Genomic DNA, 143,415 nt, shown 5'->3' on the forward strand with positions numbered 1-143,415 from the left:
ACGTTTAATTTCCCCTGTTGTTGCAGGAGATTAATTGCACATTAGTCTCGTTTAATTTGAATTAAAACACATCTTTCTAAGTCTCCACAGTAGACAAGTTCTGTTTGAGCAGTGAACTGGCTGCTGTCTGTCTATGGGCGGGTTCACCGTCGGAACAGAATAATACCCTTTGCATAAGCAAACAAGGCAACAAACTAAACAGAAAAGCGATGAACAAAGAAATGAAGGGCATATTTGTTCAGACGTTTGAATAATCTGGCCGTCTGTTTCTGTGTGATATGTGGTGATCCACGAGACTAGCAAATTTGTTTGTGTTTGTCCTCTCATTTGCATGGAAATATGTGTGTTTTTCTCCCTAAAGAACATCTGAGGACATCATTAAATGTTGAAAGGCACAGACATAAATTAAACATTAGCGTTTCATGTTGCCTCAGTTTGTAAACTTTCTGAGAGATTTCTTATCACATCCCCATATCTTAATTACATCCATGTACAAGCCACTCGGGTATATCTTTTCTCCATGAGGACTGAACACAGAGAAGATGGAAGTAAAAGTCACATTAACGTTTGCCAACACTTAATTTGCATTACATGTGTTCTGGAAATGGTAAATAGCATGCATCTGAATGGAATACATTTCAAAGCTGTCTGACGACTTCTTATCACTGAGGAAGAAGAAAAAAAAATCAGAAAACATGCCTTGAACTTCACTGATATAAAACGTAAATCACAATGCTTGCTCCACTGAAAGACGCATTTTGTAAGAAAGTAAAGGTAGTTTGAGGTTCTGTATGTAAATTAATTCATAATCACACTGACGTTTGCAATAATGCAAATAATTAAAAATCCAGCCTCCAGCCTATGTTAACTCCATAGGTCTGCATAATGGTGATATATTACAATATTGATAATATTTTAGTGCACTAAACATGTCTGGAGTTTTTCCCTGATAAATTCATATGGTAACTGGAATTATTTTGGAGTTTAGCTCTCAAAGGTTTGAACTTCTAACTGTCCAACATCATGTAAGACCGCACAGGAGGCATTACGTAGCAGTAGGACGTGTTCGGACACAGTAATGTTGGACGGACAAAGGAAAATCATGACAGGCTAGATGGGATATGTAGGGGATAATGCCCGACGAGGTGTCCATCATCAGGAATTAATGTGAGACGTGGAAGCAGAGAACCGCGTCGGACAATGAATTTAATTAAATGCAACCATCCTCAGTTCAACAGGCTGCAGTGTGCGTCTTTGCTGCTCCACCCTTAGTTTGATAAATCAAAGCTGGTGTTAGCTAACTTCTCTATTTGAGTTACGTTTAGGAAATATGTTGCAAATATTAAAACAAGTATTAAAGTCCCAGTTAAAACCTCGTAACACTGCAGTTTTGTTTCCCGTTTTGGTCCCATTCCACTCACTTGTTTGGTTTCATGCATTCATAGATGCATGAATATAGATACATTTTCTTATAAATCTGCTGCACATTATTTAAACAGTGGTGACACTCTTCCCCTGAGACAAACAATATGGATTTTACCTGAGGGTTTTCAGTGTAAAGGCCATGAACGCATTAAACCTGGCACATTTACTGTTATGGTGGTCCACACGTCAGGTTTGGGTTACAGGATAATTGCAGAAAGTATTGGGATATCTGAGTGGGCCGTGAGGACCTTAAGGCGTCCTTGAGGCTGTTCAAGGAAGTTCCAAGAATAGCTCAATTTTATCTATTAGAAGAAACCTTTACAGGGAAAAGACTAAGGGTTCACAGCTGGAGTTCCTGAGGAAAAATCGTATTCATTTTATGAAATGAGGTTCTGCTGTTGTCATTAGAATAAATAACTGTGGAAACTCTCTAACCGCTGAGGTGCCCAATTAGCCCAATCCATCAAACTCATATCTAGCAGAATAGCTAACTTTTGTTCCTTTGTGTTTATACTGTGATAAAGACCATATTTATTAAACTATACCATCATCATGTATTGTGTTTGTCCTCATAGCACAATGACCTCATCATTATTAGACTGAGTTCACATTACCGGGAAAGACGGCAGAGCATTTCTCATCCTCCCCTGCCCTGTTTGTACCGCTTTGAAGTTTAATGCTGAAAAGTCTTTCATCAAAAGGAGAAGAAAAAAATTCTTTCAAGTGTAAATTTGATAAGGGACAGGTGGTAATTTGTTAGTTTAGAAAATCACAAACGGGGAAGGCGGGCTTCCACATAGAGCGGGGAGTCAATGCTAATTTCTGCCTCTGCTGCATTGTTGATGTGCCTTTTTCAGGAGGTGCTGCAAAGTGAGGAATTACCTCTAATCCACATGTTGGAATATTAAAATAAAAAAATCCTTTGGGAGATAAAATGAAATCCAATTTCTTGTGTATGGCTCATTTGAATATAAATCAAAGGAAGGTGTGTGGATGTCAGCCCCTAACACATCATCCATTGTGACAATGACAATTGTCCAACCAAAATTCGGTGAATCAATTTATTTTCCTAATGAGACTATACAGCTGCAGACGTAACAACGTGCAGCCCACAACTGCCTCAATTTGTCAATCAAAGCATTTTAAGAAACCCTCGAAAAATGCAAACCAGATGCACCTCACACAAATAAACTGTAATTTTCTTCCTAAAAATGTCAGGCGGGTTCAGTGTCAGTGAGGGGAAGAGAGAGCTGAGGCACAGAGAGTATGGCACTAACTCCGCAGCTCACTGTTTCTTCCACAGAGCTGTCCTGCCTATTAGCCATATGTCTGCCGGAGTCCTGATGCTGTGAGGACTTGACAAGCTCGCTGCAGAACTCAAATTAACTTAATTTAGATTTGGATGTCATCCTCCACAAAGCCGCCTCGGTGTATCTTAGTCCTAACCTCTGACTGTTGCTTCTCTTGATGCCCGCTCAGTCCAGACACACAGCAGCTCTCCGAGCCTTGCAGGACTGCAGGCTTTTTAATGAGGAGGAACAGCGGCTTTTTAATTAGCAGCAAGGCCACTTTCCCGCTCAGTGGTCTCCCACATTTCCATAGCAAGAAATTATTTACGGATGCTTTTGCTCTCCTATGTGCGCCTGGCCATGACTGTTTGGATTGCACAAATGACGGGGCGTGGTAATTGGCATGGTGCAAAATTACCACAGAGGTCCAGAGTAATGGCGTGTTTGAGTGGCTTTTTCCGTGCTGCTACGGTCCTCCTTGTTTGACTCAAGTTGGGAGATAAAAGATTTATTGTACGTTTAGTGTATTCATATCTAGGCTCAGTTTTTAATAAACCATTTTAAAAAGGCACAGCAAGAAAGAACACAAATCTTCATTTTGTTCAATTAAGGAAAAAGCTTCTCCTGTATATAGGGGAGCTCGGCACTCGATCTCAAAGCTTTACCTGGCCAGCTTTTTTTTTGATTTACTGTTTGGATTCTTTGTTTCTGAGATCAGTCCCACTGCGGGCTGTTAATAAAAGGCTTTTCTATATGTTCCACTGCCAGCATCAAGGGAGCAGACCACTTCAGCCCCTCAGCGTCTACTGTACGGAAAGTGACATTCCCTGTGTACAAAAATATTTGTGTGCAGGGACCAATTACACCCAGGAGCTATGAGTCCTTCTTTTGCATTCGTACATAAGCATATGCATCGTGGCTGCTTAATATACAAATATAAAAATGGATGGTCCCACACTATTTTGCTTGTAGAGGACAACCACGGCCAAAAAAGTGAACTTCTTCTTCTCTAAGATTTCAATTCAAAGCCATTCTTTGGTTCTATCAGAGGGGTATATATCCTCAAGTCTAAATACACCAGAATACTTACAGAACACAGAGCGACCTCACCCATGGGACTGAGTTTCTTTGAACATTTTTACATAATAAAGCTCGTATTGATTTTTGTTTTGAACTAGAGGGAAGAGTTTGAATAGGATGTGCTAATATTTTAATCCCGCATTCCCAAGACGGAGAGATACTCAGCGAAGAGAAAAACACAAACAAATAAGATTTTGTTCCTCTCACAAGGAAAAAAAAAGCTGCAGAGAAGTTTTTCATAAAAAAGGAGCAGATGGTACATATATATTTCCTCAGAGAAAACTTGTCCCCACCTGTACTTCGACACTGTGTGGAGCATAGTGGAGAAAGTTTCTTGCACTCTATCCTGGAAATGTACTCTCACTCTGTCCAAGTCTTAATAGGTCGTTCTGGACTCTGACATGTTGCTGACAAGTGATCAATTCTTCCACTTAGAGAAGTTTGTGGAAAAGTCTGCCGAACAAATCACCTTCTTGTGATGAATCAAAAAGTGACTGGAAGTTTGCAAACATGGACTTATATTGATTTTCACATGAAGAGTGAATTATTTCTCCCACATCTTTTGCAGAGTCCAAAATATGACACGAAGTCATTTTGCTTTCTGCACTCTAATTCATACAAGCAGCCAGAAACCCCTTTCTTATACGGAGAGCGATAGCCTTTGCCACAGGCCATTCCAACAGTAATGCGTTCTTCTAGATTAGCCTGTCAGGTACAATGTAATTGACTGGGGAGATTAAAAAGAAGATATCACAGTGCATTATTGATTCGTATGTGAAGAGGGTCACATGTACCACAGTTTATCAGTACCTCGGCAGACAAGCCTGGGAATGGGAGACTTTTTATAAAACTCTCTGTGGACAAGGGGGAAGGAATTAAAGTTTGCACACAGTCCATTGTTTTTCGAGTTTGCAACTGTACAGTCTGTATTCCTGCTCTCACACCTACTATCACTGACTCTGTATTGAAATAAGGATGTCAACCGTAACACATCAGACACTTCTCAACATAAATACAATCAGATACAAGTGATGGTGGCTTCAATTTACATCAAAGGGCTTGCAGGTGGAAGGTTGTCAGCTTGAATCTTGACAGTGCCTATTATAATGTCACTCAAGCACGGCACTCAAAGGATGCTGCAATGCTTACATGCTGATATCCCCAAGGCTTCATTCTCTGGAGATCATGAATTTCTTTACACAGTTTCATAGCATCCTGTCCAGTAGTCGCCGAGATATTTAAGCTGACAAATGTGTTGGACCGGCTGACGAGCCAACCAGCCGTCATTGCCGCCTTAAGAGCCGCACAACTGGCACGTCCGAACAACAACACATCCAGATCTTCCACTGCGAGATGTGATGAACATGTGATCTTCAGTGTTTTTTTCCAGGAGTTATTTTTGGATGCACTACTTTTTACACTTTACACTTTTGCACTAAGTTTTTTGCCTACTTTTCCTGAACTTGCTTCTGTTCCATTTAGCCATTTCCACATTTCCCAGAATGCCCTTCAACAAACCTCAGATATGTGTGTGAAGCTGTAGGAAGATCCACATTTTTCCCAGTAACACGTGAAGGTCATAACCTTCACTTAAAATACGTGCTGCTTTTATTTAGCAAGACGTATTGGGGCTACTCCTACACTATGATATCTTTCTCCTTGTATGATGACTCCAATCAACAAGATGTTTGTGTTCCCATTTTCTACAATTACCCTTCATTTAGCTGCAGAAAATCTTTATGGATTATTCAGAGATTGGAGTACTTCACCACAAAACAGCAAAAACAAATGTACATTGCCAGTATCTGCTTTGGTAGATTAAAATGATGTGGTGTGGATTTTTTTTCCTGCTGGTCCTGTGGTGCTCTTTGGCTGACAGTAGAAGTCTTCGGCAGTACTGGGCATCTCTCAGGTGTGAATTTTGTATAAACGCAGAGCTTGTGGAGCTGAAAAAACAGCTTGCAGCATGCTGAGAGAACCCTCCTCTGGATAAATAGAGGCTCTGAAATGTGTGAGAAAGGTCACACACATCTCAGGGGAGAGCAAAGGAGTGTTTCATTCATATTTTCTGTGTTCTCTGAAGGTCACGGATGAATGCACATAGGAGCGGGTTAAAGGTGAACCTGGTATAAATAGCCGGTGTGGAAAGGTGCAAAGCATGACCTTGTCAGTCCCAAGATTTTTCTGCTACTAAAGCGAAGCTAATTAAACTGCTGTGATCCAGCTTCAGTTACTTGCAGTCTTTTGTCAGATTATTTCCATTCTTTTGATGGCTTTCGGCAAACATAGTCCACATAGTCCACCAAGATATTTTGGCATACCGAGCTACAGCTACATTACAGCAACATTTCTAACTTGCTTTCCTGTGCACAGGGGGAAAAAAACTACAATGAAAGCAAGTTTGTGTTTCACTTTCCTCTCTTTTAAACAGTCACATCTCCATTATCCCTCACTCACCTTTGCAGCACAGACCGACTTCTTCACTCAAGCTCGTTTCCAATAAAACTGCCAAAAACAAAAAAAGAAAAATCTCATGCGGCTGTCACGGAGCGATAAATGCGTCTTTGGAAAAGGTCACACTGATTGTTTTTTAAACATCAGCCCCCCTCAGTGGGCTTTGACAGCACCTGGTTCTTTCAAAGCCTCTTTTTAAATCCCGTTAAGAGGAACACAAATAAAAGTAAAGTTTGACATATGTGACAGCTTTACTCAGAGTTTAGACTGACTAGATAACCCCATTCGTCTGCTTTTACTGTACATGAATATTCCTCTTTCTTGTAAATCATTAGCTCAGTCGGTGGCCTTTATTTATGGCAGCAGAAACCTTTTCGATGACAGCGCATGTTTCTTAAGTAGAACAAAATGGAAAAGAATGATTGCTGTCTTGCCTGCGTATAATGCTCAGACATCATACCTGCAGAGGAAAGATTATCACCTGGATGGAAAATAAAACAGGAGATGACAGAAAGCTCCTCATGTTTTAGTGTGGACAAGAAGACCAGAGCTTTGGGAAAAACAAATATATTCTGCAGATGTTTGTCTGTAAAACTGGGATCATACATTTCTGTCGACTGCAACCGTCTCTGTAATAACTCATTTTAAATCAATACAGCTGCACACACAGTACAGGAGTTGTCATGCTTTTATTTTGGGAGATACTTCATGATCATAAAATAGTGATTTGATGATGTCTTAATAGAGCAACGCAGGACTGCTCAGCTCTTTTAACAAGTATCATTGTTGGTTCTCAATCATATCAATGTTTTCTAGTGGTTCAGTCGTCTTAGAGCTGAAAGAGAAAAATACAAAAAAGAAAAGAACAAAATCAATTGGTTCAGTTCAGAAGTTTGCTGACTGAGATTTAGAGGGTTTTCCTATTGACAGGTGTTTCTGTGTGTGATTTTTAGGAAAATGACCTGAAAGTGTGGACGTGGTTACAGATAACTGGAGCCCACCCTTTGTTTCATTTCCCTTGCAGGTTATCATCACACAGCCGCGGCTCCTATCTCCAAACTCTGCACAAATATCAGCATGGGTACGGACGCCCAGTCCTCGGCTAATTAAATCTGTAATCACTTTGTACTTTAAAAAAACATACAAAAGAAGGGGTCGAGGCTCGTGTGAGGGTTGGCCGGTGGTATAAATGAGGGTCAGCGGATTGTTAGTTAATAAAGACAGCTAATTGGGTCAGAGATCTTTATCCTCATGAAGCAAATAACAAGGGTTACTGCAGACCTGCGAGATGAAAGTTTCCCTGAAGGAAGTGTGGAGAACAATGGAGAGAGAGACATAGAAAGAGGCGGGCGAGAGCAGCAAGATAGTGTTGTCAAGGGGACGGCACACAGGTGTTTTATTTAGTCTGCAGGGTTTGAAGTCAGTGGTTATGATAGGGGACGGTAATAGGATGAAGGAGAGATCTGGACTGAGAGTGCATCCTAATGGAGGACGGAGCGACAGAGCAGCAGTCCATGAACCCTTTTAAAGTCTTACATCTCCACTGGAGGGCTCATCCTGCCCTCTAGTGGAAAGTATCATTAACTACATCTAAGTACAATTCTCAGCTAATTACTGAGAATTGACAGCTAATTACCACTAGTGTGCTTGTAAGATAATTGTGTTCTGTTTCATCCATTTATCTTCATTTCTACATGTTTAGCTCATGATTACCAATCACACGACATTACTATGTGCTACACATCCATCATTCTAGTAATGACATTGTGTTTTTTTCCCCTTTGTGTATTGAGGAGATTTCAATGTCAGAGTATAGTCTTCATAATCTTCAACAATGATCAGGTCCATATAATTTAAGATTATTTGTTAATTAATTTGCTTTCCTTATGCACCTATGTGTCAATCTATGGAGGGTGGACAAAATGATATCATCACCTGCACAATATCATGCAAAACAGACCAACAATCTACAGGACATCATAAACTACCAGTGAGGACATCAAGGTCAATTCATCTAAGGTGGATATATATATTCTCTTTAGTATTTTATGTAATGTATGGTCTGCACATACACCTTAAAATACATCCTCAACTGAATTATGACAGTAAACTAAAGGACAGAAAGCACCCTGAGCATCCACACCCTACCTTAAAGATTTCCTCGACCTTCATATTTTTTATATACTGTTGGGCCCATGCCTTTCTATATGCTCATACACAGTGGGTGGCCAAAATAATGGAAACATCTGCAGAAATGAACACTTTAACTGTAGAGTTGAAATCCTCTCCTCTCCAGTGTGAAATAACGGTACGACTAAAGGGAGTTTCAACCAAATCTCATGGTCCTCAGTGGATCTGTGAGAAAACTCAGTGTAGTTTTATCACAAAATTAGCAACTTTCCTCCATGATCTAACCTGATTGGATCCTATTCTTAGAAATCTGTGATCAGTTCTTATCCACAAGTAAAAGGAGTGTGTGTGTGTGTGTGTGTGTGTGTGTGTGTGTGTGCATAAGCTTGACTGCTTCTGCTACTGTTGCTTGTTTCCTTGTTGTCATTATGCCTTTTCTTGTTTGTCATACCTGTTCTGTGGAAAAATGCCAAAGGCAGATGGGGACATTGTGTGGATGATCATACCTGCATGTATAATTTGTAAAAGTTGTGTACATTATGTTACAGTTCTGCTGTTTTGTCTTCACTGTTGGTTTGGAGGGAAAACTCACATGCACTCTTAGTGGGCAAAAGAGACTGTTATAGATTAGTAGTTTTCAATTAACGTGACATTTCTTTTGTGTTTCAGAACAACACCACCGGCTGATTTCACTGATTAACAGTAAACATAGTTGATTGTTTTCTAGGAAACTCTATAAATCAAATTTAAACCAAGACCCCACTGCAGTGCTGCCTCAGAGACATGTGGCCCAGATCTGAAAAGTGATCTACACTAAATGATAAAACTAAATGATAGTTAATTAGAGAATATGTTCATATGATTCCACAAAACCACTCTTGTTTTGTGTCCTTTAGTGGAAACAGATGTTTTCTTGGCAACTGTGCAGCAGGAAAGGTGAGGAGGTGGAGGGTTGATTAACTGGAAGTGCCGGGGATAGCTTTGGGTTGTCTAGGGTGATGGAGGTCCCCAATTATTTTCCAGACTGCGTGGAGAAAAGGAGGTCATGACCCATGCCCCTCTCGGCAGACTGACTGATGTGCTGCAGTTTGCCCTTGGCCGGACAGATTCAGGTCCAAACGTGGCAGTTGTGGATGGAGTCAAACTGAAGGTAGTTATTACTGTTCAGGACTGGACTGTGGAAGCGGAAGTGTGGACTATTGGACGCGGACAGTAGATTTTCTCCAGCAGCTACGTCAGCACAGATGTAGCAGGGCGGAGGAGCTCCTAAACAGAAGGCCACTCGTTCAAGCCTCCCCATGACTGCTGCGTCCATCAGAAGTCATAAGCCCCAATACGAGAAGGAAATGTGTGTATTTTGATTTAAAATACTGCATGAAAAATAAATAAGTGTCACTTGCAGACTTGGGTTGGACTTGTATCATGTTGCATTTAATGACCTTTTGTGGTTTTTGAATATATGGTTAATATGGTGTGTATGCAGCACGTGTTTTGTTGTGTTTGTAATCTATCAGGAACGTTACTTCACCTGGTTCAACACATATGCATCTGTTTCAAGAATTTTCAAGATACAAGTGCAGTAAGGCGTTGTTTTGTTTCAGCATGCTGACACTAACTTCCAGATAGTTCCTCAAGCACAGGAAACGGAGACTGGGAGCAAGTGTAATTAAACCATGCCAACATGGAAAAAATGTTTTTGCAGCATATTCTGATCAGCCTCTCATTTTACAGGTTGTCTTCCGGAAACACATAGACATCTCTATAAATGGTAACTATCTATCTATCTATCTATCTATCTATCTATCTATCTATCTATCTATCTATCTATCTATCTATCTATCTATCTATCTATCTATCTATCTATCTAGTCAGATTGTGCTCTCCACACATGTAGAGTGATCCACTGAAAGTCTTTACTCCATTGATCCAATGAAAGGCAGTCCAAAACTGAAGCCATTACTGAAACATCTACTCCTCCACAGATGTTGAAGATGATATACCCTATCCCATGAAATCATAAAATAATGAAACAGTCAGATAATATGATGCAAATAAGTGTGAAAAGCAATATGGAGTTTACCACAATTTCAGCTCATATCATACAGTATAGAGTAAATATACAGAATCCATTATTATGATTAATATACATTATTATTGCTTAGTAAAAATGTAATGCCTTTATCTCCATTAATTTGAGGAGATAAGCAATATCTTCTCCTGCACTGCAGATGTTAAATTATACGTCAATCACCTAAAAGGGGCGGTCTCTTTTGCCTCAAGATGCCTCTCATTGGATGATACGTGTGGCTGGAAACGCCTTAAGAACATATCTTGCTTGTGATTGGCCAGGATTGACATGGCAACAAAATACGTGACCAATGCAAATTGGTGACTTTTCTGTCCCCATCAAGCTTTTCAGCTCCGTACCAGCTAGCTAACAAGCCAGGCGGCAGGCAGGAGATTGATGTGTGTGTTTGTGCGGTCATCTTTCTGCTTTTAGCTCTCCTGGTATCCGTCTCATAACCCGCTTTTCTTTTACAACTGTCTCATTTCTTCTTTGGTAGTCACACAACAATATAAAACTGAAGTTGCTTTGGTAAAGGTAAGGCAGATTTTTCTCCCTTACAAAACCGGCTGATCCAAAATGGCTTCTGCTAGCTAGCTTGCTAAGATACAAACGTCTAACATCAGCTTTCATAAGCTAACTATAGCATGGTAGCCTAGGAGCCGGCAGATATCCTAGCCTACCGATGGCTCAGCTGATTTACATCCAAGCAGAAAATGGCGTCGTCGCCAAAGTTAGCCAGTCAAGTTGGTATTCACCGGAAAATAAACATAGTTATGCATCGTTTAAATGCCATGTGAACATGACGACTGTTCCACTAACGCCGATAACGCGTTTAAACTGGCCTCAAGTCTCAGCCATGATGGGATGGCGATACAAGTACAGCCGAGTGGAGACATTAGCGGCTAACCACGCTGCCCTGCCCCGTTTCACTGCATCATGGTGTAGCCTTGTCGTTAGGGTTTTGCAGGCTAGTCCTGTTTTCGATCTCCAGCTGGAGATGATCACAAATTGATCATCTCGGAGCGGACAGTAACACCACTCCGACGTAACACCAACTGCACTGACATTTCTCTTCGCATAACGTTACACGAACGATGGAGCCATGTGTAAATAGTTTATAAAGATGTCTACAACAATGGTAGGCAGCGGTGGTAAACATCTTCCCTGCTGTCGTGACGTATCTAGCTAACTTATGGACCCTAGCTAGCTAATTAGGTAACGTTAGCGGGTGATGTTAGCATTAGCTCTGCGCACCCTTTGCTTTGTTGTAGCTGAGCAGAAACTAGCACAGATTTAATCGGGGTTTTATTTTTTTGTGGCATTTGTTGACATCGTGCGAAGCCAGCTCACCGATCCTCAAGAAATACATCTGTAGGGTGTAAAGCTGTCGTGTTTATAAGTTACACCAGCAGAGGGGTTGTTTTGATTGTTTTTTGTTTTTGTTTGTGACCAGGCCTGTAACAAAGACCTAGCGACTGAAAAGTCAACGTTAGCTAACGGACGTTGTCGTTAAATAACACTGGGTAACTTAAAATACCCAGTTTATTGTCGGGTCGTGAATGTTACATCTGATGCAGTCTGTGAACGTGTGTTGTTTTCCCCTTGCAGCTACTAATTGCGCTCCATTTTTTTTTTTCCCTTCCTCAGCACCGTTTTCCCCATCCCTTCCTATTATTCTTATTCTTTTAAGTATTCTTCATTGTCAAGCCGCCAAAGTGGAGAGTGTGATTGCAGAAGGGGGTGCTTCTCGTTTCAGGTAATACACCAAAAGTTTGCACAGGAAATGCCAACATGAGGATCCTTTTCTCTTGTGTTTTTTTTTTTTTTTTTTTTTTTCATGGTTAGCCCTCTGCTAGCATTTTGGGCAGGGACTTCCGGCCTTAAGAACAAAGCAGGATGTGGGAAGGCTCAAAATGGCTGTCAGACACTTCTCTTTGTGAAACCTTTTGAAAGGGGGGGTTGGGTAGACATAATGGGCCGTAAGAGGATTTCTGTCCTGTTGGTTGCATATTGCTGGTGGCAGCACACACCCAGTTCACAGTATACAGGGTCACTGTAAACAGGATGTCGGACATCCTGGATTGACATTTAAAATGACTACACTGGGGTCAAATGCTGTGAGATTTTGCATGTTAAGTGTAAAAGTCAGTCTTGGGGGGGTTTAAGGTTGCGCTTTTTTGGTGCACCATGTCAGGGTTCCTGAAAATTCTATTTTTTTATTATGACAGTGAGCAAAGTAGTTGTCCTCATAATTAAAGGTCTCAAAAATGCCTTTTAATGTAACTTCACGAGGCTTTCACATATCATGAATATCGAAATAACCAGTTTGAGTGACCAGACAATGTGCTGCATTGACTTGCAGTTCCATACGCTGTCATCAAAATTTGAATTGAACTATTGAACAGCAGCATCACCTTTCCTCTGCACCTGAAAATGTTCCTCTGGTTTTTGTGCATCACATAATGTTTTGGTCATTTATGTTCCCAGTTGCAAAGATCAACTAATAGAGAGCCAAAAACACAATAAAGAGGAGACTTGTAATTAAAGGTGGCAGTAGAAAAACGTGTAAATGACGTAACAGAAAACCAAATTAATAGTAATTAAATAGTTGGTTTATTCTTTGAGCAGTTGCCCTGTGTAAACCACAGAACTGTGAGACACGGGGTGAAACGTGAACTCTGTGGAAGACACTTAGTCGACTGACTGCATTAATGCACACTCCATCACCTTAAATGCTCTGTATTTGGCGTGGCTCTTCAAGTGTGCTTTGTCATTCTTGAAGCTGCATCTCTGGCTCTCCAACAACCGATTGCAACAGTCACTCAAACGCATCCTGCAGTGTTTATTTATGAAGCTGTTGGAAAGGCCAAGCCATTATCCCTAAGTAGTTTCTACTTTCAAATATTTGTTTTAAGTCCCAGTTTGTCTCTTGCTTTCCATGCAGTTAAAACACTTAAGTAATCGTCCGTAACGCAGTCATCAAGAGCTCGAATACAACTAGGCAATAGAAAATTTCTAACATATTTAATAAAGATATCTTATATATGCATTGCTGATTGTATTGTATTCTTATAAATACAATTGTGCATCGTTTGGAGGGTCTTAAAATGTAAATTCATCTCACTTGTAACTGAGAGCTCTTGTCTCTCGTTGTCTTCAGTATAAATAAAGTGTCCAATTAATGAATGAATAAGCAGTGCAATTAATTTTGCTTCATGTGAAAGACACTTGCTCCATCTTGTGCAGTTTAATGTACTGAATGTGTCCCCCCCCCCCACCCTGTGTTTGCCACTGCAGTGCTTCTTCGGGGGGAGGAGGTGGTAGGGGTGCACCTCAGCACTATCCCAAGACTGTCGGCAACAGGTTTGTCATTTAGCATTTTTTCCAGAGCACACGTATTGTGGTTTTAATAATTAACGCTATGACGTCAGTGACAACTGTTAAAAGAGAGAGTAGAAAAAGTGGAGGGGTCTACTTGGATGATTAGAGGGCTAAAAGTCCCACAGACTTTGATTTGAGTACCCAGAAGTCCTGTAACATGATGTCAGTCAACTACAGAAAAGGCGTGCGTGTCTACAAACCAGGCAGTCTGTGATCATTTTACAACAAAGGCTCAACAAAGCAGCCTCACATGTGTGAAACATTAAGGACGAACATTGTTTTTACTGCGTGTAGAGACTTAATGGACCCAATAACTGTTTGATTTTAAGTAAATGATAAAATTAGGTAAAAAGGAAGGTTTTTTTTTCTCTTCTTATTGTGGCCCTATTGTGAGAGTTGGACTTGGATAAACCCGTTAGTGCAGCATTTGCAGTATGAATGTGCAGTCACTTGTAAAATAAGTATTGTAAGCGACTAGGTTTTGTGCTAGAACAATAAGTGTATTGTCAGGGCATTTGTGTATTTCTTTTTTTTTTTTTTCTGGACCAGCCATGATGTCATCCGGTTCTCTGGGGCTCAGTCTCTCTCTTTGTGTTTCTGCAGCGAGTTCCTGGGGAAAACCCCAGGGCAAAGCGTTCAGAGATGGGTTCCTTCACGAAGCACTAGACGAGATGTCAACTCCAGCAACGAAAAAGAGCGACACGATGCAATCTTCAGGAAAGTGAGGGGGTAAGGTTCAAGTCTGAATGTGTTTTTCAGGAGTTAATTATCCATCCCCAGGGACCTTTTTTTTTTCTTGCCAATTCCTGTTTGACTTTTATTCAGACAAACCCAAAAATAGAGCGCAAGAATTTTGATCTCTTGCGCCTCAAAGACGGTTGGTAATAAAGCCATTTTGGTTGTGTGCAGAGTTCAATTCTTGCTTAATTTACTAAAACCCATCTGAAGATAAGTTAGTGTGGTTTGGCCTGCAAATGACAAAAATGGAAAAATATGAAAATTTAAATGTAGAGCACTTTCTTGTACAAAGGATCCAGGACTTGAAGTCAAGAAAATAGCTTTCAGAAAATGAGATTTCAGTTCCTCCTAAATGCTGGCAAAGCTGTCAGAGACTGTCAGGAGTTTAAGGCTTTTAACAGTTGTTGCTTGCAAGATTTTCTGCTACTTGTGTTGCTGATGCGTTTTTTCCAAGTCCAAATGTTGTGAGTCCAATAGGGACAGAGTGTTCTGCAGTCATTAAGATGGCACGTGCTTTGCTAACGGCACTTAAGCCCCGTTCCCCTCTGTGTCAGGTGATGTTTACAAGTCGAAAAGATGAAGAAATGATAGTTTCCCTCAGGAATGTAGGCTAGCTGGTGGCCACCACCAGAGGCAGTGTGCAGCCAGCTCAGAGAAATGAAGTCAACTACTGCACATGTTTACTTTGTGTACTGCAATTAAGCCATATTTATATCAAATGTGTGTAGTTTTTCCTAATTCATTACTTACAGAAATAAAGGAATATACAAGTCCTACAGAACCTGTAAAATAAACTACCATGAGCTGTGCTGAGCTGCAGCTTCTGGATCTCCCTCCTCATCATTCTGGACATTTCTCTTGTTGCTTACATGCCTCTCTGAATTCATGATCAGAAAATCAAGATGTCTAACTCATACACCAACAGAATACTATGCTCTCAGTAAAATCAAAGCCAGTAAAGAATGAGAACGCCAATGTGGCTAATAAGATTTAAATGACCAAAGCCTGTGGATTTATAGATGCTGATTAATTGGCCGTGTTGTTACAGAAAATCAAGTGATGCTTGCAGCTTTGTCCCAAAGTGCTTAGACAGTTAAATGGTTGGCTAATTTTTGATGAACTACAACTGATGCATAATACAGTAAAACCCAGTAATTGAGGAACTTACAACAAACACTGACGGCTTCAAACCAACAGTCTTTCGACTCGCTACCGGACTGCGCTCAGCTTTTTCAAGGGAGAATGCAGGTTTTTTTGTGACAAATAGGAATTCTATATGATCAGTGCTATAGATTTACCTCAACCTATTTGCGGATGTTGAAGCAACTTTTTAAATGTCAGAGAAAGGTCATCATCGATGTAGACAACACATGGGTGGATTAACTTTTACAGTTTACAGTTGTTTCACTTTGCCTGCAGCGTTATGTAGAATCTCCAGATTAAGCATTTAAGTGACCACCCCATGAGATACTGAATTGTTTGATTTAGCACCGGGCTGTGTGGAGCTACAGCTACAAGTAATCCTTAGACATCAGAATTCACACAAGACTCACGTCTGTAGCTGTCTAGTATTAGTGGGCTAAATGCAGGTTGTCAACAGCAGGGTTTGTTTTATGAAATGCGTATAAATTGGTGCGTATCTTCAAAGTTTCTGCTTCTGTAAAACGAGGAGAGGTTGTGCGCAGAAACACAAGATGGAATTTTGTTTTTGCTGAGGTGGTCGCACAAAACTCTGGCACACTGCCACATGTAACTAAACGCATGGGAAAACCTTTTAGATAACTTGTCATGGCGACGTATTGATCTTACCTGGTCATACTGACTTCCTTATCTTGCTGCCTCTCCTTCCCCCTTTTTTGTTTTTCTTTTTGTCAGCATACTCAACAAACTCACGCCTGAGAAGTTTGACAAGCTATGCCTTGAGCTCCTGAACGTGGGCGTAGACTCAAAACTCGTCCTTAAAGGAATCATCTTGCTGGTAAGAGTGGATTTTCTTTTTTTTTTTTTTTTTAATTCTTCAGCACTCTGCTTAATGGAAATGTATTCATCCATTCTTGGCAGGCGGCTCGGAGTGACTCATACACATACGCTACACGTTTTAATGACCTGAGTGGTCCCTCTCTGGTTTCTCTCTCTCCCTCTCTCCTCCGTCACTGTGGTTCAGATTGTAGACAAAGCCCTAGAAGAGCCGAAGTATAGCTCGCTCTATGCTCAGCTATGTCTGCGCTTGGCAGAGGACGCACCAAACTTTGATGGCCCTTCATCTGAGATCCAAACATCCCAAAAGCAGAGCACAGTAAGTGTGGCGGTTCCCATTCTCCAGGACAGATAAATACGTTTTCAAGCCTCGAGTACATTTGCTCTCCTCTTAGAAATTACTACTGCAATTCCTGTTGTGCTGAGCTGACCATAATTAAGCCATGGGTACCACTCCTACCCTGGAAGAAAACTAATGGCTTTACTTAATGATTAATTTGTTGTCATGAGGTGGACGTGCTTTGTTTTTATTATTGTTCATTGAGCGAAATCCAACCAATGAATAATGCATTTTTCTGTTTGTTTTTTGCTGCTGTAGACCTTCAGAAGACTGCTGATTTCCAAACTTCAAGATGAATTTGAAAACCGCACCAGAAATGTTGAAAGTGAGTTCATCTCATTGCCTATCTTGTCGGGTTGCAGTATCTTTTTAGCCCATTTCACCGCTGCCTGTACACTCCTAACTGCGGTTTCTCCTTTCATTCCAGTCTATGACAAACATGACAACCCTCTTACTTCTGAAGAGGAGGAGCAGCGTGCCATTGCCAAGATCAAGATGCTTGGCAACATTAAATTCATCGGGGAACTTGGCAAACTCGACCTCATCCACGAATCTATCCTTCATAAGTGCATCAAAACAGTACGTGCACTCTCTTCAAATTTACATCCTTTTTTGAAGGCACTGTTGCTGATTTATTTATTTTTTTTGTATGCGACTGCACAAGAGCTTGAATCAAAAGAAATGCTGCATAGCTTCATTAAACCAGAGCAGACTACCTCGTATGACCCCCTGCCTTACTTCTCTGCTTAATCTTTTCTGAAGCTTCTGGAAAAGAAGAAGAGAGTTCAGCTCAAGGATATGGGGGAGGATCTGGAGTGCCTCTGTCAGATAATGAGGACAGTTGGGCCGAGACTCGACCATGAGAAAGCAAAGGTAACTGCTCCAGCCTTTGTTGGCACCATAAGCATCTGGAGAGGCTTTTTGTGCGTAAGCAACATGTTAACAGACAGTTGTTGCAAAAACATGCATGACCTATTTGTTGGCTAGCCAGTTACTTATGCTGCTGCATGCAGAAGTAAAATCCTGTAAGCTTTAGTAAAGAACATATCAATTCAAGAAGACTATCAGGTTGGTAAACGCAAATCAGACATTTCACATTTGGGTTTTAGTTGGTTTGAATTCTTTTTTTTTTTTTACTCTGCAAATCTCTTTTCTCTGTGCCTTTATCATCCTGCTCGGGTCGGCTGTGTCATTTCGGGTCCCGGCTAAGCTCATCGTCCGGCTGGACACAGCCTCACCTAAAGCCCCACTTGGCTCCCAGCCAGCGCTAATGCAAAACCTGCTGCTACATTGTATGTACAAGCTCCATCTGTCCTCACTCCCTCTCTCCTGTCCCCATCCTTTCTCTAGTCTTTAATGGATCAGTACTTTGGCCGAATGCGATCCTTAATGAACAACAAGGAGTTGCCTGCTAGGATCCGCTTCCTGCTGCAAGACACAGTGGAACTGCGAGAAAACAACTGGGTCCCCCGCAAGGCTTTCATCGACAATGGACCAAAGACGATTAACCAGATCCGTCAGGATGCAGTGAAAGTGAGCTCAGCGAAATTATGGTGCTCATTGTTTAAATCGCCCACATTTTGGGATGATTAATAGTTAATGTTCTACACCAGAAGCTGCGGTTGAGGCATGCATGTGTGAACTTGAAACATAATCCTCTCTCCCAAGCAAACATTTTCTACCTAATCAGCAAGTAACCTGTTTTTAAGGAGTGAGCTAGCAGGGCATTGACCTGATAGTAAGCTATGCACAGGATGCAGTCAGGTTTCAGGTTTGATAACAATACTAGTTCAATCAATCAAAGAGTGCATCTGGGTGAGAGAGTAGGCTACACTATACATTAGAGAGAGAGCGAGACTACATCATGGTGCCCAGCCCTCAGTATGGAGCTCTTAAAAACTCTTAGGAATTCAAGTTGAGTTTTGGGTTTGACTTGTAATTATGTTATTGGACAATTTGATTACACAAGCTCTGTTCTGTGTTCCTGTAGGATTTGGGTGTTTTCATCCCAGCACCCATGTCTCAGGGGATGAGGATGGACTTCTTCCTGGAAAGCCCCTTCATGCCCAACAGAGTGAAACTGGACAGGGAGACTCTCGGAGGATTGGCTGATATGTTTGGACAGATGCCAGGTATGGGCTTTGTCCCTTGGTGTCATGACCTGTGCGGCCACATCTAATCATGTTTTCATTTAATTTTCATGTTGTCTATGTTATAATTCTTACGGCCTTCATAAAGCTCTTTAAAATGTTTCATTTGCAATTAGAATAACCTCTATAAAGTTGTTGTGGTGCACAAAATGTTTCCTCTGATTGGACTCAGTCCAGTGTAAAATCTGTGCTAACACTATCTTTGTACTTTTGCTCTCTCAGGCAGTGGGATAGGAACTGGCCCAGGGGTTATTCAGGACAGGTACTCGCCCACTATGGGACGCCATCGCACCAACCCGCTCTTCAACGGCCACGCTGGCCACATCGCCCCTCCACCGCAGTCACAGTTCGACATGGGGCCAAAGTCTTTTGTTAAGTCCAACCAGGTGAAAATGGATATTAATCAGGCTTACAGTGATTGATGTTTCTCTACAAATCCTGAGGTCAGAGTTTTAAAAAATGAATCTCTCTGCCCATGTGACTGTTGACAGGTTCAGAACCAGCATTTCCTTAACCAGAACCAGAACCACATCGCCCAGCAGCAGGTCCAGTCCAAGGACATGCCTCCACGATTTAGCAAGAAAGGACAGCTCAACGCAGATGAGGTAACCAGAATTAGTTGTTGTTGGGTTTTGAGGATATTGACAAAAACATCATGTAGTGCACTAATCAATGTGTAAGATAAAAATTTGAAAGTAAAATAAAAGTTGAAACATGATGTTGCTCAACGTTGCATCACACCAGCATTATTGGCTACATGGTGCTGTTGGACCCACTCAAGTGTTCGTGCCCAGTGATTATAAAAAGACGCGTTATTCTGAGGAACACAACCTGCTACCAGTCTTTCTTGTACTTTTTACTCTGTCTTTGATCTCCTTCTCCCCCCACTCCCTCTCCTCTTTTTTTCAAACTGGTAGCTGGTCCGCTGAATGCGATTATGAGATATGAGGGCATGGATTTAACCAATATGCAAATTTTTTCTCCTTTTGAACTTTGACTAATCTTGTTGTTTGCTCTGTGTTCATGGTGCGGCGCTTCGTGATCCCATAGATCAGCCTCAGGCCTGCTCAGTCATTCCTCCTCAACAAGAACCAGGTCCCCAAGCTCCAGCCCCAGATCCCCACCATGATGCCTCCCAGCGCCCAGCCCCCACGCACCCAAACCCCCCCTCTGGGACAGGTAAGAGACAATCCCTTCTCACAGTTTGCCACTAGGTCAGGTCAACTAACACACACATGGATGAGAGGGTAGAGCACGAGTAAAGAATACAGAACTGTGTGGAAGAAAATGTCATGTTTTTTAGATTTAAAGGGAAAACCCAATCATCCTGAAATGTTAAGTGTTTTATAGGGACCTAATTATAACTGTGTAATAATCACATGACAATTTTCCTCAGCCTCCGCAGCTTGGCCTGAAGACCAACCCTCCACCCATTCAAGAGAAACCTCAGAAGACAAACAAGAAACCACCTCCTGCCAGGGAGGAGCTTCTTAAAATGACGGTAGGCAAAAACAGATTGTATCTCTGCCACTGTGTTCAGCGTAGAACTGCTGTAGAGTATAAATGATAGAGAATTGTTCTACAAATTCAATTGGGCACAGTGAAACACCAGCAAGGAGTGCAGTATGGAAGTGCAACCTTCATGTCTGAGTAGTCACAGCAGTTTAGAGCGTGTGTCATATTTGGTGATCAAACTGGCTGCAGCTCATTTCTCTGTGCTGAAATCTTCACTCCAGGAGGCGATCATGACTGAGTACTTGAACAGCAAGAACCTGACGGAGGCTGTGAACGGCGTGCGAGAGATGAAGGCTCCCAAGCATTTCCTGCCAGAGATGCTGAGTAAGATCATTGTGTGTTCCCTGGATCGTCCTGATGAGGACAAGGAGCATGCAAGCACTCTGATCCACACGCTCCGCACTGAGGGCCTCATCACTGGAGAGAACTTCATGCAGGTACACGCATCCCCCATGCGTAAGCAGAGTAGTAGTCAGAGTAAGCAGCAGTAGTTTATAATGTATAATGGTAGCAGGTTACAGTTGCAGTTACTGGTCCCTGCCAGAAATTATATTATCTATTAAATCCAGCACAGCGTCTCAGGGATTTTCTTAAAAGAGGACGGTCCAAAACCATCCACAACCAACCGCCACATGATTTTAGTACTTTTTAGCTAACGATGAGTTGCTGTAATGAATCAAAGAGTATTTGTCACAAATAAGCCCAGAAGGCAAACCACGTCATTATACCTGCTCTGGCATTTCCTCCCACTCGCGCAGGCTTTCCTCAACGTCCTGGACCAGTGCCCTAAGATCGAGTTGGACGTGCCCCTGGTGAAGTCCTACCTGGCCCAGTTTGCGGCTCGGGCCATTATCGCAGAGCTGGTGAGCGTGGCGGAGCTGGCTCACCCCTTGGAGAACGGCACCCACTTCCCCCTCTTCCTGCTCTGCCTGCAACAGACGGCCAAGCTGAAGGACCGAGAGTGGCTCACTGACCTCTTCCAGCAAAGCAAGGTCAACATGCAGAAGATGCTCCCAGGTACTTCACTGCCTTTTTACCTCTCTCTAGCAACCGTTGTTTGTGTAGCCTCTGAGGACGTCGCTTGAATTGTTCTTCATCGTCCACCCCAGAGGGAAATTTGTCTTCTGCTCACCAAACACAAGAAGTAACAACATAAAAAGCAGAGCTGGCTAGTACGACGCATAGACGCTTCATATCGGTCTTCGGCTTCATTCCATCAGTCATTGTGAGTTAAGGATATTGATGGGACTTGGGATGAAAGACGTCTTGAACCACAGTTTTAGTTGCCAGAGGGACCTTATAGCGCCTCACTGAGATGAAGAGAGGACGGGAGCTATCTGTCAGGACACTCGTCGCTTTCTTCCTCCTCCTCTTCTTCGTAAAGAGTTGAGTCGAGGGCCTTTGGGGCACCAGGCAGGAAAGGGAAAAGTCAAAGCACTGTCAACAGTAGTTTTGTACACTATAGTTCTAAAACTAACGCAGAGGCCACTGAGTAAGAGGAGGATGTCACTGAGTTTCTCAAATACTCTGTGTTTTCAGAGAGGCTCCTCTGGGAGCCCAGAACTGTACCAGGTTATTTAAAGAATCATGTTTCAACACTTGGGCCATCGAGTTAAACAGGCTCTGTTTTCAGACCTTGTTTTGTGCAGATAAAATGTTTTTTTTTGTGCCTTTGCCACATCGACTTCTAGCTGGCAAGCACAACAAATGTTTGAAAAGCCTTTGTGTGGTCTCTGTAGGCAGCCTTACCTAGTGGGTCTGTTTTCTGTAGAGGGCCATGTAAGGATTCAAGGAACTTTATTGTCATACCAGCACACATTTACACATGAGATGGTACGAAATTTCGCACTCAGGGTCCTGGTTTTAAGCCACAAGTCAAGCGTGAGGTCAAGTCATCAGCGTACTCACTCTTACTACTACATCAGCGCACTCGCTCTTTCCCACCACTGCGGGTGATTTTTGTAAATTTCATCACATTCTGTGTCGCCATCCAAACTTTTGGAGCATGAACAATTACTATGGCAGTTACATACAGGACCATCACCCTCGGATCTGCCCATCAATGTGTTTAGTCCCCCCCACACCTGTTTCATATCATTTTTATTTTAAGATACAGTCATAAATATTTCCAGCACAGCACCTGCCCTATAAAATGTAACTGACGTTTGAAAGCTCCCACTCCTCTTCCCAAATACCTCCTCCTGAGGCAACGGTTGTTACTATTGTGACCCCCTCAGCATCACTGACTTGTTCTTCTCTGCAGAAATCGATCAGAACAAGGACCGCATGCTGGAGATCCTGGAGGGGAAGGGCCTGAGCTTCTTGTTCCCGCTGCTGAAGCTGGAGAAGGAGCTGCTGAAGCAGATAAAGGCAGACCCCTCTCCACAGTCCATCTACAAGTGGATTAAAGACAACATCTCGCCCAAGCTTCACACTGATAAAGGCTTTGTCAACATCCTCATGACCAGGTATTATACAGCGGATATTTACCGAGTTTGTTTTGATGAACACGGACGCTCAAGCAATGCATGAAACCTCTATGATTATCTTTTAAAAATATCAAAACACTACATACAAATACGACACTATATACAAATTTAAGACTAGTTTAATCACATAACATGTAAGCTTAAGACCAAATTTGGCCAAATAGACCCAGGAACTCATCAGCCCATTATTTTCTAGCTCAGTCATTTGGTCAGAAAAGATTGAATTCCCATAATCATTTCTCACACCCTAAGGGGACATTTTCCATTAACAGATGACACTTAAAAACGCGTGTAAAAAGGAGAAAGGCAAAACCAATCATCACAATGGAGAAGCTGGAACCAGTAAACCAGTGGCGCTTTTGATTGAGCAATGAGTGAATAACATTTTTTGACTCCTAATCGTAGCATCGTTGCTGCCGTCTTAGCAGTTCTGCTTTTTGCATACAAAATGTATACAGGATGACGCTGAAGTCGTGGCGTGGTTCTTTACTACGAAGGCGTATACATTTAAAGAAATGCAAAGACAGTGTATTGGACCAGTGTCCTCCGATCTCTTCCCAGTTTCCTCCAGTACATCTCCCAGGAGCTGTGCGTGGCGGACTGCGACGAGCAGCTGGCTGCCCCCTCCAAAGAGCAGCTGGAGCAGGAGAAACAGCTGCTGCTGGCCTTCAAGCCTGTCATGCAGAAGTTCTTGCACGACCATACCGAGCTGCAGGTCAGCGCCCTGTACGCCCTGCAGGTGCACTGCAACGCCAGCGCGTTCCCTAAAGGTACAGCACCCCCAGGTCGGCGACGGTCTGCCAGAGCTTGGCTGACAATGGCTTGACAGTTATTATTGTAGATGTATCACAAACGTCAAAATAAGTTTAATTACGTAGTTGTCCACCTGAAAACAGCAAAATGTCCTCCTGTAAATAATGTGGACATAATTCTGAGGCAAATGTTAATGTGGTCATTTAAGAGAATGAGCAGCAGTATTACAGGTACAGCAGCACTGGCTAAAACAATGATTTGGATGCACTATAAATACTATACAGTCTAATACAAATCATGTTTCAGATGCTTTATTGTATTTTGGTGGAACAAAATTGATAGTTTTTTAGTTGAAACATTAAAAAAAATAAAACCTCTCTTCTAAGGCATGCTGCTGCGCTACTTTGTCAACTTCTACGACATGGAGATCATCGAAGAAGAAGCCTTCCTTGCATGGAAAGAAGACATTACCCAAGAATTCCCTGGAAAAGGAAAAGCTTTATTCCAGGTACAGTGACGCCATCACAGCGTTGGTCTGTTTTCTGTCTGTAGTAATGGGAGTTTCCATGTAGTTTGTGACTGAATGTTTTTTTTCCCTCCGCCAGGTCAACCAGTGGCTCACCTGGCTGGAGACGGCGGAGGAAGAGGAGTCTGAGGAGGAAGCAGACTGAGAAACCAAGCGGAGTCATCATGGTGTAGAAGATCAACCTCATCTTGTTATTACAGTCGCCTTTCCTTTATTAAACTCCATGCGTAATTTAACCACTACCACGTGGCACTCGGCTGCTTCTGTCTCGCAAATATAAACCGAAAGCTTGTACCTGTAGAGCCTCATGTGTTACCACCCGTACCGTGACGATAGGCTGAGAAGCATCTTTTGATCTGGTGCCTAATTGATGTTTGATTTTGGATCTGTGTCCTGATCAACTACATGAATTCTGAAGTCTGGAGTGGCTCAACCATGTGTTGTTGTTTTTTTTTTTCTTTCTTATTCTGACTGTGTTAAGTTTGTAACTTTTTTTTCACTGTATGGCATGTTTTTCATTTCCAACTTTTTACTGATTTAAACCTTCCCCAATAGGAATCTGCTTTATTTAAGAATATTGTAGGATTTCCTCCTAAATAAGTAAAATTAGTGGTCCGCTTCGCTAATGCTAGTTAAAAGCATAAGATCATTAACACAAGGTCTTGTCTTTCATTTGCTTTGTGGTCTTCTGTAAGGGCTCAGCCTGGATTCCCCCTCCATCACACTCGTATGTGATCTTAAAACAAAAAAAAGAAAACAGCAGAGGGGGTTTAAAATCACCAGACAGGCTGCACGGTCATCCATATAGTGAAAATTAAAGACAATACGTGACATCCAGCCTTTGTTTAAGAAAGTACGATGAACGACGAGGAGCCTACAGAAGCATAAAGTGCGTGTTTATTCAACCTAGAAGCCAATTTTTTTTTTTTTTTTTTGTGTGATCGTCTCCCCCATCAGGAGATTTGACCCCTTTCTGTCCCTCTTTGTCTTTTATTACACGAGTGGTTGCAATGCTCATCATCCTCCAAATGTTACAATATTTCAAAAAAAGTTGTAATCATTGGTGTGCTGCCGTAACGTTTCAAAGTTGCCTGTGTTTCTACCTCTTAGTTAGATGGGCTTTCGTTTGTTGTTTCTTTTTTTTTTTTTTTTTGTGCTGAGATAATGAAATCGACGTAAGAAGAACCTGGAGCCCAAGCACATGCTGAAGTATTTGATTTAGTCCCGGCCTAATTGCACAATAAATTGACCGAAGCAGACTTTTCCTCTGAAGCTTCACATGGTTTAAGTGTTAATATTTAAGAAGGAACTAAAAGCTTGTTTTTATTCATTCAAAGGCTCGGCGTCCCCCCTTGGAAAAGGTACCTGTTAAAAGGTGGGCTTTCAGAGTTTGGTCTAGCCCAGAACTTGGAGTGACGGTGTCGATGTGGCTTATTATGAAAGCTCAACACGGAAAAATCAAACAAGTGAATTTTTAATGTTTTTCTTCAAGTGGCACAAAAAAAGAAAACCCTTTAGATGGGTTGTAATTGTGCCCCCCCCCTTCACTAAAATAAGTAAAAGCTGAATAAACGATAAGCAATGATGAGAAACATGAATTGTGCTCACAAGCCATGTTTATGTGTAAGGCAATGGATTTGGATCATATTGTAAAGGTATTAAAAATTATTGTGCACCTCTATTGCTTTAATGTCAATAAAGTCCAGTACATGAGCACCAAAATGATTTTCCACTTTTATTTAGGCCGCATTTCTTTACACGTTCAAGCTCGGCATCACAATGCCTCACACTGTTACACACTTCCTCTAAAAAATAATCTGATTCTCAGTCTGCTGATCAGTGAGCAGCTCCAGGGAGGAACCCGGACTCTTGATGCGCCGCTGAAAGGCAAATAAAAGGTTGTGGGGATATGAACAAGGCGACCCACATTAGTCTACCACTCCCAGACTTGTCTGTTTAATGGTAAAATCAAACCACCAGTTCTTAAATAGCCCCTGTAAGTCATTTTGGAGATCTCCATGGAGCTTAGGGGGGGAAAAACAGAGAGTTGCTAATATTGTTATTTGAATGAATGAACCTCTTTGAAGCTGCATCCTAACAAGTGAGCCATTATTCTGGACTAGAAATGTTATCGTGTCACACCAAATAATCCAAAACACGCCAGTTACGAGTCCTTGAATGCCACCAAACCCAACCTTGGAAGTGTTTTACAAGAACTTAGGAAGAAAAGCAAGCTGTGCCATGTGGAGGCAGGAGTGGTTGGTTCAGGCTGTATGGTGACAGACGGGCATGCTGGGAGGTTGGACCAGAGCCTGGAAGTTTGGGCGTCTGCCATGTCATCTCAGCAGTTTCCCACATCATCATTCCGCTCCAAAAATTGTAAAAAATCTTCTGCCATCATGTCCAAACAAGGCAAGTTTTAATCTTCTCTGCTACCAGTTGTGGACTATTCCTGGTCTGTGGGGATCCAGAAGTAATCCACCACTTTCCTGCTTCTGCGCTGAGGGGCAGAGTCAGGTCGCTCTCCTCCGAAGGGGGGCAGCTCATCAAAGTGGCTCGGACCCAGATCCCTCCCCGTGTGTGGGGCAGAGACCCTGAACATGGTCCTGAGGAAAGGGTTAACTGAATATTAGTGGGTTATTGTAATGCAACGCCAAGAGAACCAGGCTGCCACTAGTTTTCTCTCATTTCTGAGAGTAAATATGAAGCTATAAGCACATGGAGGCTGTAACCTTATTTGATTTAATCATATAAGACTTTCACATAAGAATCATATAGACTTGTTAAATGGATAGAGGGCCTCATATTTTGTCATTGTCTGATGAAAACCTCATATATCCAATATATCCATGATTTGAGGCCTTTGTTTTAGCCATTAGACCCATAAACTCCATAAAGTGCTGGAAACCTTTGAATTAGTGTGAATTTTAATGTATTGTTTTTTGAATAAAGTGCTTGAAACTTCTTAAAATTCAAATGCATTCATATAATACACCTGAGTAGTTTGCTTGAGTCTAATTTAATGTAATTTACCACACACAGGAAAAGCTTGAAAATGCTTTAAAGTGGCTTGGATTTGACTTTGAAGAAGGTGTAGGATCCCTGAAACCATCAGGTAATAAAGCCAAAAGTGGTTTGTCATCCAGCTTCTCTTTGTTCCTGAAAAGTTAACAGCTGTTTTGGGAGCCCCCTGGTGGACGTGACGTTACCTGGATGAACTCCTCTCCGGCTCCTCAGGACTGGACTCAGAGGTGTAGATGAACGCAGGGTCTCCCTCCTGAACAAAATAACATGACACCAGAACTGGTCACTTGAGCCCTCAGCTCAGACCTTTGCACCTGCAGCAGCACACTTTAGTAGATAACGTCATGAGCACGGCCGTAGAGTCATCTCACCGTGAAGTTTCTTGGGGTTCCGTCTTGATTTTTGAGAATTTTAACCCGCTGATCGCTTTCAGTCATGCAGAGGAAGTAACTCTTGATGTTGGCTTGACACTGTGGAGAAAAAAAACAAATAGATAAATAAATTACTTTACAGACAGCACGTCATAATCTTTGCAAGCAGATGGCAACTTGTACAATGTAATATTTAATTTTCAGCTTTTTACTTCTGCTGTGTGCTGACATTTATAACACAGTGCAACAGTGTTATCAATGTTTAATGACACTGAAGCCCTTCAGACATGTCTTACAAGACTTTGGTGTGAATCCAGAGATAACAACTTTGACGGTGCCTTTTTTTTTGTTGTTGATTAGATGTTTTTTAGTGACTATCATTGTGTGTGTGTGTGTGTGTGGGGGGGGGGGCTGATAAAATTATGTCCAATTAAACGATATACAAATTGAAGGTCCTGGAGGGGGAATGTTGGGTGGATTAATGTTTGGTAATTACATTGTCAGTTATTCTATGTTTTAAAATGAATGGTGTACAGGTGCACTGTAATCCCACCAACTAAAAAACAACAGGCGTAAGATGCTGTTGGCACTTCCTTACTGCTTTGTTCTGCCTCAGAGCCCTCAGGTCCTCCTCAGCTCTGAACCGGTCAGCTAACTCCTGGTGCTTCTCCCTCCAGCTGAGACACTCGGCCGTCCTCTCCTGCCTCTCCCTCTCAGCCAGACGCCTCTCGGCCTCGGCCTCCCGCTGAGCCTGGTTGGCCTTTTTGCTCTCCTCCTCCAACGCCACCGCTCTGCGCCTCAGATTCATCTCACTGTAAACACAAGACTAAAATTACCATCCCAGTCTGTCTTATTATATTTTTTTTTTTTACAGCCGGACAGCAGAGAAATTGTTTTGGTTCTATGTGATAAATCTAAAATAACTAAGCACATCTGGATTTAGGAATTTTCTCAGTTTTTTCCTTTGAAGTATCACTGACACTGCACAGAGACCACCTGTACTTGTGTCCACATGAAGGTGAAGAAGTGTGATTTAATAGGGTTTTACTTTGTGTAGCCTTCTAAAACCTGCCATATGTCTTGTTTAACTTGTCTTTGAATCACACAGCCCTTCTGCTCTTTGACTTTCATCTTTAGTTCTACTATTTTCTCCTCCTTTTAAATCTTCTTCTTTCTTCATCATGTCCCATTTCCTTCATCTCCTCCGCTCTCCTCTCAGCCCATTTGTCTCCCAGTCAAGCTCTCATCTTTCCCCTGCGTTTATGAAGTTGTATAAGTAGGTTCGGGAACAAAGACCACACCTTGAACTCATCTCATTCCTGCACATAACAGCTTCCCCCGCAGAGTCTTGACCCCTCTGGTTACCTCCTGTCTTCATGACACTGGTCCATCTACATCCTCCATCTATATGTCCACGGCTCTGTTTCCTTCCCTCATCCCTTCAACACTTATCCGTCAATCCTCCATCCCTAACTCCTTCCTCGGGATCCCTCCTACATCAACTTGGCTCACTTTCCATCTATGTCTTTATTGCAGTGGTCTTTGTTGGGGAAACGGTGTGCACCTGAAAGACTTTGCACCACTGGTTGGGCCTTGGCTATGCTCAAAGAGCTGTTATGTGAAAGGTCATAATTGTTACACCAATTGTAAACCTTGGAAGCATGTTAGCTAACCTCAAGGATTCCTCCATCATTTAAGACGAAGTATATTTTGGCTACAGCTGATTTTGGACACTGCCCAGGGCGCTAAGAGTTCAAATTCATCCAGAACATACACAAAAATGCCCCAAAAAAACATGTCAGGATCACTATCTACTCGTAAAGACTGAGATTATGACCTTTGGCGTCATCTGCTTTGATGTTTGGGGTTTTGTGGTGAACACTGTTTAGATTGGATGTGCAGCAATTCATCTGATCTGATGTTCCTCTAATCCTACAATTTATGCTCCCAGCTTTATGCTCAGCAGGAGAAAATATGTCCTTTCTGATTACTGACAAATTAGAGTTTAAATAGAGCTCAAGTATTTATACAGTCAATGTATAAATGCAGCACTGGGTGGCCCAAAGAGGGAGCATTAGATGTATTTCAGCTATATGAAACACTTGATATATTTGATCTGATATACAGCTACATGGTTTGCTGTTATGTGCTGATTTATTTCTTCTAATAGGCAGAGTACATTCCCACTATATTCTTTGTTGATAAGGTGCTCAATCAAGTTTGACATTTAACCTTGCTACATAGTTCTAACTATTTTTATATAATGTGAAAACATTCCTCGTCTATTGCCCTTGACTTTGTTCCAGCTTCCCTTCTGAGAGACTATTTGCCCTCCAATAACAACGGACAACAGGTCACACTGTGCACCTGATTGCATTCAATGAGCAATGATTTATTCTCTTTGAAAAATAAACCTTGACCCATCACCTTCTCTTCTGTAGAGTACTTGCACACAGAAATTGCATTTCTAAGTGTTTTGAATAATCTTCTAATGAGCATAGATGCACCTAAATGATGTATTCTGGTGCTGCTGTAATGTAACAGCAGGATTAACACTACTGTCAATGACAATATACAATTTTTTGTTTTGCACTTTTTTTAAAGCACTTTGTAACCCTGTAAGAAATGTGCTACATAAATTAAGTTTTGTTATTACCTATTATTATAGATAAAAGTTATATATGATGACTATTTCATTCCTATTTGTAGACTTTGACACTGTGAGTAACTCTAAATGACTTTGATGTACACCAAGGCTCTATCCTTGGTCCTACTGAGTTTTCCTTATACAGCACAGTGTAGTGTAGTATTGTTAAACCTCAGCACACTCATGAGTATGTGTGACTAATGAGTAATATATGACTCCAAATGATTGGTAATGTTTCTTTGTGTCTCCTGGATGTGTCGTAAAGCAATTACAGTTAGCCGTAACTGTCACTGGCCTCATATTCACTCCTTGTCGAACTATTTCCCACGTGATCCCAGAGAGAGTGTTACCGATCGGCCTCCAGCTTCCTGCCACGCTGCCTCAGAGAGTGACTTTTCCCCTTGTGGTGATTTTTGGTTTTTTGGATTGCCTTTGTTTCCGTGTTTTTTTCCCTAGTGGTGATTTTTGGTTTTCGTTTTGTTGCCTAGTAATAAACTCTCTTTGAAATTCTGCATTTGGGTCCACGCCTCCCTCGTGCTTCGTAACAGTAACAACTTTATAAACCTGTAATCTGTCAGCATTTACCAACACCCCTCTGTCTCCTCTTAACCAAAATTTGATGATTAATGATTAATGTAGCATTACCATAAAGGAATGTAATACCTTTTTAGATTTTAACATTAAGCCATGTTATTAAAGACCCTTTTTACCCAACAATCTGACTTTGCTAGATGTCTTCGACATCTTTTCTAGAATCAAATTTGTTTTGTCTTTTCTTATTCTGAAAACAATCATTTAATTTCCAGTTTCTTCTCATTCTAATTCTACTTAACTTAGTCCTTCTCAATGGCCATACCTGAAGGAAGAATTAAATAAGGTGCATCTGTCTCTCAGTTAGTGGCTCTGCCTCCTATTCAATGGTGTATTTTTATACAGAATTATTGTCCAGTGCAGTTTTGATGTCCCAAAATGTTCAGAGCCAGTTGCTCATGAAATATACCTACCTCTCTTTAATATGGACATTTTCCTCTGTGATCTTTCTCAGCTTGTGTCGGAGTTCATCTCTGCCTCCTTCCAGGCTGCTGTTCTCCTGCAGCAGGGCCTGTTTATCTCCAGACACCCGGTCCAGCTTCAGCTTGGTTTCAAAATAACTTTTCTCCGTTTGTGCCAGTAAAAGCTGCAGATCCGTGTGCTACAGAAGGAAAATAGAGATGCCGAATAAATCTCACAGGTCATAATTGAATCGATTTATTCCACTGATGATGTTAGATCCTGTTTATGCCCCGGCTGATTCAGGGTTATTGATTCTGCTAACAGAGAGAAAGAACTTTGTTAGAAAACTGTGCTAAAAATATCCCACATTCACTCTGGTTATACTCTGCTCATCAACATATAATTAGGAAACAGATGATGATTTACAAGTTATTTCATTTCACAAGATATCAGACAATACTTGTTAGTAGGATCAATTCATTGTTGGCTTTGAAGAAAAACATAGAATATCACCAGCCTCACATTTTAAATGAAAAGAATTGACTCTTTATTATTATTGATTTCTTGGGATATTGAGCCAATGCTGGTCCTTCATTAAAACAAGTATCTGACATCTACGGTGTATTAGATATAATATAGTTTGTTTTGAAACATTTGCTTTATATAATTGATTTTTCCACAGATAAATTTAATGCAACATTTGTAACATAAGAATCAGAAAACCTTGCATGACATTTTGTATTGATAATCTTACTGAACAACTCTTTCAACAACTATTGTATGATGTGCTGGGGAAAGACTAACTGCTGAAATGGGAGGATGTGTCACCCCTGAGTCCTGATGGAGCACCCAAGGAGCGTATACATTACATGCTGCACTATAGTTACACTAATTGCTGCCTCTAATTATCTCCGTTGTTCTTAGTTGAATGTGCAGATCAGCTGACATTTTCTGTGAGTGTACCTCTTTCTTAAGCAGCTGCAGTTCTTCACTCAGGCGGCCCCTGTCGGCCTCTGCTGCCTCCTTGTCTCTGTGACACGCGAGGGCCCGAGCCTCAGCCAGGGCCCTGCTCTTCTCCGCCTCCCCTCTGGACTCCTCCGCCTCGTCTACAGCTCGTGAGCACAACGTTGCCCTCTGTTGGCTCTGATACAGCCTCTGCTTCAGCTGGTGGGGGTCAGAGAGAGAGAGAGGGGTGGGTGTGTACTGTGTAGTGACTTGGTCTGGAAACAGTAGAGGCCTGCCTTTGTTTCTAGATGTAATACAACTCCACACACTCTGTCAGAACCAGGGTTATGTGGAGTGAATGGATGTAGGTTAATGGTATTATAAGAAACTCCTTACATTGTTTTTTTTTGTTTTTAATTTTCTGAAAATTCACGTTTTGATCTGAATGCATATGTTTATGTGTCAAAGCACTGCCTTTCTAAAATCTTTACTCACATTACCTGATGCATGTTTCTGCATCATGGCCTTGCTACATATTAACCCCATAGCTCCCAAACGTGCTTCTTCTCTTTGTGACTGAGCAAAATGAGGGTGATATTGATCTGCCAAATTAGCTATTTAGCCATTAGACATCCATCTCCCTTCCAGATATTCCTCTCTCTTAACTTAACTATGGCTGTCGTACAGCTATGGAGGCAGAAGTACCGTGAAGCACCACGATATATCCATTCTCAGGTGAGCAGTCCCCCAGCTGTTCTCAGCAGAGGTGCATTTCTGTGCGCCGGTCTTTCTTTCTTTCTTTCTTTCTTTCTGTCTGCTTCAATGTGTGTGTGACTGAGTGAGACAGATGTTGTGAACAGCTAAGTCACTGCTTCCCCCGAGAATTCATGCACTTCCGCCTCCTGTGTGTGGCATGGCATGGCACTGTTAACAAACTGTGTGTGTGTGTGGGGGGGGGGTTGAAAATTACTACCAGCATATGAGACTAAATATAATCCAAAATGTTGATATAACTCAAATTAGTCTTTTTCTAGTATTAAAGGGCAGCCCATGTACTACTACATGGTACATGGGCGTTATGGGAAATGTAGGATCCAGTATTTCTGGAGCTTGACTCATGTCGACTAAAAATAAGTATGTAATATAAAAATAAAATAGATTTATATATATATATGTATATATATATATATATAAATAAGAGTATCTCAGCCTCTCCAGCATCAGTTTTTAATCGTTCACTTGAAAGTTTCTCGCCTTTCCGGCAGCACTAAATGACTGGAGTAGCCCTTTAGAGGCAGCAATACTGTGCTTTGACAAAATCGTCTGCACGTTATTAAACTAACTTCATGTCGGCCTCTTGTTATCTAGTCATTAAACTCAGGCTTCCATGTTATATGTTCCACGTTACGTCCAAAATACTGTCTCACCAGTACTTTGATATTGTAGCAGTTAAGATGATTATTAGCTGCAACCCCACAGGTCATATTTTCCCAGTTTTTATTCTGTAACATTTCAAGTAATTGTTAATTAATGTCAGTTTGACTGTTTGTATTCTGCTTTTACTTTTACGTGGTTGAATTACAGGGTTGCACTTCTCCTGAGGACTTTATGTCATTTCATTGGTGATAGTAATGTTATTCGCTTGCATTGAGGAACATTTTTACAAAAACTTTATACATTTTGTGGCTCCATTCTTCTTGTTACTGCAGGAGTTTCATCTTTACAACATGTGCGGCCTAACTCTAGTTTATGATATCACATCTTTTTCTGATTACTTATGTGCTGTCGACTGCTGTTTTCACAGTTTCACGGTTGCTTCCTGTTCCAACTTCAAAAGCCAACTCCAGTCTTTAACCTTCAACGCAAGTGTGTCAAGCTCACTGAATAGCTGCACATCTGCATGCTTAGTGATCAGTTTACAGTAAATACAGTATTGCCTCTGTGTTTATTTACTATATTGATAATTCATCTATTGCAGGTTTGTTATGTGTCACAACATAATTAATCTGGAACGGAACAGGAATGTGGTGAAACAAATATCAGAGTGGCACAAAAGGTAAAATCCCTAAAACTCAATTTACCCATGTCTGAATTTAGAAAATAGAATTTATCTAACATTAGAGGCTGTTAACCATCTTAATGACTTTCTGTGCATGGTTCATAGCTTCCATCACATTACAGGCATCAGACTGTGTTATTGATGTGAGGACAGAGTTTCAAAGAGTAAAATCGCTTATATCTTTCCTAATACTGCCCAGGATCAGTGGGTAGGTGTCCTAATCTCTTGAGTGATGGACTGTCATTTGCTACATCCAGTGTTTGAGTGTACCTCTTTGACTTGAGCCTGCAGCTCCTGGTTCAGGTTCCTGAGGTTCCTCATGGTAAGCTCATTCTCCGTGCGCATCATGATCCGCTCCATGTGAATCTCGTTAGCCAAGTACTTGTTTTCTTTTTTGAGATCCTCACATTCCTGAGGAAAGTTAACATTAGCAATATGTGATGTAGAACTGAAACTTAACAGAACAGTTTAGTGACATCAAAACGTTCAGACGTCAGGAGACAGACTGGCGCCAGTCTTCTTTTTTTGTTGTTATACTGTTCAACAGTATCATTAAGTAATAATAAGTCATTCCAGCTGTACTGTTATCTTCTATGGGATCACTGTGTATGATCCCTGCTCCATTCTTCCTTACCTTCCTCTTTCTGACCAGCTCTCCTTGCAGATGGTTGATCTGGAGGAAGGAGCCATTGCAGGCGCTGACTGGCCTGACTACCCGCACAGGCCTCCTGGATGTTCTGGAGAGACCTTTGACCTCTTCGGCTGTCCCGTTCCCAAACCGGCTGCCTCTGTTAACGTTGCTGCTGCTCATGGAGAAAGAGTTGTACAGGCCGTTGTCTAACGAGGACTTCCCAACCGTCTGCAGGTCCGTGTGGGATTTGGCTCTGAGCGACATTTTCAAAGCCGGATAAGTGCAGTTTTGTCAAAATGCCACCTCGCTGTAACTGTGATGATGCTGTGAGAGCAGACGCGGCTCCCGGTTTGTGTTCAGAATGTAGGCGTGTGATGTGAATGAAGTTCTCAGTTTCACATCGAGTTCACTGTTTGGATCCAATCACCCACTGAGCCTCATTCATTATTCATACGGGAACATGATAGGACAGGACCTGCATGGGACAGAGGCGAACCGTCTCTGTGTTTTGGTATGAGAGCATCTCTCCTCCTTTGAGTTTGATATGTAATTCACACTTACATATCATTCGAGGCACGACCAGTGGTTACTGAGACAATGCAGTGAAAACTGGATGTCTGTAGCTGTGCTTTATGACACAATTAGTATCACTAGCACTTCTTTTAAAGTCAGATATTAGGTACAAGCAATGTGTGAGGGATATTTCTTTGCTGTTCTGTTACTGCTTTGCTATTTGACACACGGAGGACCAATGTTCACATGCAGTGTCCCATGTCCAGTGTCTTTCCCTAACCTCTTAAGACCCGAGCTCTTGTTTGATATGCATTTTTTATTTCTCCTTGCTATTTGGGCTTATTGGACCCTGATAAGTATAAAACCTAAGCATCATCTTTTTACATGGTGTAGTTTTAGAGAAACATTATGTCCACATATGTGCACAATCGGTCTTAATCTCCAGAAAACACAATAAAGTCACCTTTGTGCAAAACTCTTTATTTCCACCTTGAACATAGCAGTTTTTTTCCTGGCTGCTTTTGAATGTATTTATAACACATACAAAACATATTTTGAACATGTTTTGAAAATCACAGTGCAAAAAACAATATGAAATATCAACAATTTTGCCCACATACATGTCCATACGGCCCCAGCTAAGCAGAATTAACTACTATGGTAATATAACCCAAAATGTGATGTCCACGCATGTGTACGCCAGATCTTTAGAGGCTAAGCTGAGCTGACTACATTTTGTGCCTAAGCCTATCCAGATCTTAACTATAGCAGCGGTGGCAGATCAGAGGAGGGTCATATGAGTAAAGCCTGTATTGCTCATAGCTAACTGACAACAAACTCATATTTAGCTGAAATATATTTGAAATACCTGCTGGTATTTTGTGATCTCGTAATAAGACGTTTTCTTATGCGCTTATTATGCTATTATGATTATTACATGATGATCGCATGGAAAACACAGCTCCCTTTAAGGAAAATCATTCAACCAAGGAAGCAAAATAGAAAAATGGTTAGACATGTGGCATCTTCAGACTTTTGCGCTTAATATAAATTTGCAGTCTGGTCTCTGGTCTTCACAGACTGGCAGCCTCCTCATCGCTCACACCTCTCCTAAGGTGTCCAGGAGCAAGGCACTTAAGCCCTTCCTGCTGCAACTGAGCTGCTCGGAGACTGAGTAGATTTTAGGCATCTTTAAAGAGCATTCATCCATGGGTAGATAACAGCTAATGGTGAAATCAGTAACAATAGGAAGCTTAATAAAATGAATATATATTTCTTTAACTTGGAGAAACACTGAAAACATTTAGGAAAAGTAATTTATGTGACAATTCCTTCTGAGGTAAAAAAAAAAAAAGTGTCTGTAATTGGCTGTGGATCAGTGACCCCAGAAAAAATGTTTCAATTACAATCTCCTCTTGTCCCCGAGGACGACTTTCTGTACTGACGCCGCGTGAAGGAAATTGTCACACTTTTATCACTGAATTATTCTTTCCTCTCCTGGTGGATGAAGCCAGACTTACTCTCCTCCTGACCAGGCAAGTGTGACCAATTAGCTTCTCCTCCAGCTCCTATCTGTGCTACAGCGCTGTATCTCTTACAGCCCAGCCTGCAGCAGACAGGAAGCTCCATTATTCACACGACATTCACTGAGTCATGAAAGTAGGACATGTTGAACTAGCTTGCCACCGTGCATTAAAACATCCTCGCTGTCAGCAAGTGACTGTAAATACATTGGACCAACACAGAGGATCATGCTAACAGGCCTCTATCACTGCCATGTTCAGGTTTCCTGACGCTGGGCTCCACAGATTACAGAAGGGCTTTTGGCTTCAGCCTTGTTTTTATTGAAGAATTGCTGGTTTGAATCCCTGGAATATCACGTGAGACATCAGGCATTAATTCAGCTGAGTGATGAGGTTTAGTTTTGGTGTAATGTCATTCTGTATTAAACATCAAAGTACTGACGGCCATGCAGCTGTTGCTTACTTTATCCCACAAAGGCTTAAAACGTCCAACATTATGTGAATAATTCAGTTGCAAAAATTGCAGTGCTAGATTTAGCAGAAGAGATAGAACTTGTTAATTTATGGGCTTTAAAGATGCTGGTGGGTGGATTTAGTTTCCAGCTAGCAGTTTCCATCTGTTTTTGGTATGCTAAGCTAACTGGAGCTGGCTACTTCCCATTTAACCACTAGATATAAGAGCATTGATCTTCTCATCTAACTTTAAGCAAGATCCAAATTAGTGTATTTTCTAAAATGTCACACCTTTGCTTTAAAACTTATAATATAATATATACATACATAAATATATAATATATAATATATATATAAAGATAAGGATAGACAGGGAAAAGTGTCCGAGTCGCCTTCAGATCCTTTGTTTTTATATTGAGCTTTAGTGGTTCTTATATTAAGTTTAACTGAATTAGAATTAATCAGATTCCAACAAACCAGACAGTAAATGGAGCCCTTGGAGCTCAAGTGCCCATTTTTCCTGCTTGATAATCTCAGTTTACTCGTCCTGTCTGGTCACTGAGCTGGAGGAGTCAAAACACATCTAGTTTCACTCTGTGTAACTTTAGCTACAGCACGCTCTGCTGTAATTTAAATTCTCAAGTGTTGCTGCCACACTGGAAGAAACAAATGAAGAAATAACTTGAAGCATCATTGTTTGGGATCTCAGCGACCTCAGCAATAAAACTTGGCTAAATCTAATTTTCATGAGCGCTGCATCAGTGATTGGACCTGACAGTACTTTTACAGTACAATCCCTCCAAAACACTAAATAAATAATAGTAATTGTCTATAATTTGGAGCTTTGGAGCTGTTTGTGCAATAGAGTTAAGAGCTGTCTGAGGTCTAACTGAGCCCAGATAGAAGTAGCATCACATGCTGTACACATTTCCTGACCTGGTTTCATGACTTTTTGTTAAACAAAATGAATATATAGCCTATTTGTTCATGCATGCAACATATAAAGCATGAAACATTTCCTCATTTAGTGTAATATTCGATGTTTTATGGTGATTTCTATGTTTTAATCGACTTTTACCAAATGCGACAGTTTCAGGGGAAAAACAACTGACTTATGACTTGTTGATTTTTAACCACTCTAGGTTTTAATAAAGTCAGCTGAAAAGACGTAGATTCAGTTGTAGTTATAGTATATCACCTATATAACTAGAAGAAGGAAGAAGTGAATGTATCTCAGTACTGGCTGGGTCAGGGGTCTGATCGCCCACTGGGTCACCCACTCTGAACATGCAAATCAAAGGCAGTGTGCTCATCAGTAACATGTTGTTTCTGTATTTCTAGAGGCCAGAGAGCCATGTGGTGCAGCAGAAACATTGTAGAAGAACAGCACAATTTCACAGACGCAAAGAGAGCTAGAAACGATTAGAGAGGCGTGAGAGAAAATAAAAAGAGATACAGAGAAAGGACAATGTGGAGGAAGTTCCCTTTCCGACCAGCCTGTCAGAGCAAACATACCTCTGGAAGATAAATGCAAGCAAAGCAGAAAAACCCCAAACCACTGCATAACCTTTGAAAAGACTATTTTTAAGTATGCTTCTTCATCTGTGTTTAGCTCAGTGGGCACCAGTTTGGTGAAGGAGCACGAAGCAACCAGCTCACATGACCGATCAGAGTTTTAAAGATGCCAAGAGGATTAACTCCTGTAATTTATGTATCTTGGAACGCCAGTCAAGTCTAATGCTTCCTGTCTCCTGAGTTAATATTTCCTGGAAACCATCAATTTGTTTTAATTACAACTTGTTCGTTGTTGAATGTGCTGTATACGTCCCACATCCATGATTTGGTAACCAGAACAACAACATTTGGATCAAACAGGGTTATTTTCAAGGTCTTCTCCATGTTTTCTGTATGTTATCACACAAGAGGGCATCAAGCAGAGTTGACCTCTACTTCCTGCTTCCTCATCTCATCCACATCACATTTGTTCAGAGGCTTTTCCCTCTGCACTCGCTTTACTTGGCTCTTTTCCTTCAACCACTCCAGTTATACATATTTAATAGACAACATGGCAAGATTTAGTGTTTTCACCCTTTTCTTACTTTTGTCTTTTGCAGCCTTTTTGCTGGCCTCCGACCCCAGTCTAATTAAAGGTGAGTTTCTTTCTGCTGTAGGCGCAGCACCACTTTTAGATGAAATACTACAATATTTATGACTTTTTCTGTGCCTGTTCAATCTGCTGGTGTGATATATACATGTGAATGCATGAATGGATAACATTTTAAAATGTAGATTTGGATCTTTCCTGCCTAACTTTTTACGGCTAAAGGAATATTTAAATTCAGGATGCTTCGGCTCTAATTTCTGCACTCCTCTTGGTTGCTTTTCACGTGACCATGAAAAGTTAATTATTAATAAAAGAGTCAGTCAGATGAAAGCAGTTATTATTGGGTAACGAGTTAAATGTGGGAAAGCACCATTTTAACACAAATCATGTAGCTTTTAAAGGGACAGTAACCCTGTTATGTGATGTAAGCTTCACATTGAGTCGAGGACTGCTGTAGTTTTTAGTAAGAGAGCTCTTGATAAGCTTGCAGTGTGACATGTTGATGGTGCTGAATGCTTTCTAAATGCATGCAAAACATCTGCAGTGCCCCAAAGCCACAGAGCAGCTGGAGTCTTCATGTTTATTGAAGGAAGAAGATACACCTTCAATTTCACTGCTGCCAGAGCTGCCTGTCTATTTCTGAACGTCACCATAGCGACCACAGCCCAGATGGAGCGAGCGCTGCAGCATGGACTGGAGACGTGCAAGTAGGCTGAAAGCATGTGGTGACTGTTCAGGTGTGCTAGGATACCTGTTAAGGTGCAGTGTTGAACATTTCAGCCAATAGCTTTTTAATGGTAAAACATTTCAGCGCTATAAAACACGAGTGTTGGTGTGTTGTGTGTTATGAGTGTTGGTGACGCACTCCTATAACATTGTCAGACTCAGCCAAAGATATCAATCAATCAATCAATCAATCCTTATCTATATAGCGCCAGTTCATAACAGTGTTATCTCAAGATGCTTTCCATGAAGAGCAGGTCCACACCAAACTCTTTAATTAAGAGAGAGACCCAACGATTCAGGAATCCCCACATGAGCAAGTATCAGATATCAACTCTATCATTCTATTCATTCTTCTCCCCTGTCAAAGCCTACATTACCCACAATGCAACGTGATGGCCGCCTGCTCAGTTGGAGATTTGGGTGTGTTATGTGTGACAGTAGCGGCTTAGTATTGATCCACTAACCACTAGTCTACAAAGGTCTGGTAATCTCCTTTCTTTCTAACTCCACATCCCCAGGACTTTTTTTTTTCATTTTCAAACTTGTAGTCTTCAGTCCTAAGCGATGATGCCTCGAGTGACGTCACTTGAGGTAGTTGAGGAAGATTTTGTGCAGCTCCCTTGGGAGCTACAAAAGGCCGAGGGGGAGTTCAACTTTGTAATGAGTGTCATTCCCCTTTTAAGTTGAACTTAACTGAACTAACTTAACTAATCTGCACCATATTTACTGATTGAACAGATTTGGCTGGATAGCTGAACAGGTCGCTGTCATCCCTCGACTTAAATCTGACAAGAAATGTGGACAAGGCAAAACTGGATTGGTGACGTGGGCCGCAAGTGCAGATAAAGTGTTTGGTGTCTTTTGCTTTGATGCATCAGGTATTGTTTCTTCTCTTATTATTTCCCTTCTTCATCTTCATCACCACTCTACAGTCGTGGGTGGCTCTGTTGTTGTTGTGGCTCTATAACGGTACTACAGCACGTTCTGTAAATCAGCTAAAATGTAAATGTAGACCTTTTTTCTTTCACCACTTTTAGAATTAGAGGAAACTCTGAACAGATCAACAGCCAGCCCACAAAGCTCCACGATCCCCACCGCCCTGACAGCGCTGACCCAAGCCTCAACACCCGCCACACCTCTGCTCAGTTCTACAACCAAGCCTCCACCTTCAGCACAGCTAGAAACAACAGAAGTCCCTGAGCAGACGCCTCTCACCTCAGCTTTTACTCTCCAAGTCAAGACAACACATTCAACCAGTGTTTCCTCCACCTCTGCCACTCCTAAGCCTCTCTCCACTCATATTCCGACCTCGCCTCTATCTCACCTCATCACCTCACGACCCACTGTCATCACTTTTGCCTTTTCTACCTCTGCTCATCCATCCAGTTTCTCTGTTTCCTCTGAGTCAGTGACATCAACGCGGGCGAGCCCTGCAAAACCTTCTTCCGGAGGTGTGTCCTTGTCTTTTTTTTTTCATCTTTAGGCCGACATTTTTGGTTCTCTTCTGTCAGTTTTCCCAAGAAGAGGAAAGATTCTGTACTCTTATTAACTTATTTACTCCTGTCTGTTAATGCAATTCGATGGAGTGAGAAGGAGAGGGTGGAAACCTGTAAATTATGTTTATTGTACTTCCTACAAGTCACCAGAGGTCAATATGAGTAACATTTAAGGGTGCTTTCATATATATCCAAATCATAATTGATTATATGGCTGTGTAACCTATGATTTAGTGAAACAGGAGGTCTTAAACTGCAGCTACTTGGGTTTAGTTCACAACCCTTGAAAAGCCATTTTACCCTGAGAGTAAAGTTTGTATTTTCAGCAGATGTTCTTCCTGCTTAACCTTAAAGCTGCATTTGTCACATTTTGGCCACTAGGTGGCAGAAAAACACCACTACAAGCCGATAGTTTCAAAATTGTTGAAATACTTTCGTCGAAATTGTTTGCAGGCTATTATGCAAGGACGACCATGGTAGACTTATTAAGCAGCTATCATGCTAACAAGTGGTGAATTGTTCATATGTATTTTAATATATATTAATATATTCACAGAATTAAATATAAGGTGACATGGAATGATTTTTTTTATATAGATTCACCATTTGAATAAGTGCATGTAGCTATATGATATAAATCAGACACAGTTTGCAGTAATCATTCATAAATGTTTTGTTTTATCTTCCAGATGTGCGTACAGCGCTCATCATTCTTGGCATCATCCTTCCGCTCCTAACAGCAGCAGGAGCTGTGTGGTACTACAAACTGTGAGTCACACTGTCCTGTGCTGTCTGAAACATTTTCCCCCCTGATGTATCATATGTAGATGTATCACATGTATCATAATGAGTTGGAGGCTACTGTAGTTTGGAATATAGAAGAATAAGAGCAGAAAAATCATTTGATTTCATCCTGGAGGAGAGAAAAGGTTTGAAAGCATGAAACCACTATGTACTTTGCAGCAGGTAGCATTTAAACAAACTGATACCAGAGAGGAAAATGATCTTATTGATGTTTTGACTGAATTTAACCTACTTTTTAATATCCATGTGTGCTGCATTTCTAATGTGATCCCCCCCCCCCCCCTCTTTCTGGAATAGGAATATTTTCACCTTTTTGACTCAGGGGCAGCAGAAGGACGACATAGAGACAGAGATGTGGAAGCACACCGGCAGTGAGATGGACCTGCACAGCCAACACGAAGGAGAAGAAGAAGAATCAGACAGGAAGTACTCCAGTGATATCACGCTGTGTGTGAAGATCATCTCTGCAGAGTAGATTCATGATATTTCTGAAGTGGATCCAAAGAATCAGAGCCAGAGTGCTGCCTGATGAATGTCAGCGAGTGTTTTAAGTACTTGCCCTTTAAATGCTTTGTATTTTTTTGTTTTTTTTACAGTTTATTGTACTTTTCTAAGTGACTGTAAATATGCACATACATTTTATGACATTTTTATATCCAATTTCACTTTTGCTAAGATTGAAAAACAGCAGTTATTCAGGTTGTGCATCCCTGTGTGTTTATGTACGTGTAGAGTTCTTGTTTAATTTTGAAATAAATCTACGTATGAATAAATAATCTACTCATTTTCATCAAATGGAGACTGTCAGCAAAATAATTCACTATTTTTTTAGTAGCTAAACATAATCTACCTCTTAAATATTACATTCAGAAAAAAAACTTTTCAGGTAAAAGGTAATGTTGAACATGTTGAATTGAACTGATTAAAAAAAAAATAAAAATACTTTTTACTCCTTATTGCTTATTAGTTATTTACCTCCAGGGGGAAAACAATATCAATGTTGCAATTAAATAAAAAAGAATATATCATACAATGTAACATACAAGACAAACAGGACTACAATATGTGATCAGAATACTTTGAGTAAAATCATTCTTAGGAAATACAATTTGAATTTTTAACAAAAAAATTAAAGATTTCATTTGATAACTCTCGTAAAAGATGGATTAATAAGCATTGTGTTTTCCTGCAGACTGGATATTTGAGGGAAGTGATTCCCAACCACACCGCAGAGTGGCGCTAATGAGCCATTTCATCATCGGACGACCCACAAAAAGCCAGAGAAGAAGAAAAAACGCGTGTCACGTGACCAGAAATCACATCCACATCCATGCTGAAACATCTCCGTCAAATAAAAGTATCGCTCAGCTCGACCGAGAGGAAAAACCTAAGCGGAGAGTTTGGTTTCGGTTGAAGAAAATACACAAAACAATGCGACGCCTGGGCTCCGTTCAGCAGAAGATAGCGTGTGTTTTCCTGACGGAGGTGAAGGAGGAACAGTCCAGAAAACGAGAGTGTCAGGTGGGTGCAGCTGGAGCCGATGATGGTTTTAACGTTGACGCATTTTCCTTTTTCCCGTCCGTGATGAAGCATGTGTTGTCATCCTCCCTCCACCAAGTTAGCTTTGATTTTTTTTTTTTATTTGACATTCGCAGACATTAGCTCCAGACCCAGCGGCGTCTTCTTCACTGGGTTTAGCCCAGTGTTGGCAGCAGGAGGACGGTCAGCTCACCTCCAGAACCCCCCGGTGATTTAGGGACCATCAATAAATTTAGTGTGAATGACACAAAACAGTGTCATTTCAATACCTTCATGCTGACCTGCCAGTATTCATGAGAACGATCATTTAAAATCTACTAACATTATTATTTTGCATTAACATTTTATCTAATAAATAATGGTATTTTCTTCAATAGCTTCCCTGTGATGTGACCCATTCAATACAAAGCAGTACCAGAAACTATTACTGGACAGGACACACCTCTTCTACAGCTGTACTTTATGGAAAAGTATAGACAATCCTGCAACAAATGAGGCACAGAAAAACTGAAGATTCGTATTTATTTATTCATTCATTCATTTTTACAGCTGTCACTTGTCTGTACTTGCTGTTATTTGAGTGAGTGAAGTGAAAAGCATGGATTCTTTTTCAGAAAATTCATGGTGAAATGTGTCTGTTTAAGCTCCGTGTTGCTCCATTGCTTTCTTGTGATTACGGTTTTGAACACTTTTGCACTTTGTGTAGTCAGTCTGTTCACCGTTGTCCTTTTCCTTTCCCACTTTTGCTTTGTGGGAGGACATTTCTCTGTTCCACAGTCTTTATGTCCTTCCTGTCTGGCCTCTGTGTTACATCTCTCTCTCTCTCTATCCTCCTGTGTATTGTCCACCTGTACGTGTCGGCTCGCTGATCATGTTGGAAAACTCTTTTCCTTCATCAGTGCCGTCTTCGTCCTGCTCGACTCTCACTCTGCTCTCTTGTTTGCTCCCGTCTGCTGAAAGCCTCCCTCTCCCACTGACACCCCTCCCTGAATATAAGCAAAAGTAATTAACTTCCAATTTTAAGCCCGAGTGATGATGTAAGCAACAACATCTAAAAAGTTACAGTGCGACTACAATCTGCTTTGCTTAAATCAGCCACAGTGGAACCACATCTACAGTTTACGCTGCACTATTCATTGCAATAATGACTGCAGTGTTTAGAAATGAAAAAGTCTTAATAATTGGAAATTGTTGGGTGTGATGGAGACGGGCTAGCTGCTTATTTCTGGAGTCACTGGAACACGTTACATGGAAGCTGTTGTTGAGACACTTTGGCCCTGATTTGGACTCATTATGAGGAAGTTACGGGGGAGAAAACAGAATATTTCATAAAAACATTTGTAAAAGAAAAGTAGAGGAAGCAGAGAGGTGTGTATTTATTGATGGTTCCTAAATCAGCTTCCAGTGGTTAAGATGGAGGTGAGCTGACCGTCTGAGGAAGAAGATGCTGCTGAGTCAGGAGTGAATGCGTGTTCATATATTTATATTGTATCCAAAGTGATTTCTCAGCGATGCTCCAGCCATCAGTCCACCCTAATATATCTGCTGATAGTCATCAACTTATCCTGAGGGAACGTGCAAAGCAGCAAGAAGTGCAAATATGAAATATCAATAAAGATCAAGTATATAAAAATATTAGAGCTGCAACCATTAATTAATGAATTTTCAACGATTAAACTAATTGCCAACTTTTTAATAATCATTAAACTGGTTTGAGTCATTTATCTTAAGGAAAAAAATGCCCAAATCTCTGATTTCAGCCTCTTACATGTGACTAATTTCTGATTTCTGTTCTCCTCAGGGACAGTAAACTGAGTGTCTTTGGGTTTTGGACAAAAAAAAAACATTTGAAGATCAAAATACTGATCGATGACATTTTGAAAACAAATCAACAGATTAATCGACAAAGACAATACAACTGTAACGACCAAAGATATAAACAGTTCATATGGTCACTCATCAACGTTGATCTATGGGAAGTTCCACTGGTAAGCTAACAGACTAGCGGCCAAGAAAGCAGGTCGACCAAAGTGGGAACAAGCACTTAAATTGTCCTTGTAAATCTAACAGAAGTGAATGTCCAGCAGCTGAACAACATATTTCTGGCCTGAAATTCCCTCACTAACAGCTTTAGGTGGACTGCTCAGGAAATATAAGTCAAACTTTACATGGCTTTCTGAAACGTCTCTGTTCATACAGCGGTAGGCGCCTTGCATTGTGGGACACAGTAGGTGAAGTAGACTGGTCCCATGCATGCTGCAGATTTGACTTTTGTTTGCAAACTGTATAAGACAAACTACATTTTGTCCTGTTCAATACAAACTGCCAGTCTAGTAGGACATTTCCAGTCCAGCCCTAGTCTTTTGTTGTGTTAAGGCTTTAACCTCTTCTGTTACTTCACAGGTGATTTTTTTGTGTGTTTGAAGTTTATTCTTATTCTTTTGGAGCTGTGTGGAACAAAAAGCAATGTCCCCCTGAGGATTATTAAAGGAATTCTGATTCTGATTCTGATTCTGATGACAGTTGGAATAGTGACCTCACAGTGGGTTGGAATGGTGACCTCACATATGATGTCACATATGATGTCACCAGTTGTCATACGGAAGTTTGTATATAGACCTTGAAAAGATCAAACCCACTGAGTTGGAGTCGACCCCCCTCCCTTAGATGGGATGATGCAGCGGGTGTCCCTCACCAACAGAGGCCTCGAGTTGAGCCGCCGAGTTTCTGCAGGGTGTTCCCCCCGCTGTCAGATTCACTCGGCGTGCAAGATCGGGTACAGGGGAAGCCAAGCTTGACTCGTTTCCGTAGCGCTGCCTCTGTTTGTGTGCCGCCTGCATCATTCCAGCTTCGTATTTACATTTCAAGTATGAATTTTTATCTGGACTCGGGGCTTGGTTTGTGGACCGCCACTTTGAGGCCTTGAGTCCCGCTGTACAGGCGTCGCCATATTGTTTTCATGGCCCTCGCCATCTTGGTTTTTAAGCACCAGAATAGACAAACTGCAGCTAGTTTGTTTAAGGAAACAGGACAGGCAGCTGAATCCACGTACAATGTGATACAGAATTTCACTACTGTACTGCTGCTAGTTTGACGCCATTCATGGCCAGATATCATCTAAGGAACAGCTGAGCAGTCAGACAAAATGAAAAGAGCCTGTCAATCAGCCCCAGTATCATTACCATCAACTTTCTAAGAAACCAGTGGAGCCTACAGGAAGTCACTGTACCTGTAGAAAGAGCCAGGCTAGCTGTTTCCCCCTGTTTCCAGTCTTTGTGCTAAGCTAAGCTAAGCAGCTGCTTTATGTCTGTCCATCACCCACAAGGTGGTCCCCTGTCACTGTCATGCATTGTGGGGTTGACACTCAGATTGGATTATCAGGTCATGTGTAATACCTTAAACAAATGGTCTTTTTTAAAACAATTATTCATGCAGAAAAACAAATCAGCATGTTTTCATATCATTCATATATTAATGAACTTTAGTGACTTTTCAGTGATCCCAAACTACAGGGGAGAAGTCTGAGCTCTGAAGCTCCAGAAACTAACATCACAATTGTCACTCCAGTTGTGTGAAATCTGGCAGATTAAAAAATGACAAATTCCAGTGTAACTTCCACATCGTACGTTCAGTCCATCCACCGGCTGTATGCAGTAAACTGTGAGCTAATGTTCTCTGACTCTCTAACCTCTATGGGAAGTTCCACTGGTAAGCTAACAGGCTAGCGGCCAAGAAAGCAGGTCGACCAAAGTGGGAACAAGCACTTAAATTGTCCTTGTAAATCTAACAGAAGTGAATGTCCAGCAGCTGGGCAGCATATTTCTGGCCTGAAATTCCCTCACTAACAGCTTTAGGTGGACTGCTCAGGAAATATAAGTCAAACTTTACATGGCTTTCTGAAACGTCTCTGTTCATACAGCGGTAGGCGCCTTGCATTGTGGGACACAGTAGGTGAAGTAGACTGGTCCCATGCATGCTGCAGATTTGACTTTTGTTTGCAAACTGTATAAGACAAACTACATTTTGTCCTGTTCAATACAAACTGCCAGTCTAGTAGGACATTTCCAGTAGAGCCCTAGTCTTTTGTTGTGTTAAGGCTTTAGCCTCTTCTGTTACTTCACAGGTGATTTTTTTTTTTTTTTGTCACTCCAGTTTTGTGAAATCTGGCAGATTAAAAAATGACAAATTCCAGTGTAACTTCCACATCGTACGCTCAGTGCAGCCGCCGGCTGTATGCAGTAAACTGTGAGCTAATGCTCCCTGACTCTCTAACCTCTAGATCAACGTGCTATTTAGAGCCAAGGGCTACAATTAATGATTCTTTTTATTATTGATTAATCACCCAATTTCTTTTTCTCCATTAAATAAAAATCCCTAAACCCAAAGATATTAAGAATAAAATCAGCTGATGCTTTATTTGTATCTAATCTGCATAATTGTGTGTCTTTGATTCATTTTACCCACATGACTCTAATGTGGAAATGAATGGGTGCAGTAGTACTGATTGTAATATAATTATTCAGATGAATCTCTTTCTCTCTTCAGCAATTTCAGGTTGTAGCCACCGACAATGTGAACCCTCTTGCTCTGGAAGCAAACATCAACTTTGCCCTCGCCACAGAAAAACTAGACGGCACCTGCTGTTATGTTACAGTTTACAAAGGTGAGTATCTCTCAGAATGACGACCTCCATACAGGCCCACCTGAGGGAAGGCACTGGGGGAGCTTGTAGTGTTGCAGGATGTTCTATGTTTTATCACGCAGAAATACAAAAAAAAAAAAGATCTCTTAAGCTCGACAGATGTAAGGATTTGTTACCTTTTACTACTTTGTGTTGTGACTCTTCCTCTGGAATTCCAGAAAACATGTGAGAGGCAAATCATTTTTCGATTTGTTTGAATTGTGCCGTGGATTACACATCAGAGAAACAGCTCTGTGAACTGCAGCCTCTCATCTCAGACGATGCTCATCACCTACTTGCTAGCTAGCTGACTCACCTGATGTGATTCATCCAGCGACTCCTCGTCCTTTTAGCAGCCCGGCAGCCAAAGAACGAGCAGACCTGCTCCTGTGACGACATCCAACACACACACACACACACACACACACACACACAAGCGTTGTAGCTTCAGCGGTGCTCGGTGGCTTGAAGCCACTTCAGTAACTTTTGGATGTGCAGTCTGTCTTTTTTCTAAGTGTTTCTACCTCAACAGTTTAAGGACAAACGGCAACTCTCTTGATTTGCAAACGTACCTTTTACATTTACAACCACATGTGCGATTATGTAATTTATGGCACCGTTCAAACAGGATCCAAACATGATTTGTCTCTTGCTCTTGACTACTTTTCTGAAATGACTGACTGAATGATGGCTGATCCTTTTTTCCTCCTGCAGGACAACCGTACCTCTGGGCTCGGCTCGACAGGAAACCCAACAAACAGGCAGAGAAGAGGTTTAAAAAGTATCAGCACTCTCACAGGAGCTGTAAAGGTATTTTACCCTCACACGCTGTGACAGTTTTACTCTGTGATACGTGCACGGCAGGTTTTTTTTGTCCAAATACTTTTGTACATGACATGTTGAGCAGTTTCTTTCAGTTGGAGTTATTTTATTGTTTTTTTTTTAGGGTTCACGTGGAACGTAGAGGAAGATTTTAAGACGGTGCCTGAGACGTGGATCCCAGCCCACAGAGTCAAATACCATGATGACCATCCAGTACCCGATGAGCATGGACACATTCCAGGTAATCATCATCATCATCACCATCATCACTGAATCTAAAGGGATTATTACAGTGCAACAGAGTGGGGCCATAGACTGTCTGTAAGAAGTGGGTGTAGCCACCGTGATGTCGCCCATTGGTTTGAGAACTGTTGAGTTTAGCTTCTTGGTTGTCGCCATCTTGATTCTTTTTATTTTAGTGCCAGAAGCGATGTTCATTCAGCGAAGACCGGCCTCTGATTGGTTAGTCACAGGGTAGTCCCATCCTAAATCAAACCCTGCTTTCTCGTCTATTTTACTATAAATGGGACCATGATTTACTAAATGAGCCTCATGTTGTGTTGAAGAAGACTGAGACCATTAACTCTTTAGGAAAGTGAGAAGTAGGGTCATTTTTTTTCATAGACTTCCATACAATTGGATCTCTTTTAGGAGCCAGTGGAGTCGCCCCCTGCTGGCCATTCAAAAGAATGCAGGTTTAAGGCTTTTCTGCATTGACTTCACTTCACTTCTTCACTTCACGGCCATTTCCATACAGTTCATGTGCGAGGCATAAAAATCCCAAACAGCAGCACCACTACAGATTTCCAACAGTCATGTCTAGTCTACACAAACCACAATGGCCTCACTGAAGCTTCAAGATTCAAGATTCAAAGCGTTTATTATCATGTGTACAGTGCAGAAATGGGTTTCCCTGTACAATGAAAATCTTACTTTGCCATCCACGCTGAATGCCAAAGAGGATAAAATAAAATATAAAAAATCTAAATATAAACTACTATTGCTAAATAAACTGCTATTGCTAACATATAAATATATTTACAAAATGTGCAACTTAACATGAAGTAAAGGACGGTATAAGTGGTTACAGGAAATAGATGAATAAATGGACAACGATTGTTTCTGTTTAGCTAGAATTTGGAATTTAAATCAATTCACTGGAAAGGTTTTGATAACTTGTGCAGGAATATAAGCTGTGGAGGAGTGCAACAGTAAGTACTTACAGTAGAATTACATCCGTCCTGGTTTCCATTAACGACAGCAACCTGTAACATTTCTGACACGGAGCGTGTTGAAAGGCTTTTCCTGTCACTGTGGACGAGGCTGCCTGCAGATGTAGTGATCGGGTCCTTGTGAATGTTCAGGCTGGGTTCCGGTGGAGAAGGACAACAAGCAGTACTGCTGGCACTCCTCTGTGCTGGATTACGAAGCGGGGGCGGCTCTCGTTCTCAGGACCAGCGCCGACGATGAAGACCTGTTAGAAGTTGCAGCTGTCCCGTTGGCCGACCTCCTGGAGCAGACGCTGGAGCTCATTGGCACCAACGTCAATGGAAACCCTTATGGTAAGACTGCATTCTCCTTTTTACTGTTCATTTGGTTGCACCAGAATTTAGGCTTTTTTTAAAAGAAGGCTTTCATGACTAAGTTCATATAAATATTTACCTTAGATTTACCCTTATTAACTTATTTTAAAATATTTATACCAGGAGTGTTGGACAATTAAAACTCTGAAAACATTTCTCTATAGCTCAACAAGTGGTCAAGAGATCGGTGCCATTCTGGAGCTAAAACCCCTAAATGTTTAACAGACGTTTCACTGTTCTGCATCAGGGCGTTTTAAGTCTACCTAATACAAACTCCAAATAAAAATCCAAACAACTCCAGCAAAGTGTTATTGTGCTAACAGGACTGGGGAGTAAGAAGCAGCCGGTCCACTGCCTGGTGTCTCATGGGAGTGTTCGAATCAGAGACCCCCCACCTGTGGACTTCCAGCAGCTCAGCTCCTGGTTCCAGGAGAGTCCAGAGGGCCGCGTTGAGGGCATCGTCTGGCACTGCAACGACGGCACACTCATGAAGGTAAGAAAACTGATCAGAAAGAGTGCAGTGTTGATTATCTGAAGTAGGGGAGGCAGGAGTTAAGGCACAGACACTGAGCAGTGTACTGCTGTGGAGGGGGTCAGTAGAAAAACTTATTGTAGCGATCTAAAAGAAAATCCACCTAAACCAAAAAAAAAAAAACATTTTTTAGTGTAGGCTCTATTTAGAATATTTCTCTCTTTGCTCACTTCAAAGCCACCAGACTCCATTGACCATAAACAGTACAGAAAAAAAAAAAAAAGTCCACCGCTGCCTCTCTTGGCTAGTCTTCTTATGTTATGGTGTGGCTTTGGTGTTTTGAATGCTGACTGAGAACAGCTTCATTTCCTTTTCGAAAAGGTTGTGTGACAGCAGTGTAAATAAAACTGACAAAGGAAAAGTACCTCACTTTAAAAAAATCCCTTTAAGCTTTAAAGTTTTCTCACTTGGAAAATGTTATTATTATTATTTCAGAATTCCAACACTTCCTTAAACACATGAAATGCTTTTCCCTGGCTGTAATACCATGAAAGACTTTGAGCTGCTGTTGTGTCTGCAGGTTCATCGTCATCACTTGGGGCTGAGGTGGCCGGACGGGGACTCCTGCCTTGGTGGCCGGTCGGTCGTCATTCACGTTGACGAATACAACAGCAAGGACTTGTTCACGTCCTTCTCCGGACTAAATGGACGCCGATTCAGCCGACTGCAGGACGTCCAGTTTGACTTGTAAACGCAGTACTTCAACTTTCCGTTCTCTGAAGCTCCTGAAAGGATTTGCCACTTTGGCGGTGGCTGCCGGTGATCCCAGATGAGTACAGTGGTGTGTATTACAGCCTGAGGACAGTTTGACATTTGCTTTGCAGCTTCACTGTAAAAATGACCAACTGGACATTTTTAGCAACTTTAGTTGTTACAAATGTTCGCTAACACTGTAAATACTGTGTGTTAGAGCGCTACCATTGCTAAGTGAAGAGTGAATCATATGTAGACGTTAATTTAAAAGCTGCTTTATTGACAAAAGCACAATTTCAGAACTGTACAAATGTAAAGAAATAAATATTCTACATAAAGAGACACATCAACAAACCAAGAACAAAAGACAGCTGCCTTGTAGAAGTAACATCACTCACCAGTTTATGGTAAACTTTAACTTTAGGCCTGTTGCAGGTTTCAAACTGCATCACCTAAAAACATGATGGAGCGGACAGTGCAACTCATCAATATTTAGTATCTTAAGAGAGGTCCTTTGGGTGGGGCCTCGTTTGAAGTCTTGAGGAGATTCCTGAGTTTTAGCACCACTTCTAGAAAACTATGGTTTGTACAAAACTAGGAACTTCAGGTCTTAACAATTCTTTTAGTCTTAACAGAATCAGCCTGAATAAAAGTCTGATATTGGCAAAGTTTTGATTTAAATCAGGAATTAACCAAGAAAAGAATTTTGAATACATGCTTGTCACAAAGAGAGATGTTCTGGCATTAATTAGTGTGCATATAAACAAGTGTACGATAAATTAATGTATTCTTTATTCAAGACTGGCTGAAGGCTCTCTATTAAAAAAGCAAACTTGTCAATCTAAGAATGTATATCTATTGTCCTCTTTACATTTTTCCACTTGCAAGATTAATATTTATTATCATCAACGGCTTTGAAATTCCACATCGGTTCATGACAGACTCGTTGTGGTCAGGACTAAAACTGTACCGAGGGTTTACATCCAGCTCTACAGGTGGAAAACACTAAAAATAATTCCAATAACGTCCACTGCTCAAGTCCGACCAGCATAAAAGCGGTCCGAGCTGCATCATAAGGCAACAGCAGTGACTCTGAGCTAGCTCATGGACACTCGGGGTATTTCAACCTTTACTCCAAACCGATCACACACCTTCTTCAGCTGCTCCTCCAGCAGAATGTTCTTCTTGACCTCTAAATTGTAGTTATATTTTAAATCTTCAATCTCGTCAAAAAATGTTGGGTCGAAGCTCTCCAGTTCTTTCTTCAGGTTTTTAACCTCCCTTTGAAGTTTTGTTTTTTCCCTTTCGGCCGCCTGTAGAAGGTTTTTTAGCTTCCCGTAGTCTAAGAGTACAACAGGGAAAACTGCAATGATTAACAACTTCACAACAATTCACATCTAATGTATCAGGATTTTCAGTCTGGCTGAGACCCAATCACTTACCGTTACTCCTGATGTTGAAATAAATAGAATCACTCAGTGTCGGGTCATAATCTGAGGTATGCGGCATGTTTTGCATGTGTTGTTCCGACTGTACTTAACAGGCTTCTCTCTTTCTCTAACTAAAATATGATCCACAAAAACCTAAATAAATCTCACACTGCTTCCTTTTCAGCGAATGTGGGTGTGCTTGTGTGTCTCACCTAGTTTAGAGGACGTCTCACCATATCGCTCGCTGTACTCGTTCAGCCTTTGTTTCAGATCAGTGTTCTCCCTCTGCAGCTCAACGTTAACCAGTCTGAGGACGAGAGAAATGGCAAAATCCAGACAAAGAACACAAAGGTCAGAGTGGGAACTGACTGCTGTCCACCTGCTCAGCTTTTCTCAGTTTGCTTGCGCTAATTTGGTCCCATGTTAGACACTTGGATGTGTGTATGTAAGTTAGCGATGCGTCTCTGGTTATGCATTTCTTTGCCAAACTGTGGTATACGTGGATATCAGAAAATGTAGTGAACCATATTATGATTCTTATTAATACACATAACACATAGATAGACGAACCTCATTGCCTGGACCTCCTTGGTGGGTCCTCCTTCTGTCTTTGCAGTTGCCGGGAATCTCTTTAACATGTCAACCTGAGAAATGACAACGCCAGAATGACAATTTCAGTGGATTCGTACAAAATACTTCACACGCAAGCTGAACAGAAAGACTAGCTATACAACAGAAACTGACTTAAGTAGGATATTTTCTTTCAAAGAGAATTCACGACTTTATCTGTCTCTCAAAGTCCCTCGACTTTGTGAATGCGCAGCACTGACTTTCTTGAGCAGGAATTGCAAAGTCGACCTGGAGACCAGACACTTGCTATTTTACAAATGACCCTCTCTTGAAATAACACACGTGATTGAAGAGAGCCAATAGACCATCTGGTCCAGACCAAAACAGTTTGAGGCCACCTGAGCAACATACTGAGATCATACTGTTAGAGATCTGACCTTTTATTTAGCAGCTTTAATAATTGTTACATTGCTTTAAATGTGTTTTTATAAAAGTATTTCAGTAAAAATGTTTTTCAGTAGTGTGCTCCAGGTTTGACTGTTACTAAACTAAACAGTGAGTTAGTCTGTACCTGACTGTTACTAAATTAATCAGTGAGTTAGTCTGTACCTGACTGTTACTAAACTAAACAGTGAGTTAGTCTGTACCTGACTGTTACTAAACTAAACAGTGAGTTAGTCTGTACCTGACTGTTACTAAACTAAACAGTGAGTTAGTCTGTACCTGATCTTCAAGTCGCTGGATGCTAATCTGGGCTCTCTCCTCGCGCCTGGTCACGTCCCTCAGCTGTTGTTTGAGTTCAGACAGACTGGAGGTCTTCTGGGAGAGCTCCTTCTCCAGCTCCTTCATCTTGTTTTCAAACATTCTGTGGATGGAAGGGAAACAACAACACTGTAAACGGTGCTTGAAGTCTGACGCTTCTACAAGTGGAGCGGTGCAAGGTCACGGTTTTGAATTCCCAAGCTGTCTGGGAAAGCACGAGTAGGGAGGAGGGTAATGGATGGAGACTGATTTCTTTCTACTGCTGATTGATGCAATTTAATAGAGATTTAACCTACTGTGCACTCAGCTCATTAAAACTTTGAAAGCTTTTCAATTTGCTCTGAACACGTACTAAACTGAGGCTAATGGATTGCATTAAAAACCACTTTGCTGACCTTGTTACCACAGATGCCTTCCAGGCCTTACTGTCTGCTCCCTCTGCGATGGGTTTGGACAGAGCTGCCCGCAGTCTTTGCTTGGTCTCCTCCAGCTCTGCCTCCAGCTTCTCATTGGTCACTTCCAGGCTCGTCTTGGTCCCTCTTAGCCTTTCTGCAGCTTCAATTTCCTGTGACGTTATGAAACATGTATAAAGGGGGTTTCATTATAGAGGAGAAATCCATGTTCTAAGAAAAGAACAAGTGGAACAAGTGGCTAAATACAAAGATACCATCTTTTTAAATCAAAAATATTAAACTGTACTATATTATGGAATATAAGTAAACGTGTCGTTACCCTTTTGATCTCCTTGCGTAGACGTTCATTTTCCATCATTATTTTCTCCATTCCTTTGGTTTTAAATTCAAGTTTGGAACTCAGCTCAGCTTCGCTTTGAGTCTTGAGTTTCTCATAGTTGGCCTAGAAAAAACAAAAGAAACAACATTTTACTGTCAGCTGTAGTAACAGAACAGAGCAGTTAAACTGAATGTGAAGTGATGCGGTCAGGAACCTTCAGCTTTTTGTTTTCTTGCTCCAAAGCAGCGACCTTGTCTTGACTTGCAGGCGCGCTGGATTTCTTCAGCGTCTCATTTTCCCTCTGTACCCTTTCCACCACTTTCTTCATCAGCCCAATGGTCCTCTCAAGTTCGGGTACTGACTTACCGCTCTGACCAGTCTGATGAGGAACACATTACTGATTATTCATTATTCATTGTCATGATCTACAGTAGCAACTGGGGGTTGGTGAATTCAATTTCAAAACCTCTGTGGTCGATTCTGTTTCCTTCCCATTTGTTTCTCATTAGATTAGATTGTTTTTTTAAACCTCATATAAAGACATAATTAATATCTTGTTATTTCTGGGAAAACACTACACACTGTAGAAAGACCATATGTGGCTTTAGGTGAACATACTCCACGTGCATGTCCCTGCTTTTTCTCCGCATCTGCCTTTTCCTTTTTCAGCACGCTGCACATCTCCTTAAGGTCTGCAACTTGAGTCTGTGAAAAAAGAGAAAGTGAAGATCATAAAAAAACACTCCACCAAAATATTTACTGTTATTTAAATCAATATTGTATAATTGTGTCTTTACAGTTAGTGTCCGGTTGGGGTTCTACACATCTTTGTTTAATTGTTTTAAAGTTTGTAAAGTGAAAGTCGCTTTTCATTAGAGCAAAAAATTATTCGCATGTGGTATTTGTAAATGGTTTGTTTCTTAAAGTATAGGAAAGATGCACAATTTATTTAAGACAACTGTGGTCAATCAGGAGAGAGACGATTGACCACAGACGAGCAGTATTGACCTTCTCATTGCCAAGTCTTGGCTAGAGAGCATTTCCCGAAATTTCAGACATTCATTCATTTAATTGTCTCACTATCAGGACCAGTACCAAACAATGGCGTGACACAGACTTGTCACATTAGGTTATACAGACCTTGAGTCTTGGCAAGTCTTTATGGGTCTGCTCCAGCTGAAAGCGCAGCTCCAGGTTCTCCGATGCAAGCTTGAGATTTTCTTTCTGGAGGTCCTGATCTCTCTGCGAGGAGGCGCCAGTGGCTCGTTTTGACGCCTACGCAAAGTAAAAGACACCATGTCGGTCACGGGAAGTTAATTAAAAGGCATATTGGTTATGACACTGCTGCGGAGGAAAAACACTGCTTCTTCAAAAACAAAGAGAAAGTCGAGAAACAGCTTCACTTTGTTCTTGGGGGGTCACGAAACTGTCTCTACCTACAAACGACCACGGAAACCTCTAGTCCAACAGACAGTGCAGAGGAGGAAAACACCGACACACTAATAACCGGACACTTACTACTCACTTTTAATGCCTTGAGTTTTTTTCTGCCACTTCTACCACGCTATCACAGAACTACCAATTCAATTGGGTGACTAGAACCTGGAGTACCTTCAGATTTCTAAGAGATCTGCTTTCTCGTTTGCGAACCCTTTTTTTTCTGATAAACCTCTCTGAGTGGCTGGAATCCACATCTGGTTCTGCTGAGTTGGACTGTCCTGGATTATCTTCCTCTGTTGCTTCCTTTGTAGTGTCAACCACTTCAGCTTTGAACTTAACATGTTCTGCAGCCTCTTCTGGCTTTTCCTCCCTGATTCCCACATCATCATCTGCACCTCCATCACCTAGCTCACCAGCATCCTCTTTATTCACCGTTTTACCGCTGGCTGCTGCTGGACAGTGGGTGGACATAACTGATCCTGGTATTTCTGCCGGTGGTTCTTCCTTTTCTTCAACCACATTGACTTCTGGAACACATTGAATGTCTTGTGTGTTATCTGTCTCTATTCCTGTCACATCTCCCACATCTATCTGGCTTTGCTTTGGCTCCCTCTGTTGGTCAGCGGGGTCTTCAGCAACTTCATTGCCAACAGAGTGGCTGTAGGACTCGGCAGGGAGGAATGCTGCATTCCCTTCGCATGACCCATCCGCAACATCAAAAGTGACAGAGCAAATCCCTCTCCAAGAATGGGAGGAGGAGCTTTTTCCCTAGGCAATGAATCAGATTAAATTCGGTGCCGGTGAAGAAGAACACACAGTAAAGAATGTAAAGACAAAAAGGAAAAACATCTTTGGTTATTCAAAATAGAACAGAGAGGTGAAAATGTTTCGTTCAGTACAAGTGATAATTATATGTTCTATGGGATGCCTGCAATAACGTGAGGTCTTGTAATCTCTGTAATATGTGTATATAATCACTATTTTCATGATCAGTTAACCTGGAATATTTCTCTAAAATGACAAAAGTGAAAAATGTCCATCACAAGTTCCGAAAGCCAGAGGTGATATTTCAAATTGTGTGTTATGTTCACCCAACAAATGAAAAGCTAAAATATTCCATTTAGATGTAAAACAAGGTTCCTACAGCTTTTTAAAAGTAAAGTTCAAGCACTTTCAAAGTACCTAAACCAAAAATGTCCAGAATCTCAAAGCCTCAAGTGTTACTATAAATGCAACTGCAAATAATAGTCTACATAATTCCTTTAAACTCACAGCAATCATTGGATATTCACACATAAAACAAATCTGATGGCAGGATAATTTTCATTTACAACATTAAAATCCCCCATTTTGCTTTAAATGAGTGATTGTGTGGATGAAACACCAGATTATGTTGAGAATTTATATATTCAAATTCAACTCTTTTCCAAACTTTGGGAGCATGGCTGAAGCATGCTGAAACCAAAGAATGTGAGGCACATTAACTTGATAAACTTCTTACATGATTAACCAACTTGTGGTGTATTACGACGTGAATTATTTATTACAGTCTACATGTTGTGCACTGTGATGAGAACTTACAGAGGGTCTCGATGGAGACTCTTTGGGTATCTGGCTCTCTAAAGATCGGACTCTCTGCTCCAGGTAGCGATTCCTCACGGTCAGATTCTCTATGGCGTCATCACGAGGTAAAGCCTGGCGCTGTCTGTGAGTTCAACAAGAAAATAAAAGTCTTGGCCAGCATTTTATCACCCTATAATGAGTTTATCAATGAGGGGCTGTCATTACTTAACAACATACGTCACAGATATTCCTGTATTTTTTATAAAGAGACTTGCGGTGAGTACAACAGATTAGAGAATGACATAGCAGGATACTATTGGCCAGTGTTGTCTTATCGCATATAGTTTATCTGCACTGCACATACACTACTCACAAAAAGTTAGGGATATAACTAATATTCAGGTGAAATATATGGAAAATGTAAAAAGTTAATGCTACAGTGATATTATATCATGAAAGTATGACATTTAAGTAGAAGCATGCAATGGTCATTTTATTCATTTTAAACAATGTATTTGAAGAAAAGCTAACAACAGTGGTAGGTATACCACAACAAAAAAATTTCAGTGTCTCAATAAATTGGGATGTGGCCAAAGGACGTCCACTCCTCTCCTTTCTGTGACTCTTCCAGTCTCTGTATCACTGTTCCAACCTCCTGATGACACTCTGTGACCCTCTAAGCTCAGTGAACACCTCCGTCTGAGGACTTCCTGTTTGAAGCCTCCAGTGTTGAGGTGCTGCTGATCAACTGTTAGGTGTCGTCTTGGTCTCATGATGTCAGAATGTGAACAGCACGATGAGGAGGACTGTTTAAATACCAGTTCTAACTGAAGCAGGAAATGTATTGGTGGATTCATGGATCAAACCTGTTGTGAATGTTGCTGTTAAGCTTCTTGTTAGAGAACAGCAGCTGGTGCAGAAAGTACTGAAACACTGAACAGTTGGACATGTGCATTCAAAGGTTTAGAGAAGGTCACATTAAGTTCACCTGGAAAGTTTAGAATGCATTTTAGGTTCATCCTGAAATTTCACCTGAAAGCCGAATATCCCTAACTTTTTGTGAGTAGTGTATGTTGGCAATTAGAAAAAAGAAAAATCAAGTTCTTTATTTGTCATGTGCACAACAATTTAAGTGAAGCCGTCATTGGTAATAGACGTCTGCATTACAGTGGGTATTTTCTGCATGCTATAATTTCCATAATTCAGTTTAATATGTAAATGTTTATACATTTTATGTATTCTACAAAGGTTTTTTTAGTTTTAAAATTTTTTTTTTATTGCAATTTAACTTTGACTGTAAAAGTAATTGTTCAACAATACTTATTACATCTATAATTTAACCATTTGTCAGTCCATAAAATTGTCAAGCGTACATGATAGTGGTGATAAAATTTTACAATATGGTGTAAATAATTGCATGGCAGAATACCATTAAATTTAGACGTAAAAATGTAATGATCAGTCATTTTTGTTATAGCTCGAGATAGGAGTGATAGGTATCCAATTACTTTGATAAATCGGTTCATCAATCAAAATTTAGTCTGTGTTTTAATCGGCTAAACGAAAAACCTTCAATAAGGCTTCTAAGTACACAACTCCATACAAGTGTACTGAGTATCACACCATTTGGTTGTAATATCTTTAAAATAAGCCAAAACAAGACACTAAAATTTGGGCATTTGAACAAAACTACAGAGTTTTTAAAAAAACAAGTTACCTTATTGTGAGGATCTGCGTCTGCAGATCTGAGTTCTTCTTCTTCAGCTCCTCCATCTCCTTCTCCATTTCAGTGGATCGCACTCCCACCACCTGATCGGCAGTCACACCTCGAGCCTTCAGCTTCTTCTGCAGTGCACTCTTCTCTTGCTCCAGTCTGCACAGACCAAAAAATATGACAACTACACCCTCTTGTTATGATTATTGTTCGACCTAAATCGATTGATGAAGCAACTGACAGAAAACTAGCTTGCAGCTATCATGATAAACAATTGATTGTTTTAAATTTCTCTAATGTGATAATTGCAGCTTTTCTTTGTTTAGTGTAATAGTATAGTAAATATCTTTGGATTTTCATCTGTGGGTCAAATAAAACAAGGTATCTGCACCACTGTTGGTTGTGGAAAATCACAACTGGCATTTTTTTTTCCTTTTTACATTTGTTTAGTTATTTTGTAGCTAAAAATCATTCAAAACTAATCAAATTAATTGAAATCACAATTCTCTGATCTGTACTACCAGTGTTGGATAAAGAGCCGTGCTGTGTGCATTCAATTGACATGCAATAGTTTGAAGTTTGCAAACTTCACTCTCTCACTGTCAATTGGAGCCAAATGTTCCAAGTTGTCTTTGAATGTAAGTTAGTCTGTCATGAACCAACATCAAAGAATGCAGTGTAATCTGTCCAGCATGGTGTACACACTGACCTGGAGAAGTGCTCTTTAAGGGTGATAAACTGTTTTGACAGAGATTCATTCTCTTTTTCCTTCTCCTTCAGGGAATTCTTCACCTTTTCCATCTTGGCTTGCCATTTCTTACTCTCCTCCCAACGCACAATTTCATCTTTGGTCTGTCAGAGAAACAAGATGTAGTGAAGGTGCAATGAATTATAATAATGCCAACAGCAACAAGTAAAATAGATGTGATATAAAATGTGTGGTGTTGAGTCAGTTGATGTTAAAACCTTTCCATGATCGTCATTGACATTTTTTATTTCTGCTCTTTTCTCCAGGTCCGACTCAAGCTTCCTGATCTTCTTCTGCAGATTCTCCATGGTTTGCCCCTTCCCATCTGGTTCTGCTTGATTCTATTGGCAAAATAAAAATAGAATAGATTGTTATAGCTCCTATTTCTCAGACAGAACAAAATAGAGTGACAGTGAGCGGTCCTGACAGGCATTACATTCCTTGTTTAAGTCGATGAGAAAACTGAGGTACTAACTCCGCAAAGGTTATAGTCAGAGCCCATGGCATCATGTAAAAGATATGAGAGACTGAGAGACAGCCAAAGCGTCAAACGTCCCGAGACCAATCTGGAATTTAGCTTTACGAAATACACAAAGGTATTAATCCACAGGAATACCAATTAAATTTTATCGACCCCGATAACAACTGGAAGAGTTTATCTTAACTCTTAGAAGAAGTCTACTCTTAACATGTTCCTCATGGGCCTTTTTCACAGAGGACATGTTGCTTAGTCACAGCAGGAAAAGCACAGATGTAGATAATCAAATGAATGATGGCTGAATTCCATTTAGCTGCTTTAGTTTCAGATCGCTGGCCTTGTGCACGCTGGCTCACTGTCACAGCTTACTGGGACAGCGCCATCGTTAATGTTATTAACAATACCTGTGCTTTTCCTACGGGGACAACTCAAAATGTCTGCCGTGAAAAAGACTTATTGTTTAAACATTTATCTGGCCGGGTCATGTGGCTGTTGCTGTGCATCGCTCACACACATAATCGCAACAACATAAAGCTCCAGCTCAAATTCAAACCAAGCTGTATTCTTCCTTACAAGTCCATTAACTTGTTAGCGTGTTATTCCAAACTCCTTAGAGACACTAACCTGAAGGGCAGCCCTGAGCCTCTTGATTTGCTGCTTGAGCTCCTGGATTTCCTGCTCTCTCTCTTCCTTTTCAGTCTGCAGGCGTCTCTGGGTTTTTTTACACCCCTGTAGGTCCTGGTTCAGGCTGTCCAGTTCCTCTTTCAGCGTGCTCTCCCGGCTTTTGGCTGCTTTAGCAGAATCCTTGGCGGCTTGAAGTTCTTCATTAAGTTCTTGCACCCGCACCTTTGGAGAAAAGAATTGATGCTGCTAACAAGTAACGTCTGTGTATCCAAAGCCTATATCTTATTCTTCTGCATTGTTGTCCAACACATGTAGTTTAGTTTGAGTCAATCCAACATACACCATCTTGCTGCTACTCACTAGTGCACCAGGTGTGCTTGTCCGCAGCTGAAAACAGTTCCCTCATAAATGCTCTAGTTACTACTGTTTCGGTAACATTTGGTTAAACCTACAGTGCCCTGCTGCAAATTAACTTTTTATAACTGATGAATGGAAAAAAATTCATTGTTTAAGATATGAATGGGCTGCGATAGGGAAGAGCAAAAATATTGAGGGACCAATTAACACATTGTTTGTTTTTGTCTTTTCATGGGATTTGTTGTAAGTAACAGACAAACGGACAAAAGCCAGACATATCCTTTAACATTACCAAAACAACTTGTTTATTATACTGGTTTGTTTTGTTTTAACTCGCCAAAGGCACTCTATAAATACCATTATCCCTAAATACAGCCATCTGTTAGTATTTTTTAACTTTATTTGCTGTAGCCTTGCAGTGTATTCATGTCTGCCAAGACATGCAACACAGACTAATCAGCATATCATGGTAACTTCATGGTAGCTTTTTAAATCTATTGGCTGTAAAAGGTGATTAATGAAAGGATTAAGGAGGATGATTAGCTACTATACAAAGGCTGTGACCAGAAGCTTCTACTACAGGTTGCTAATCAGTATAAAAGTGGAAGTAGATGATACTTCTTTTGCTTTATGGAAAATATTTTTGTTTGTGTTATCTGAATAAACTTACTCCTGAGGTTTTCACTGTGTCAGTTAATTGGCTCAACTGCTAGTCATACAATGAAATGAGCATTGAAATATAACATGCATGAAAAAACATGTGTTAGTATGATCAAGGGGTCCCACCTTTAGGTCTTTGGTGTGTCTGTCAACCAGCATCTGTACATTGAGACTCTCCTCTTTCTGTGCAGCGCTGGCTATGACTTGCTGCTCGGCAGCAGATGTCATCTCTGCTCGCAGCTCCAACAGAGCCTTACTGAGAGCCTGCCAAAACAGGGAGCAAAGAGATGCCGGGTATGATACATACAGTGAGTGCAGTGGTCAAACTGCCTTTGAGGTTTAACTGGTATTAATTCACTGCATTCTATTTTTACATTTGACTTACGTTATGAGCATTGAACCCTGTGCATACAATCCAAAACGCAAGAACATTCAACTTTCAGCAGCAGTGGACACTGGGTGAACAGCTGGAAAACATCCACGTCATGCTACCAGTCCATCACACAGCCAACAGAGAAAAGACGTTCACTGGAGATTTAGTCTTATGTAAAGAATTTACAGCACCCAGTTCACCTGTCTGGCATGTTGGACTGGGACAAAATCAACTAAGGAGAACATGCCAACAATTGACAGCATTTCCTGATTCCCCCAAAACGTATCAGGGTACTTCTGCAAGGCAACAGGACTGTATCACATACAGAGAAAGAACAAAGTACAAGTAAACTTAGAAGAAAATAGGAACCTTGAGCTGTTTCTCTTTCTGGGCGAGCTGCGCTTTCAAACGTTCCACCAGATTTTTCATGGTGTTGCTGGGGGAGCGGATATTGGCCTCCTTCTGAGCTTCCAGCTCAGTCCGAAGGTAGTTCATCTCTTTCTCCATCTGGGCCATCTGACTCCTCTGGTCCTCTGTCTCACCAGTCTGAGCTTTCACGTTGGTAGCATGGTACTCCTCCAGCCTGCAACAAATCCCCTCCATTAGTTTGATTTAAAACATACAGACTCAGTCTCAACTGGTGGAATGAATAATTTTAAATACTCATTGTGTTTGATTTGCACCTGGCAGGGGAGTAGTATGTTTGAGTCACTCCAGGTCATCACTACTGAACCTGTACAGTGGGAGCGCCGTTTCCTAATGACCAAAATGTGACCAACATGTCTCCTGTTCTGTAGCTAATGTGGTATGCAGAGGGTGTACTCACAATTAGAATCATTAAAAATCATACACATTTGAAGGGAGCATAATTAATCCAAAAGTCAGCCTGCAGCAAACATAGAAAAGTTCATGTAAGCCTACACCCTCACTCATACAGAAACAGTTGTATACGTTGGGGGCTTTCTTCATAAAGGAACGTGTGAGGTGTAGAAGATCACGACCATACACACAGGATAATCACTTCCTGTTCCTGTCTAATGCCAGACACTTACTCTTGTACACACACTTTGCAACAAAACATCTATGACTAATTGGCCATTTCTTATTTTGCATTAATCATTTATGGTCAGTCAGCAGTGAGCTGTAAAACTGCTAGCATTAGGTACACCTACTTTCCTAGCTGAAGCTAATTACCCTTTAATGTACTTTACATCATATTTAGCTTTTATTGAGACTTTAGATGTTATATCAACTTGTCCTTGAGCGGCTATAGTTTGTACTGGCATTGAATAGCACTAGATTGCATTAGATTTAAAAGGTTAATATTTTGCATTCAAGTCATCGGGTGCATTCTCCTGTGGCTGAAATGCCTATGTCCTAATGCACTACTGAACTCTTGAAGGCCCTCTTTAATCTGCTTTGCTGTAGCTGCTTTTTATTAAACTTTGAACCTCTTAATTTCCAGTTTCCTTAAATTCCCCATTAAGTCGCTTTAAGGGTGTTAAAACCATCTTATTGCACACAGTCTCGCAGTATCAGCTTGCTCTAGCTCTTCATTGAAGCTATATGGGGACGCCTGGGGCTCAGGGACAGAGACAGCCATCCACTAATCGAAAGATTGGCTGTTCGATCCCCGGATCCTTAAGTCCACATGTCGAAGTGTCCTTGGGCAAGATAACCCCATATTACTCCTAAAGTCTGTGCCACTGGTGTGCATGTGAAGAAGCATTACATTAGATCCTGATCAGTGTGAACATGTGTGAATGGCACGTAGTGTAAAGCCCTGTGAGTGGTCAGAAGACTGGAAAGGTGCTATATAAATGCCGTCCATTTACCATATGGTGTTTACAGTGAAATAATCCAACCCAATGCTCCATAATCCACAACAAAAGGCAGAGAATGTGGAGCCTTGTATAAGAAACCTGTTCACACACAGTGCTTATGGTTGTGTTAGTCCTCTGCATTTCACACGTATAACCTGAATCTGTGATTATTTCTCTTTTAATCCAGGGTTCACTAAACTTACCAAAATACCAAACAAAATACCGAGCTGAGATCATTCCCATAGAAGGGAAGTAATGCAATGAGTTTAATAAATATACTGTAAAAAAAAGTGTAGAATTAGTTTAGCTGTTCATCAATGTTAATATCCACATTGATGCTATGTTCATCTACTCAAAGATAAAGGCAACAAAGGACTCTGATTCTGCTTTAATATACTCTTCACAGATGACCACTGGGTCATACTCAGAAAAAAACCTCATGGAATTTGGTGTAATAAAGGGATAATCACTTTGAGATCTCGTCAGCGTGTTTCTTAGCCAGTGCTTCCATGATGTTCCGATGTCGCTCCAGCTCAGCAGTGGTCAGATTCAGCTTCTCTGTGGCGGAGGAGAGTGCGAGTTCCTGTTCGGCCACTGTCTGCTCCAACTCGGCCAGGCGCTCCAGGTGCTTGGTGGTAGGCACCTTGATAGTGGGTTTCTTTATCAATTCCTGGACAAAGAAAAGAAGATGCATTTAACAAAACACTAAACATGTTCAAATACTCATTGCGGAACATCTTCTAAATTACTAAATTAATTAACTGTGAAAAGTGGATGACATGCACAAATGTTATTGTGAGTCTTAGCTCAAAAGCCAAAGAAAAAAATGGTCCACAAAGAAAGACATGGATACTTGCGTACCATTGCTGCCTGCTTGAAGCGGTCCAACGAGGAGTCCGATTGCAAATCCAACTTCTGATGCAGCATTCTCAGCTCCTCCTGGTTTCTCTTTATCATCTCTTCTTGATCCTGGGATCAACAAGGTGTTGTTAAATGAAGCTAAGAAACACTTGGGCCATAAAAAGTTTTTTACTCTAACTACGCTGGGTTTTTTTTAACAGAAGAGGCATTAATCAACACTTTTACTATTATATTACAAAATGTATATGGTGATTGCTAATACATATTTAATGTAAGTGCTAAGATTTCTGGTTTTCCACCCACTGGAGATTTCAGATAAACCTTAACAGTCACTGCAACTTATAACTGATAAAATGTTACTCATATAAGAGAATTGTTTCCTTGTATCACTGTACCTGTCTGGCTTGAGCCAACTGGTTCTGGTATTTCTTTAGCACATCCTCCTTTTTGTCAAGTCGACTCTGGAGATCTTTGATGGTCTGGTGAGCCAGTTTGAGGGCTGGCCGACTCTCTGGCTGCCCCTCTTCATGCATGGCAAGGTCAGCAAGCAGGCGTTCTCTGTTAGCTGAAGCTGGGAGCCGGAGACGCAGCTCATTGATCACTTTATCCCTGGACACGATGTTCTGCTCTGCCCTCCACAGAGCTGCTTCTTTCTCTTTCAACCTCTGCATGTGAAGGTATTAGAATTCAAACAATATGCCATGAGTTTTCATTTGAGAGGAATACTAGATGTAAGAAGAAGGATGGACTACTGTACCTCATCCAAGCTTTTGCAGGTGGCCTGCATGTCCAAGATGGTGCGGACATGCTCTCGGATCTTACCCAAAGCAAACTCTAACTGATGAGCAAGAGGTAGATTTGGGTCTGGTAGGGATCCTGCACCATCCTCATACTGAAAACAACAAAAAATATGGTAAAACAAAGCTAAATCCTGGACTTGATTACTGAAAAAGAGCTGGAAAATCAGCCTGTTTCTGAATAATCATTTTTTACTTTGCTTTGCTTTGCTTTTAATTTGAGCTATTTCATCATCAACAGCTGTGAATGATAGTTTACCTTTTCCGCACTACTTAGAATTTCATTCTGGTGCTTCTCATAATGGTCCAATTGGCGCTCCAGCTGTACCTCTCGCTGATCCCATGCAAGCTGGCGTTCATCTTGAATCTTGACAAGAGAAGAGTTTTCTGGATTACCATGACACTTATCTTGAAAACTACACCACTACTGATGTACCTCTGTACTTAAAAGCTCTTCAAACGGTAGTTAAAATTGGAGGTTGCTACACTTTTCTCCACTCTTCGTAACTGAGTAATACCACAATAATCCTTTTAAATACAAAATTTGTGTCTGCATAGCATCTTAATTAATTTCTCTCACCATGTTTTGCTGCAGAGTATCCTCTTCCAGCGAGCAGATGGTTCTCTCCTGCTGTTCCACCAGGTTCCTCAGATACCTGATCTCCTCCTTCAGGACCACCAGCTCCCTTCCTTTCCTCAGCTCCTGCAGACGAGCTTCTTCCATCTTCTTCTGCCACTCAGTTACCTGTTTGAAATTTTTATAGTGGAGAGACTTTCGTCAATGGCAGCTTATGAGTTGTTGGCAAGATGTCACAAATCCCAAGATTAACTGTGTGTTATTCTACTATTTTAAACAGCTGTCATAACATTTATATCTGCCAATTAACCACAATGACCTTCTGGGCCCCTTTCACATCCTTCAGTGTTGAGATAAGCTCCTCCAGTCCTCGAAGTCTCAGTTCCAATTCCTCCGCCCTGCCCTCTGCCATCCTCCTCTCCTCCTCAGCCTTCTTCTTCTCCTCCTGGGCCTTTGCTCTGTCTTCCTGGAGGCTCACCATGGCAACAGAGAACTTTTCCTGCTGGGGAAGCGGCAGCGCTCCGGCGAACTGTCTACGTAGTGACTGGATGGTCTGCCTTAAATGTTTGGAGCGATTTCTGCCCTCCTGGCGAGCAAGGAACAGAGTGTGCTCACTGGCATCCAACCGCTGTTCGGCACGCAGCTTGTAGGCCTCCAGCTGTTGGATTTGAGATGTGGCAGCCTCCAGCTTGGCCAAATCAGATGACTCACTGAGCTGCAGAGCTACTATGTGCTGGTGGAGCTTCGCAATGAGGGCCTTCTCATCTGACTGTGACTGAGGGACAGAGACGACATTGTGAAAACACGCTTGTGTACTAATGTACATAGATGACTCTTACAAACCAGAGTGTTTGTGTTTTGATTTTATAAATTTCACTATACTTTTTACCACTGTAGTATTGAGAGGCAGAGCTATCATACAAATGTTTTTTACTTTAATATTTGTGTACCCGGCATTGGAAACTGTGGTATAAACTGCGGTGAAGTATCTGATTTGTAGCATCAAGTACCTAAAATGCTTAAGTTCAAATCCCATTTTCATAAAAGGTTCTGATGCAAAGAGCAACAGTAAAATCTTTTCATGAAGCGAACAGGAAATGTTGATGTTTAACCCTTCCAAGGTTCCATAAAGTTTAAAAACACCCAATTACCTGGTAGTCCAGTATTTGTCTCCTCAAAGCTTCTACTTCCTTCTCTTTGGTCTGCTGTCTGGCTTGAAGAGCAGACGCCTGCTTCATGGCCACATCAGACACCTCTTGAAGCCTGTGCAGACGAACAGTAGAATGGGCTTATTACTATCACTATTAGTGACAGTGCAAGAGTGTCACAGCTCACAACCTACATAGAAGATAAAAGCAAAGAAATTATCTGCCGTAACAGAAAAGTATCTTTAAGTGAATTTTGTCAAGTTTATCTTTCACAACCATTTGAGTTTGGTCCAGTGCTCACAAACATCATACAATTCACAGTAAGGAAACAACTGAGCAACTTACACAGTAAGTAAGTATTCTGACTATTTCTTGATCATACTGATGTGATCTAAAAAAACATTTAGGATTAAATAACTTATTTCCAAAGTCATTCTGGGATTGCAAATGAAAACGTACTTAGAAACCTCGAAGCGAAGTTCAACCTCGGTCCTCTCCAACTCTACAATCCTGGCTCTGTCAGCGTCACTCACAGCTTTGCTGATGCTGTCTGCAAGCTCATCTCTCAGCTCCCGCTCCACCCTCTGGGCCTCTACATTCATCTTGGTGAGCTGAGAGAACAAGGTTTAAATAAAGCTTAATAAACAGGTGAAAATCTGGCAAAGACGGACAAATGTTCAAATACTCCTGTATTACTGTTTTTAGAGCGTTTAACAAAATATCAAAAATCAAGTCACATAGATGCCACGAGCAACAGCAAGTGTCAAGTGCATGACAGAAAAACATTAATTTGTTGTTTCCTTGGCCTCATACCTCTGCAAACTTGGACTCCAGTTCTAAGTTCCGTTCTTCCACCTGCTTGAGGGAGTTCCTCGTTTGTTCATACATTTTGTGGGCATGCTCAGCTCTCTGCCGCTCATTCAGTTCCTTCATCTCCAGAGTGGTGATCCGCCTGGCAGCAGATACCATCTCATTGTTGGCCAACGCTTTGTCCGCCTTATCCATGCTATTTTCACTTCCTGTATTAGGATTGAAAAAAACAATTTGGGATGAGAATTTAATATTAAGGGCAGGATCCACAAACACATTAACTCGAGTTAAATCCTGGTTTATCGTAGCGCATCTATACTATGCAAACGGTTCTCTGTGTCATATATTGACCGATGACGTCACATCACTCAACATCCTTACTATTAAGACAGGAATTTGATGCCACTCCGAGCCAAAACTCAAAATAAGCAATTAAAATGAAGGTAAACATATCTAAGCTGTTAGTGATAAACATCTAGCATACATACTACACAACACTGCATATATCCAGGACAAAACAAAAAAGTAAGAAGCAAATAGTGTCGTCAGAATCAGGATCAGAAATATTTGACCAACCCCCAGGGTAAATTGGGTACCCCAACCTGCAAATGTTATGTTAATAGGACAAAAGTTTTAATTTAATGGCCCAATCAGTCTGTGTATGCTGTGTTGACATACTATTTGCTCAGGAGTGAGATAAAACCATGTTTTTTTCTGAAAGAGAAAAGTAACTGGACTGAATGTAATCAACCCTATCCTTAGTTTACCTGTTGCATTGATGTTGTCCCATACTTGCTCTAAAGTATTCAGTTTCTCCTTTGTGATCTCGAGTTCTTTATTCATGGCAGAGATTTGCCCCCGAAGGGACTCATTCTCACTCTGAGAGACGGGAAAGGGAAGAAAGACAGAAATATTATATGGTCAGTCAACGTATAACAAAGACAAAGTCTGTATTAGAGATGTAATGTAAATACTTGGTCAGTTAATGCGCTTTTATACCTCCAAGTGTTCGAGGTTGGTGGTTCTCTGTATCAGGCGGCTGTCCCTCTGCAGCATGTCTCTGTATTTGACTGTTAGCTCTGTGTACTGTTTGTTAGCCCTCTCCAGGTCTGATGAGGGCACGCTATCGTCCAAGGCCTTCTGCAGTGCTGCTATCTTATATGCAGCCATCTCCTGCAGAAAAAAAACAACAGTTCCGTTAAGAAACCATTGTATGGTTCTGACTCAAAATGCAAATTTACTTATGATTTTTAAAAGAAAATTACAGTATTTAGCAATCTGGGTTTTATTCTAAGAAAAGTATCACCAGCTACATGAACTTTCTATAGACCTCGCTGATTAACTCTAACTCTACTCTACTCTACTTTTGCACTCTGGAAAACAGAGTTTTGTCTGTTGGTGAAATGTAACTTTCTGGTCCTCTACCTTGTATCTCTGCAGGTAGCCTATCCTCTGGGTGACAGAGGCCTGCATGTGGCTGCTCTCGTCCCTCAGCTTATTGTTCTCCTTGCGGAGGTGCTGTTCCTGCTCCAGCAGGGTAATGTAGCGCCGCGACAGCTTCTTCTCATTAACTTTCAGCACCGTCAGCTTGCGAAATGATTCACTTAATTGTCTCTTGATTTCATCTGGGTCCCTCTGAAAAGTGTCCAGCAGCCCCTGTTGGATGAGATGGATAAGTCCTCAAACAAATCAGATCTTTTTTGAAAGGTAGGTTATAAGTACATTGAAGCAGAAGGAGTATCCATTTCACTTTGGTATTCTTCTCATATTCACTGACTCATTCATTTTCTGTAACTATTAATTCATTAAAAATAAAACAGTATGGGTGGCTTAACTTCCTGTTATTTCCTCTTGTGCTGGACATGGTCTGGTGCTGAGCCCAGCACTGTGAAATCAAACCTCCATACACTACTCACAAAAAGTTTGGGATATTCGGCTTTCAGGTGAAATTTCAGGATGAACCTAAAATGCATTCTAACCTTTCCAGGTGAACTTAATGTGACCTTCTCTAAACCTTTGAATGCACATGTCCAACTGGTCAGTACTTTTTGCACAAGTTGCTGTTCTCTAACAAGAAGCTTAACAGCAACATTCACAACCATTTGATCCATGAATCCACCAATACATTTCCTGCTTCAGTTAGAATTGGTATTTAAACAGTCCTCCTCATCAAGCTGTTCACATTCTGACATCATGAGACCAAGACGACACCTGACAATTGATCAGCAGCACCTCAACACTGGAGGCTTCAAACAGGAAGTCCTCAGACGGAGGTGTTCACTGAGCTTAGAGGGTCACAGAGTGTCATCGGGAGGTTGGAACAGTGATACAGAGACTGGAAGAATCACAGAAAGGAGAGGAGTGGACGTCCTTTGGCCACATCCCAATTTATTGAGACACTGAACATTTTTTGTTGTGGTATACCTACCACTGTTGTTAGCTTTTCTTTCAATAAATTGTTTAAGATGAATAAAATTACCATTGCATGCTTCTACTTAAATGCCCTACTTTCATGATATAATATCACTGTAGCATTCACTTTTTACATTTTCCATATATTTCACCTGAAAGTCGAATATCCCTAACTTTTTGTGAGTAGTGTATGTTGGATCTTATCCCAACATGTGCAAACACCAAAGGTTAAAACCCAGGTCCTTCTTACTGTGAGGCAATCTGTGCTAGCCATGAATCTCTTGCCTCTCACTTGTATTTCAAACTGCAAGTAAAAGTGAGTAGCCTGTTCCCCTTATTTGTGTTTCACATCAATTGAGTTAGAGGAAGACACTGGACAGATCCACAGGAACAGGGACATTAAGTTTTATGTGATTTGTGGTTCATATTGTGGGTTCTGAACATTAAAGCATTGGTGTGTGTGGGTGAAATGTAGGGCAAATTGGAAAATGCTTGAGGCAAGAGTGCCACATAAATGCAGTCCATCTTGCAGTACTTAAGCACAATTAATCTTGAAGCATTTATTTGTCTGACTTACTTCAAACTCTTGGATTTTAACAGCATCCACCTGCTTTTGCTCTTCCAGCTTCATCTCCATCTCTGCAAATGTCTCTTTCTTCTTTTGCCACTCTGCCTTCTCACTGAGCAAAAACAATAGAAACTGTCCCAAATTTTGCACTTTTACACACCAGTTATAAGCTTTGAGAAACTTCCTTGTAAACCAACCTTAGGTATTCTTTATAGAGGAGTCCCTGTTGGTGGCTAATAACAGAAAACTTCTCTTTGTATTCCTCCAGTGTTCCTATGAGTTTCTTGCTTTTCTCCTCTTTGTTCTTGAGTTCCTGATTAGCAGAAGCATTATAAATGTTTAATTTGCTTGTTGAGACATATTTTAGATCTATAGCTTTTCTGCCTAGGTCTTAAGAAGACAGTGACACGGACCTGAAGAAGACGAACAGCGTACTCATTCAGAGAGCTGATGACCTCACTGCTGCTGGGCCCCAGGGCCTCAGGAAGAGTCAGTTGTCGATGGACAACTCCAAGGCTGCCTGACTTCCTCAGCAGCTCCAATTCACCTTCAAGCTGGCTCACCTGACAAGCATAGATAAAGAAAACAAAAAGCAATGCCGAGCAGTCACATCTTTGTTATCAGACAGGTCCCATGTTTACATCTGGTATGAGAGGCTTATTAATATTTTAACAATGACAATAGGACTGTCCTTCTTGCACGGACAAAAGGCAACTTAGGGACATGGTGACCAGGTTATTCACCTATGAAACAATGGGAAAAATAGTCCACCGAAGACAGACAACACCAATGATTAATACATAGATAAATGAAAATGAAAATAAATCTATAACGCTGTCAGAGAGCACAATGCCCGAGACACAGGAATAATAAAGTAAAAGGATGAAGAGAAGAATCATAAAATAGACAAAGTGTTCTGACAGAATAAAATTGGATAACCTTCAGATAATGTGCATGAATTATGAAAGCTCTCTTAAGGAAAAGCTTTGTCCTTTCAATATCAGGGATTCAACAAATATTTTGCTGGCTCTGGCCCGGGAGACAGTTTCTTTTAAACATGATTTTCCAGAGAGTTTAAGTACTGAAATACTTGGTTCAAATGCTACAAACAGAGGAGGTGAATTGTTCAAAGAAATGTTCCAGTCATGCAAATTACCCTCAAAGACCAAGAGCGTGTCCGGCATTGCCACAGTCTTATCATTATGCAAGTTTGTTTGAGTAACTACTTTCATGTGAGACATTTATCTGTTGATTTGGAAGAGAGAGTTGTGCCAGTCAGCTATTTGGAGTTGTCCTTGAATAACCACAGTTAAATTACTAACAACACCACTTTGTTTGTTTTTTTTACAGCATGAGCCAAAATAGAAAAGTTCACGTCAGTTCATGTCACGATTAAGGAAAACATTTATCACGTGTCTTCTTGATCTCGACATAACACAATAGAGACGCACCTTTTCTTTAGATCTGGCAAGCTGACTGAAACTGCTGGTTGCCTCTTCCCGAGCTGTTTTCAATTCCTGCCTTAGTTCTTCATTTCTCCCCACCAGCTGGTGTATTTGGGACTTGAGGTGCAGGGCTGACTCCGAGTGCCCACCCACATCTATAACCTGTGACATAACAACAACAAGATATCATAGTACTGACAGTACAGACCGCATAATACGACAATTTAGGATTATTTTTTCAGTTTGCATGTTGCTTGCACCAGATACTTGCTGTTAATTTCTTTTGTGCTGGACACTCTTGACTTTAACTTTCTATTGGATTATCTTATAACTGATGAAAGGACAACCACTAAACGTTTTGTGGTTCACCACATCTTGTTGTTTATTAGGTTGCTATGTGACATGCCCTATGTGTTCTCAACTAACAGAATCCATTGAGATACTTGCGAGGGGAGTGCTCTCATTGTTTGCAGCACAGCAAATCCAATTGCAAAAGAGCACAGTGCAAATGGAGTCCGTGGGAAACATGTTGAATCTGTAATGGAAGAGAGCTCATCATTCATTTTTGAGTCTAAATGGATGTGTCTGAGGTTATATCGGCTGTGTGGGCTTTATTATAGCTTTGCATAAGTGCAGACCTGAGCTTTTACATAAAATGATTTTTGTAGGGCAAAACATGCCTTTACCATTTATAAATACAAACTATATAACATTATCTAAATATAATCCATGAAACATTTAAGTTACAAAATGTTCACCTAAAGCATTTAGACACTTTATAACACAACACTTGTTGTGACGAAATCTGTGCCGTCCAAGATTCTCAAGGGTCTCACTTGTAGTTTGTTCCCTTTACATGCATTTCATTTTAAGTTTAAATCTAAAACTGTATTAAAATGCATTTTCAGTTAAATGCTTTTATGTTCATCAGTGTCATTTTATTATTTCACAGACCAGATATTATAGGACTGACTCATAAGATCTTTGGTCTTTGATCACAGTGAAAACATTATACATTCAAAATGTTATGCTATGTTGAAATGCTGGAGCCTAACTTAACATCCTATAGTTTATAGTTTATAGTGAGTTGATGTCTTGGATGACATCGTAGGGAGACATATTTCCTTTGCAAGATGGAAAGTTTAGAGGAAAAGGGCTGAAATGGACAAAATATTAAGCTGTCATATTTGTTATTTTGTTAAAAAAAAAATTAGATTTTGCATTTAGTCATAAATGTGAAATTTTACTTTTCTTTTTTTTTTCTCAATTAAAGCCAGTAGTTTCCAAAAGTTTCAAATATAGTAGCAGCAAATACGTACAACCTCTTCCTGCTTCATTCAGGAAAACAAGCTGTTGTGTCAATAGCTACCTCATTACATTTACCACTTCATTTGAAGTGCAGGAAAATCACTTTCAGGGCCTTCTCTATTCATGGGTTGCATGCTTTTGTTTGTAGATTTATACAAAACCACTTCTTTAAGGAGACATAATACTCCTTGCTCAAGATATGCTTTGTTTTTATGATCTGCACGCTGCTTGTGTCTTGTTCATGACACTCCTGTCATATGGAAACTTTGAACAATTCAAAGGTCGTAGTAATGGTAGTAGAAAAAAAAGCATTTAACCCCAGATATGGTGCATGTGAGACACTTACATTAGCCAACCTTTCAAGACTGGGAATATTGATGGCAGCATTAGATGGAGTAGTCTCTTGATTGATCCTCATGGCTTGGAGAACATCTTTCAGCGCACCCTCCAGGTCCCTTTTCACTTTTGACAATTCATCCACTATAACACACACACACACACAAAGGAACAGTATCAGTGAATCTTTGGTCTCTGTTTGGTATTTCTTTCTACTTAGCAAAAGCAGTACATATTCTCATAATTTTGAGTATTGCCAGATGAACATAATCTATAGCTCTGACTCAGCTGTAAAATGTCCATGTGTGACAGAGAGGCACCAGGGCTGTTCTTACATTTCATCTGAAACTGGATCTTGTGAAGTTCCAGCTCTCTCTCCTTTTTGCTCAGTTCCTTTTCTAGGTACGCATTCTGCAGAGAAAAGGTTACGTCACTGAAAAGGTAACAATGAAAACCTTAAAACCTTTCAGCTACGGCTGCAACATGTATTGCCAGCAAACCAGATACAGCTCTTTACCACTTTTATTCAGCAATCTATAATTAATCCAGACTGATATTGTGAATGTCATGAACTTTGAGGTGAACAACCATGTTTCATGGTACAAAAAAAAAAATCACCACCCTGAATAAATAGAGATCAGATAAAAGAAGCACTAAATGGGTCATATTATTAGTTATGAAACGACTTTCCTGTTGATAGCAAGTGCAATCAGCTCTAAGTTCATTACACAGGAAATCGCTTCACTTTGAAACACTTGGGCTTGATTGAAGATGAGATGCAAGAAATGACGTCATTAACCAGGGGCTTACTTTGCGTCGGATCTCTTCATCTGTGTAAGTGCTGCTTTGTTTAAGCGGCAGCTGCACAGTCCTGCTGGGCCTGACATCCTCCTCCTGCAGCAGGCTTGACTGTGGGATCCCTAGAGAGAGAGTCGATTGTTAGACTTAAGAAACAGCACAATGTGAATATCAAATTATTTTCTATGTATTAAAGGTTGGGCACATTCAAATTTCTCACTATAAACTAACCATCTACTGTAGACAATTTCAGCTTTATTTGCCCACGTTTTAAGAGATCTGTCTCCAGCACTTGCTAGATTAACTTTCTGCCTCCTCCCCTACATAACAAAGGTGAGTGGAATATTGTTTTTTTCCTCACTCACTGTAAACAGCTTTCATAGGAACACTGTTTTTGGAGAGACATGTTGCTGTTGAATGTTTTGAATCAGCCATTGTTGCATTGCAAAATCGAAAAGTGATGAATAACATTTTAAAGCTGAGACAGCCACAGACAAAATTCCTTTGTAATCCGTTGCATTGGGGTGGAGACAGATGTTTTGATAGCTGATACTTAAAAGAAGTGCAAATAAGGTTTGGTGAATCAATGTATCATATCACAGACATACAGTATACTAAAGAGCACTGAAACTACAAACTTTGGCCTTCAACTATCATGGAGTCAGTTGCAATCAGTGCAACCACGCAGACACGTTTCCTTGAGATTGCACTAGCGATACAACAACAATACCCTAAAATAATCTTTTATCTCGTAGGGGAAGAAGATGGTCAGTATAATAACAATTGATGTTATTTGATTCCATGATTTTTGCATCACCTCTTTCCTTCACCATGTGTCTGACTTGTTTCTTTAGCTCCAGTCTCTCCTCTTCAAGACGTTCAATCTAGAAAAAAATAAATCAGGCAGTGAGGTGAGAGGTATTCAACACATTGTGGTAATAAAACCAGGGGTTATAACCTTTGATATCTCACTTTACCTCTTTGGTGAGGATTTGGTTTTCTGCTTTGTACTGCCGTTGTCTGAGATCTTTGGCTCGTCTGAACTCTGTCATATCCACCTCCTCCTTTGGATCCAGACCTTGGGTGTCATGAAAAATATAAGTAAATAAAAGTAAAATTAATTTCACAGCTCCTGGTCAGTAGGTGTTATCTGAATAGACTGAGATATGGAAACACAGTTTTTAATCTGACCTAGTTTTTCCCGGAAATCCTCATTTTCATCCATGAGGTCATTGATTCTCATCTCAAGCTGGTTGATCTCTTTGGTCATGGCCTCTGCCTCACAATCTCTCACTCTAATTTGATTTTTACACTGTTTGATCTCTGCAATGGCTGCTTCCAATCCATAAGTGCCCTGTAATGCAGAAAAAGAGCTGTGGTTACTCATCCCTCAAAAAGCATGTCTTGTCTCACTGCTTTATTACCTTGTTTTTCAACTTGTGCACTTTTGGGGGAAATCAGGATGCGATTAGACATGGTGAAAGACAAACACTTAGCTTGTAGACACAAAAAGCATGTTGATCACACCATAGTCACATAGCCGTTTCAGTGTCTCTATTAAAAGTGAGGATGGCCAGGAAAAATGTAGTAATGAGTAATGTGCTGTGCTTCTGGGAATTTAAGTCTTAATTAATTCGATTCAGATTAAAAAAAAATGTTGATAAAAGCTAAATGTAAAGACACAAAGGAGAAAGAGAGGATATTTGCAGACTTACAGACTCATACTGGCTTAAGCGGTTCAGAGCCTCAATGAGTGTTTTGTCTTTTTCCTCAGAATGAGCTTCTGCAAGCTTTACTGCCTGCTCTGCTTCGACTGCTCTGGTCACTGCAGCTTCCAGTTTGGACTTTAGCTCTTCCACTTTTCTCTGCTGTATGGACGATGGTAGGCCTTGGGCAAGAAAAGGAAATTATTTCTTTAGCTGCAGACAAAAGCGACCTGATCTGGTGATAGTGATACAGATTTTTATGTGCAGACACACATTACTTAATATAACCTGTAATAAACTTAATCACTTCATTGTTGAGTTTTAAAATGCCAAAAAAATGTGAAAAGGGTTCAATCACAATTTACAAAATCTTAAAATTACTTATTTTTTCTGCTCAGCAGTCCTAACCCCAAAGATATTTACTTTGCGGTGATATAAAAGAGTCTTCTATCACACATGTGAACATTAATCCTACAAGTGCCTCCATGGGTGAGAGGAGAAAGGCTGATGGAGGTGTGTTGGAGTAGCTAGTCCTAAAATAATGAGTGTTGGTATCATTTTGGACAAACCATTGTATGACCTTAAGTTCATCACAACTGTCTTTGAAGGTGCTCAGTTAGGAATCTTTAGCAGTAATCCACCCACCTCTGTCCTTCTTTGTGGAAGTCTTTAGCTCCTCAATGAGCAGGGCGTGCTTCTCCATTTCCCCTGTATACTGCTCAACCTGCTCACTCAGCATCTTGATTTGATTATCTCTCTCTTGGACAGCCTTTAAAGCATTCATCAGCAATTTAAAAAAGAATAATTCATATGTAAGACAGAGCACACTGAATTACCTGTGCTTTCATCTTTAAGAAAATTTATTCAATCAAAACTACGGGAGGCTGAGGACAAAAGGCTCATGACAGATGAACTTACACTGCAGAGCTCATATATGACCTGGGCCAAGGCAGCGATAGCGAGATGGACGGGAGGATAAGTTGATAAAGTGACAAAGTAAAGACAGAAAGCAGAAAGTAGGAAAAATAAAGGATGGAAGAACATGAAATGACAATCCAGTCTAAGTCAGGATTCCTCTGCTCCAAATGACACAAGGCATGCACACACACACAATAAATTTGCAGTGTAATTGGGATTTTCATCTTGCACATTTATGTATGCAGGGTCTGGAGGAATTATACCTGGAGCACACTGTTACATTTAATGTTTTTTTGACATACAGTGGGGCAAAAAAGTATTTAGTCAGCCACCAATTGTGCAAGTTCTCCCACTTAAAAAGATGAGAGAGGCCTGTAATTTTCATCATAGGTACACTTCAACTATGAGAGACAGAACGGGGGGAAAGAATCCAGGAAATCACACTGTAGGATTTTTAATGAATTAATTGGTAAATTCCTCGGTAAAATAAGTATTTGGTCACCTACAAACAAGCAAGATTTCTGGCTCTCACAGACCTGTAACTTCTTCTTTAAGAGGCTCCTCTGTCCTCCACTCGTTACCTGTATTAATGGCACGTGTTTGAACTCGTTATCAGTATAAAAGACACCTGTCCACAACCTCAAACAGTCACACTCCAAACTCCACTATGGCCAAGACCAAAGAGCTGTCAAAGGACACCAGAAACAAAATTGTAGACTGGGAAGACTGAATCTGCAATAGGTAAGCAGCTTGGTGTGAAGAAATCAACTGTGGGAGCAATTATTAGAAAATGGAAGACATACAAGACCACTGATAATCTCCCTCGATCTGGGGCTCCACGCAAGATCTCACCCCGTGGGGTCAAAATGATCACAAGAACGGTGAGCAAAAATCCCAGAACCACACGGGGGGACTTAGTGAATGACCTGCAGAGAGCTGGGACCAAAGTAACAAAGGCTACCATCAGTAACACACTACACCGCCAGGGACTCAAATCCTGCAGTGCCAGACGTGTCCCCCTGCTTAAGCCAGTACATGTCCAGGCCCGTCTGAAGTTTGCTAGAGAGCATTTGGATGATCCAGAAGAGGATTGGGAGACTGTCATATGGTCAGATGAAACCAAAATAGAACTTTTTGGTAAAAACTCAACTTGTCGTGTTTGGAGGAGAAAGAATGCTGAGTTGCATCCAAAGAACACTATACCTACTTTGAAGCATGGGGGTGGAAACATCATGCTTTGGTGCTGTTTTTCTGCAAAGGGACCAGGACGACTGATCCGTGTAAAGGAAAGAATGAATGGGGCCATGTATCGTGAGATTTTGAGTGAAAACCTCCTTCCATCAGCAAGGGCACTGAAGATGAAACATGGCTGGGTCTTTCAGCATGACAATGATCCCAAACACACCGCCCGGTCAACGAAGGAGTGGCTTCGTAAGAAGCATTTCAAGGTCCTGGAGTGGCCTAGCCAGTCTCCAGATCTCAACCCCATAGAAAATCTTTGGAGGGAGTTGAAAGTCCGTGTTGCCCAGCGACAGCCCCAAAACATCACTGCTCTAGAGGAGATCTGCATGGAGGAATGGGCCAAAATACCAGCAACAGTGTGTGAAAACCTTGTGAAGACTTACAGAAAATGTTTGACCTCTGTCATTGCCAACAAAGGGTATATAACAAAGTATGGAGATGAACTTTTGTTATTGACCAAATACTTATTTTCCACCATCATTTGCAAATAAATTCTTTAAAAATCAGACAATGTGATTTTCTGGATTTTTTTTTTCTCATTTTGTCTCATAGTTGAGGTATACCTATGATGAAATTACAGGCCTCTCTCATCTTTTTAAGTGGGAGAACTTGCACCATTGGTGGCTGACTAAATACTTTTTTGCCTCACTGTATGTGCCAAGATACCACATGTGATATTGCTTTACCAGAGAGGATTTAAATTGTGTCCTGCAGCTATTGCTGTCATACATTAAAACATGCCCACATATTGTAATAATGTCTAGCATTAAATTAAGTAATGCTTTCATGTGTAAATATTGGCACACTTCCCTTCAAAAACACATGAGTGGGATAAATGGTAATTCCATGTTAAAGCAATATAAATGTATAGTATCTGCAGGCAAAACCATTTTTTCCATTAAAAACTAATTTTGTGTTGAAAGGTGCTCCAAAATGTGACTATATTATCTACCCCGCAGTTTAAGATGATCCTTTGGTGTAAAAGTTTCTTTCATGTATAGTGCTTGAGTGTTTTCACAAAAATGTGTCCACACAGACAAGCACAAGCACCACCATGATAACCTATCGGTCCTCATTCTGTACACACAATAGTTACATAGAGAAAGAGGATAACTTCCTCCTGTTTTGGAACAGACCTGCTGCAAGGCAATAATGTTGCTTTTGTCCAAGTCCAACTGGACTGAACGCAGCTTTTCCCTCAGATCGCGGATCATCTGCTGGTACACCAAAATTTCATCGTCCTTTCCAGAGAGCACTCTCTATGTGAGGAAAAGATCATGTCAGCACAATGGGAGGCTCCTGATGGTGCTCAATAGCTAAACAGAGACCCAAACTCAATCATGAAGGTAAAGAACCACAATGAGCACCAGGAACTAAAGCCAGAAAGTAAATCATTAAAGTCAGTCCCTTCTACGCATTCCTCTTTGTTTCTTAAGAACTATGACATCCATGCAAATTAGTTAAGTAATGAAATTTTTTTTAAAAAGTCAGCTATATTTGAAACAACACAAAGACAAAATGTCTGTCTCCAGCAACAATCTGCTGAGTGTTTTATACAAATGTTTATCTCAGTTTCAGTACATGACCACATTTATACAGTTGCCCTTCTGTTTTACTTGTTTGAGTAGTTTGTCAATGGACTATATAGTTTGGTTTTAGTTGTCAATAAAGTTTCCACTTCATTTTACTGGAAACTGGCGAATTAAGCTGTATACAAGTTAGAGCCTTGAGGAATGTCAGTCATTAATCAGTAATAATCAGTACAGTAAACTTCTCCCACATGGTTTCTGGGCCTTCGGAAAATATTTCTTTCCCGAAGCAGGGACTTTTTGTGTGACAGGAAGTAAATTGCGACTCCAGTTCCTGCTGTCAAAAAGCAGGTTATGTTGATGATTTTACACTCTTCGTTTATGAGTTCATAAAAAGGTTTCTGGATTAGTTCCTGCAGTAAAAAAGGACTAAAAAACATATGGTTTGATGTTTTAAAAATTCTAATCTCTTCCTTTATTACACACATCTTAAAGACATCTGGCTTAGAGAGCTGGCCTGAGGTTACTCATCATAAGTGTGTGTGTGTGGCATTTGATTAACACCCACCTTCCACTCCTCCACTTTGGCATTGACTGCTGCCATAATGGGGTCATCCTCTTCAGTCATGCTGTGAATCTTGTCTGTTAACTCTCTGACCTGCACATTAAACCACACACAAACCAGAGTGATTCAGTATCTTGCATGCAATATTATCACCTAAACAAAGGCCACATTAAGTTCACCCAGTTCACAAGTGTGATAACCTTGTTGTGAAATAAATGGTGCCGGGTTACTCATCTCAGTACAAAAACATTTCACATACCACCCACATATTTAAGGTGGGAAAAGAATACAGAAAAGAATGGTAGTTCATTGAGGAGGATCATTACTTGTAGCTTTGCATGATCCCTCTCTCTCCTGAGTTGGTCCATAATGGAGTCAGTTTGCTGTACAACAATCTTCATCTTGTTGTACTCGTCTGTCATCTTCTCCATTTCCTTCACCGACTCCTCCAGACTTTTCTGCATCTGCTCATTCTGTGTCTTCAGGTGTAGGTTTTCATCCTCAGCTCGCTAACAGACACAAAAGGGGTACAAAGAGCAGGTAATAAAAACTGATGAAAGACATTTTAAAAAGTTGTAAAAAGTAAGGCACTTTTTGGATTAGGGTTCGGCCTGTGCCACAGGTGGTTCTGTGTTTTTCAGAGACTATAGCAAAGTACTATTGCCAGACTTGGCAAATAATTGTCTGTTACCTCATTGTATTGTTGACAAATAGACTTCCTAGTACCTGAAGGTCTTCTAAGCACTGGTAGAGCTGGCGGTTGGCCAAGTTGAGCTTCCTCTGGGTCTCAGCGTTCTCATCTCTGGATGGGGCCGGCTCTTTCTGGTCCAGCTCTCCGCGATAGAAGTCAACATCCTGCTGGAGCTGCTCATTCTGGGCAGAGGAAGGACAGAATTATTCTCACAAACAGGAACTGGATAAAATGGTCAAACACTTTATCTATAGACACCCCAATTGTTAACTGATTTGTCTTGTGTTTAGAAGGAAAAATATTTGTTGATTAATTGATTATTTGATTAACAGAACATTTATGTGCAACAATTTTGATAACCTAATACTTCTTTCAATCGTTTTTCATTCAAAAATGCAAGAAAACCTCTAGTTTCAACTTCTGAACTGCATGGATTACCCACCGTTTGTCATATATGACAGCAAACTGAATATTTGGGCTTTTGACTGTTTATTTGACAAAACAAAGCAATTTTGAAGACATCACCATCACCATGGGCTCCGGGAACTTGTAAATGGCATTTTTTCAGTATTTCCTGCTATTGTCAAGGCCAATTAATCTATCAATTAAGAAAACACTTTCCAGATTAACAGAGTTAATGAAAATAATCACAAGCTTTACTGCAAATGTCTTTGAATATGAAGTAAATAAATTCAAGATTGTCATTTCAAGAAATCCAAAATCCGTTTCAAATATACTCTAATGCTATGAAATCTACCATGTTACTTTAAACTGAACACCAGGCATCTGCTGTTTTGTTTTATACATGTAGTACATTTATGCACACATCTCTAGAATTGAGTTACATGTGGACTGTGTAATGCTGATTTATTTATTTGTATTATGTTCCTACCAAAACCGTCCGGCTCCACATTATCTTACCTTATTCTTAATATTTTCAAACTCTCACACTGTTCGTGCTGGCCAGCTCACACCATCTCCAATTTTAACTTTTATGGACTTCTACAAAAAGCTGTGTCAAATTAATATTATAGCATTGCTACAGCAGTAGTACATGTACCAGAAGTTACCATCTGGAGAAAATGTTTTACTCCATACACTAGCTCACTTGTACCTTTATACAACTACAAACACTATAAAACGTATACTCAATTTTAACAACTAAACCCTAATTTTACTTCACTAACTATATTTCTTACCTTCTTCTTAAGCTTTTTTATCTAAGGCAATGAAATAGAAAGAGATGAAAAGAGATCAGGAAATTTGAGTAAGTATTCATATGAGGAAGTGATGGCAAAGCAGAACACAAGTTTTAAATTAAGTGAGAATAGATTTTTACTGAGGATGAAGTGATGAATAAAAAAGATCTTGTATGATGTAGTGCCAGCTGCCATATACCTCTCTTTTCAGCTTCTTGACCTCATCCTCAGCCTCCTCTGCTCGCACAACCAACTAGGAAAACAGAGTGAATTTGTATGTATGTTAATTAGTGGAAAATGTCTGGAAACATGCAATGACTAATAAGATTAGAGCAATTAAAGTTCTTAATCAAGGAATTGAAGCATGTCATACATCGTAAGTGTTTTTCTAAAGATTATTCATTACTTGAGTGTGTTAAAATAAAAATATATGAAGTTCAATAAGACCCACTGGCACTATCTTTTGCATGAATAGCATCAGAAGACAAAAAAGTGTATTCAGTGGCATACCAGCACAATGTCAACAGTGTGTGCTAACTAATATTTGTAGGTCATCCAAGGACTCAGCACTGAATCCTTAGTCCTATAATATGCATGGGAATTATGGGTAACTTTGTCATACCTCCTCGTTGGTTTTCTTTTCTTTGCCCATGTCTTTCTTTAACTGGGTCGACTCCTTATCCCTCTGCTCCAACTGGGTCTCGAGCTGCCGAATCTCATCTCTCAGAAAGCGGGTGTCTGGCCCTGTGCCGGGATGCTGAGCCGTATGGAACGGAAACAAGATATACAAACACCCAAACAACCCCCACCAAGAAACCTCTTAGTCTCCCATTACCTCAATCTGTTCAAAGCAATAATATATGCACACATTGTCATTAACAAATCCTTTAAGAAGTATGAACTTTCCCTGTAGGGCAAACTGTGGGTGTGCAAATTCTGATTACATACAAACCTCAAAAAATGAAAACAATAATGGAGTCGAAGCTAGAGGCAATGGCTGTGGGCACTCAAGGAATTAGCTGTAAGCTTCTTAGGTGCTGTCATTCAGTGATCACCACAACCAATCCCTTTGTACACAGGGTTACACAACAGTGTCAAGATTTGGCACTGTTGCCGGAAGTATGGCAGCATGAAGCGTCATTTCCATTTATACTGGCAGTCTTCCCAGTGATAAACATAAACACCTAACTGGCTCAATGACTAACATACAGTATGATAGTATAGTATAGTATGATAAATGGACAAATGCTGAAAAGCATTACCTGGCACTCTTGTTCCAGCCGCGACACCTTGGAGAGGAGTTCTTTTTCTACAGTACAGGAGACATAATCAACAATGTAAATTGTGCCGTTTGTTACAAAAACATTTGAAACCTTTTGATTACTAAACTTAATTCGTGCACTAACCGGTTTTAGCGTGCTTTACCCCGATGTCATCAATGAAGTTGAAGGCAATAGTGAGTTCCCAATCCTTCATCTAACAGGCAGGAAGAGAGGGCAATGACAAACTTATATTTGTTCAATTGCAATATTTTAAACAGCATATGCCTCCACAACAGCACAGAGGTTAATAAAGTGAATTATATAATGAATATTCTTGCAACACATTGTATATGCTAGTGTGGTTATTGATAGATAATGATATATGGTGTGTGGGAGATCAGAATATAACAATAAAAAGATTGAACACCTTCAAAAGGGCCTGAAACACTTGGAGGACGTGAACAATGTTCTCTGGAGTTTTATCCTTCACCGCCCACTCTTCTGTCTGCATGGAAAACATAGTTTCATATGTAAAACAGTAAAAGTTGTAGTCATTTGAACTTTCCTTGGACCGGTCAAAGTTCAGATGACAGCATCCACTTTACATCTGCATCAAGTGCAGACCCGGATATGTGAGATATCCAGGTCAACAGTGGCCTCAGAAAAGTGGGGACAGTCAAAGCAAAACAATCTGATTAAGTGCATTTTGCTGACAAAGCCATTGAGCAAGGAGCTCTAATACCCTGAACAATAATCTCAGATCAGCAGGACAGTAGTCTTTGTTTGTGCGAGTAGCCATGGCCAAGGCTAGACACATACAGCTTGTAATTTAAAACCAGAGAAGCGTTTGTGGTTTGGCAACTGTGCATTTACCAAAATGAACATGTCGAAGACCTCGTCCACTTGGTCTTTGTTACCCTCATGGAGGCTCGCTGGGTCAACTCTCGTCACTTTATCCCACTCAAGAGCAGCGGGCATCTTAGCGACTGTTTGTTTGTTAATGTTTAACCAGGAATTGAGCAGAAAGTGCAGCGATAACTTACTAACTAACGCTAGCTACGCAGTGTTAGTGTTAGCTGGTTACCTAGCTCATTGTAGTAAGAACATCGCCGTGCTCCTCAAAATAGCGTTAGCCTTATTTTTCACGCTAAAATTAGTTCAGTAAGGGTTACATCTGTGATTATATTTGGGAAACTACGTTAATCCACAAGTCCTACAAGTAATTTGGAAAACTTAGCAACTGCTCTCGCTGTCCTGAATTAACGTTGTTAGCTGACTAGCTAGACGTTGTGGTTTCTAGGTTAAGGTTAAGGTTTAAACCACACTTCTGTTAGTACTTGCTCGGTAAAATAGACGGGTTAAATATGCCAGAAGAACATTATAAACTATAGATAAGTTAAAATGACAGTAAACTGCCACCCTAAGGTCTCCATGATGTGATGCTTTGGCTGCTAGGTTACCACTGACAACAACAGCGTCAGTTAGCTAATTAAACGAGCCCGCAAGACAATACAACTAGCAAAAAGTGGCGAGTGGACCCTTGAAGGGAACTTTACCAAACTGTAGAGACATGACGAAAGTACTACTAAGTCAGCCGCATACGTTTGAGTTTGTCAAAAGGCACCGAGTCTAGCTTAGCTAATATTCAACTTGCGCGGTCACCTCTGCACCGGAAGTAAAACCGAGGATGTGTTGAAGCTAGCTAGTTTCCACTAGTGGAAAGCCGCCTGCTGAATGTGTAGTCCGTATGTGTGTAAACATTTTTTTGATATCACACCTGCAGTCACCGCTTGTCCTGTTATAGACACGGTAGGTAGGGAATTCAAGAAAGACCTAAAATGCATCTTCGTCCACCTTGTCTCCCGGAAAGAGTGGTACCATCCTAGTTAGCATTAGCTGCTAAATTAGCTTTATCGTTAGCTAACGTTATGTTGCAGCAGTCAGTCTGAAATGGTCGAACATGCTGATTTTGCGGGGGGGGCTTGTTCTTTTATAAGTCCGCGATCGAGCGATAGCTGTAATAAATACATTGATCAACCCAACACCTGCCATTAGATAGCTTTTTTTTTAGTAATATTCATCAGCAATGGGTTCATTTCACTCTTAAGGTCCACCCCTCCCTTATTGCTTTTACTCTTTTGCAATCAGCTGTCACTGTACAAGTTTCAGTACACTGTTTGATCTTTCAGCATGTGAGCTAATAACCTGTATTTTACTTGTAGGGTAAATTAGCTGCCAGGTCATATTCTCATATTCGAGACTAATATAATCAATCAATCAATCATAATCAGTAAAACGGGGGGGCAGAATGTCTAACATAAATAGTGCCACCACAGATTGCAAACCACCACAACGTTGAATGTGTTTTGTGAAAAGGAAACAGTAAAAGGAGAGTTGTTTCTAAAACTCACTCCTGCTCACCTTGTGCACTTGTTTTCTCAACATACCACCATACATACAACCAGGACATGAATTGACATGATAAGGTGCCTCTTATACACATCTCGGTGGCAGCTAACTTTGATGGATGTCTAACCCCTTTTTCTTCCTGGACAGTGATCAATGACGGCTTTGGTCAGCTATGGCTGTCGTGTCATGGAAGGAGATTTTACTTTTGACTGGACTGGTGGTGGGTTGTTACTGGAACAGTCTGTCATGCGGCTTTGTGTTTGATGATGTCTCCGCAATCCTTGACAACAAGGACTTACGGCCATCAACCCCTCTCCGCAACCTATTCCTCAATGACTTTTGGGGAACTCCCATGGCCGAGGTAAGTCGTGATCCACCACACACCTCTGTGTTGTATCAGTGTAGGCTTGCATTTTGTTTACATTTAGAAAAATTACACTATTGATAAAGCTGAAGTGGCATCTGTCAAGCATTTATATTTACCTCCAGGGGGATGTTTATTAGCAGTTTTATTTAGGTCGGTGAAGTAATTTGATTGCAACTTCCCCACATTAATTACTCAAAAGCTTCACTAAACATTCACCAGCTTTTAATGTCACTGTGTCAATCAACTGACATGCATCTGACTGCATGTGTATTGTGTATTTCCAACTATAGGAGCGGAGCCATAAATCTTACCGACCCTTGACCGTACTCACCTTCCGGCTGAACTACCTCTTCAGTGAGCTAAGCGCGGCATCCTACCATCTGCTTAATGTGGTTTTACATGCTGTAGTGTGTGTGCTTTTCTTGCGAGTGTGCCGACTGTTCCTGGACAAGACGTCCAGCTTGGTGGCAGCGTTGCTGTTTGCTGTGCACCCCATCCACACTGAAGCTGTAAGTGTACATTTACTTGTTGAAGGCAAATTATGTATTGCATGTTATGGCACTTTGTTATAAAGATGAAGATGCTTCTTTGCTCATTTGAAAGTCCAGTTGAATTGAGTCATGACTCATTAAGTCCTAACTCTCTCAATGTTAAGTGAGATGAATGGGCTATTAGTTATTGTTAGAGAATAATTTGTAAGGATTATTGTTTGGAGTTTTTAGTTACTAATGAGATATGAGGTCACCATTGAAGAGACACTGAGAAGCATTTTTTTCAGTAATTCATTTCATGGGATCTTTACATGTCTTCTTGAAGCTCCTCCCCCAGATGATGCCCCATCATACAGGAAAGGCCCAGCTACAGTGTTGGAGAAATGTTGAAATCATGAAGTTATAAGTACATCATAAGCAGCAGACATTTGGTCTTGCAGTGCCACTGTACACACAATTCATTACTAATTCACTATTCTCCTGTTTGAGATTAACCTTCCACTTGAGTATAAATTGGGCAGAATGTAGGCAAAACAAAAAAAATCTTGATATCTCTCAAACCAGGCAACATGCCAAGACAATCCTAATTCGCAGGCACCCATCTAGAACTGCATAACCAAACATTAGAGGAGCAACTGGGACTGTTGTGCAACCATCTGTTACATCGCACAAAATATCAAAGCCAATGCATCAGATCAGAACTTGGTGGTGCTCTTTTAACAGCAAAAGCAAACGTTGTTTTAAACTCCAAGACGTACAGTAAGGTATAAATGGTAAAAAAGTGTATAAGGCATGTGTAGATATACATACGGTACACGTCCTCACTGAACAGGAGATGGGTGTTAAGAAATCACTTGTATGTTGTTTACAACACAGCTGTAACATCAATGCCATCAATACCATTAGAGCACCATCAGAATCACATGGCTTTTATGTGACTTTTAAGAATAAAGTGACAGGGGGTGAAAAAAACTGTCCACACAGCAGATAGATTCCTGCCCCTTGTAGCCTGCTCAGGGTGTGACTACCACATCCAAGCCAGCCCCTCCTCTAGTGTTGAATGTATTTACGTGCATGCTATTAACTCACTTTTAACAAGATTAAGGTAACTCCAGTTACTGCAAATGTCGCTTAAATCCCTTCTGTTTGGAGAGCAGTGAATATCAGTCCTCTTTTTCCGACTATGGACGTTCATCTCTTAAACTTTAAGATTCTTTTTGACATTGAGAGTTAGTTGTTACAGCCATTTATCATGAATGTTATCGGGACCACAAAGTTTACTGAACTTGATCGGGAACCAAAAACCTTTTGCTTATCATTTGAACTTGATCTCATTCTCTTCAATGAGGCCTCCTTGAAAAGCCTCTTCCCCAATTAGGGCTTGTAATTCATCCTATTCAACATAGCTGAGCTGATGACCAGGCAGGCCCTGACCAGAGTGGAAAAACAAAGAAAACATTCTGCTTTTTGGGGTGGAGTGCTACTGTTACACAGCATGAACTACTGCGCCAATCTTCCTCGTGGTGTTTTCTAATCTATGCAGTCTCTTAGACTTCTAGAATGGAAACAATTTGCCTCACAAATGAGCCCTTAGAGTTAGTCCAGCAAATGCCCTTCATGTTATCACCGTCTGGAATCTCTCTCTGAACGGATCATTTGTTTTTGAGTTATGCTCCAAGCACTGAAGGTCCCTTCATGATAAGTGCGTACAAAGACCCCTTGTGTGTCCCCATGTCTTTCTCTGTGTTTTGTGGTTATCTCTTTTTGAATGGAGTTTTTTTTTTTTTTTTAGTATCTTCAAATACAAATTATATAGTGTACTCCACAACAGTATGTTAAGGCACTAAAATGGCATTAGGGGGAAAAGCATTCACTGCAGTGCTGTACAGACTGAAGGGCTTTTCTTGATTTATTTAGTTTGGTCTAAAAATATCAGAAAATGATGAAACATGTTGATCACTGTTTCCCAAAGGCCCAGATGACGTCCTCAAATGTCTTGTTTTGTCCACAACCTACTATCCAATAGAACCAAAAAATCCCCCACAAAACATTCACATTTGAGAAACTCAAATCAGAGAAGAGAAGATTTTTCCGCAAAATAACTACAAGAAATGAATCAATTATCATAACAGCTGGTGATCAATTTAATGGTTGACAACAAATCGACAGTAGGTGACAGCGGATTGATAATCGTTGCAGCTCTAATTGACAGACACACAGAAAATGTGATTTGAGTAATTCTGCGAAATTGAGCTATTTAATGTAGTCACCTTTTCTAATAATCTGTTTTAATGGACTGAAAACACAATTTCAAGGCTGTCTTGTGAGCAGATTTACCACATGTTCCTTGATGATAGTGATAGTGATAGTGATAGTATAAAGTAGATCTACATGTAGTTTACTTTTACTGTGATTAGCAGCAATCCATGCGATCTAACTAAAACTATGAATGTAGCACAAGGCAATACATGTTTTTCTGGTGCCCTTGTAGCAAAATGGCACCTGCATAGCAAATTAGGTCACCTTATCAAGTGAGCAAATGCAGTATTGTGACTGCCTGATAAAGTGATTGAGGGTAGGTATTCAGGCTCTGTGCAGTTTTTTTTTTTTTTTTTTTTAGATTGACCAATCAAAGGACAAAGTGATACATACTGGTTGCTGGCTGCAGCTAAATGGGTTATTTCTTCTTCCACCAATTGACAATTAGTAGGTTAGTCAGAAAACAATGCATGGGCCTTGTTGGAATCTACAGGTTTACACCATTCTCTATGAAGTTATAACCCTTTTGTAATCCTTAGTGTGTTTGTAAGGGATACACACTGATTATAATAGACTCTTTATGTAATGGGTTTGTAGAACCCGTTGTGGACTTCATGTGGTTTTAGTGTGTCTGTTTCCAAGAACTCAGCTCCTTGGTTATGACAGAAGTGAGAATGTTGTTTCTTCCACATGAGGGCAGTCATCATTTACACAAATGATAGACGATGCTGTCAGGGAGGCTGCTTTACAGGGATGTATATCTGCTTGCCATCTGCCAAATAGCCGAATAGACCTGTTTACACAGCTGGATTCAAAGCCTTAAACATGTGGACTCTGTTACTGCCAATTCTTGACATGTGTATTATGTTCTAAATTGGATTAGAACAGAACATTTCTCTATATTTCTTAACTTCGGATATATCAGGAATGCCATATTGTGGGATCTTTTACTAAATTTCTCTTACTGAAAGTTTTTCACTGGTTTTAGGATTTGTTAGGATGGTGGTGGTTGTTGACCCTGTGGGAGGGATGTTGCTGACACCTGCTGACACCTGAGAGCCCATGGCATGTAGCATGGCATTCATTCATTATTTTCTTATCAGGAAAGTAGTGTTTCAATTTCAGGCATGCAAACTCATCAGGGGTGAAAAGGTTGACAAAGATCCCCTTGTGGGTTCTAGGAGCATGCTCCTCCCTGGGATGAATTTTTAAGAAATCTTTTAAGAAGTAATTGCTTTAAAATGTAGATTTACAATAGATTTTTTCCCTCAATTTATGCTATAATCATCGGCAAAATGGTAACATCGGTCACATTAAAAAAATGAGCTACCACAGAGAGTCCCCTCACTCCGACCACACACAAACACTGCACTCCCTTGATGCGCTCACGGCGTGCTCGCTGAGCTCTCAGCAATGCAAAGCGACACACCAGCTGGGACGTTTGTTGATAAGTCTGTACCAGCTCATGGTAGCAGGACGGAGTTCTCGCCAAAGCTATCGCTAACTTTCTGGTAATCCACCAGAGAGGAGGAAAGGAAGCAGCTTAAGAGCAAGTCTCCAGTGCCGCTGTTAGTCGCCACTATGTTTTGTTCTATGCACTTCCGTGTTTGAGACACCAATTAATTTACCGTTGTATCTGCACTTCAGTGAGACTTAGAATACATAAATGATAAATACAAAGCTGTATGGATGGGCTGCAGTACTGACTGCTGCCTCCTTTTATCATCAGGTCACAGGTGTGGTTGGCAGAGCTGAACTTCTGTCATCAATCTTCCTCCTGGCTGCTTTCCTGGCCTACACAAGATCAACTGGTGCAGACCACTCCATTGGTAAGTCTATTGTACCTCACCTCTTGTCTCACCTCTTTAGGTCCCTTTTGGAATATGTACTGGTTTCATGTCATGTAAGTGTGCCTACTTAAGACAATGTTGCAAACATTCAAAACAAGAAAGAAACCAAACCCCAAATTCCCACTAGTGACTGTAGGTCACGAGTGATTCAGTGACATGCAAAGTTTTTGGCAATGTTGCAGTCCTTTCATTGGTAGCTGCCCTCAATCACATGTTTGTTGACAACAGGAAGGGCTGGACACCAGGCATGGAAGAAAACTTTTAGCATTAAGAAGCTCCAGGCCACAATTTTCCAGGATGACATTAAAACAATTCAGTTCATTTTTTTATTTATGAGTAGGAAGATTTATCCATTTAAGTTATGGATTTGGTTGACTACAGCCCTGTAGGCCACACAGTCAGAGGGTAGGGATCGGTGTCACTGTGTGTGTGTGTGTGTCTAAATTTCTATGCTACAACGTATCAGTGTCCTTTAATTTTAATTTCATGATCATGCGTTTGGTTGTGTGTATGTGTATCTGTCAGCAGCTAATCAGGAATACTACTCGCCCCATCAGCCTTTTTTGTGCACGTTTAATGCTGAATGACCTCTCATGGTCAATAACACTTTATCGTATTGATTGTTTTATACCTTTATTTACTGCTGACATGTTACTTCTTTTAACCAACCAGTCTCTTCAGTTTGGAATCACAGTGCAATCAGCTAGGCTAAAAACAAGCCTTACCTAGTCTTTTGTAGTCCACATTTTGTCCTTTGTTGTTGCTCAAAAACTGACATCCATAGAAAAGTTTGGGCTTTTTAGTTTTATTTTTTTTTTTACCGGCGCTGTCCACGGTGCTGAAAGTAGTGACGCGAAACACTTTGCCCCACATAACCAATCCTTATTTAACCCCTGCTTATACCTATCTCGAGCAATTTAATAATATTGTATAGTCAAAGGTTCTTAAAATGCTTGTGTATGTGTTTTCTGGCCAGATGACTGTCAATGTTTCCTTTAGGTCAGTCCGTCAATGTCAGGTTTAGGTCTTGTGCGGTAACACTTAGTAAAACAGTGTGGAGGTTGCCATCGCTGGTGAGTGTTCTGTGATTGATCTTGTTCAGATTCCTGATTGAAAGCATCTCTTCACACGGGTAGCTTAACGTGGTTTGACACTGGCAGCTTGAAGCCGAAGCTCTGGCATCAGAGCAGGGCGGAGGAGACAGTGAAAGTCCCTGACTGCAGCATCCTGGAACTCAGTCAACTGTTGCACTGCAGTTCTATTAACTCCATTTGAAGGTGATGTGGCGCACCATTGACGGCAGTGGTGACGGGATTTGCAAAGACGACAACACTTAAGTGTTGTGCTTTGAAGTCAGAGAAGGGCGATCAAATACACTAATCAGCAGGTACATTTTGTAGTCAATTGAGCAAATCAGAAAGCACCTGGGACTGAGGTTCTGCTGGAAAGCTGCGATTGTGTTGTTCATCCTCTTTATGACATATTTGCAGCCCTACAGCCTCCTTCAGTTGGGCAGTTCTGACAGTTCAGGCATGGGTTTTCCCTTACTCTGCATGAAAAGGGTAATTTCTTACCAAAGCTCAAAAAATGACTCGATGACTTCTCTCTGACCCCCCACTGTGTATCTGAATGGTGTGCCACATCTCCATGTTCCATGCCCACCTCTTTCAAAAAACATTGGAACCAATGGCAATTTAAGCCGTGTGCCTGAGTGAAGCTTTTTTGTGATGGTCTTGCTGCATAGAGCTTCTTGATGGGTTGTGCAAGAGTAAGAAGTCAAGGGTGTGGGACTGTTTCTTTTTCACATTTTCTCTTTCACTTGTCCAAACGAGCCAGTTCTCTCACAACACATTCCAGATGCACCATCGGTATGATGTTATCCCAAGGTCCCAAGGTTGCATGGATGTCAAATCCAGGAGCTCCTTACTGACAGATGACTCCACCTCCGCTCCTCTTACAAAAAGGCCTGTTTCAGTGATGTCAGTGTTTTCATCAACAGCTGATGAAAACCCCAAGTAATTTCTCGCTTCTACAGTCAGCTGTGTCATCAGTTCTCCCACTACCTCCCTGATTTGGTCTGGTTAATGTTTCTTGACAATCTGACTTTGTTAGAAATGTCATAGCACACGTAACATACTGTCAGCATTGATTCAAAAATGCACCCTCTGAACACCACAGACGACTGAGTGATTTCTTCAGGCACAATAAATGTGGCTTTCATTACTGCATGTTTCTTGCTTTAACTTTTGTGGATATATTCTGTTGAGAACGTAGGTTGCCCCTTAATTGTCAGAGTTTTTGTCGCCTGTCTTGGTGGTTAAGGCTACTTTATTTGGTTCTATCTTTGGTATCAATGTGGCGCCATCCCTTTGGCACAGCCACTGCCTCATTACAAAGAAGACATACTGGCTTGTCTCCAGTAAGCATGAACATGTATCTGCTTTCCCATCTCTCATTATGTTGCCATCCGTCTGCATCAACTTTTCTTTTGTTGGACACTTTGCTAGGCTGGTACTATTCATGTCATTAGCTACACCCACTCAGCAAGGCAGTTATGTTGAGATACTATGTCACGTATGCTAACGTCTAATGGCTAGACACCTTCAGTGCGTAGATAACAAAATTGGGATGCATTCTGGGACATGTGGTTTATGGACACCATACTTCTGTAATGTAGAATAGAATTATATTGTGCAAATTATATTCTTTTCATGCTCTCGCAGGCCACTTAAAGTGAGGTCTGGTCCAGTATAAACTATGTACTGTTAACTGTGTACTGTTACTAAAGAATATCTTTTGCATTTCTGTACGGCAATTTCTTATTGCTTATCGGTCATATTTATGATAAGTGAAAATCAACCAATAATAGCCATGCTGACATAACCATCACGCTCTAGTTTCAGCCTGTAAACACTAAAGCACTATGTGGTTTTTTTTGGCATGGATTGTATTTGTGTACAGGTTGTTGTGTTGGAATCACATGCCAAGTGTCTGTTAACACTGTTTCCTCAGGCTCTTGGCAGATCTTTTAAGCTGTGTCCCAATTCAGAGGCTGAATCTTTGATAGACCCGAAGGCTAAACCCGTTCTTCCTTCCCTTGTCTCACAGAGACTAAAACAGTCAATTCAACTAATGGCACTCAAAGCTTTTTTGGCAAGTTAAACATTTCAAAGTTTATTATCAACATATTGATGTTGATTGGCTGACAAAAATGTGGACAAGTTTTCATAATGATGTCTACTTAAACTTGAACAACTGTCAAATAGTGCAACAGATATATCCATATAACTTCCATTTCCTTGTAATGTCCTGTAATTAACAACATACACCCTGCCAACAAGAGCAAACACAAGAGATAATGCCTCTCCCCTTGTAATGGCTTTTTACACTCGTCTAGTGAAGGTAGTATTTTACCAGTAATAGATGGCCACCTAAGTGTCACTTGCATAGCTTGTCTGATATTTATGTATATTCTTTCTTCTTTTTTCAGTTTGGGCACCCATTGCTCTGACAGTTGTTCTAGTGGCTGCAGCAACACTGTGTAAAGAGCAGGGAATCACTGTCGTCGGCATCTGCTGTGTCCATGAAGTGTTTGTTGCGCAAGGGGTAAGGCTCCAAAATCCGGTCACTCTTTTTTCCTATTGATCACAGCTGCAATAACAAAGCATGGTTGGCTTTTTACTTTTGCTAAGTTTGCCTTAAGCCTAAGATAAAAAAAAAAAAAGTAGTCCTAACAAGCAGATGGATGATCATATCTAGAGCAATAACAAGCCTAAATTGGGAGGCAAAATTGATTTAAAAATGTTTTACATCCAAAACTTAAACCACAATGGAACAGTTATTCAAATATAATGTTTTTACAAGTGGAATTTAAAACTATAAATCTATCTTAAAACATCATACCATACACCATAATGTTGAAGTGTCCCATCCCTCTGTTCTTTCTCCTGTCGCTATTCTCAGTTTACCTTGCCCATGCTGTTGGACACACTGCGGCAAGTCCTGCAGGGTAAAGACGGATTCCCATATGCTGTCTTGCAAACTCTGCTGAAGCTCATTGTCCTCGTCATCAGCACCCTGTTGCTTGTCATCATCAGGGTCCAAGTCATCCAATCCCAGCTTCCAGTCTTCACCAGGTACAAAGCTACACAGCGTTATCCCATTGGCAACAAAATGCTGCTTAAATTTCATTTCTGTTGTTCCCTGTTTGTAAACTAAATGGATTTTTATTAGTGTTTCAGGAATTGATTTTGCAAATGAAATATACTAAAAGCGTATTTTTCACAGTAATTTGTTATTACTTCAAGTGACATAACAGGATTGTTTTGAGGAAAATTCATGAGTGTGTAGTGCATTATAGTTAAATATTTGAGTTGGGCCAGTTTTTAAAGAGTGTAGCTCTACAGCTGCTGTATCTCATCTGCACAAAAAGAAAAGACATTTGTAGATACCTAAGGGGCGTTGGAATACAGTCAAACTCATGATTTGAATGCAAATGGCTTGCAGGATTATATAAACACATTATACTAGTCTGGTTCTTCATTTCAGATTATGTAATAGTTTACATAATGTCTATTTATTTGATCAAAGTACAAAATCTTCCCATAGCTTCCGACCTCCTACAGCTGACGGATGTGACTAACAGGCCCACGTTTATTTTCTAGTGTATAGAGCTCGGCATGAAAATGAATTATACTTGCATACCTTTGCATTGTAGTTGTTCTTATTCAGTGTAGCTTTAATTCCTTGACCTCAAATTCAACCAGTTGTTCCAAGTTCAAAGGAGTTCAAACCCGAAAACAACTAAAAATATTCCCTTTAATCCTCTTACATGATAGTGAATTTAAAAAGAGAAAAGCTGGTGTGTTTTCCAGCTTTTTGGTCCTCAAATGCTTTCCACTAAGTTCTGAGTGTCCTAGATAGATACTGTGCCCCCTGGATGCATGCTGATACCCCCATAAGGCAAATATACATTGGAGCTGCTATTGGAGTCCGCAGCAAGACTACTGTTATTACTGCAGAGGAGTCTTGTGATAAAAATGATACATGCTTGTGAAGAACACAGGATCTCCACTCGTTTATGACGCCTCTGCTCACGATAGACCTCAGTGCAACCCTCCTCTGGACCTCCGCACAGGCCCTGCATGTCATAAGACATGTGTGCTGTGTGTGCACCCTCAAAGAGTTCAACATGCAGGAGTGACTAGATTCACACTGAAGACCAGCTATAGAGTCTTTTGAAAAGTGCTTGCATTAGGTATGATTAATCTGAATACTAATCACAGCCATAAACTAGTTATATCTCTTTAATATAGTATTCTAGTAATTATTCTTTTGATTTATTGATAGACTACTTGTACTGTAGGTAGTAATTCAAAGGACCGAGACTAAATATGAAATGCATTTATCTATTAACTCACTGAACTGTGAGCAGTTGCGAAAAATTTGCCTGAAAAATTTGTGGCAAATGTAAAAAATGTCTTTGTCCTATTCAAAGGACAATCTAGACATTATTATTATTTAAAGCTCAACCCGAACTAGATACAGACACAGATATCTGCTGGTGTGGAGACATAGCTGCTGTAGATAATAGTTCAGAAGGTGAAATTTGGTATTTAGATTAACTGCATAACCAGTGAGAACACTGTCAGTGGCCAAATGCTAAGAGTTCTATTGGATTAAGTGTTTTATTGAGTCTAGCGTATTTTTTTTGAAATTGTCTCCAGGACTCCACACAGGCTCATCCTAATGGCATTTGATTGGTGAAGATAAAATTCCAGACAATTAGCCTACATCTGCTAATCTGCAAATCCCAAAGATGGCTCCAGATTGTCTGACAGAATTTCTGTGTTCAAGCCATAACAATATTGTATATTTACATTATCGCCATTCCAGTTGTGATTAGTTTCCTAAGAAATGGTCCTGTAAAACAAGTTCGGACTACTTGCTGTACCAGAGGAGTTGAGGCGAAGGTGTTTACTTCAAACACCAAAGGAGAGATCACAAGTTAAGGATGTGGGTATGTCACTAGTAGCTACAAAGACAAAACATGTTCTCTGTGACTGCAGGATTTTGCTGTTCCAGTAATACGATCAAAGGATGGCAAGTCTGTCAACTCAAAATGTAATTTTGTTTAATACATTTAATTTGCTTAGCACACTCATATTCCTGCATTTTAGATGGCTTTTACTAGGGTTTTTTTTTGTTTTTTTTTTTATATAAAGGCAACCCCAAGTGCTGATGTTGGGATTATGGTTGTTATGGGGACCTTTGGGGGCCCACCGTGATGACGGATAGTTTGAGGGTATCCTGTACCTTCGTAACAGTTATATGCATCATTCTGTCCCACTGTAGGTGAACATAAATATACAATATAAAAACTCTACGTTACATGCAGTTGTTTGTTGTCTCTCCTCACTGTTGCTTATTTACAATGTATTTACTGAGGGATGGATATAGAGATTTAGATGTAGATGTGTGTTGTATATAGTTTAGTTTGTAGTATTGGATACAGTTTTTATAGGCCTACGTAGATACAGTAGATGAGATCCAAATACTGCTCATTGTTTATGCTGTAAAATAAAACAGGATATACTAACATAGATCACAAACCACGAAGTCAAGTTGTCATCTTGCCATAACACATTCTTAGGTATGGCCCCAGAAAAATAGTTTTCCTAAACTGGTCAGCAGGAACGTGTAGAAAAACAGAGAGAGGCTGCGTCATTGCTCCCTAGGTACTGAACGAGATCAGAGCTGCCCAGGGAAGAGCGCCAAGCGGAAAAGGGAGCAAATTGTCTCAAGTTTAGGTCCAACTCCAGATTTTCTTTTATTTAACATCAAATTCTTTTATTGTCTCTGATTTCTCTGCTGTTTTGCCAGAATACAATATTATGCACATTTTTAACCCTTTCCGCCTCTATCCACTCGTGCTTTTATTGGTCATGTTAACCTTTCTTTTGTGTCCTCTCTCGTAGATTTGACAACCCAGCAGCAGTCAGTCCCACGCCCACTAGACAGCTGACTTTCAACTACCTACTTCCTGTGAATGCATGGCTTCTGCTGAATCCCTCTGAGCTCTGCTGTGACTGGACTATGGGCACCATCCCTCTGGTGGAATCACTCCTAGACCTCCGTAACCTGGCCACCCTGGTGTTCTACACATTTCTGGGCCTGCTAGCTTACTACAGCCTGCGTTACAAGCACAGCTCTTCTAAGACTGTCATCATGGTGAGTGGTGAAGTTTGGTCAGATCGCTAAAATACACTTTGACATAATATGTGTTGTCACAATTTACATATAGCCCATTAGGCTCAGAGGTCAGACTGCTACATTAGTTAGTATAGGTGTAGTTGTGACTGAATCCTTGTAGGATGTTATTATAAAACAAAACTATGTAACAGAGGATGACACATGGCCAACAAAATGTTGTTGTTTCTGGAGTTGAGCGCATATCTCTGCCCACCATCAACTCAAGGTGCAACAGCAGCCTTGCTAGATTAAATCACTTGTGTCAAAGTCGCAGAGCATAACCCATAATACATGCAACCAGAAGCACATTGTTTGCAGAAAGTGAGATTTTAATGTATTGGATAAACAAAAGCTCATTAAAACGCATTTTTAGGTTTGTCTGTTCAGTAAAGCTAATCATAAATGTAGTCCTTCATAGTGAATGAGCAAACAAGGAGCTTCCAATCTTTTTATTCTTTTTATTGTCAAGAACTTTCACATGGTAGGTCCTTTTTCTCCTCCATTACTAACATGGGTATAATCACTTTGAATTACTAAGATTGGGTTGAATAGCTTCATTGGTTGTAAATAGTTGAGGAATGAAAGAACTCCTTTTGTGTTTTTATCCTTAAAAAATCATCATGCCAAATGAGGACAAGAAACTGGCTTTACCAATGGCATCAACTTAAGTGGTTACTCATGTTCACCAGCTCATATCCATTGGTTTACATAAACTGCAGATAACTTCTAAAATTCGATAATTTAGCCAATTTAAAATTGACCATTGACCAAGACTGCAGAACATACTTACCAGCTTTATCATTCAAGTCACAAATCAAGTAATATTTTCACATTCAACAGCCCAAGTAAAAACAAAAGCAAAATAGGCAATATCAGCCAGCACAAATGAAGAGAGAGAAAACACAAGCTCTTGCTTGAGCGTTGAAGGAATGAATGAGTGTGTGTGGCACACAGAAACTAATTAGCATGTGTTGTGCAACAGGCCCATGGCTCTCTTACTTACTTGAAGGTCAGTAAACTTCCTCACAGTATTGCTCTTAGCTGCAATTTAGAAAAGGGGACTACAAATCAACACAAAATAAACTGAATTATGACCTTTGCAGTGTTTACTTGAGTTTGCTAAGAGCATTTTGGAATATGATGCATAACATTTTCATACCACATCAACCTACTTGGCTTCACTGCAACAGATGGCAGCTGTGTGTTGTCCACTGAGGACAGTGAAGCGCCTTTTCATACCTATTGTGGCTGCTGGCTGTACACTCGGGTTACAACTAACAATTATTTTCATGATTTGATTGTTTAGTCAATAAAATTTTAGACTAAGATGAAAAAAGTGTACATATAATTCCTTACAGCCTAACTTAACAAATGTGTATTGCTTATTTTGTCCGACCAGCAGTCCAAAACCTGCTTTATTTACCAGTGTTTTTTCAGGCCGGATTCCATTTTTTATCCTAGAGGACAAACAAATAGCCACATTTGACAACAAATGAATGACATTTTTGCCCAAAAGTTACTTAACATCTTACTGATTAACTGTCTGTCGATCATCCCGGCTGTAAAACGACCATTTCTGTTCTACTTTATAAACGCAGTTGTTAGCTTGTTAACAGCATGAAAACTATTTTTGGAATTACCTTCATCTTAGACAAGTCTTGAAATGATTCTGCTACGGCTGAAAGGATTAGTGTCGATCACAGATGTTTAAGTTGAAGCAGAACTTCACTGGCTCATATAAACTCATTCTCTTTCTTCTTTAGGCCTTGTCTTTGATTGTCCTGCCTTTTATTCCTGCGTCCAACCTCTTCTTCCCTGTGGGTTTCGTTGTGGCAGAGAGGGTACTTTATGTGCCCAGTATGGGCTTCTGCGTTCTTGTTGCACATGGATTCAAGATTGTCTCAAATAAGGGGTGAGTGCCTGATGTTACTGCTATATATTTAATAAACCAATATAATAAGCCTACTCCTTGAGCCTTATCAGAAAACAATCAAAACAAATATCTGTGCCCCAGGGAAACATGGATCACAGAACACACAATTTCTATTGCTTGTATTGTTTATGTTGTGTTTTTCACTGGAGGCAACTGTTTCTGCAAAGTTAAAGGTTAGTCAGAGTTTGAATGGCTACAGTTATGCCCTTAATTTTCCAAAATGAAGTGCGGACCCAAGTACATATGTGCAAAGTCATAGCTACTCATTTAAAGAACACAGTGCACCCTTATACCACTCCTAAAATGATCAGGTTCTCTGAAATAATAAATGTGAGCAATTCTTTGGTTTGTTGCATTACCAAAATGATATAATATGAGATCCTTTCATTTTTTCTTTGTAGACACTTGAAGAAGATCTCCTGGTTGATAATTGGTGTGCTTTTAACTACACATGCAGTGAAAACTTTCAACAGGAACTGGGACTGGGAGTCAGAATATACTCTGTTCACCTCTGCCCTGAAGGTAAGCTGGTAGGATCATTGAGCCAGTGTTGGCACAGTATCTTGCCCTACCTTGGCAGTGTGTCCTAGCTGTTTTGAATATCAGACTGTTAATTTAGGCCTTTTATTACAAGGCGATTAAAGATTTGTCTTAACAGATGGCTCATTTTTCTTAATGATAATAATGGATCAGTGTAGTACAAAACAAAAGTTTGTTGTCATGTTTTTTTAAATTGTCTGCTACTTCAGGTCAACAAGAACAATGCAAAGTTGTGGAATAATGTCGGTCACGCTCTTGAGAACCAAAACAATTATGCGAAGGCACTGCAGTATTTTCTTCAGGCCACTCGCGTCCAGCCAGGTAAGAAAAACAAAACATTGCAATGCTTTATGCAATGTGACATTGGTAAATCAAATGATGTCATTGTGGTATGAAAAACCTTTGCCTGGACTTGTCAGAATATTTCTTAATTGAATTGACAGGAATACTGTGGGAGACACACAGTGTGCCAATAACGGTCGCATGTTTTTGTCGAATCTTTCGAAAAACTGCCCAACCAGTTCTTTGTAAGATCCGTGGTGATCATACAGGGGCTGGTCCAATTAACAGAAACATTGCAATACAACAGCCCTGTTGTAAAATACAGATTTGGTTAATCTTTTGAAATAGTTCGAAATAATAAATAAGATGCAAAAACTTTTGGAGATGGTCCAGTAGTTCGCCCCAGTCAGCAGCAGAGAACAGGCAGCAAACGGCTGTAATAATAAAAACAAACATAAAATTATGTTTCAACAGCGCTGGACATTGTCCTCACTGCAATCACCAATCACCTCTAGATTGCATAATTGGTATATAGTATTGATAAGTGTTTCTCTTAATGTTTCTACAGTTAGTTAAGGCTTTGATCCCTTGTGAGTCTTGGTGGATAAAGTGACTACAATCTTGAAACAGGTTAACAAAGGCTATTGTTTATTGTTCATTGGATCACTAATAGCTTCCGCTAATGTACTTGCTAGTTTTCTTAAGATCCACACTGGAACAGAAAGAAAATAAACGGGAAAAGTGTCAAGTGCAGCAAAAATAAGTGGAGATAAGGCAAGAATTTTAAAACAAGACTGAATTGTTAAAATAACCAAGGAAGACATAAAACCAGAGACAAATTAAATAAAGGCTGTGCAAAAAGGGGAGCAACTGAACATGTAAGAGGATACTCTCTGCAACATGAGTAAAACTGAATAAGTCGGTTGTCCAGGGACCTCAGAGGTGATGAAAGGGATGACTGTTGGAAATAAACTGAAATGCTTATATAGTAACACTAAGCTTTGTCCAAAAAATCCCCTTAACTTCCAATTCAGGGCATCTGACAAAGTTATACCAAACGTCTGTTTAATTTCAATACATGAAATGTATAGTTAGAATAAGTCAGTCCTCTCCCAGCAATTCCCTTTTGCTTAGTTTTCAGGAAGCATGTCATCGGCTAAGATATTTTGCTGGTTCGCCACCCAAGAGTGTTTCCCCAAGATTAACGATATAAACACATTAACCCGATGAGGATTTCCTGCTATGTTAATCATCAAGCATCAGTTCTGTTTGTCCAGACTGACCCCTTTCTATACTCAACTTGCCTTACTGGTTCCCAGAATGATTTATTTAGCTTCCAGGCTCCTCAGAGCAAAGCATTTTTCTTTTAAATACACCATCAAGGTTCAAGATCTCATTATTTAAATTTAATATTAGTCTAGCTTGTTTGTGAAATGGAATGGAAGAAGCAAAATGGGAGAGTACGTGTTAACATAAACTATGTGAAAATAAACAGGGTCAGGTGAGATAAAAGCTGTTGTTGAATTTTTTTCTGTCGCCTTTCTTACCCTTACAATGTTTCTGCAGATGATATTGGTGCTCACATGAATGTTGGAAGAACCTACAAGAATCTTAACAAGTCTAAAGAGGCAGAAGATGCCTACTTGGTTGCCAAATCCCTCATGCCACAGGTATCTCATTATTTTACATTTTCCACAGACAGAGATATTTTAAATCAGAAGAGACGACTCCTTCCTGGTTCACACCACTCATCTGAATAGCTTTATAGCAAACTGTTTTCTTACTTGCCACAGCTTTCTCCAGTCCATTTACCAATTTTGCTGCTGAAGCAGATTTCAGCATCCAGCTGTTTCCAGCTGCCACTACCACCATCAAGACAGCATCTAGAATGACAGCGATGATAGTCAGGTTTAGAGATTTAAATGTACATGATGGATTATTGGGACATTGAGCCAAGATGGAGTCAGCGTCCCCAAAATGTAATTATAATGTTGTCTCTTGTCATTGAATTGTTTCTCCACACACAACTCAGAAAAATGTATCTGTTTTGAAATAATTTGTTTAGAAACCTTGTGATCAAACATGTTGACTGTATTGCTCAGAGGTAACTAAACCAATGACTTCACCTCTCATTAGGTTATTCCTGGTAAGAAATACGCAACACGTGTGGCCCCTAATCATCTGAACGTTTACATAAACCTCGCCAATCTGATCCGGGCCAACGAATCAAGGCTGGAGGAGGCTGATCAGCTCTACCGACAAGCAATCAGCATGAGACCAGACTTCAAACAAGCCTACATCAGCAGGCAAGATTTGTAACTTCATACCCGTCAGTCATTCTTTATCTTCATTCTTTCCCCACAGACACAGTGTTACACGATAGCGCGTATTTGCATTACATTATTTTAGGCTTCAAATTGTCCCTTGGGGATAAAATCCAAATTCTAATAATAGCTAAAACTAATATACATTATCACCTGCAACTGACAAACACTGATGTCATTTATCACCATCCATATCAATCCACATTCTTCATTAACCCTTCGGAGTCTAGGGCCGCCACACGGCGTCAAAGTCACATGTCGCACGTTTGAAAACGTAAACCTGTCACACAAGCACGCAGGTGCTCAATTCAAAGACTGTTGGAAAGCGGACACTTCAAACTTTTTACAAGTGTTTGAATTTTGTCGATCGGCCTATTAAGACTAAATTTATGAAGAGCCGAAGTCGCGCACTACAGCTCTTCTACGAGTTAGAAGATGCTGAATCTGGGGAAGAACGTTCTGATTCTGAGGAAGACTCCTTTCGGAGGATGAAGTGGATGCTGCGCGTGAAGAGGAACGAGAGGAGGTGTCCACGCAGACCCCCGCTCCTCCAAAGATCCAACTAGTTCCTACTCGGATTTTGTGTTTCTTTTGCACTTTTACATACAGTGTGTCCATATATTATGTCAAAATAAATAAATAAATACTTGTAGAATCACATAGGTGAGGTTGTGCTGAAAAGAAAGACACAAAGAAAGGCAAGCTAAGCAGTTTTAATGGGAAACACAAAGGTAAAATGAAAAGTGGTAAAAAACGCCGTTTTACCCCAGACTCTGAAGGGTTAAGTTACAGCATTCCAGTTTTGCGGTAAAGGGCGCCATAACACAAATTCAATCGAATATTTATCAGGTTTTAGTGTAATCATTCGTCATTTAGAAGATACAATTAACACGCTTTGAACTCTGATTTATATTTGTGGGCTCTAAATGTATTGAATTTGATTTGACTCAGAGGAGAGCTGCTGCTGAAGATGAACAAACTCACAGAAGCTCGGGATGCCTACCTCCGAGCCCTGGAGCTTGACCATACCAACGCTGACCTGTGGTACAACCTTGCCATCGTCAACATTGAAATGAAGGACCCATCGGAAGCCCTGAAAAACTTCAACCACGCCCTGGAGCTCAACCCACGCCACAAGCTGGCACTCTTCAACTCGGCACTTCTCATGCAGGAGTCTGGTGAGTGAGCTCTGCCAGGTCAGCTATGAGAAAGTGAATAGTTGAATCTAGTCACATTTCTAGTTTAAATCAATCATTGTCCAGCTGAAATAAAAGTAGGATTCCACTTGCTAACAGGAAGCATTACCTGCCATTCATTTAAGGCCTTATTCACACAAACTGGTATGAACAAAGGAAATAACCTGATATTACCTTTAGGGTGTAACCACATTCTCAGGAATGTTGCAATGAACCCTATGTGCACCTACACAGTTCATGGCCAAGTTACTGTCAGATCACACTTCATCAGTTCTATGACAATAAAAATGTTAAATAAACAGTTGCATTCACCGCAGGTTTGACCAGAGGTTTAGGTTAGGTTTAGGTTTTTTTTTTTTTTTTGTAAATCACCAGCACATTCCTGTTGCAGGTTAATGCAAGTTCAAAATAAATAAAGAATTTATTTGCAAAATTTGTAGGCAGGTGTGAATAAATGCTGCTTTGAATACTGCTTTCAAAAATATACAATTTATTTTTTATTTTTTATTTTTTTTATCGATTTACAAAATGCATTGTGAGTTAACAGAAGAAAAATGTAAATCAAATCAATATTTGGTGTGACCACCGTTTGCCTTCTAAACAGCATACATTTTTCTCGGTACAGTTGGACAAAGTCAGGGATTTTGTAGGATCATCGTCAGGTGTAGGGTTGCCAATTATACCAAACAGGTGCGAAAGATCATCAATTTCATTTTCAAAGAAACAGCTGTGTTGGAGGCTTAAAACTAGGTGAGGAAAAGCCAAACTCAGTTTCATGTCACCGGTTATCATGGCGAGACTGAGCACAGCAACAAGACACAAGTAGTAGTTATACTGCATCGGCACGGTTCCTCCCAGGCAAAGATTTCAGAGCAGATCGGGCTTTTCAAGATGTGCTGTTCAAGCTCTTTTGAAGAAGCACAAAGAAGCGGGGAACGTTGAGGACCGTAGACGCTGTGGGCAGCCAAGGAAACTTAGTCCAGCAGATGATATATATATCATCTGCTTTTGATATGGTGTCAGCACAGGTGTTTTCCATCAATCTGTCAGGTTAGATCCACCCTCTTAAATGATGGCTACTCTTACAATGATTCATAACACTTTACAAATGATGTCGTGCGGCATTATCCATGTTTGCCAAACTCGAACGGCCTGCTTCATCCACTCTGCAGATTTCAACTCTTCAGTTGCAGTCTTTGAGTTCTGACATGACCAGTTTTTCCTCTAAGGGGACATTTAACCTCAGCATTGATTGCATGGACATAAACCCGCATTGTATGTATAATTGGAGATTTTATATTTGGATACGCATGTGATGTACTTGTGATATTCCACTCACCAGTAGCTCTTTATTTGTTTAGTCCATCAGATTATCAGATGACAAGTAAAGTTTGCTGCAGCACTACAAACTGTGTAACCCTAACACATCACAACACAACCCTAACCCACATCAATCTTCAATTTTTGATTTTCTGCAACAGGTTGCCGGGTACTCACAGGTGGGAAAGGGGGCAGAGCTCCAAGCATGACACAATATTTTATTCTCGCTATTGTTTGTTCATTTTACCGACTCACACCAACTGAGATGAACAAATCTCTCCTGCTCCTGTGCCCTCAGGCTTTTATCCTTTATCGCTATACCACTTTACACCCCGGCTTCTGATTGGCTGCTTTCCAAGAAGTCTGATGAATCAAACAATTCTTTGCTCTGATTGCGAGCAGCAGATGACACTTTTGTGACTGCACAAATGGTCAACGGCGTCGCCTCAACAGGGCCCCAGATTAACTTAACATGAGTGGACCTGTGATTGTAGCTGTGAGGCAGGCCAGCAGTATTAAATTAGTCGTGGTCATCACAAAACAAGTAGAGCTGTTCTTCCTTCCTTCACAGCTCCCATGGTGTTCATGTTTTCGCATTAACGTGCAATTATTAGTTTCACTTCAACAATTCTGCTCAGTGCAATTCTTGATAGTGGAAATAAAGAAAAGACTGATTACTGTACATGTGGAGCACTGTGGTTGTACTAAGAAGCCTTGCTATGCATTGACCTTGCTAAGCCCTGAAATTCTAGGTACATATATTATATTTACAGTGTACCTGCATCCAATGTTTATTTTCATTTACACTACAAATGCTGTAGATGTTTTTGTTAACCACTGACAGTATGCTTTAAGGTTTTTTCTCATATTAGCTCTGAAAAATGTCCAGAGTTGCCCTTTCACACATGTAGCATACAACAGGAGATTGTCCGTGTCAAAGGCGTTCTCACCTACTGAAAATACTCCATGTGGTTAAGAGAACGATGGCGCCTGGGTAGAGCGTGCCAGATACAGGACATTGCAATACGTCAGACATTAATCACACCAGTTGTCTCTAGCAGTTGCAGGGGCAGCCTGTTTGAAGTTTTTTTTGAAAATAGCTAACTTTTTGTGATTTTTCTGTTTGTATATTGTATGAGTAAATTCCACTTTTTAACTTTGATGGTATCCTCTCTATAAGAGTATATCTATATATATATGTTTTTTTAATGTGATGGTAGTAATGCATTACCAGACCCTGTTCTTAAAAAGTATGCTTTGACAATAACTCTTAACTGAAGTGTAACATTGATTCCTAACATTAACTATAACCCAGACTTTAAATATCTGTGGACTATATTAGTAATGGATTAGAAAAATAATCATGTCTCATATTTTGGCCTCTGCTTTCTGTGGCAGGTGAGCCAAAGTTCTGGCCTGAGGCCAACCGCCGTTTCCTGACCTACGTAGAGGAGGAGCCTGCCGATGCCAACGGCTACTTTAACCTCGGCATGCTCGCCATGGATGCCAATGAAAATGCAGCAGCAGAGAAGTGGATGCGTAAAGCCATTGGTCTGCAGGCCGGCTTCCGCAGTGCCCTGTTTAACCTGGCATTGCTGTACTCTCAGTCCAAACGTGAGATTGACGCGCTGCCTGTGTTAGACGAGCTGCTGCACCACCACCCAGAGCACATCAAGGGCCTAATCCTGAAGGGTGACATCCTCATGAACCACAAGAAAGACACACACGGTGCCAAAGCATGCTTTGAGCGCATTTTGCACATGGACCCCACTAATGTGCAAGGCAAGCACAACTTGTGCGTAGTCTACTTTGAGGAGCGCGACCTGCCACGGGCTGAGCGCTGCCTGGAGGAAACACTGGCCCTGGCACCAAACGAGGAGTACGTGCGTCGTCACTTGAGTATTGTACGAGGTAAGATGGCTGCCATGAGTGCAGCAGGGCAACCGCTTACTTCAGGAGAGGGAACCACCATGTCGGCTAAGGGGGAAAAGCCGAAGAGAGTTAAGGAGGGGGTGGAGGAAGTTGCTAAGGGAGAGGAGGAAGGGAGCGGTGCTGATGCTGTTGGAAAGGGGTCTGGCCATGAGAAGAATGTGCGGAAATCCTCTACAGAAAGCCTCGGAGGTGTGGGCATGGACCAATCAGAGTCTTTGGACAGCAGCCAGTCTGACAAGCGGACTAAGGGTAAGTCCACTAAAGAGATTAACGATATAGAAAAAAAAAGGGCAGCTGCCTTGAAGAGACTAGAGGAGATTGAGCGCATATTAAGTGGTGATTGACATTGTTGTAATTTATAGCTGGACTACTTTTTATAGAGCTCTTCAGTGCTCCTGGATAAGACTGCAATTTCCCCCCTTAGTGATATGTATTCTTAATCAATTCTCATTTTATTATTTTGGTTCATTCACGTGTTTGCAGACCTCTCTGCATGATCCTGTTGTTTTAACACTAATCATGTAAAGAAGGGATTTGTTGATCAGCACATAAAAACTCATGTAACAATAAGCACAAGGCCAATTTGGGATAATCTATTGAAAACTTATGGCAGATGTAGATGCCAGTGTGTGTGTGCTTCGTCTGAATGTGATTTGACATATCGTAGATCTGCAGTAGCTAAAAATATTTGTTCTGCTTTTCCATGTGTAGTCATTGTTTATCACTGGATTTTTTTGTCACTAAGATGTGACTCACTCCTGTGTGTTATTGTTTTTAAAAACAGGATGATTGTATCATGGACAATTAGAGGAAATGACGCGTTCCCCAGATTTCCTCAAGGCAGGATAATATCTGCACAATTTGAGCCTCAAAATAACCCAAACCACACAGAGAGTAAAATAACCCTCCACACTGCATCAACACCCAGCTTATGCTCTGTTGCGGCAGCGTCTTCTAATCTTTATTGATCTCACTCCGCACTTCCTGCTGCTATATCATCAGCCCGTGTGCTCACAGCTGCCTTCACCTCAAGATTTCATTGTGATTCCATTTAAAGACTATTATTTCACTTCCTTTGTCACATTACCCCCTCGCCTCTCCACACCTATCTCCCATCCTCAACACACTACAGCCACATTAGGGATGAATGTTTTTCCTGCTTTTCTTGGTAAATTACCCGATACACATCGCATTGACCCGGGCAACGTCCGTTTTATGTGACTGCCAACAATGACGAACACTCATCCGGAGCGTCAGGCTTCATCATGTGTTCTCCATTTTCCAAAGTTCCTCCCACTTCACAGAGAGAATTTTCACAGCACATTTGCAGAAAACAGATTTGCTTCATCGTGCTCCACAGTGATTATGTTGTTTTAGCTTTTTGGCACTAAAATATAGTATCAAGTTTTTGTAGTAGCCCTTTGTATTCACTTTCCTCAACATTTACAGCTTTGATCACTCTGAGTCAAAAATAAAAACTAAAACTGCTGAGGGTGATCTAAAACTTGAAAAGAAATGGACAAATCTCTCCGGCTCCTGTGTCCTTCTCTTCTGTCCCTACACCACTATACACCCCAGGGCCCAATTGGCTGCTTTTCAAGATGTCTGATGGTTTAAGCAGTTCTTTATTCTGATTTCAAGCACTTGGAAAAAGCAAGAGGCCAATAAAATGATTATAAAAAACACACATCCGTTATTGCACGAAAGTTTAATTCGTGGTAAATTGTTAACTAAACGCTTGTTCACGCTCAAATTAGGTCTAACCGTTCTTCCTTCCTTCACAGCTCCCATGATGTTCATGTTTTCGCATTACAGTGCAATAACTAGTTTCATTACAACAACTCTGCTCGGTGCAATTCTTGATAGTGAAAGTACAGAAAAGAAGAGTGATTACTGTAAGTCTGGAGCACTGTGGTGGTACTAAGGAGCCTTGCTATGCATTGACCTTGTTAAGCCCTGAAATTCTAGGTACATATATTTACAGTGTACTTGTATCCAGTGTTATTTATTTTTATATGCACTGCAAATGCTGTAGATGTTTTTGTTAACCACTGACGGTATTCTTTAAGTTCATGGTGCATTATTTTGTCTCTACCAATTTCCAATATGTGTACTGTCACTCCTAACACATGTCTTAAGGTGTTTTCTCATATGAGCTCCGGAAAATGTCTGGAGAATCAGGTCTGGACATTGTCCGGAGCTGCCCTTTCACACATGTAGCACACAACAGGAGATTGTCCGTGTCAAATGCGTTCTGACCTACTGGAAATGTGGACGTGCGGTTCTTTGTGTTCTCACATACAGCTCCTCTGGATAATGTCTAGGTAAGTTCAGGGTAGCAGTGCATGTGTGAAAGGGACATTAGATTTTCACTTTTAAACAGCATAGCCCATGTCAGTGCTTAACATGTATGTAATATTCAATCAAATGTCTGCCCCAAAAAAGTGGGTACAGCTTTGAAAGAGGAAGCGTTCAGTTTGCAATATTTTCTGTATAACCTCATTTTGATGAGCGATTTTTTGTACGATAAGATTTTTTTTTTTTTTAAGCAATAGCCCTTGGTGGTGGGGGTCTAGGTTTACAAATAATAAAGTGAGATGAAAACCTATCGCTCTTCTAATGTGTCTGTTTGCAACGTAGTAAAGCCAGTGGGTCTGCTGCAGAATGTGGTGAGGGACGTGCCTGTACACACTGTAGTGCATTTCATAGCACAGTCACATCGTGCAACCCCTCACCGGATGGCAATCCAATTTGTTATCCCAAATTGAGTTCCAAATTTAAATCCAATGTTCCAAAAGTATGCTTTCGTTAGTCCCTCTGGCCAATTAAATTTTAGATTGTAATGTCATTTACAAATATTCTGCATCTAATGCAACTATCTATCCCATGACATTATTTGTCTTCCTGCACTGATGCAGTGTTTGAGGAACTGCACAGGAAATTAAAGGGTTTTGTTTGTAACAATGTGTTTACCATGCCCCATTTACAGCTGTAGAAAAAGCTGCAGGTAGATGACGTAAAATACAACAAAAGATGAAAAAATGCATTGAGTTGTTGGTGACAGTGGAATCTTCCACGCTGAGACAAAGAGGAATGATGGAGCGGCCAATATGAATACAGCCTTTGAGCTTTTAACAAACATAAACATTTCAAATAATTACGTTTTGACAGTGTGGAAGTGAAGAATCACAGTGAATCAAAGGGAAAACTTGTCAACACTATGCAGTGAGCCAGAGCCTGATCTGGCAGCTTAACTGGAGCAGAGTGTAACTGTCAAACTGTCAGTCATAATGTGCCTTTCATGCAGTGTGTTGTATGCTGGGAATACTGCTGAAGGGCTTTTGATGTCACACACACCTACTGTGTGGTTATCATCTCAGGCTGTTTTTCATGGACATAGTATGTTAATTGCTACATTCAATATTAGGCACATGGTATTGTGGGAAGTCTGTTAAGGCTTTTATAGTGAATAAAGTGATCATTTGTACAGTGTCCTGTGAATCCTTAAACCATGAAAGGCATCTTTTTGTGACTTTCAAGCATTGCTGTTGGGAGAGGAGTCATATTTGGCCGCTAACTTAGACTTCTTTTATTGATCCCCCATAGGGGGAAATTTACAAGTTACAGCAGCAACAACAAACAAGAAAGAGTGAATAAAAGCAACATTGGAAAATAAAGCAATAGCAAAATAAATGTGTTGTGATGATAAATAAATATTTACACTATGGAATATTTACACTATGGAATATTTACACTATGTATCATAAAATAAAATGTGAAATGTACAAGTATGGACAGGAATATCAAGGAGTGGAGTGAAATGAATGGAAAAACAGTGTGTTAACATCAGCCAGTGATGCTGCTGTTAAAGAGTCTGATGGCTGATGGGAGAAATGACCTGCGGTAGCGTTCCTTCTTGCAGGGTGGGTGCCTCAGCCTGCTGCTGAAGGAGCTGCTGAGGGCCCCCACAGTCCCGTGCAGGGGGTGAGAGGGGTTGTCCATGATGGACTTGAGTTTTGTTAGAGTCCTCCTCTCACACACCTCCTCTATGGAGTCCAGGGAGCAGTCCAGGACAGAAGCGGCCCTCCTGACCAGTCTGTTCAGTCTCTTTCTGTCCCTCTCCGTGCTCCCTCCTCCTCAGCAGACCACTGCATAGAAGACTGCAGACGCCACCACAGAGTCATAAAAAGTCCTGAGCAGAGTCCTGCACACTCCAAAGGACCTCAGTCTCCTCAGCAGGTGGAGACGACTTTGGCCCTTCTTGTACAGGACGTCTATGTTATGAGACCAGTCCTGTTGAGGTGAACACCCAGGTATTTGAGGGTCTCCACCCTCTCAATGTCCAGTCCCTGGATGTTCACCGGTGCAGTCTGGGATGTCTTCCTGCGGAAGTCAATCACCATCTCCTTTGTTTTACTGGTGTTGAGCTGAAGATGGTTTAGCTCACACCAGTCAACGAAGCTGGAGACGACCTCCCGGTTCTCCTGTTCGTCCCCCTCTGACACACACCCTACGATGGCTGTGTCATCGGAGAACTTCTGGAGGTGACAGCTCCCAGAGTTGTAGCTGAAGTCCGAGGTGTACAGGGTGAAGAGGAAGGGGGAGAGTACTGTCCCCTGTGGGGTCCCTGTGCTGCAGACCACCATGTCAGACACACAGTCCTGGAGCCTCACGTACTGCGGCCTGTTGGTGAGGTAGTCCGTTGTCCATGCAGCCAGGTGACAGTCCACTCCCGCTCTTTCCAGCTTCACCCTGAGCAGTGACGGCTGGATGGTGTTGAATGCACTGGAGAAGTCAAAGAACATGACCCTCACAGTGCTGCCGGTGTTCTCCAGATGAGTCAGGGATCTGTGAAGCAGGTAGATGACTGCATCATCCACTCCAGTGCTCGGTTGGTAGGCAAACTGCAGTGGATCCAGATGTGGGCTCACCAGGGGGCGGAGGTTTTTGAGGATGATCCTCTCTGAAATATGAAACTGAAATATTAACACTAATAGCATGTGGGCCTTTAATTTCTGCTTCATGGGTGTGAGACTTTTATTTCACTTTCAATTTTCCACAAAAAATTTGGGCTGCAACGTAAGATCATTTTCATCACTGATTTTTCTGTTGATGAGTTGTCCCATCTGTAAACTGTCAGAAACGACTGGACCAACCAGCCGGCAGAGCAAGCTATAGAGCTGCAAATGCTAATATGTCTTTGGCATTTGTGTATAATTTCTACTTTGGCATGCAACCGTGCATCACAGTGAGCAGACAACAAACCGCACACAGTATCTGTGTTCAGTACGCAAAATGTGCCTGTGAACACTGAATGATTGGTTTTGGTTATAGCTTCTGTTGATTGACTGTTCGCTTTTATCTCTATTAACTTTATAAATTTCAGGAATGTAAGCCTGCAGTATCCTGCGCTGTTGGAACACACACTGCCGAAGGGAGTCTGTCCATCACTCAACAACCAGAATATCCTCTCAGGGGAAAATGGTCGAGTCAATTACTATTTCCTTGGAGGGTATATGATGCTCAAAGAGTTTGAATTACTCGGGGTCCAAATGTATTCTAAATGAATGGTTTGCATGTATTTGAATTGTTTTCTTCATTGTTGGAATGAAATAATTGAGGTCAGGGACAGGATTAGCTTCAAGGCAAAAGACGTGACTCGAAGGATACATGATTGAATCCTCAGACAGATGAGTGAAGCCTAGAAATGCAGGATCACTCTCCCATCCTTGGAGTAATTACTGTCTGTGTGCCCTTGATGGAGAAAAGAATACAGCCGGGATTAAATCTGTGGCTACGACACAATAAATATGCAAATTGTATGTACTTGTTATTAACTGAGATTAAATATTTGTCTAATTTACATTGGGTGGTGGTTTGGTTTTTCAGTGCGTGTGAAGCGTAACGTTAGCCTTGAGCTATTCAACAAACACAGACAAATGCTGGTGTCACTTTCTACTTTGCCTCAGCACAATTGTGGCAAACCTGACAATTAAAATGGCTTCCGATGACTGACGGAGGCCCAATCAACAAAAGTACACACAAGTAAAATCACAGACGGCGGCACATCACTTCAACTGGATGCCATTAAGGTGTTAGCAGCCTGTATAGTACTCATACTCAGCATTTGGAGAGGCATTGTGCACAGATTAATTAATTTGAGGGTAGAAATGACTACAAGACAAAATACTGATATTAATGCATGTGTACATTTGCCTCTGATGTGTGCTTTCCTGGAGGGAATACACCTCCTATCCTACTCCACACCTGTTATTTATTGAATTCAGGTGTTTCAATCAGAGCCCTTGCCACAGGTGTATAAAGTCAAGCACCCAGCCATGCAGTCTCCATGTGCAAACATTTGTGATGCAAAATGGGTGATTCTGAAGAGTTCAGTGACTTCAAGCGTGGTACTGTGATAGGACGCCACCTCTGCAATAAGATGGTTCGTGAAATTTCATCCCTGCTGGATATTCCACGGTCAACTGTAAGTGACATTATTAGAAAGTGGAAGCAAGTGGAAACAACAGCAACTGGGCCACGAAGTGGTAGGCCGTGTAAAATCACAGAGCGGGGTCAGCGGATGCTGAGGCGCACAGTGCACAGAAATCGCCAACTTTCTGCAGTCAATAGCTGCAGACCTCCAAACTTCATGTGGCCTTCAGATTAGCTCAAGAACAGTACGTAGAGAGCTTCATGGAAGGAGTTTCCATGGCCGAGCAGCTGCATCCAAGCCTCACATCACCAAGTGCAATGCAAAGCGTTGGATGCAGTGGTGTAGAGCAGTGGAGACGTGTTCTCTGGAGTGACGAAGCAAAGTCCATAAAGACATCGATGAGCGAGTTTGGTGTGGAGTAACTTGACTGGCCTGCACAGAGTCCTGACCTCAACCCAATAGAACACATTTGGGATGAATTAGAGCGGAGACTGAGAGCCAGGCCTTCTCATCCAACATGTGTGCCTGACCTCACAAATGTGCTTCTGGAAGAATGGTCAAAAATTCCCATAAACACACTCCTAAACAATTGAAATTATGAAAAAGAAGATCTTCACTGCTGCACATTTTTGTGTTCCTGCAGCATGTTTTCGCAGGGAACAGGCACATTTTGCCCAACGCTGCTCTGCACCAATTCAAGCTGTGCGTGTGTATAAATCCGTTATGCCAAGCAATTGAAGTAATGTCTTTATCAAATTAGAATTGCTAAAAGAGAAGGGTCAGGGTATTTTTTTTTTTCTTACTCTGAGAAAGTCTTTTTCCTTTTATCCTTCCCAGAATTCCCAATTCATTACTGTAACTCTTTGTTTACATGACTGAAGAGCAAAGCTCCAACCAACTAAGAATGTTGCTGCCAAACTCCAAATGAGACCAAATGAGAGAGATAACATAAGTTGTATTTTACCTTTATCATTTTTTATACTTTATAATTCTACTCATTACTTACAGGGATTTTCTGTGGTCTTGCATTTGTAAGCTTTTATGCCCATACACACATGCACTTAACCTGATCCTCTGTAGAGAAGCTCAAGCTCAAACACTGCATGGCTAATAGCATAGTATGTGGACATCTGAACATTACATACACACGTGATTGTTGCACATTTCATTCTAAAACCATGGGCATTAATCTGCTGCTATAACAGCCTCCGCTGTTCTGGGAAGGCTTTCCACAAGATTTTGGAAGCTGGCTGCAGGGATTTGCTCCTATTCAGCTACAAGAGCATTAGTGAGGTCAGCCACTGATGTTGGGTGATAAGGCCTGGCATGTAGTCAGCATTTCAGTGTCTGATGGGGTTGAGGTCAGATTTCTGTGCAGCCCACTTAAGTTCTTCCACACCAGACTGGGTTAATGCACTGGGGGCGTTGTCACATTGAGACAGGAAGGGGCCTTCCTAAAACAGTACGCACACAGGTTAGAAGCACACGATTCTCTAAAATATAGTTGCGTCTTATGCTACAGCATTAAGAGTTACTTGGAAATGAGATGCCAGAAAAAAGAAGACGACATATTTAAAGCCATATAAGACTGAAGATGCTTGTGCATTTGTGCCATGTCCTCCTTGTGCTCAGGTCAGAGGTGGAAGCTGCAGGTCACTGGGCCGGATGGAGGAACATGTTTTATTATTCTTATCTTTAAAAGGCTGCCTGTTCTTCTCTGAGTGCGAGTAAATTTCATTCACAAAAATGTCATCAAAGGGTCACAACAGATCAGGGCTTTCCCTGGATATTTTGGGACTGAGGTAGCAAAGGCACAGTGTACTGTGGGACTGGGGCATTTTCTGTCATTTGAAATGAGGTGTGAAATGTCTTTATGTGAAGAAAACTCAGTTCAAGAGTTTGACGACAAGTCAGTGCAGTGAGGCTTTCTGCGTTCTGCATGCTCTAGCTCCAAATGACGTCACCTGAGCAGGATGGCAGCGGCATTATCCGGGATTTTTGGCTTTATCTTTGTGCAGTGGGAGGAAGCAGAGACACATCGCTCAGCTTTATCACCAGTCTCTGGTGCAAGCGCATTTTTGTCTGAATTTTCAACATAGCTGGCGGCAAAAATACAAAAGCGGTGCGCCTTTGAGTTATTTAGGCGAGGACATCCCTGGAGATTATTAAAGCTTGCAGGTGAAATTACACTGTCAGAGACGGCCAAGGATGATACTAGGCAGAAACCTTCATAAAGACCCAGAGGCAGCTGTAAAGTGAGAGAAACTTCTGCATTTAGTCTATTTTATTACGTGTGTGTGTGTGTGTGTGTGTGAGAGAGAAGAGGAGAAGCCGTCCACATTGAGCCTGGGTCTGTTCGAGGTTCCTTCCCATATCCTTAATTTTGAATTCCTGAATCGTTGGGTCTCTCTCTAATTAAGGAGTTTGGTCTCGACCTGCTCTTCATGTAAAGCATCTTGAGATAACGCTGTTGTGAATTGGCGCTATATAAATAAAGATTGATTGATTGAAGAGGGAACTATCATAATAGTGTGTATGTCCGTCTGTCTGTCTGCTGACAGATTTTCTCCTCCCACTTAACACCCCTGGCCCACATCTGTTTTAAGTCCCAGATCACAGTATCTTAGTTTTGATTAGTGCCAGAGTGCATAAAGAAACATCAAAATTGAGCTTGAACATTTCCACCCTTCAGAGGTCTGAGTTAATCCCCCAGTGTTCTCAAATCCTATAAACGCATCTGGGCCAGACACACACAAGGGAGAGCCTGTCTAATGAGGAAAAAACTCAGCAAAACCTATACATGTCAATACTAACATAGATTAAAAGTTGACTACATGAGGAGGGTTAGGCATCTTGAATAAATCACCAAACTCACCTGTCTCATGTCATGTGTTCAATTGCTTTGGTCTCCAGTTTTACTTAATTACAGTATCGTGTTTAAACTCCAAGTTCATTGAGATAAAAGGAATTATGGTTTCAGGTGTTTTTCCCCGTGGACTCTCCAAAATCAAGTAAAGCTTGAATTACATTTTATTTGCTCACATGTTTTCCCCATTTCTCTTTCCATTTTTTTTTTGCTTTGATTTGACATTTGCTATGGCTATCTTCTGTCATGAAGATTCTTTGCTTCAATGAGTCAAATCCTAAATTATTGTAGCATTTTCAGGTTATATAAATATAATTGTAGATTTCTAACTGAAGCAGATTCAAGCCTGCCTCAACGCTGATGTTCCTGCGCAGGTTATTGTAGGTTAAAGGATCGTACTTAAAGTAGTTAGTAGTAGTAGCCTCCTAGATCTCAGGGGCCAGATGTATATGCAATGCAAATCTTTCCCCACACATTAACAGGTTTTTATAAAAGAAAAACTGTGCACTGAGAAATGTGTGCGCCTCATGTTTGCACAGTATACGTACACATGGTTTTAACTGAGAAAGCTGCTGGTGACATGATAAGGTGGATGTGAAATATGAGGTGTGAGACAAAGTAAAAAAAATATTTGTTGAACCCAGTTTCACCGATTGGATTCTGACTTTTCAGGGCACACTGTAGTCTGTGAAATGTCACTCAAAGACACACTTCTAACCTTCCTTGAGATTATTCGTGAGTCATGAATTTTACAATTTGTATTAACATTCAAGCCATCACTTCCCTGTTAATGACCTGAGTTGTAAAGCACTCAGCACTGATAGTGGCCACAGCGAGTGTGATGACAGCTGTTCTGATGCTGTTGGAGACTCTTCTCACAAACTGGTCTGATGAGTGTGGAGCCGGGGGGGGGGGCAGGTATCGATACACAAATGCACATTTAAGTGGGAGTAAAAATAAAGCCTGTGCGCCTGTGCCCGGTTCCACAATAATGATTTACAAAACAGAACAGTGTGTAAGCCTGTGTGCGTCTTTATAAATCTGACGAGAGAACGGGCGTGTACATTTCATTTCCGTACCCATCTTTATGCGCGCACACAGTTTTTGTGGTGAATCTACTCAGACTTCTTTAGTGTCCAGTTTCCCAGCAACCACCAAACAGTAGTTTTTCTTGTGTGGTGAAAGGCCACAGTTGTCACCTGTTTATTTACTTAACCTTATACCTTTGAACCTCATACATCTGTAGCTCATTGATGACGGCCAAGCAAACAAGGCAGATAGGCTTATTTTTGGAGCTCAGAGAATAAATCATCCAATCATGCCAACCAAAGGGCCTTTTAAGTCCTCGAGCAAATGTGACTTCTAACCTCGTCCTCTTTAAAGGCAGGTTTGCCACCTGGGTGTTCGGCTCCGTCTGACACTTGGTGGCAAACTTCACACTGCAACGCAAAGACAAAGATCTCTGAACATGCTGTGTGAGGGAGGAGAGTGCACACCAACAGGAGAGTTCTGGTTTGGCTCAAAGAAGAAAGTGTTACTCAGTAATTCATTTCAATGTTATTCTGTATTAATTTATTTAAATTTTGCATCTTAAACTTGATTATCTATTATTTTATCTCCATTACTATTTATTGATGTATTATCAATTATTGGTAATCGTAGTTATACATGTTGGCGCATCACAAAAACATGCTGTATTTGGCAAGAAAAACGCTTGATATGAGTTGTACATCCATTTTGGAGTGATTCAATTTATACTTCAAATCATGATTAAACCATTTTTCAATCACAGGGCGGATTCAAACGATTACTTTCATTATCAGCCAATCCACAGACTTTTTTCTTAATTAACAGACCAACCATTTGGTTGATCACAAGTTTCAGAAAATGTCAGCTGTGATTGGCTCTAGCCCCCCTGTAACTTTTAAGATTAAGCGGTATAGATAGCGGCAAATGAATAAATGTTTCTAAAGCAGAAGCTGACATCCACATTTTTTGTTTAAGCAGCTTTTAGGTGAAGCAGCTATGGAACAAGCTGCCTGAACACCTGAGGTCTGCTAAAACTGTCAGCACATTCAAATTAAAACGTTACTGTTTACTGTGGCTTTCCAATAAAAGAGCTACATAGCTTTCTTTTAATTTGTAACCATTTGTCCACATGCTTTTATGCTTCTTTTAAGCTTTAACTACTTATTTGCATGTGCTTTTATTACCTTTTTCATGCAATTTTAATGTTTCTGTGTCTTGTTTTATTGTGTTTTTATGTTCCTGTAAATCACTTTGAATTGCCTTGTGTCTGAATGGTGCCTTGCCCTGCCTTGCCTAGTCCAACCAACAAAGATATTCAGTTTGGCATAATAAAGGACCAAGAACACCCTCAAATAGTCACATTTAAGATAACTGAACCAGTGAATATTTACTGAAAAATGAATTAAAACAATAAATAATTTTTTTAAACTATTGCCAATTATTTTTCTCTGTTCACAGCTTTTCAAATGTGACAATTTGCTGCCTTTCCTCAACTTCAACAATTTAGTTAAAGTGCACATCACTTCTTGAAGCGTACTGACTTAAGTTCTCAACAGATAAACCAACAATTAAAATAAACTGGCTGCAGTCAAATGGACCTAACAACAGCACAGCACATCCGAGCAGCTCAGAGAGGAGCAGATTCAAAACTAAACATATACATGCATGCATAGTTCTTACATGAATGCAAGACAAGTGAAGATCAAGAAGATCATCACCATCAAAGCAACATATGCACACAGCTAGACGCTGTGCCATAGTACGAGATTTTCTTGCCTTTGCAGATGTTAGCAGAATCCCACAGGACTGACTTCAAAGAACATCGACAGAAGGTTCGTGCCTAAAGGTGTCAAATAACAGAAGTACAACCTCTTTCATCCTACTTAATATGATAACAGTTAACAGGTAACTTCTCATGCTCTGGGGATAGCCTCATCAGCACTTTTGGACAGCAAAACTGTGGAGCGTCTTTCTCTGTGATTACCGTGGCTCCTAATAGTCTGTCTCGCTGAAAGACCCTTTTCAATAGAGGTGAGACATGCCATCATTTCAGACATCCATTTTTACCCAAATGTCAGCAAGGCGGAGGAAGGCTGTCTGCACAAACAGATTTACTATGAGTGTACTGAGACACTCAAAGTAATCTTCCGTCCATCTACAAACAAGACTGTGTGTTGTTCTGCTTTTTGTGAATTCAGCATTGTGTGTTTGTTATTGCACCTGTCTTTATTTCATTGAAAGGTGAGAGCATATATCTACAAAGCGCTGTTTGAGGGTGTAGAATTGGTTTCTTATCTCATCAGGCACTTGTTAAGTTAAGAATATTGATAGCACTTGGGATGAAGGACTTCTTAAATACAATTTTATTTGCCAGAGGGACTCCGTAGCACCTCCCACAGCTCCAGAGTTCAAACAGGCTGAATAGAGGATGGGAGCTATCTGCCAGGATACTCCTCACTGTCTTCCTCGTCCTCTCTATAAACAGTTCAGTCCAGAGCTTTTGGGGTTTGCCAACTATTCTGCTTGCCACTGACACATCCTAGATAGTTTATTACTAGATCTACAGTTTAGGTGACTGTACCAGGCAGGAAAGTGAAAAGTTAAAACACTCTAAACAATAATTTTACACACACTTCTAAAATCTGTCAACTAACTCTGAGGCCACTGAATTTCCAAAGAAGAGAAAGACGCTGTGAGCATCCATTGAGAATATGTGGCTGGGTCAGCCTTCTGTAAAAAGGCCAATTAAGGCCATGTCATCCACACGCTTGAACAGTTTGCAATGCCTCTCATTGATCTTGAGTTTGTTAGCCAAGAGAGAGGGAATAGCACAGAGGAAAGTACACAGCCTTGTGGGTAGCGTGTGCTCACAGTGAGCATGTGTGACTTGCTCCCCCTGACATGATCCAGAAAACTCACCCTGTATTGATGCTGAGATCTGAATGAGCCTTTTCATGAGAGTGTGTGTCCTACAGGCTTACAGGCTATGGAATGTCTATCAAATGTATGCACTCTTTCATTTCATTCATTAAATGTAGGGATGTTCTTAGCAACAAGTTTCCTTGTCAATTAAACTGAATTTTAAATTAAGTCCAGTCATCTAGTCCAAATAGTTGTATATTGAATATCAATAATAAGTTTAACTCACTAGCATTTCTGGTGTTGACTCGTGACTGGATTTGCTACGTTTAATCGACAAGTTGCGTGCATCCCTAATTAAAATCACTACAACTGAAAAGGAGTAAAAGCTCAGTGAAGAAATTCAATCTGTGATTGATTCCCGCTTTTTGAAACTTATTTCTACAGTTTACTTTTATGTTTTTCTACTATGGTCCACAATTAAGATAAATCCTCAATGATGAGCATCTATACCATAGACACAGAAAATACTTGTCTCGCTCATTTAAACAATTGGAGACAGTTATCTTTTCAGAGGACCCTGGTAAATAACCCTGAAAGTAAGCATTCATTATCAAAGTTGTGTGCCTCAGGACAAAGGGTGAAGAAGCCAAGTGAGACAAAACAAGGTATGAACTGACCCTTTACTGACCAAGTTTACATTCAGACTTGTACTACCTTTAAATCTGTGGTGTAATATAACCAAATAGCATTCAATTGGTACACCACATAATCATTTTTAAACTCTACAATTGATACAAATGATGTGGACAAAACATTAAAAAGATGTCTTTGTCTTCTTCATTTACAGATTTTGTGCTCATTTCAAAAATTGGAGATGCATGACTCACACACTGCTCTCTGTCATTTGAATAACAGAAAAAGCCTACATTTTTAGCTTTCTTATGAAAACTCATTAAAAAGACCAGCTTAGGAACAAATGCAGCCAGATCTTGTCTGTAGGTTACAGCACAACCACAGATCACACACAATTAATAGTTGCCTTGACTACTGAGAAAAGCTCAATTTTGGAAATTCCAAATTTATTTGGAAGGAGCCCGAGGAGTTTCTGTCTCAGCTGACCGTGTCAATAAGTGAGGACAGCAGGCAATGAAGCAGCACCTCCCATGTAGAGACATTTACAGGCTATAACATCAACAACTACATGTCTAATAAAAAGACAAATACACAGCTGACATTTAACCATTAGTGAAGCTTGAAGTACATGTCATGAAATCCATGTCACATAATCTCCCGCAGCACATGTGTCCGCCTCTTTTGGCTGCTAGCACGCTGACTCCCTAAAGCACTGTAGCTAATACCATTAGCAATACTGAAAAACTAACAAGATAACTCCTGCTGAAGTTTCTTGAGGTCAAACACATTTTTACTCAGACTTAGTTCAAAAAGTCCACTGGTATTCCTTTTTTTATTTAAATAAAGGTTGTGACTTCACCAGTCCCATCGTTACTGGAGACAATGCAGTGTTTTTTTTTTCTTTTAATTTTACATATTAAGCAACGACAGTACAAAAGAAATGGACACAGCTTCTGGGTTTGACAAGGCATAAAATCAAGATGCTTTTTGAAAATGTAAAATCAAGACCAAAAATCACACAAAAAAGTCAAATCACAAACCTAGACAGCAGACATACTCAGCAGGATGATGTGTCCCTTTTTGTAGCTTGTTGTGGTTGAGGTGTGGTTAATGCAATATACTGTGAGGCATGCTGATATCGAAACATCATATTCAGCAAAGGAAAACAGTATTTCACTTGGCCAGGTCCCTCTTAATGAATCCATTTTGTACCTTTGCTGACATTTTGTCCATTTTGTTACACAGAGCTGCATACCCAAATGCAAACACACTCATGAACACTCAAAGATTTGCCTAAAGTGGTGTGTGACATAGGCTACACGTGTGAGAGAATTACCCAAAGAATGTTGCTCTAGGGTAAAAAACAAAAATGTAGATAAGACAAGTCAGTTTTGCGTTGGGTACGGGCAGATCTGACTGTGAACAACTGGTTTAAGGCAAAGTTTCAAGTGGGTTTTATAGCACATCCAGGGGGGGAGGATGGGACTCATTTGCAAGCCTGGTAGTAGTACAAAAACATCTGTGGAGATGTTTCACTTGAATTGTTACTTCAGTATCAATTCCCATGAAGTCTTCCTATGAATTCTACACAGTGCACTCTGGATTATTCACAGGATGACATAGGTCATTGTTTCTGGAGAGATACAAATGCCTTTATTCATTGCTGAACACTATATACAAATCCACTGCAGTGATGTGGTACCAACATTTTCTGACTTGGATATCTGAAAACAGGCAGAAATACGATGGGATTTGCCTACATCATATCAAACGTTTCTATTAGCGTGGAAATACGTTTCCCACAAAATTCAGCACGCAGTGCTACATTAAAACAGTGTTCGTTTTTAGCTGTTTGGCAAGTAGCCTTGGTGTGGTTAATGCTATATACTGTGAGGTATGCTGATATAGAAACATGATATTCAGCAGAGGAAGACAGTATTTCCATTTGGCCAGGTCCATCTTACTGAATCCATCTGTATTTTCCAACATTTTGTCCTTTTTGTTACACCAAGATGCATACACAAGTGCAATCACACTAACTCGCAAACTGTTGCGTGAGGAAACTTGTTCCAAGAAGATTTGCATAAAGTGGTGTGTGACATGGACAAGGTGTGTCTTAGTCAAAGGGGCTTTTAAGAATTACCCAAAGAATTTAGCTGTAGGGTGAAAAATTTTGTCTACCAGACATGTCGACGTTGTGTAGAATACACTGACTGTGAACAACTGGTTTACTGCAAAGTTTCATGTCAAACCCTTCCGGACACTCCAAGCTCACAGGCACAGCACCTGTACAACCGTGAACACAAAGTTACCCTCACATTCCAGTGGATTTAATCACCAGAATGAGGTTAGAAAGAGTTTATGTCTCCTCTATATTACTTTCATATGGACACAGGGAAGACCACAGAAACCACATAAAAGTCCATTAATAATATGTTCTGTTTTTAAGTCAGGCATTAACTAACAGAAAAGAAATTATAATGAAAAAAAAATACTTCCACATGGCAGCTCTTTCCTCAGATGAAGTTGCCCAAGCAGTTTTTATGGCATACACGTACGTATTCATTACTGAACACTATAAACCAAATTCTCCCCAAAAAACAAAATGTAATTGTGCGGTACCAAAACGTTCTGTTTTGGATATCTAAAAACAGCCCAAAACTTTACCAGATTTTATTTGCAGAAATCATATCAAACATTCCTATGGGAAAATGTTTTCAGCAAATTCAGCACACATTGCTTCATGAAAATAATATTTTGCACAGGCTGTGTGGGAAATTTAGGTCCTCACTTGTGAGTATTTGTTGCATCGGGAGCACCTGTTTCATGTTTCGGACTGTCATACATCCCAGGATTGCTTCCTCCACTGCGTTTCATGTCAAAACAAGAACACAATGTGTTTGGGATTATACCGAGTTACATTTCTGACTGCCCTGGTGTTTTTGTGTATGTGCAGCATGAAACCAATGGGGTTAGTCATAAGTGCAGTTGAAGATGGATGCGCAGCATATCCTTTTTGTTTCTGAAAGATGAAAAAAAAAAAAAGCATTCTGTTTGTATGATGCAACAATTCCAAATTTAGAAAAATTATTTTTGTAAATCTCCACAGTCCCTCAAATATTCTCTTGAACTCACCAGAGAAACGATGCGTTAAAGAAAGTGGCACACAAAGGACCAGCCATCCCATAACCGCCGCATTGCTATCATTAAGGCAAGTATGTGTCTGTCTGCATCTTTGAAGTTATTAATCTATAAAATGTTAAAACGTTAAAATGTTATTTTATTTGAATGGAAAGAATTCACATGACTATTTTTACCTCTGTGCACATTGACTTCATCAAACTGTTTGAGGGTAAAAAAACACAAGAGGCGAGATCAGATCCTGATATTGTTGAGATACTCTCCGAGGCTGCATGAGTGTAGAATGGAAAACTGCCATGGAGAAACATCAAAGCAGAAGATTAGCGATGTTTTCGTGCCAATTACCAGATTTGGAAATAAAGCGTGAGACATCTGGGTCCCCATATAATCTTGGTTTAATCAGATTTTTTCACTCCATGTAAACAGGAGGAATCGCAGATGTGCATCTTGTCACTGTTGGTCACGGCTCTACTACAATAAGCTAAATCATTAAACTCATATTTGTGTTTTTTTTCCATGTTCGAATAGTCAGAATGATTCTACCAAAAAATGTTAAAGGGACAGTTCAGTGTTTTCTTGTGACAAATGTCAATACGGGTTATTATCAATTATAGCCAAATGAAATGTGAATAAATCATACTCAGGCACGATAAGGTTCACACTTTCACCTGGATATGCTCCTCGGGTCACACGCAATTTAAAATTTACAGGTATAGATATAAAAAAAAATGTCACAAAATCTCAGATGTTAAACTGTTCAACTTGAAATTTAACTTAATTTGGCATCATCAAGAAAATGACTGGGGTAATTTACAAGAGAAAGATTAATAGGGTGGAACCCAGTTTAGGTGGAAAGAATGATTGTGTCTCTGTCAAATGAACTTCTTCGTCTGCCACATAGGCCCTGAAGCCTACTCTGGGCCTCCAGGAGATGATGTCATGGAGAAATGTCATATTTTCAGACCCTCTTGAAGCTGCATGAAGTCAAAGAGACTTTGCCCTCTAGTTTTAAGGCGATTGCTTGAAAATGTATCTGCAGCTTTTGAGTGGTGGTATCTGTGAAATTAGCAAAGTTAATGGAGTGTATTTAAGAATAAAGAGCTTCAAGAGTCATTCATGTATAAACCACTGCTGACTGTATAACAAATTTAACATAACATTATTTCAGATGCTTCTGGACAAAACTAATCACACTTACTTTAATTAATATGGCTGGTGGACAGCAATCAGGGAATAAACACTCTTTAAATCTATTTCTCTTGTATAATATTTGATGATTAAGCATGAAATTAGTTACAGGTTATCAATGCAGCCAGGCGATGTGAATAATGTCATTTTGACCATCAAAACTGATTTTCCATCACTCAGAGAGCATGATAAATAAACTTTAGAGTCTGCTTTTACAGTTTGTGTGTTCGAGGGAAGCATTATACTGATGGGAAAATATTGTTATGTCTTTCTATAGACATGTTAAAAGTATATGGTGCTAATTTACCAGTGAGCTACATTTTTTTATAATCTATTTTAAACATGACCATAATATCTTAAAACAGTGTTTCCTAATCCTGCTCCCAGAGGCCCACTGCCCTGCAGGTTTCAGGTGTTTCCCTGAAACATCTGAAACGTACAGAGCAGTGGGCCCCCAGGAACAGGTGTTGGAAACACTGTTTTAAGATATCATTATATCAACTAATGGTTTTTCTGTCACTTGTTACATTCTACAGCTTGTGATTTTTTTAACGTACATATGCCACATACTGTAGTAATATATTTTTATTGTAGCTTCTAAACAGTGAATTTTAGGTTCATAGTGACCAAAAGTCTTCCTGCCTGTTCATATATTGTATTCATAGATCACTCGCATCAGAAACTTCACATTCCCACTGTTCCTGCACAAGTTCTTCTTCATGATCTTCAAGACATCACTCAGGGAAATGGAGACAAGATGGAACAGGCAAAGACACGTGGATTCAACTATGGTTCGAAACTATGGTAATGAAGGCAATTATGTTATTTAAATAAATGACAAAAAGAGAATGCAGTGAGAACTATGCTGATAGATTCTTGAGCAAAGAATGTAACGTAACAACTGTAGTGGAGGTAAAATGACACGTTTCCTTGGGAGGCATTTGCATTTCTGCAGCTCTGCACGAGTTAGAATAAGATAAATGATCAGCACACTTCACATCAGGAAAATATAAAACTGTCTGTCACTATGATCAGGATACATAAAAATATAAGCAAGCGGAAAAACTGATGATACATGAAACAAGACAACAAAAATGAATGATCAGTGCTATTAGTCATACCAGTGTCTTACATTCTCCAGCTGCTTCACATATTAGTTAAGACTGTTTTTGCTTTCAACAGCTCCCAGCTAATTCCCCTCATAACTTCAATGAACCCATTATGTCCATTAATCATATTTCATGATCATGTTCCATGATTCACATGGATCATTTTTTGATCACAACATAACACAAATACAGAGAGAAGCTGTGGAAACTTGCTCAGCGCATTAACCTTCATTTTCAGAGAGTAAAACACTGTGGTGTGCGAGCCCTTAATGATAGCTGCTTTAGAGCATTAGATCAAATGTGCTTAATGGTCCATTGCACTACTTTGTTACTTATACCGAATCAGCTTCTGTGTGTGTGTTGGCCGTGCATGAGTGTGGGCCTATGTGTGTGTGTGTGTGTGTGTGTCGTCTGGCTGTAAGTATGCCTTTGCAACAATTATTTCCTTTGTTACGTAGTAGTTCTGTTATTCATTTTCATTTGTTCAGTTTATAGACTTTGTATATAAATCCATATCTTTTGGGCCCTTGCTGACAAAAAAATAAATTCTGCATATATCTGCTCTGAGCCAGATATAGTTTTTAAATTGGTAGAGTCCAGTGGAGAGATTTATCATTAATTTTAGCTTTGTCAAAATCTATTTCTGTGATGGAAGATAAACAAACTGAGTAGAATAAGACAGAAGGCCTCCTTTGCACAAAGCAGTCACTGACCATTTATTGTTCACCATTATGGCATCCCACCCATGCAGTACATCTGTTACTGGTAAAATTCAAACTATTAAAAATCTTAATTTCAAACTCCTGTGACTATAATTGGCAAGCTATGCTTAGCTGAAGTGCCATGATGAAGTATTAAAGTAGACAGTAGATAAAATAAAAACTATTACTATAGTGCAGCACAGTTCAAAAAGCCAACAGTCTTCTCAAGAGAGCTTTGGCTCTCTCTCAAATTTGGAACAGTGTTATGAGTCAGGGTTTTGCCTTTTTCACATAATACTCTTGAGACTGTGACTAAAATAAAGTTGGCCAAATAGTTTAAGGTCTTGAGGAATAAATGGGGCCTGCTTCTTGTAAACTGCTGGCACCTAAGGGGTTTCCCATTGTAACTATGTGCACATTTACCATTTGCAGGCTTAATACACTGTGTGAGCAGAAGCACTGCTTATTTAATGTAACGTGTTTGAGTTTTGTTCAAACCTGCAGATGAGATCCGAGTGTTTAGATGAGTGAGTCAGGGCACTGACGGTGTGTTGGCCACTCAAACTATTTGACATAGTTGAAGATGAAGTCACAACACAAAGTCAAATATCTGACTCATAACATTCTTAGTGTCAGTGTGAGAAAAAGCCATACCTCTCTTTCAAGGATTACAGACTGTTTGAACTGTGCTGTGGTGGAGAAACACTTTTTATGTAGCTATAAAAACAATCAAACTGTAGCCAGGGAGTGAGGCCACGGAGAGAAAAACACATGTTCTCACTTCATGCCCGGCAAATGTACATCAAATGGGTCTTCAAAATTATCATATCAAACCATATACAAGAACAGCTTTTAACTTATTTTTCTGTGTGGTCTAAACATATACAACGGTTTCTATACTGCCTTTGTGAATCAAAAGTCCCATTTGTGTAATACACTTAGAACATTTTTTTTTTCCAAAATAAAGATGCAGGAATCACACTTTATCAGTCCTGGAAGAGAAAATCTTTTTTGTTTCACTCTGTTGTAATATTGCACGTACAGGTCCAAAATACACACATGCATTAATGTATGGAAAGGTGTCAGAACAAGGGGCTTTCCTCAGGGGTATCATAGAGAGCCCACGAGGTGAAGTGGCACCTCTCCATCTACCAGTCCCCCCTCTGAAGACATCTCACAATTCACTAATGGTTTGTTAAATAACTGCACGTTTTTCAAACGAGCCGGCAAGCATCTGGTGGCTGGGCCTGAATCCACGGGGCCCAGCCAGGCCAAGCCCGAAGGAATAATGTGAAGGGGTTGTGTGCATGGCAAGATGGGTGACAGGCCGAAGCAGGGTGAGTTGGATCAGATGGCGGGGGAGGCTGCCTGACAGACCTAGTAAACCCAGACGTGTAGTGAGGTTGTGTTGTCTGGGAGATCTTCAACTCCCACCTCCAGAAGATTAATCATCTATCCCGGGGGAGGTTGGGGACTTCGAGTGGGCCATGTTCAACGCCTCTATTGCAGAGGCGGTTGCCAGGAGCTGTGGCCAGAAGGTCGTTAGTGCTGATCAGGGCAACGGCAACCTAAGAACCCACTGGTGGACACCAGCGGTGAGGGAGGCCGTCAAGCTGAAGAACAAGGTTTTTCGGTCCAGGTTGGATCGGGGGTCTCTTGAAGCAGCAGAGTCGTACCAGTGAACCAGAAGATTTGCGGCTTCAGGGGTCTTTGAGGTGAAAACCTGGGTGTGGGAGGACTTTCGGGTGGGCTCAAGGAAGTTCAGCAGCTCAGGAAGGGGAAGCAGAGCTTGGCTCGGGCTGAACCCGATCAGCACGTCCTCTGTGGAGGAGGCAGTCTGAAGACTCAGGGGAAGCCTCGCCCACATCCCTGGCAGAGGTCTCCGAGGTAGTTAAGAAGCTCCTTGGTGGTAAGGCCCCAGGGCTGTTCCTTCAACCAAATGAAAAACTAATGCTGGGATTTATAAACTTCAATTTTATGTACGTCTGAGTTAGACAGTAACATTTGATTAAATCAACACTAAAACAAGGAATATTTTATTATTCAGCAACCTATAATGAATACTGTGAATATAAAAGTTGATGAATGTAACCAACTGAATCATTAGTGAAACAGAAGTGAGCTTAAAAGGCGCCACAGAATATAGTGACAATAAAGAAATTTGCTGCAATCTAGCCATGGTCTTGCCATAATGACCTGGCAGTGCCACTCCAGCTATTCTTGAAGAGTACAAACTGCTGTTGTTGACCCAATGTTGATGTATTGCTTTTCACTGGCAGGGTCAGTGCAAAACAAGCCACAATAATGGGCTTTGGAATGAATAACAGGGCTGACTGTCTTTGTTTGAGTGTTTTCAAAATGATTTAGAGACACCCAAGTATAAAAGAGTTTCTAGGTCACCGCTAATTCAACACATAGCTGCCCATTTGGGAGCAGTCTTCTGCGAGATGAGAGAGCTCAGTGGGATTTTTTTTTACTGGAGCCAATTGTTTGATTGATTCCCATTCCTGCCCTAATGCAAAGTCAATGTGCAGTTTTATTCAGTGAAATAGGTAAAACAGTCATATGATTCAGTGAGGGAGAGACAAACGCATGTGCGTGGGAATGAATTTTCAGTGGGGGCGCCTGCCAGGATATGCTCACATGCATGAATTTATGAGAATTAGAAAAAAAGTGCAGTCAGCTAGCTAAATCTAGCCCCAACTGTGAAGGACACCTGATTGGGGAAGACTATCTGATGGGAGATCAAGATGGCTACAAGGATAATAGCTGTGCTGTATGTGTTGTATCGTGCTTTACTGTAGTGGATCATAACATTATCGGGTACGCGGTCCACAGATGCTCCGGTTCAAAATGAGACAGAACTGTTCTATAAATGTCAGGTTTGAGCTGTTCCAAAATGTGGCCTGCAACAGACTGTGTAAGGCTTGTTTTTAGCCTAGCCAAGTGCCAGAAAGGCTGTTTGCTCTGTGACATCAAACTGAAGCAGTTGTTGATTGCGGCCCCTACCAATTGGTTAATAGGAGTGAGGAGACAGTTGTCAGACAGTAAGTCAATAAAATAGGTTTTTCAAAAATATGTTTTACTCCACCATGGGGCATTTATTAACTGCAGAAATTTCATATTTCAAAAATATGGCCTCATTGTTCGTGTGGAGTCTTGCCTATTTTGTCATGGTTAGGAAGGGGTCAGAGACTTAGACTGAACCAAGCTTTCAAATCAAAGCAGGCACACAAGCTAATTATTACAATATGTGTATTGTTGGGGAACTCACCTGTCTTTAATCAAAAACCAGAAAGAGCCCATAAAAGCCCACTTTAGCTTTTTGTTAGAACACTGAAAACAGTGCATTGCAAAGTGACGCCTGACGGGACTGTTGCCCCTTTTCATCCCTCTGGAGTTTGCAGGCCTGGTGCATGCATGTCAGTGTGATCTTCTACATGTAGCCCTGATTAAGCTACTGTTGTTTTCTCCATTGGAAACCAGCAAGCTGTACTAAGTAGATAATGACAACATCTGAGAGGTGCTGCATGAAAGCATATTGGATTCCTCTGAATTTAGTTTGCTGGACCATTTGTTTATGTGACCCAGACAGGGTCAATGTGTGCTAGCTGTCAATGAATGCATTGCCTGTGTTTGTGGTAGTGTGTCTGTTTGTGGAGCTGCTCGGCCTCTGACTGAACTCACACCTCACCTGTGACACCAGTTCTGTCTGTTATTTCCCTCCAGTCTCTCTCCTTTTTCCTCTCATTTCTATACATTAATTATGCAACTCAGAAAGCTGCAGCACAAGTGCGACCTTTTTGCTCAAGTTGGAAAATTTTGAGCTTGCATGGACTTTGCACTGCCCCAGGTGAATTCCGCTTTAATTGCATCTTTACAGTGAAAGATGTAAGGCTGGTTTTGCCTCCTGGCTTATGAGCCAATAGCCAGAGACAGGAAGGACATCAGCAAACTGTGTGCACATGAGTAACTGCTGGAGCCTCAGCCTATTCCAGTGCCTTCCTCTCTAATCTGTTTCTGTTCTCTTCCTCCCAGGAAATAAATGCAATTTGTTTAAAGTTTATTTCATCTGTAGTTTTGTTTTTTGTCACTGTTTTTATGACATTACAGTAACATTACCACAACAGCAAATTCAAAGTTTGTACACATGTACAAGTTCAAATTGTACACATTGATTTGTGTCGGTGTATTATGTTAATACAAGTAATTTTTTTTGTTTTTTGTAATTAACATTACACACATTTTGTTCAAAAACTTGCTGTTCAAAACCAGCTAGAAAGTCTCTTCTTGGAGCCAAATCTTAAGGCTCTCTTTGTAACAGTGATGAAATAGCCAAGGCTAATCAGGGTAGCCTTGGCTATTATGGGAAACTAATACTGTACCATATGTTTGAAAATGACCTAAATTTAACATTGCCCTAAGTAACTAATTATTTCATCATCAACTTATTTACGGAGGACCAACGTTACGGTACAGTGAATAACTACTAAGATACTACTATGGTTGCAAAAATATTTTGACTGTGATGACTGCACCTGCTGCCACACAACAGATTTAAATGTCTGTAACCCTCCTGCACTCAAATGGTTGTACAATAGTTGTAGTGCGCACATTTAGTAAACTTGTCATTGACTCATTTAGTCAAAACATCAAGTTATTTGGAGTTAAGTTCACCTGAGTCTTTGTCAGACTGTGTGTCTAATCAGACATTATATGTATATTCCCCTCTGTATTCAGTTTGTTAAGCCACTTGGGGCGGCTGTGGCTCAGAGGTACAGTGGCTCATCCATCTAATGGAAGGTCGGCAGTTCGATCTCCTCGAAGTGTCTAACTGTGTGAATGTGTGTGAAGGAATAGTCTCCTCCAATTTAGCTTCCTCCTGTGTGAATGAGGATGTAATGTAAAAGCACTTTGAGTGGTTGAAATGACTAGAAAGGTGCTACAAAATATCACAGCCAACAATGCTAACAATGGTCACATCCTGCAAGAAGGTGGAAGATGGAAATCTCTGTAATCTCTGGAAGACAGATGGGGACAAATTACATGCTGCAGATGGTTCACACGTCCACAATCCAGATTTATTACATATTTATAATCTTTTAACCTAGGGAGGACTAGGCACCTCAGCAAAGAGGATTCATAACAGATGGCTGGACAATGAAATTTATGCCTTGCCTTAATCATGTGATAGTTATACAATCTGGCTGTTTTTACAGTTGTAGCAGCTGATTCACAAGTCTGCTCAATTCTCGATCATTACATTTAATTTACCCTTCCCAGAGGTTTTTCTACACAAAACTCAACCGATGTACCTCTGATGTCAAACTTTACCTTGTGATTTAAGAACATTTAAAAGCAGAAACGTTGAGGATGCAAGAAAGCAGGGATGACAGAGGCAACATAAATGGCAGGAGCAGCATTTATGCACAGGAGAATAGCAGTAAACGTTACACAGCAGTTTGCATGTAGTGGATGTTTGCTAGTGTGTAATAACGACTGGCAATTCACCCCAAACAAAGTTAACTTTGCTGTGTTTGCACACCAGCTGTCACTGAACAATAACGTGACAGAAGGTGAATAAAACGTGACAAAGAATGAGAGAAAAGCAGAAAAAGGGGGCAACTAGCTGATGAACACTGTGGAGCGTTTAGCTGTTAAAGAGACAGAAGCTAAAAGGAGAGTGAATACAAGATACAAGGTTAATTTATAATGTCACTGCAAGTTGCCATGCATTAGTGAAGAAAATTATTTAATTCATCACACAAACACGACCCTGTGTGCTGGAAATATAGATAATCAACTGTGTCTTTACAAGTTCTCTATATCAGCTTTAGAAGATGACATTTTAAGATCGAGCAACATCTGATGAAGGCAGAGCTAATTTTAAGTTTTATATAGCATTTGAGGGTTTAAGTTATAAGACTATTGCATTTGATGAAATGTTAACGTATATCAGATTTTGTTCATCTTACATGTAGAGAAGTAGGAATGCTACCTCTGCTTCTTCACAGCACTAAATAGAAATATTAAAGTAAAGTACCTCAGCACACCACTTGAGTAATACTCACAACATTCGACCACTTTACCATAATCAGAATCATTTCATCAACAATTCCTTTCCAGGAATTTGTCTGACCTAATCTGTAAAGGAATGCGATATGGTCAAATGTAGGACAACGAAGTCGAGTAGGTGAGGGCCTTTTCTGTAACGTCCTGCAGAATGTGAACTAATTAAAGACTAACAATGGCAGACAATGGTTTCATTTCTGTTATTAGGAAGATATGTTGTTTACTTAACCATCCACTGAACATTTAATCCAATAATTACAAAGACTATTCATTTCCACAGGCACATGACTTAACTGCATTAAGCTTTGCTAAAATATCCAGTTCACATGACAGGAATCAAACGCTGCATTCAGTGCAAGGTAGGATGCTGGCACAGTGATAAATCTCCATCACGGAAGTGGGAAATGCTTTTGGAAACAGCAGTAGTCATTTTGTTTGCTTTGGTTACTTGGAGTAAAAAAGATCTAAAAAATCTAAGGAAGAAAATAAACCTTTCTGAACTCCTGATATAAATCTTAGGCAACAAAGACTTCTCCATGCCAGTGGCTTACAGCACACCGAGCTGTGGCTACTTTGAAAATGCACTGAAGGGTAAAAATAAACTGGACACAAGATTAGAATTAGAATTTTCAGTGTTGTGGCTTGTGGAAATTTAAAAAAAACACCATGCATGCAGTGTAATCGTACAAAACTAACTTTCCATGGCATCTACTGCATTGAGGATTGAGTTTTTTAATGTTGTTGGAGAGGAGAAAGGAATACACCCTCCAAAACATATCAAATCATGATTTGATATATACATAATCAGTTTTGCGAAAACTGAAAAATATAAAAATATAAAACACTGAAATTGGATAGAAATACATCTTTATTTGATTTTTTAGTTCAACTAGAGTTAGTTCCAGTGACTTTAGGTAAACTAGAAGTCCAGACCACAATTGTTCCAGCTACTTTGGTCTTGAATGTCGACTTTGGAGCAGGTATTAAACCACCACCTGCTAATGTAAGACTGCTTTTGGGCTTGAGGAGAGCTGAAACAATACTATGGAAGAGTGATGTTGAGATGTGAAAATAAACAGGAAGTCTGCAAATAATGGTGTTTATTATTGACTCATGAACAAGTATTTTATGGTATGTGAATTTTATTCTTCAACTTACACTTGTAAAGTAATTGAAAAGCAGTAAATCCATTTTGCGACATAGTAATGTGATCTTGAGCATCTTGAGAAAATGTATGACTGCTGTTTGCTTTCAAGCCTTCTAGCTTTTGTATTGTGCACATTTTGCACATTTTGCATTTGTTTAAAAGTGGTCGACAGTGTAGGCACGTTTAATTCATGGATGTTTATGCACACTATATGACTAAAATGTGTGGACACCTGAACATTACACCCATATGTGATTGCTGATCTCATTCCAAAATCATGGACTTTAATCTGCTGCTACAATAGCCTAGACTCTTCTGGGAATTCTTCCTACAAGAGTTTGGAACTAGGCTTTACAAATTTTCATGGATATCTTAATTATAATGACTCAAACTGTGGGTCTTCATGGGCTGATAAGCTTGTGTATTAAGCACTTTAACATTGTTATTTCATTAACTCTATTGCCTCATTAGTAAACAGCTAACATCACTTAATTGTATTCCTCACCTAATGACTAAATGCACGTAAGTAATTGTATTTAACAAATCCAACTTTAATTGGAGTTCGTAATGACTTACATATAAGTGGAATGGCTTTAATGCTCTATAAATAAGAAGAACTGTACAAACTATGCGTGTGAAATAAGGGTTGTGACATTTAAATGCAGGTTACAGACTCGTGTCTACTGTGCCTGATATCTAAGTGCACTGTTGTCTCTGAAGTTTATCACTAAAGGCGCCATGCCCAGAGGAAGACAGGAATAAAAACCAACCTTTCCAAATAAGATTCTCAAGATTTTATGACCTTCATGAATCAACCCATTGCTTAAAGTCAAACTGACACATCCTATTTGGAATAACATGACATGACATGGCAAGTATGCATGCCTTCATTTCCAACTCAACTGAGCTTTGCAGAGGTGGTCTTAAACTGTAAAAAAGTGTGGGTATACTGCAACCTGCTCCACAGAAATCCTTCCTTAATCCCAGATTTCAAATATGTGCAAGATAGATAGAAGTCCCTCTCAATGCCAAACATTTTGTTTTGTCTTAGTTTCTCAAAACACATAACAAGAAGGATATTATTCAAAAATGGAGCACATGTTTGATTTTTTATTACAAATGAAATCTGGAATAAATTATTGATCTTGTTGCATTTTCAAATGACAAATGGGAGGATGCCACATCTGAGCTGTATTAAGACAAGCAGATTTTCTCAGAGTCCTATTTCTACATTTTTGAGACTGAATATTGAATATTGATTTTGACCTGTTTTTCACTCGCACTTGGTCAATCAGGCTTACGGCCTTGACCAACAATAGCCATGTTCCACTGCAGGAACTCAACCAATCATGCTCACACTGTCTCAAGTTTCGTGTTTATTTATTCTGCTCTCCCTCTACTTTTTGGATAAATTCCTGGAGATGACAGTGAATGCAAGTTTCCAGGTACTTTCAGGGGTCGTCAGCAGTGCTGTCGATTGTTAATCTGGTTAACCAGATTGTCATATGACATATATCTCATCATGTTACTGTATCGAGCAGAGGAATTTAAAAAAGGACATTTCCTGTTGGACAAATTATGTTGCTGGGCATTGAATCAGTAGTTAGTAAACAAATCTAAGCTAATTGGCTATTGGCAGCAACTTTGCATCTAATTCTGGGCAAGGAAATGAAGCAAATCAAACTTGCGTGAGGTGAGGTAAGGTCAGTTAAAGCTGAGCTTTAGTGGCAGAATCATAGTACTGGCTTGCTTGGTCTGTGGAGGTTTGCCAGTCAATAAAAATTGGACTCTTCCTTTTTACAGAAGAAGTGAGGTCCCATTCCCATTCATAAAAATCAAAAGAATACACTCCAAACACAATAAACATGATATTTATATAGCACTTTTCTAAAAGTAACAGTTTTATAGCAATAAAATAGCACTGCCAGGTCAGGTTCAGGTGAAATACACAAAGGAACATCAAAATTGACATGAAGCAATTTTAGAGATTTACCACCCCACAAAATCAGTGCTTCTCATACCTGTAGGTAAATTGTTCTGAAGATTAGGGACTCAGGCCACAAATGTTCTCATTCATTTGGAGTTGACCTTGGAACCGGAAACACTGCCTACAGACTAAAGACTGTGTCTCTACTTAAGGCGATCTGGCAGCTTTTGTCAGACTTCTGATACAGTTCCTTTACTTGTATGTGTTGGAGTATTGTCTGTATGTGTTTAATGTCTGTGAGTTCCTGACAGTCTTTGCAGGGGTGTTGTTGTACATTTAATGTAAAGCAAACTGAGTTGACTGGAAAAATTTGTTATAAATAGAAAATTGCCAGATGTCAAATATGTATTACCTTTTAACACTGCTACATGGTTAAAAGGTTAAAACAATGAACTATTATTAATCACAGCTGCTAATAAAATATCTCAAATAAATACACAAGTAAATCACAAAAGAGTCCACCAGGGGAAGCTCTAAAAACTTTCATTTGTTTATCCAACAAGAATGTGTAAGTCATTACATTAGTTTATAATGACTTACACATACTTGTTGGATATACACTGGCACACAAGCCAATTCAGCTGCTGCCAGTACAGCTAGTATACTTAATAGCAGCCCATAAAATTCTACATCTTTTCCTTGACAAATGTATAAAGTATTCAATACATCCAACCCCAGCTGCACGCTATGCATAATAGACGATCAATTTCAATCAATATGGCAATTAATACCTGCTTGATAATTCTCAAATTATATACATACAAAACATTTATCAGATGAGTTTATAAAGAAATACACAAACTTGTTTACCGACCATTCCAGTTGCTGCCATTAGCACCAGTTTACAGTAAATAGAAGTCTGAATACTTCCTTAAAATACTGCTCATTATAACTTGATCATCTTGAGTAACTTTCTAACCTTACGGAATCACCAAGTCAGTAAATGAAGGTTTTTTCCACAAGGTAATCAAACTAATTCAAGACGCGGCATTGGTTATTCATTTTCTCTGATGGACTGGTTTTATCAAGATTTTCAGAAGACTTCAGCAAATGAAGACAAAAGACCCAGTGAGATCTTCACATCTTTTGTTCTCTCTCAATATAGTATCTTTCACTCACACTTGGTGTAATCAGGCCACTGAAGGCGCTCACACTTTTCACTTCAACCAATCAGAATTCAGCATGACCTCTCTACTGCTGTGAGCTGCCAGTTCACTGCCAGGACACCTCCACCTCATTCACCTAAATGACATTTTCATCAAAACCAGCTGTCCAAACAGTTGTCCTCCAATAAGCACAACAGGGATTCCACTATAATCACCCAAGAGTTCTGACATACCCCTACAATGTTTCCTAAGAGTATAGTGGAGATGCCTCATTGAGAAAAGCTCCAAACTGTACAAAAGACAGTTGAAGGAATACTATAGACATGAACTGGAAAAGCTGACTGACCTCCGCAATGACATCAACTTCGAAACGATACCATTCTTTTCCTTAGGCCTTGCTTTTTCTAGGAATGTCGCTGAGATGACCCCAGCCAGTCATCTGTCATGTTTGACTTATCCTGCTCTGTTTCTCATATTATGTTACTCTTTCCTGTCATTGCAGATCCCGCCACTCCCTCCGGCCTGTAATTACCCCTCTTCCCCATTCATCTCACCTGAGCTTGCCGCATCTATCTACTCACCTGCATCCCATTCCCACATTAGTCGCTCAGTACTTAAAGTGGTCCAGTTTTCTCTCCCCAATCATCTGGTGCAGTGCTTCCCAAACCTGGGTGTGGTTTTAGATGCTTCCCTGCTTCAACACCATGTCTGAAGATGTCACATGGTGGTAGTAAATGTTCATGGGAGCATTATTCAGAGTGTGGACTCCATCTTTATATTTTTCATATTATTCCAGCACCTACAATTTATTGTGTTTGGATGTGCAAGCCTCCACATTGTTCATTATGCCCAACACTCAGATTAGCTTTCAACGCTAGCAGCATCAGAATGAGCAAAGGGGTAAAGGAGGCGTAAATCACCGTGAATCCTGGTTTCATGAAAAGATGAATTAGTCCAAATCACAGACTAGATTTTCTATGCACACGTATTTAATCTGCTCTCTCAAAATCAACAAACAAGAAAGTGACTCATTATCTCAATCAGTCTTACTCTTATTTTAGAGAACACAGCTCAGATTACTTTTACAAAAAAGAAAGAATTCATGCTCTCCATGTGTTTTTTTCGTGAGGCGAAGAGGTCGACAAATGTGGCTGACACATGTCCCATATTGCACAGGGTCAGAAAGTCCAAATTTTTTGTCTGGGAAGCAAAGCATCTGCTGTGAAATACTTACCTGTTCAGCCACAGTTAATCTGGTTTCTTTTATATTTCAGTTATCAAAACAAATACTGAACAATGTTTTCTTGTCTTGTTTTGGGCCAAACAGTTGCTTCATTAGTTTGGCTCCTGTTCATGTTTATTGTAGACAAAAGGAGCTCATAAAGCTTTGATTAATTCATACCCGAGGCACAGCAATACAAAAATATCTGGGCAGTACACAGGCCACACTGTCATGTTTTCATTGGGACTACTGTTTTCCTCCTACAAACACTAGTTGTCCTTTAATGAACATCGAAACATTCATTAACATTTTTGGCACATGAAGGAGTATTAATCCTCCATAGTTGTAGCTGCACCTAGATCTGTACTGAGTAATTAAATAAATGAAATGAAAATGTTTTTCAAGGGCATCTACGAAGGAGTTTCTTTTCTTGCCCTATATTTGTTTATTTAGTAACGCACAGCAGCTGGTGGAGGACCAGGTATATGCCAGAGGAGGTAGTTGGGGGATTGTAAATTATTTCCTTAGGAATGCCTATGGACCCCCGGGCATCCCTGGGACAACAATGTGAAGGTGTCAGAGAAAGCTTCTAGATGGCTCTGGCTTGAAAGGAGTGACCAGAGGTGTAAGTTGAATTTGGAAGTAGAGCTCATTGTACAGTGGTCTGTGCATAGGCCTTACAGTCTTCCCACCTTAAAATAATGCAATTTGATTTTCTGAAAAAGAGAGGAATTCTCAGACCCATTTTTGTTGAAACTGCCACCTTGGGGACCTAACCTTGAATCTTCATATATCAAAGAGTTATGATGGACAAAGAACACCCGCTTCTCTTCCCCCCTTCCCCTGATGCACAATGGTTCCTATCTAACAGCTAATGGTTGTAATCTTCACACCAGTGAGCAGGGGCAGTGTTAGCAATTTGAAGCCCTTGGCAAAGACAATGTGAGGCCTTTCTCCATTTTGGTTAACACAATCATAGCTTATGAATGAAAACTATTTGGAGGCCACTTAAAGCCACAGAACAAAAGGAAAGACCCACAATGAGTACACACTGAATATCCTCAAATGACCTTTATTCAGTGAGAAGACAATATAGCAAGAAAACGACTATCAGTATATATTCTTTAATTCTTTCAAGACAAAAGTGTGGTACATACTTTTTGATAAAGCATTAGAACACATTCTGATGGTGATCTGTTTCAGCCTTCCTTTGACAACCCAGTACACCTCTGATGAGAAGGGAAAGATAAAGGGCATGCTCACATACTGCTCATGCTCAAACATTAAGAATTTTCCACTACTTACAATATTCACACACACACTTAGCTCTTAGCTATCTACTAGAACTATTCTACTCATTAATGTTCAGTGACATTGGTCTTCAGAGGTGCAAAATGAATGAAGGGTGATGATTTAAAGACAGAGTGAAGGGATGCTGTGTACTCACCCACGCCACAGATCACAGGCAGCAGGGGTGGCTGGTGGGTCACGGGAGTCGGAATGCTGAGATCTCTTGTTTGAAACATCTGGAAAGAGAAAGTAGACGTGATAGATAGATACAAAGAGAAAGGGGCGAGTGAATAATTGAAGGAGGAAAGGGATCATATTCAACGGAAATTACCTCGATGAATAATTAGAACAATTTGAAGTGTAAAACTATCTTGTGTAAAGGTTTGGGTAGTGAGTGAAAGACCGGGATCATGGATACAAGTGATTGTGGATACCCAGGGTGTCTGCGTTCAGCTTTAGAGATACGGTGAGGAGCTTGGACATCCGGAGTAAAGTTGAGGAGCCATCCGAGCCATCCTAGGCTCCAGCCCGTGGAGGCACAATCAACAGGGGGGGAGACCTCAGGGAGGAAC

The 143,415-nt window shown here is 40.5% G+C and overlaps 6 protein-coding genes and 1 non-coding gene across 9 annotated transcripts; 5 read left to right on the forward strand and 2 right to left on the reverse strand.

Annotated features, from left to right (window-relative positions):
* Positions 1 to 11,128: 11,128 nt before the first annotated feature.
* Positions 11,129 to 26,037, forward strand: eif4g2b (eukaryotic translation initiation factor 4, gamma 2b). Its single transcript, XM_070830436.1, has 21 exons — positions 11,129 to 11,189; positions 12,094 to 12,202; positions 13,744 to 13,809; positions 14,431 to 14,556; positions 16,441 to 16,543; positions 16,730 to 16,861; positions 17,141 to 17,207; positions 17,310 to 17,461; positions 17,645 to 17,755; positions 18,233 to 18,415; positions 18,873 to 19,014; positions 19,255 to 19,418; positions 19,524 to 19,637; positions 20,083 to 20,211; positions 20,429 to 20,533; positions 20,769 to 20,984; positions 21,306 to 21,564; positions 22,811 to 23,015; positions 23,598 to 23,806; positions 24,176 to 24,297; positions 24,395 to 26,037. Exons 1-21 carry the CDS (start codon positions 11,129 to 11,131, stop codon positions 24,458 to 24,460), a joined length of 2,841 nt encoding a protein of 946 aa, XP_070686537.1. The 3' UTR covers positions 24,461 to 26,037.
* LOC139202085 (small nucleolar RNA SNORD97) lies at positions 19,819 to 19,986 on the forward strand. The gene has a single exon (XR_011584350.1). It is a non-coding gene; the product is annotated as a small nucleolar RNA SNORD97 (small nucleolar RNA).
* Positions 26,038 to 26,761: 724 nt separating the features above from the next.
* LOC139201182 (tropomyosin-2) lies at positions 26,762 to 35,249 on the reverse strand. Its single transcript, XM_070830440.1, has 8 exons — positions 34,989 to 35,249; positions 34,625 to 34,765; positions 32,314 to 32,514; positions 31,362 to 31,549; positions 28,309 to 28,522; positions 27,711 to 27,809; positions 27,525 to 27,592; positions 26,762 to 26,921 (listed from the first exon to the last, which is right to left on the reverse strand). Exons 1-8 carry the CDS (start codon positions 35,247 to 35,249, stop codon positions 26,762 to 26,764), a joined length of 1,332 nt encoding a protein of 443 aa, XP_070686541.1.
* Positions 35,250 to 39,539: 4,290 nt separating this feature from the next.
* lyve1b (lymphatic vessel endothelial hyaluronic receptor 1b) lies at positions 39,540 to 43,302 on the forward strand. Its single transcript, XM_070831444.1, has 6 exons — positions 39,540 to 39,628; positions 40,133 to 40,285; positions 41,043 to 41,187; positions 41,350 to 41,755; positions 42,490 to 42,568; positions 42,902 to 43,302. The coding sequence occupies exons 1-6, from the start codon at positions 39,540 to 39,542 to the stop codon at positions 43,077 to 43,079; spliced, it is 1,050 nt and encodes a 349-aa protein (XP_070687545.1). The 3' UTR covers positions 43,080 to 43,302.
* Positions 43,303 to 43,996: 694 nt separating this feature from the next.
* Positions 43,997 to 53,267, forward strand: rlig1 (RNA 5'-phosphate and 3'-OH ligase 1). Its single transcript, XM_070831088.1, has 7 exons — positions 43,997 to 44,125; positions 48,689 to 48,806; positions 49,539 to 49,634; positions 49,771 to 49,887; positions 51,011 to 51,208; positions 51,553 to 51,722; positions 52,282 to 53,267. Exons 1-7 carry the CDS (start codon positions 44,036 to 44,038, stop codon positions 52,450 to 52,452), a joined length of 960 nt encoding a protein of 319 aa, XP_070687189.1. The 5' UTR covers positions 43,997 to 44,035; the 3' UTR covers positions 52,453 to 53,267.
* cep290 (centrosomal protein 290) lies at positions 53,228 to 86,878 on the reverse strand. The gene is made up of 51 exons (XM_070830441.1): positions 86,774 to 86,878; positions 86,328 to 86,405; positions 86,045 to 86,114; positions 85,901 to 85,947; positions 85,261 to 85,395; positions 84,838 to 84,891; positions 83,475 to 83,621; positions 83,075 to 83,257; positions 82,752 to 82,841; positions 81,791 to 81,913; positions 79,140 to 79,263; positions 78,504 to 78,676; positions 77,980 to 78,142; positions 77,766 to 77,866; positions 77,606 to 77,672; positions 76,801 to 76,910; positions 76,326 to 76,401; positions 76,001 to 76,134; positions 74,353 to 74,508; positions 73,315 to 73,464; positions 73,099 to 73,214; positions 72,911 to 73,013; positions 71,347 to 71,577; positions 70,921 to 71,094; positions 70,689 to 70,800; positions 69,925 to 70,130; positions 69,571 to 69,722; positions 69,115 to 69,226; positions 68,283 to 68,738; positions 67,967 to 68,131; positions 67,646 to 67,753; positions 67,347 to 67,481; positions 66,985 to 67,254; positions 66,590 to 66,697; positions 66,199 to 66,398; positions 64,275 to 64,488; positions 63,659 to 63,796; positions 62,516 to 62,737; positions 61,632 to 61,754; positions 61,375 to 61,517; positions 60,669 to 60,824; positions 58,970 to 59,093; positions 57,089 to 57,223; positions 56,567 to 56,653; positions 56,163 to 56,327; positions 55,949 to 56,071; positions 55,612 to 55,781; positions 55,178 to 55,319; positions 54,455 to 54,528; positions 54,097 to 54,191; positions 53,228 to 53,796 (listed from the first exon to the last, which is right to left on the reverse strand). The coding sequence occupies exons 1-51, from the start codon at positions 86,876 to 86,878 to the stop codon at positions 53,552 to 53,554; spliced, it is 7,290 nt and encodes a 2,429-aa protein (XP_070686542.1). The 3' UTR covers positions 53,228 to 53,551.
* Positions 86,879 to 87,609: 731 nt separating this feature from the next.
* tmtc3 (transmembrane O-mannosyltransferase targeting cadherins 3) lies at positions 87,610 to 115,917 on the forward strand. 3 transcript variants are annotated; one of them, XM_070830997.1, is made up of 15 exons: positions 87,610 to 87,709; positions 88,457 to 88,670; positions 88,967 to 89,185; positions 93,156 to 93,255; positions 96,767 to 96,882; positions 97,240 to 97,412; positions 100,254 to 100,506; positions 102,291 to 102,439; positions 102,862 to 102,982; positions 103,210 to 103,321; positions 104,849 to 104,952; positions 105,419 to 105,588; positions 106,558 to 106,784; positions 109,521 to 110,303; positions 115,441 to 115,917. In XM_070830997.1, the coding sequence occupies exons 2-15, from the start codon at positions 88,482 to 88,484 to the stop codon at positions 115,446 to 115,448; spliced, it is 2,724 nt and encodes a 907-aa protein (XP_070687098.1). In that variant the 5' UTR covers positions 87,610 to 87,709; positions 88,457 to 88,481; the 3' UTR covers positions 115,449 to 115,917. The 3 variants fall into 3 exon arrangements, with proteins under 3 accessions (XP_070687098.1, XP_070687099.1, XP_070687097.1); XM_070830998.1 differs by lacking the exon at positions 115,441 to 115,917 and adding an exon at positions 110,839 to 112,661; XM_070830996.1 differs by lacking the exon at positions 115,441 to 115,917 and having other exon boundaries at positions 109,521 to 112,661.
* The last annotated feature ends 27,498 nt before the right edge of the window (positions 115,918 to 143,415 follow it).

The sequence above is a fragment of the Pempheris klunzingeri genome, chromosome 5 (genome assembly GCF_042242105.1).
Source record: "Pempheris klunzingeri isolate RE-2024b chromosome 5, fPemKlu1.hap1, whole genome shotgun sequence".
In the NCBI taxonomy this organism is placed as follows: Eukaryota; Metazoa; Chordata; class Actinopteri; order Acropomatiformes; family Pempheridae; genus Pempheris; species Pempheris klunzingeri.

What these genes read in the sequence shown, in the direction of transcription:
- eif4g2b (XM_070830436.1), top strand. Translation starts at nt 11,129, where the DNA reads ATGGCTCAGCTGATTTACATCCAAGCAGAAAATGGCGTCGTCGCCAAA. An exon ending in GACAGCTCAACGCAGATGAG is followed by an intron (nt 19,638 to 20,082) that starts GTAACCAGAATT and finishes GTGATCCCATAG; the next exon opens with ATCAGCCTCAGGCCTGCTCA. An exon ending in CATGCAGAAGATGCTCCCAG is followed by an intron (nt 21,565 to 22,810) that starts GTACTTCACTGC and finishes TCTTCTCTGCAG; the next exon opens with AAATCGATCAGAACAAGGAC.
- LOC139201182 (XM_070830440.1), bottom strand. Translation starts at nt 35,249, where the DNA reads ATGTCGCTCAGAGCCAAATCCCACACGGACCTGCAGACGGTTGGGAAG. An exon ending in AATGTCCATATTAAAGAGAG is followed by an intron (nt 28,523 to 31,361) that starts GTAGGTATATTT and finishes TTGTGTTTACAG; the next exon opens with TGAGATGAATCTGAGGCGCA. An exon ending in CTCTGAGGCAGAACAAAGCA is followed by an intron (nt 27,810 to 28,308) that starts GTAAGGAAGTGC and finishes TTTTCTCCACAG; the next exon opens with TGTCAAGCCAACATCAAGAG.
- lyve1b (XM_070831444.1), top strand. Translation starts at nt 39,540, where the DNA reads ATGGCAAGATTTAGTGTTTTCACCCTTTTCTTACTTTTGTCTTTTGCA. An exon ending in CCCAGTCTAATTAAAGGTGA is followed by an intron (nt 39,629 to 40,132) that starts GTTTCTTTCTGC and finishes AGTGCCCCAAAG; the next exon opens with CCACAGAGCAGCTGGAGTCT. An exon ending in GCTGTGTGGTACTACAAACT is followed by an intron (nt 42,569 to 42,901) that starts GTGAGTCACACT and finishes TTTCTGGAATAG; the next exon opens with GAATATTTTCACCTTTTTGA.
- rlig1 (XM_070831088.1), top strand. Translation starts at nt 44,036, where the DNA reads ATGCGACGCCTGGGCTCCGTTCAGCAGAAGATAGCGTGTGTTTTCCTG. An exon ending in CTCTCACAGGAGCTGTAAAG is followed by an intron (nt 49,635 to 49,770) that starts GTATTTTACCCT and finishes TTTTTTTTTTAG; the next exon opens with GGTTCACGTGGAACGTAGAG. An exon ending in ACGACGGCACACTCATGAAG is followed by an intron (nt 51,723 to 52,281) that starts GTAAGAAAACTG and finishes TTGTGTCTGCAG; the next exon opens with GTTCATCGTCATCACTTGGG.
- cep290 (XM_070830441.1), bottom strand. Translation starts at nt 86,878, where the DNA reads ATGCCCGCTGCTCTTGAGTGGGATAAAGTGACGAGAGTTGACCCAGCG. An exon ending in AGTGCTTAGAAGACCTTCAG is followed by an intron (nt 83,258 to 83,474) that starts GTACTAGGAAGT and finishes TGTGTCTGTTAG; the next exon opens with CGAGCTGAGGATGAAAACCT. An exon ending in GGCTCAGGGCTGCCCTTCAG is followed by an intron (nt 61,755 to 62,515) that starts GTTAGTGTCTCT and finishes TTTTGCCAATAG; the next exon opens with AATCAAGCAGAACCAGATGG.
- tmtc3 (XM_070830996.1), top strand. Translation starts at nt 88,482, where the DNA reads ATGGCTGTCGTGTCATGGAAGGAGATTTTACTTTTGACTGGACTGGTG. An exon ending in CTTCTAAGACTGTCATCATG is followed by an intron (nt 100,507 to 102,290) that starts GTGAGTGGTGAA and finishes TTTCTTCTTTAG; the next exon opens with GCCTTGTCTTTGATTGTCCT. An exon ending in GGCCACTCGCGTCCAGCCAG is followed by an intron (nt 103,322 to 104,848) that starts GTAAGAAAAACA and finishes ATGTTTCTGCAG; the next exon opens with ATGATATTGGTGCTCACATG.